Here is a 144,179-nt window from a genome sequence, read left to right as displayed (position 1 = left end):
GAAGAAAACACTACGTGCTTTCTAAACAGATCCATGTCTATGTTCTCAGCCCTTAAAATATGCATAGTAGGCAAGCTCAGTAAATATAGGTATATTAAATGAAATAAATTATAAAAGAATAAATCAGTGCATGAATGAATCCTTTCTCCATAAATCAGTAATAAATAAAAAACATCGATCAGACCATCAAACCTCGGAGGGAAGGTAGGGGAGGGTGGGGATAAGGGGAGAGATCAACCAAAGGACTTGTATGCATGCATATGGGCCTAACCAATGGACACAGACAACAGGGGGGTGAGGGCATGAGTGGGGGGGATGGGGAGGTAATGGGGGAAGAAGGACACATATGTAACACCTTAATCAATAAAGAAATTTAAAAAAAAAAGAAAAATACTTGCCATAGTAGACAGTTCACGCATGTATATTAAATCAACCCAATCTTCTTGGTCTCCTTCCTCTCATTCTGCTTCACCTGTTCCACCACAATGACAATCACTCCTGGCCATGGAATTTATGAAATCTAGATGTAAAAGAGTGTGGGATTTTTTAAAAAATATATATAGTTAACTGCTTTGAAAAACAAAATAGAAGTTCCCTGTGAATCTCTATCAAAATGCTTAATGCTTTTAGAATTAAACATAGAGAGGGAAGTTTAAATTCTCTCATTTTTAAGAACAACTAAGGATCCCAGTATAAAATTTTCACATGACCCTGGGTGGCATCGCCAACACTCTGTAACAAAATGATAATTCCTTTCCCACAACATTAGATGTTTATGCCTTTATATGTGAATGTTTAACTTAGGATGCTATGTTGAAATTATTAGAGAATGCCACCTATCTAAAGTTATCTGTAGCTTTCGCGAATTGTGTGTTAGGCATTGCACGGCGATGAGGCAGGTCCGCCAATAAAAAACCCAAATTGGAAGGCCAACCAGGGACCAACTGTTTCTCTAGATAATGAGATTGAACATCAAAGATGATCCTGGTTGTGCCCAGACAGTACTGATTAATGGTGGACTCTGCCCCATGTAGGCATCCCAGCACGAAGACATCCCTTTATTGGACTACAAGCTTAAACGTCTTAGACTCTTTGGGCTACCATAACAAATGCCATAGTCTGGATGGCTTACAAACAACAGAAAATTTTTCCTCCCAGGTCTGGAGGTGGGGACATCAAGATTAAGACACCTGCAGATTTGGTGTCTGGTGAGAGCTCCTTCCTGGTTCATAGGTTACTGTCTTCTCCCTGTGTCCTCTCATGGCAAAAGAAATGAGGGAGCTTGTTGGGGTCCCTTTTATCAGAACATTCATCTGATTTATGAGGGCTTAACCCCCCTGACCTAATCACCTCCCATAGGCCCTTCCTCCAAATACCATCATGTTGGGTAAAAGGTTTCAACATACACATTTTGGAGGGACACAGACATTCAGTCTATAGCAGTAAGTTAAGTTCTGAAACCAGAAGATTCTCTGTTGAGATTTCGTCTTAATCTTCTACCTGTTTAATTGTAGTTTGGGAGGAATTACGATGAACTATCTGAATAGAAAAATAAATAGCAATAGAAAGTACATTTACAGTTGCTCAAATGGAAAATTGTACAACAATTAACAAATAATATAAGAATAAACTCTGTTTCATGTACTCACAATTGTAGACTATTTTGCCCCACGCTGTATTTTGAACTTTTGATCGACTAGACTCTCGATTCCAATAATTGCAGGCTGTTGTTGTTCCTTGTGATTAAGCCCCTAGCTGAATGACAGAGAGAACCATGTAAGCGATACCACACTCACTCTAATAAAGTATGTCATTTTCATGGTTAATGTGCTTTGGTGTTGTGTGATGGAAGTGAGTCCCCTCTCCCAAGGACCCTAAGGAAGTTGTCATTAAAGAAAACCTAGCATTAATTACTTTGCCTAATTTATTTAAATTACAAATAACTTATTTTATAACTTAATTGCCATTTGGAGTAAAAATTTGTAAGAATAAATGAAAATGCATTAAGGAGGAAAAAGCACAGAAAGCACGTGTTTGGTTCACATAAAGAGCCCTGTGGTGCCAGGTTTAATTACTATGGCAAATAATCTGCCAGCAAGCTCACCAAGTGCATCTGTGCCAAGAGCTAGTGAGGGGCAAAGTAGGATAAATACCATTCTTGGAAAAGAACCATCATTGTGGGAATCGTTTCTTTTTATGGAATTGGTCAAATGGTACTTGAGATAACTAAGAGAGAAGAGTTCATTAATATTAAAATTTAAGCTGTGTCATTAGAGAAATAGGAATTTTAACAACAGAAAAGATAATTACAGTGAAGTAAGAATGTGGGAAGAGGAGACTCAAGTGAATAAAACATTGTGTTAAATTAAGGACTATGCTCACCAGAAGAGGGAATTTAAAATTAATGTGTCCTGAAGTGGACAACTTTTAAAATCCTACTTTTACGCAATAATTTTCTGAAGGCTCAATTGTTCAAATAGCTCATCTTAACTATTGCTTTTAGGCAATGCATTGATTATTTTGCAACAGTGAAATAATTATGTTTTAAGCATAAAAAAGCTATATTATTAGCAATCATTGTATTACCTTGACTTTCTTACTAATTAGATCTTTAAAGAATTAAAAAATATATTTTAATGAAAAATAAAGCTATCTAGAACTTATATGAATAGGTGATGACAATAACTTAAAGCATTATTTGAGGTTTGAAAATGCACATTTATCCACAATGCGTAAATACTGTCTAATTGAGCACTTTGCCGAGGAATCCAGTGACTCCATGGTGCTCTCTCATTACAGGAATTCACAACCACCCTTGTCCCCTTCCAAGGTATCCCACGTGGAAACTTCTATATCCTTTAAGTTATTATCTCAAGCTTCTAATATCTGTCCTCAAGTGATTTGGTTAAACCGCTCTGAACTAGGTTACACTGAAATCTATTCAGAATATTTTACACTTTAATATGAGATTAAGATGATTCCCAGTCTCTTCCTATGCTATAATTTTCTACCTCTTTTTAGAAATTTATTTTTATTGACTTCAGAGAGGAAAAAAGATGGCGAAAGAGATAGAAACATCAATGATAAGAGAATCATTGATCAGCTGCCTCCTGCATGCCCCACACCAGGGATCAAAACCTGGGCATATGCCCCTGACCTGGAATCGAACCGTGACTTCCTGGTTTATAGGTTGAAGCTCAACCACTGAGTCATGCCCAGCCAGCATGTTCTACGTTTTAATCTAACTAGTCTGTTCTTCTCATCCAACCATAAATCCAGTTGATATACATCTCTCCTTAATCTGTCTTCCTGTTAGTCATTATTGATCATAATGCATTTATAAGTCTTAATGTGTAGAAATAACTGCTCTCCTTTCCAAATCCTGTTTCTCTATGAAAAGATGATAAATGGTATTTGAATTAGAAAAATGATGCAGGAAGTGTGAAAGTTCTGGGAAATATATTACATATTTTGATAACTCTAATACTTACATGTTTTACATTAAAATAAAAAAACTCATTCACTACTTTTATCTGAAATTCTTCTAAAAATTTATTATACATACTTAGAAAAGACTGCATCAAGGAAAGAATAAAGACTGCCAGATGCCTCTGTCTTGTTATCATCAACTAACCTGTTCCCTTGCTGATTATCTCTGGGCACATCTTTAAAACTCATTGAACTACAGTTTCTCTATTAATATGATTACAGAAATGATTGCTTCCATTAGCATGGAGGTATTAACAGAATTAATCAAACATTTTTAATGGAATGAACTATTTAAATGCAAAGCATTATAATAAAAAAGGCAATTTTCCATGGGTAAATTTGTAAAAGCAAATACAGACATGAATATGAGTAAACGTGCAATGGTCAGCAATAATTTCTAAGGATCATTTAAGAGATTCTATCTGGAGTTGACTAAAAAGGGAGAATTGACTTTTAAAGCAGATTGTTTTCAATGGTGTTTAACCATAGGAAAGAAGGTTTATCCAAAATAATACAGAACACAGATTAATTAAAAGATTTCAAAGAAAACCATATGGATTAAAAGGCTTCGTGACTTTAAGAAAAAACAAATGAAGGTTCTACCACATTCCACTTGAAAGCATTTTTTATATGATAATTTGAAGCCATTAATTAAATCTAGTGCAGTGTTCTCCTCATAGTGAAATTTCAACTTCCATTTCATCATGGCTGCAAAATCGTGATATGCAACCATGCCTGACACAGAGGTTTCCTGTTTAGATTTATTTCTAGACAAAGGCTCACCCTGTGTCAGTTTTTTACCCCACAGCTCCCAAATTTCTATAGTAAATAAATATATGCTTACATTCATGCACATATATTTTGCATGTAATTGGAGTGTGATTTGTTATTAGATGTTTCTTCTTTTCTGTTAATGTCCTGAGGCTCAGAACCAGGTAGAGTTAATAGTGTTGGCAATTATTTATAGAATGCAGTGAAATGAAGGTCCTTGAGAAAGAAAGAAAATGAGGGGGCAAGAATTTCTCTATTTTTAAAAATATTTTTGTTTTATAACATTAAAAAAAATTTTAATCCTTCCTCACCCTAGGATATTTTTTCCCATTGATTTTTTTTAGAGAGAGTGGATGGGAGGGATAACGGGAGGGAGAGAGAGAGAGAGAGAGAGAGAGAGAGAGACATTGATGTGAGGGAACACAACACATTCATTGGTTGCCTCAAGAGTGCATCCCGACCAGGCCTGGGGATTGAACCTGCAATCTATGTATATGGCCTTGACTGGGAATGAAACCCATGACCATTTAGTGCATGGGTCCACACTCCAACCACTGAACAACACCGGCCAGGGCCATAACATTCCTTTTTTTTTAATTGTTCTTTTAAATTTCTGTGGTAAAAAGAACTCAAATCATGACATGTGGGTAAACTAGTAAATCTGGAATTTACTATCATTATACTATTAATTGGTAAATTATTTGGCAATATGTTTTCTACCTCTTTAATAATCAGATTTTATTAATGAAAATGTACAATTTTATAATGATGGAAATCTTTGGTAAGCCAGGAAATATTATAAGCTGAGTTCAACAGACCTTAATCATAGAACAAATTTTACTGAGATTACCAATTTATCAGAAAGGAGGTTTTAATAAGACTTAGAAATGGAAACTTTTCTCATCAGAAAGTAGAAGTCATTGAGCTCAACTTCTCAGGGAGCCTCTTGATCTACATGTAACAACATTGTATATGAGAGCACCACCCTGTAACCAGGTCATCTTCCTAACTTGGACTTCTGAATCTGCCACTTACTTAGTCAGTGACAGTGAACAAGTTAATTACCTTCTCTGTTCATTGGCATCCTCCTCCATAAGGAAATAATATTAATTCCTGACTCACAGAATGCATATGAGGATTAAAGGAGGTCATGTTTGTAAAGTGTAACTACTTATGGTGTCTGTCACATAGCTAGCTATATGTGTGCGTATTTATACATATATATGTATGGCATTTAGAGTTTATAAATAAAAGTTTGTAAAATAAAATAATTGTGTGTCCTTAAAGCTGAAAAGGAAAACAAAGACATCATTACAGAAAAAAAGTATGCAGAGTAAAAAAGATTTTGTGCCAACATTGAGAGAGGGAATAAGTATGTGAGTTAAAAAAAAAATGTTTTGTTAACATTTGTTACAGTCATAGCAGAAAGCCTGGTACAGAACCAAAAATAAATATTAATGTCTTTCTCTTTCTTTTTTCCCACCAAATAATGTATTCTTGTTATGTTTTATTCAGGTTGTTAAAAGCTTTTGATATCAATCCTTCTTGAAGTTCGGAATACTCATGCAACTGATCACCAAAATATTGAGAGGAATGTCTACAAATATGTTTGGAAGGTATTTCAAAATGTTTTTCCTGAATGTGGAATAAGGCAAAACAGTTTTTCATTAAGGTAATATGATCACATTTGAAATGTTGAGAAGTTCTTATCTGCATATATATTTACATTTTTTAAATTATTTATCTATGCCACTACATAGTTGTTAGAAATTGAGAAATGACATGATTCATATATCGAGGAGGACAAAGGCAGAAACAGACACCCGAGGTGACACTGACTGGAAAAACTCTTGCTCCTCCAATAGAGATGTTTTGTCTGTTTGTTTTTTTAATGTAATTTTATTGATTTCAGAGAGGAAGGAAGAGGGAGAGAGAGATGGAAACATCCATGATGAGAGAGAAACATTGATTGGCTGCCTCCTGCAGCCTCCTACTGGGGATCGAGCCTGCAACCCAGGCGTGTGCCCTTGACCAGAGTCGAACTGAGGACACTTCAGTCAGCAGGCTGAAACTCTATCCACTGAGCAAAACCGGCTAGGGCCAGAGATGTTTTTGATTACTGACAGAAGCCTTTTGTTCTGTGAACATTTACCTTATGGGATTTCTATGTTCTAACCTCTCGATTTTTAAATTATTTTTAAAGAGTATAAGAAACATTACAATATATAGTCTTTCTTTAAGCACCATTCAAAGGGAAGGCAGTAGATAAGATTTGAAAACCTAACTATCCATAATTTTAAGTTCACATTTGACTGTGAAGTCTTTCTAATCAGGCAGATCGGCTGATTGCAACACAACATAGTTGGCCAATCAACATGAATGAAAATTTCAATAAAAATAACTCTTCTGCTGGCATGCAGCTACACTACTGGACTTTCCTTGAAGAGATTGTAGTGTTGACATTCCAAAAATACCATCCTTTAATTTTTGGCTTCTCCGTAAATGGATACTATTCTGTATTGTGTTAATCAGCATTTTATAGGGATTTCTTTTCCCTTAAAATCTCTAGCATCTTCCTTTTTACATTCGGTTAAGGTTCATTTGTTTAATTTCTTCATTCTTTCTACTGCTCCATTTAAATCAAGAACACTTAAATGGCATGTAACTTCGTAGGCACTCTTCTTTTCTAGCTGTTGGATCCTCAGCTCTTTTCTTATGATCAGCTTATAACTCATAACTGTTCACAAAAAATAATGCATTCCTTTGCACAGCCCTTTCCCCTGTTTCTTTTGTCAATTCTTTGCATGAATCTGCAGAGTTGGCATTACTTAACTCTGACTCTGAATTAAACCTATCAGGGACTTGCTTATTTTTGCTTCTTATTTTAAGCAGAATAACATCATGAGTTTTATGAATCAAAAGACTAATGAGCCCATCTGTCATATTCTGCAAGAATGCCACAGTGAATCATTTTTTTCTAACTTTAACTGGCACTGGGAAATTACTACATGTAAATAGATTCACTGAGATGTCAAAACAAGAGTGTTGCAAAAAGGAATTTTACAGTTTCTCCACAATGTTTGGCTGGGCTTGGAGCTTACTTAGACAATTGGGAGAAGTCTGGGCACTAGAGTTTAAGCAAGATGTTCAGGGTTTGAAGGGGATGAAAAGAGGTATGAAAAAGTTGGAAAATAGAATCTTCTCTCAAGTTAGCAGTGGTTATAATGTTTGGAAAGTATTGCTTAGGTAAATGGAAGTCTGAAGAGCAAATATAAGACCCCAGATAACACTATGAAACTAGAGCTCCAGAACATTTTAAATACTTGCTTTAGCCTGCCTGCCATGGCTCAGTGGTTGAGCAATGACCTGCGAACCAGGGGGCCATGGTTCTGTTTCTGTCAGGGCACATGCCCAGGTTGTGGCCTCAGTCCCCAGTGGGGGCATGCAGAAGGCAACCTATCAATGATTCTCTATCATCTTTGATGTTTCTCTCTCTCTCTCTCCCTCTCCCTTCTTCTCTGAAATCAATAAACATATTTTAAAAAAATAAATAAAATACTTGTTTTTTTATTAGGTGGAAAATAGAATAGTTTTCCATTTGAGAACTTGAGAAGGAATAATCTTTCCATTAGGCAAGCTATTAATGCCAAGCTAAAACTATGACTTAAATAAACTATTCTTAACTCTCTCTTTTCTTTTTGATGATATTTCAAAGAATTTTTCTTGGAGAAAGAGAATGAATATGGCAATGATATTGAACATCTGATTATAATGTCCTTGGCATTATGCTAAACACATTGAGGTATAATTTACTAATATCAGGAAGATTTTCTTTTATAGAGAACTAATACCTTTGTTTTATAGAGATATGTATCAATGAGGGCTCTATTAGGGAAGCAGAACCACTTAGTAGTATGGAATTAGGAATTTATTTGAGAGATGAGACTCTTCACAATTATGAGAGAGCTGCAGAAGAGAAGATCAGAAAAAGCGTGGTTGGAGGACCAAAGAAAAGTCACTAACAGGGAACCATGGACAAGAGCTGGTCTATAGAAAACTGTTGCCTCTGCATTTGGAAGTGACAGGCTGTATAGGTCATCAGGGCTGGCAACTGTGAATAGAAACTGCACCTAAAATGAGATAATGAAAAACAAATATGAGCCTATAAGGACAAACCTAACCTTGGGAGGATAACTGGAACTCATAGCTGTCATTCTGCTTTTCTTATTTCTAACCCTGAATGTAGCCTTGGGTGACCTTCACCTTGACACTGCATATCAGCCTGGACCACAACTAAAAGAACTCAGGCTGCAGCCCCATGTCAATGAGATGAGCTAGTAGATCAGCCACAGCCATGAGACCTACATCAACATCCGGCATCAGCCTCCTACCTTACCAGCTACTGTTTCACATCCACCTTCTAATTCTCACAAATTTCTCTTGTGGCCAGCCAAGCCAAGAACCATACAGAGAAGCATACAGAGAAAGGTACTTGAAAAATAAATTTAGAGTTCAGTTAAACCATTCAGTTTAGTGTTTAAATCCAGACTACTTGAATCTTTTTCCTGAAACTACTGCTTATTGGCTCTGATACCTTAGGTTAGTTGCTCAAGGTTTTGTGCCTCCATTTCCACATCTCTAAAATGGGGATAATATGCAAACACAGGTGAAATTCCTAGAATTACACAGAGCATAGTATATGGCCATTATGTGTAAGTAATTATCTTTATATGTTTTACCTCATTTTACCCTATTTTCAAAAATAATCTCATGAAGAGATATCTGGGGATTTGCTCCCAAAGTACATGCTTCCTATATTAGTTAGAGCATACTGTGATGTTTAAAAAGCATTTTACAAAATATGAAGACATAGGGATTTCACCTTCCATTTACTTTCTGTTAAAGGATAATACATTGCTTTCTGCCTGCAGGTAGAAACATCAGTAGTCTGAGAATTCTTTGCCCAAAGCTGGCATTGTAATTTCATTGGGCATAACTGAAGAGATGTGTCTACAATAATTTTCCTTGGGGCAGTGAATGTTGAACTTAAACCAGATGGAATCTAGTCACAGTCTCCATGAAACTTAATCCATTATCTTCCAGAACAAAATTTTATATCAGAAAAATCCTACTCAGTCCTTAAACAAAGAAGCTAGTCGTTCCATAAATAGATTAAGAAGTGCATTCAATAGACTGAGAGTACAATCCCCAAACAAAGGCATGGAAATTGCACATGTTATCTGTTTTTCTTTAATGAAACTGTGTAGTTATCTTACAAAGACATACTGACCTCTGGCATGCCTAAATGAAGAAAACAGGGTATAATTTTATTAGTGAACCCTGAGAAAGCAAAATTATTACCTGGCCTGGGATAAGAATATCTGGTCTCAAAGGAGAACTTTTTTGAGGCTTTCCTTAACATTTAGGTGATTATTATCCCCACTATGTTGACAAGGAAACTGACAATCAGGGAAATTTAGTGAAAACTATCCACCAGGCCCAGCTGGCGTGGCTCAGTAGTTGAGCATCGACCTATGAACCAGATGGTCACCATTCGATTCCCGGTCATGGCACATGCCTGGGTTGTGGGCTCGATCTATGTGAGGCGTGCAAAATGTAGCTAATCAATGATACTCTCTCATCATTGATGTTTCTATTTCTCTCTCCTTCTCCCTTCCGCTTTGAAATCAATAAAAATATATTTATTTTTTAAAAACTATCCACCAGTTTGTAGTTAGTAACAAAAGGCCAAGATTTGAACTAAGGAAATAGGATTCAAACACCACTATTTTCAACCTGTAAGCAAACTGCATTCCCTCTACAATCAGGATAGACACTGAAACTGGGACCAAGGTCTTGAAACACCAAATTCCTGAGTCTACTATGCAAAGACCAAGAGTCCATTGGAAGTATACTCCACATTTTTAATATTGCACTTCACATTGATCTTACATTAGGGCTGTTTGCCAAAATTAGTACTTATTGCTATTAATAATAGTAGTAATATTCCAAATATTAACATTTATTTGTATGTAATGTCTCCAATATTAGTGGTGTAATGCTTAATGGTGTAGTGGTCCCAAGTCTGATATTTAAAATAACAGTCACAAAAGAGAATTTCTGAGTTTCTCCCCAAGCTTACTCTTTTAAAGGTCTGTGCATTTAGAACTTTAACTTACATATAAGTCACCTGGGGATCTTATTGAAATGAATATTCTTGATAAATAATTATTGGATGACTGCATTTTTAACAAGCTCCCAGATGACCTTCAGAGATCAAGCTTTGAATGATAAAGCTATAACCCCTTCAAATTCTCCATAGACACTTCTTGGAGGCGAGAGGGAGAAAGTCCGTGCACCAGCAAACCATTTAATTATATATTGCTGGAACTCACCACAGTGCCTCTCAAAGGTGCCTAAAACCCCAAGGTGACATCCACATGGTGAATCTCACTGGCAGTATCATCCTCTCTCCCAAGCCTGGCCATGCCATTTGTACTTAGCAGGAAGTCAAAGATCAAAATCTTATTTCATATAGCAGCAAGATCAAGTGTGCTTGTTATCTATTATACATCTTATCCAGCAAGAGGTCACTGAGGATAACAGCATCACCAAATGAAATTGCTAATTCTTTTAGGTAGTGTATAGGATTTTCTATGTGCTAGAGATTGATTTGACCCCCACCACAACCTATGAATTTTTATTACACCTTTCAAATGTTGAAGATCTTTTTTTTCACCACATAGAATTAGCAAATTCAATTGAATTTGTGTTCTGTCCAACCACTAAATGCCTCCCAGCACCTAATAACAATATTTAAAGTTTTTGTTATTGATTTTTAGAGAGAGAGAAAGGAAGGGAGAGAGAGAGAAACATCCATTGGTTGTTCCACTTATATATGCATTCCTTTGTTGACCCTTGTATGTGCCAATACCAGAGACTTGTCATATTAGTCTAACCAACTGAGCTACCTGGCCAGGGCTACTTAATAAAAAAAAAAAAAAAACTTTTTTTAAGAAAGAAATTACAGCAAACTAGATAATGGTGTTAAGAAATGAATGTTGCTGGCCGATATGGCACAGTGGTTGAGTGTCGACCCATGAACCCAGGAAGCCATGGTTTGATTCCAGGTCAGTGCACATGCCTGGGTTGCAGGCTCCTTCCCCAGTAGGGAGTGTGCAGGAGGGAGCCAATCAATCAATCAATGATTCTCTCCCTATCATTGATGTCTCTCTCTCTCTCTCTCTCTCTCTCCCCCCCCCCTCTTTCTCTCTCTCCCCTTTCCTCTGAAATCAATAAAAATATATATTTTTAAAAAGAACAGAATGTTTATGACCTTCCAAAATGTCATTTAGGGGGTGATTAGATCGAGGTGAAACCCCTATAAATAGTGTTGGTACTCTTATAAAACAGAACTCAGAGAGATCGCTTGCCTTCTCTGCCATGTGAGGCTAGGAGGAGAAAGTGGCCATCTGCAATCTAGAAGATAGCCCTCACATACCCTGATCATGCTCACACCCTGATCTCAAACTGCTCGACTCTGAAACTGTAAGAAATAAATTCTTGATGTTTGTAAGCCATCCCAACTATGGTATTCTTCTGTAGAAGCCTGAAATAAGACAAATTGTGACTTTATCAATGTTGTTTAGGATTATTCTAATCATAAACTCAGTGATGTTAATGCTGGCTAGCATTGTCTCCTCCAAACCATTCATTGTATAAATTAAGACACTAACACTTGAAGAACTCAGTTGTTTAAGGAACAACTATGCTAATAGTTGCTAATTATATGCTACTTATACCAGACAGCCACATGACCTTCCAGACGACCTTCCAGACAAAGCCAGGGCTGCAAGGGCTGAGCCCCTTGCATGAATTTCATGCACGGGGCCTCTAGTTATCAGAAGGAGGAGAAGGAGGAGGAGGAAGAGGAGGAGGAGGAGGAGGAGGAGGAAGAGGAGGAGGAGGAGGAGGAGGAAGAGGAGGAGGAGGAGGAGGAGGAAGAGGAGGAGGAGGAGGAAGGGAAATTATAGAGTATTGATTTCTAGTCTGGTGTTTAGGAAAGAATAGTCCCCCGTTTGCATATACACATGTATATCTGATATAACTATAGAAGTCTAAGCAGGGTAGCACATACTGCATTAGAAAACGATTCCCAGGCCCCAGTGGCACACAGCAACAAACATCCATTTCTTGCCTTTGTTGCATGCCTGCTGTTGGTCAGCTCTGACTCTCCTTCATATTATCTCCATTCTGTGACCCAGGTTGACACAACAGCCCATCTGGGAGATTGCTTTCCTCATTGCAAAGGGGTAAAAATGACTTGCTCTTACAGTTCATTCGTCAAGAAAATCACATAACATGGCAGGCTATATTTTCCACCTGCCGGAGGGAATACTGCAAGGGTCCTGGCCCAGCTGATGTTAGTGGGGCAGGGAGAGATGCTCTTCTATCAGGGTAGTGTGAATAGCACTATTTTTAAATGCTACAATATTCTACAATCACAAGTAGTGTGACTCTGTTTCTCATAAGATAACCTCAATAAACAGCCCATAGTCGGTCCATTTTCCTTCCCTGGTGGTTCCAATTTTAGCAAATTTTCTAGCAGAGATTGGTCAAGGTGATTTTGAAGTACTTAAATGAGAGTGCTCTCTCTTGTGAACTAATAATATAGCCGTAAAGTAGCAGCTACATCATTTTACAGTTAGTAGATTAAGAGCAAAATGATACCTAGATCACATCACAGAGATGTATGGGCGGAGTATGGGGGTGACAGATGGCTGGAGGGGTGCCACTTTTCCTGGAGCAGTAAGAGGCCACATGGAGAGCAAATCCCAAGCACAGGAGGGTGGTAAAGCTTAAGGTTACAGCCCATCAAGTTGTTGTATACAAGTGGATAATTCCCCTCTCACAAAGATGTGGCCACTGTCATTTCTACATATGTGACTATAAAATCACTAGAATTCCACAGCCCTGACAGCAGAATGACATTCCATTCCAGTTGGCCACTGCTACTGTAGATAAAAATAAGTGATGGAGACACTTCAGAATAAGGTACTGAACTCCTTCATGCATAAACCATAGAAGCAGGGTCTCCCTTCGACCCTCTGTTTTGGATATTTTCTGCCTGATAGTCTCAAGTGTTAAAGAAATCAATGGATAAAATGAAACATGAGAGGGTGTGTTTCGGGGAGAGGAGAGAAGGTATTATTTCTTGTGTGTTAATTGGTCATAACTAAGAGAACAAATGAGCAACAGACACAAGACACATTTAGTTACTTTCTAGCTGAAGAAAGAGGGTGTAAAGTGGCTGTTATTCTTAAACTAGAGGCCCAGCACACAAAATCGTTCAGGTAGGATCCCTAGGCGTAGCCTCCTGCAATCAGAGCCGTTGTCTGCCCATTCGCCAGTCCCCAGGCTGGAACACTGCCTCTGCTGCTGGGCTGTCAGGCCGTTAGGATCACCAGCTCATCCCAGGCTGCTTGGGGCTCAGGCCTGCAGGAAAGCGGGCGCCGGCAACTTCACCTCCATGTGCGTGCCCTGGGCTGGCTGCTGATGGAACGCGCTGCCCGCTCGGGGCCGCTCACATGACAGCTGCCACCACTTCTGCTGCCACTGGTGCTGGGGCTTTAGGCACTGATGGAAGCTGCAGGGTGCGCCCACAACCTACCCGCCCCAGCATGAGCGGCCCCAAGCAGGCAGCGCGTTTCATCAGCGGCTGGCCCGGTGCATGCACATGGAGGTGAAGTCACCAGCGCCCGCTTTCCCACAAGCCTGAGCCCCCAAGCAGCCAAGGATGAGCTTGTGATCCCAACAGCCTGACAGCCAGTCTGGTCCTCCCACCACCCACCCCAATTATCCTGTTCACCATCGCTTATCCATCAGAGCCTGCGGGCTGGGGGCAGGGACCAAGAGGTGCTCAATGCACCTCATGGTGACCGGTCATTTGGTCGTCCTAGTCGTCACAGACACTGGCTTTTTATATATATAGATTGCTGGACAAGCACAACAACTCCACTAAGGGAAGGTAGGCTTCTCATATTTTTTCTATCAAATTCCTTGAAAATGGACAACGCATTTTTTGGCAATTATGTTGTGTGTGTGTGTGTGTGTGTGTGTGTGTGTGTGTGTGTATGAATGTGTATGTGATTTTGAGTAAGTGGCTGTATGTGTATATATGCGTATGTGTGTTTCTAGCTAGGTAGGCTGCAGTTCTGAATGACATATATAGCTGCCAAGATGACAACATTCCCTTAATTATTTTCTTAATATGGATCAGTTCACACTGAGCAAGATTAGCTCCTGACAATCTGTTCAGATCATTTCACTTAAGAATTAATTTTATTTTCTATATCAGAAACATTTAGAGGATACAGATGTCTGAGGGGTGTGGGCTCTATTTTTATCTCAGGGTTACTGAGCTTGAATTTAATTAAATTGTGAACATAACGAAACTTGTTCAGCATAGATACTGGTTTATGTAGTAGGAATCTTAAAATGTTTCAAAAATAGCTCTTTTTTGTAGTCTCCTGCTTCTGAAAAGAAATGTATTAGATATTCTAATAGCATGCTTTAATCACAACTATGTTTCGGAATCTTTCTTACCAAATCTCTGTTTATTCTTTTTTTTTTACAATATACAAAATAAATCTATTACCAGATTATAGATACAAAATAATTAGCCATTTACATGCAACAAACATTAATATTTCAAGAAAAAAAAGATTTTAAATGTAGTAATAGTCCCAAAACTGTACTAATGTAGTATATCACAAAAGTTGTCAGAAATATTAAAAATATGCAAATAACAGGGTTACTTTGACTATATTCTGAAATATTTTATTCCTTTGGCTCTATTTTTGTTCATCAGTTTATGTTGTTCATTATATTCCACAAGTGAGTGGGAACATGTGATATTTACCTTTCTCTGACTGGCTTTTTCGCTTAACATAATATTCTCCAGGTCCATCCATGCTATTGCAAATGGTAAGAGTTCCTTCTTTTTTATAGCAGCATAGTATTACATTGTGTCAATGTACCATTGTTTTTTAATCCACTCATGCTGATGGGCACTTAGGCTGTTTCCAAATCTTAGCTATTGTAAATTGTGCTGTTATGAACATAGGAGTGCATATATCCTTTCTGATTGGTGTTTCTGGTTTCTTGGGATATATTCCTAGAAGTGGGATTATTGGGTCAAATGGGAGTTCCATTTTTAATTTTCTGAGGAAACTCCATACTGTTTTCCACAGTGGTTGCACCAGTCTGCATTCCCACCAGAAGTGCAAGAGAGTTCCTTTTTCTCCGCATCCTCGCCAGCCCTTGTCATTTGCTGATTTGTTGATGATAGCCATTCTGACAGGTGTGAGATGGTACCTCATTGTTGTTTATCTCCAGAGATCTCCATCTTGCTGTCATCACACCTTCTTATTTGCTCTGGCTGAACTTTGTATATGAGGGAGACGATACTAGGCTTATGTAAAATGTTGGAATGGCTGTTTCCTTCTTACCTTCACAAAGAAGAGACTTTTTGATATAATTTCTAATAACATGTTGTTGTTTTTTTTGGTGAAAAAAAGGGTGAAAGAGAATTAAAAGCAGAAATGTTAAATAAATGGTGATCAGGCTTACATGTCCAAAATCTTGAAGCTATCTTTTTGAGGAGTTTTATGTAAAACCTGGTGGAAATGTTACAATCAATATGACTTTTCTTCCATCCCAGTTTGTTCTATATTGACTCTGTTAAGATAGCTACAACACATAAGCATTAATCTTATAATCAATCATTATCTGTATAGAGCTGATTAGCATGGCTTATTTCAAATCAATCTGGTATGAGTAGATAGGCTTTGTCTTCAGAACTAATGTCTTGTAACTTCATTTAAACAAAATAAAAATCAGAGATAAGTACTTCCAAGGTCTTAATAGGACATGACATGTGCATATTCTTGAATGAATGAGATTATCATGCTCAATAACAAGGGAGAAAGAAATCAAAGCCACGTGGATATTTTAAAGTAAAAAAAACAAACAACAGGAAGACTAATTTTTAAAATGCTTTAGAATATGCTGCAAATAGTCTCTAAATACATCAAAGGATTTCACATTTTGGCTCAATATCAGCACTTCACAAATTAAACAATATTATCTCCATGTTATTAATGATAGAGATAAGTCACAGTGAGACAATGTCCTTAAGAGACCACTGCAAACCAGAATAGGCCACATTGGGCTCTCCAAGCAAATGCCTTAATGTTAGTAATATGGCCACCTAGTTCCACTGTCCAAAGGATATGTAAAATGATTTTAATTTTAATCTAGAATATTGCAGAAAATTAAAGATTAAAACGGGGTATAAAGACTTTTAAATTATGTTACTTAAATAAAAATTAGGAAAAATTTTTTTTATTTTTATTTTTTTAAATAAATCCTTATTCAGATTATTACAATTGTTTCTCCTTTTTCCCCCCATAGCTCCCCTCCACCCGGTTCCCACCCCACCTTCTGCCCTTACCTCCCCCCACACTGTCCTCATCCATAGGTGTATGATTTTTGTCCAGTCTCTTCATGAACCCCCCATACCCCTTTCCCCCTGAGAATTATCAGTCCACTCCCTTTCTATGCCCCTGATTCTATTATATTCACCAGATTATTCTGTTCCTCAAGTTTTTAATACACTTGATTTTTAGGTTCACTTGTTGATAGATATGTATTTGTTGTTCATAATTTTTATCTTTACTTTTTTCTTCTTCCTCTTCTTTAAGAATACCTTTCAGCATTTCATATAATACTGGTTTGGTGGTGATGAACTCCTTTAGCTTTTTCTTATCTGTGAAGCTCTTTATCTGACCTTCAATTCTGAATGATAGCTTTGCTGGGTAGAGTAATCTTGGTTGTAGGTTCTTGCTATTCATCACATTGAAAATTTCTTGCCACTCGCGTCTGGCCTGCATAGTTTCTGTTGAGAAATCAGCTGACAGTCATATGGGTGCTCCCTTGTAGGTAACTAACTGTTTTTCTCTTGCTGCTTTTAATATTCTCTCTTTGTCTTTTGCTCTTGGCATTTTAATTATGATGTGTCTTGGTGTGGTCCTCTTTGGATTCCTTTTGTTTGGGGTTCTGTGGGCTTCCTGGACTTGTAAGTCTATTTCTTTCACCAGGTGGGGGAAGTTTTCGGTCATTATTTCTTCAAATAGGTTTTCAGTATCTTGCTCTCTCTCTTCTTCTAGCACCCCCATAATTCTGATGTTGATACGCTTGAAGTTGTCCCAGAGGCTCCTTACACTATCTTCAACTTTTTGGATTTTTTTTTTGCTTTTTGCTTTTTTGGTTGAGTGTTTTTTGCTTCTTTGTATTTCAATTATTTGACTTTATTCTTGTGTTCCTCTAGTCTGTTTTTGGGTCTCTGTATAATATTTTTTATTTCAGTCAGTGTATGTTTAATTTCTAGTTGGTCCTTTTTCATATCTTCGAGGGTCTCATTATATTTATTGGCCTTTTCTAGGATATTCTTGAAAAGCCTTATAACCGTGGTTTTGAATTCTATATCCAGTCATTTGTTTTCCTCCATTTCTTTCATTTGTGATCTGTTTCTTTGACACTGCATTTTTACTGCTTCCCTGTGTTGGTAGGGTAGATTTGTTTGCTAGGTTTCCTATATGGCCCAGTGTGTCTGCCTCCCCAGTTAACCTGAGGTGGACACTCTTGGTGCACCCCTTTGTGGATTGTGTGTACAGCCTTGTTGTAGTTAAGTCTTGATTGTTGTTGGTATCACTGGGAGGAAGTGACCTCCAGGCCAATTGGCTATAAGGATCAGCTGTGTCTATGCTGGGAGAAGTTCGGTGTAGGAGACAGCCTTATAGGATTAGACTTGCCAAATTGCAATAGCCTCTGTGCTCAGTTTGGATGGGGTGGAGTCTCAGGGCGGAGCAGACAGTCTTAGCTTCCCGTCAGCCTTGCCCTTGCACACACGTGCGTGCCTTCAGACCTCTGCTTCCCCGGCTCCCGAGTCTCTGCCCGAGAGTCCAGATTCCCCCCCACAAGAGCGTGGGTCCCCAGGGGCTCTCCTGGAACTGGGGTTCAGTGCAGTCAGAACTGGGGCTCAGTGCAGTCAGGAGCTTCTGACTCCCTTCCACTAGGGAAAGCCTGTGGCAACCTCCGTAGCCTTTGTGCGCACTGGCACGCGCGTGCCTTCAGACCTCTGCCTTCCCCGGCTCTCGAGTCTCCGCCCAAGAGTCCAGATTCCCCCCGTAAGAGCGTGGGTCCCCAGGGACTCGCCTGGAACCTGGGTTCAGTGCAGTCAGAACTGGGCTTCAGTGCGGTCGGGGGCTTCCTTTCCCCTTCCGCCAGAGAAAGTCAGCCAGGCTCTCAGCCGCCCTTCCTCTCTGCGCGCACAAAGACCCTTTGCCGTACCTCCAATTCTCTGTGAGCTTTTCTCTTTCCTTCTAGTTGTAGAATTTTCACTCAGCCAGCTTTCCTGTGGTTCTGGATGGTGTCCGTTCTGTCTTTTAGTTGTAGTTTTGAAATTGTTGTGCAAGGCAGCAGTTTAGGTGCTTACCTATGCCGCCATCTTGGTTTCTCCCTAGGAAAAAATTTTAAAGAAACAAAGAAAAAACTTACATGGATATCTTAATTACTATTCTTGTGGAAGTCTCTTAAATTTAGAACTAATAGATTCTTACACTGGAATAATTATGGAAAAGAAAAAATTTCATTAAAATATTGTCATTGAAGATTTGTTACTCTCAAATAAATAAGTAGCACTTTCTAAAGAAATTCTTTTTAAAATGTTTTAAAGCACACCATTAGATTTAAATTTTCTTTATCACAACTCATAGTTAGTGTTTTTTAATACAATATCCACCCCCTACTTTTATCCATAAGGAATATGTCCCAAGATCCTCCAGTAGAAGTCTAAAATCATAGATTGTACAGGAACTATATGTAGTATGTTTTCTCCTATATATACAGATCTATGATAAAATTTAATTAAAGAATTAGACACAGTAAGATATTAACAAAACAAATAATAAAATAGAACAATTATAATAATCTACTATAATAAAAGTTATGTTAATAGCTTTAAGACCATTATTAAGTAAAATAAAGGTGGCTTCAACACAAGTAGTGCTATCAGGCAACAGTTGATCTTATAACTGAGACTAGTAAGTGTCTAGTTGGTGGGCCTGCAGCACGGGTATTCCAGACAAAGGGTGACTCATGTCCTGGGAAGGACGAAGCAGAAAGCCATGAGATATCATCACACTACTCAGAACAGCACGCAGTAGAAAACTTACTAATTGTTTACTTCTGGAATTTTTCATTTAATATTTTTGGACAATGGTGACCAGGGGCAAGAGAAACTATGGATAAGGGGAGACAATTATGAAAGTGAGGTAGAGTAGTAGTAAGCTGATTAAATAAAACGGGTGTTGGTTTTAGTCTCACGTAATAGAGCAGATATGAAAAGCCAGGGCATGTGGCTTGGTTCTGCCATTCACAACAAATACCTGCTAAGTAGCTTTTCCTCATGTTCCAGCCTTCAGAAGAAAAGCAGAACATTCCAGCAAGCTTCCTGACAGAGATGATCCAGAGGCTGCACAGATCTTTTTCTCCACACCCCATCGTCCCTGATGCCAGGCATATGGGCACCAAACTGAAGAAAAGCCTGACAACCATGGGCTGTCGCTGGTGCCCACTGGTAACACTCGGGGCGTCCTGTCACCATGAGGACGAAGAGAGAATGATCACCACAATTACGTTCACATAAAAGTTTGCTTATTTTTACACAGTCTCTCCAAGGATCTAATGTAAGGAATTCCACAAATTCCAGGTAACACATTATTATCCTGTTGAATTCCTTGTGTCTGTCTAACTGGCTTTTCACCAAGCGCATGCCTCTCTCATTGATTGTATGGTCCTTAAAAAATGACTTAACAATAAAGTTACATTTCTGGTTACTGTTACTTCATTTTGAATCTTTATTCCCCACTTTTAGCAGTCACAGCAGCATTACTTGAAGCAGTCATTAAACCCACAATTCTAGCTACAGTACAACATTATTTAACCAAAAGCACACTACATACCAGACCACTTTCATGTAGGAACTGACACTCTTAGTAATAAAGAAGAAGCAGATAAGACTGGTATAAAGAAGCCATGCATTTACCTAGAAAAAGTAATATACGGTAGATTTATTCAGTTGGTGTCTAAAGAGACGTAGTCATCAAAACCAAGAGCAAGTCTTAACTGGGGAATTCTGAGGCCCAGACCAGCCCAGGAAATTTCAGTTTCCTAACTCTGTGATCTTTTAATTGGATCTTATCTTTATTCTTTCAGTTAGGGAAGAAAAGAAAAAAAAAGCATGAGTTTTCTGGAACTTTCTTTATGATAAGACAGTGAAAATTAAGCATGCTGATGTGGAAAACTTGACCTATGGAAAAAGCCACACTTGAGACAATACTTTGGCATGGCAATTAGACCAAGGAGCATTGGGAAAATTTGACAAGTAGGCAGCCTCTCATTCAATATAAAAAAAAAAATCTTTTGACCCCCAGGCACTAGGATGATTAAAGTTAAAAAGTAACATGGTGAGAAGATAAGTCCTGCCTGTGCTGTAGTTGTGGCTGGCACAACAATATAAAATCGTGGGGCTGGGAATTGGTTAGAATCCTGTATACACGGGGGGTTTCTTTGAAAATGACCTAAACTAACAACTGATAGGGAGGAACATGCTGATATTTTTTCAAAGCTCCCTACTAACAAACTAAGATGCTATAAAAAGGGTGGTAACCCCCCACTAGGAAAAACCAATCTCTCCTCGCCTCGTCCATTTTTCTTTCCTGAAATGTAGGTCTATTTGTGAATACCGCCATGAATAGAGATTTCTCTCCGAAACAGTTAAGTGTTATGCAGTTCAGCATGTTCTGGTATAATATGCCTTTTATTCAGAAGTTTCATAATCCACTTTACTGACAAAAGTAGATTAGAGAGATAGGTTTGGTGAGAGTGACTTTCATGTAGCCAGGTAAGAAGCCACCTGTGGGGTGGGAACAAAGGTAGAGGAGCTAGGAGGCAGCATTTGCATTAGCCCTGGAAGAGTAAATATGGCTTTACTGTCTCAGACAAAGGAAGGATAAAGAGCAGAGCCGCAACGAGGATGAAAGGTCAGTCACAGACATGAAGGAAAAGATCTTAAGAAAATGTCTTGAAAGACATTGTCTCACCTGGGTGATTGTTTAGGTGAATATCTGAAAGAAATCTGGTGAAGAAAGGCTTTTTAATGTGAAGAGACATAAATCACATATTTTCCTTTGGAAGGGACCATGGAAATCATAAAGTCAGAAAATTTTAGAAATGAAAGCGATTTGAAGATCAATAACTTTATTCTCCAGCTGAGAAAACTGAAACTCAAAAAGAGTTTGAGTGAAATGTCCATGGTTGTCAAGGAAGGGACACTGTCCATATGTAAAGGAGGCTCTACGGTCTACACGTCTAGTGCTTTTTCCACAATAGCTTACCATCCTCTCTGCATGGCAAACACACTTTCTAGCAATTCAAGGAGTGCAGTTTTGCAATTAATTTCAAACAGAATATTCCACTATGAGGCATTATATACGGCTTTCTTTATTATGAACCTGAAAGTGTTGGAGACTGGGGATTTTTGCCCATTCCAGAGAGACCGTGGACTATGCCCCAGATAGAGTTGTCAGTGCTGACACCAGGCCAGGCCTTGAGATACGGTCTCATGGCCCCTTCCCAGCACATAGGCCTTCTTTCATAGAGCACTGTCAGCTTTCTGAAGAACAGGATGACCCTGTGAATAACATGGTCATCAATGGCATGATCCTGACGTTGCTTGGGAAAAACTGTTTTGTCTTGGGTTACTTGTTCTGCAAAAACAGGATGTGGTTAATGTGCTTAAAAGTGGTCCTGCACAAAGGGTCGGGGCTGCTATCTGGACTCTTTGCGTGGAGAAAAGCAGAGCAGTCGCCAGCCAACTGGCCGGCTAATAAAGGCTCCCTAAATTTTAATTTGGTCTGGACTCCAGTGGTTGTTCACTCGCCCTCGCTCCACAACAAAAGTAGTAGAGGACTCCAACTCTCGTTAGACAATGCAAGAGATTACTATTAATCCAAAGAATTCTTAATCTGTTTATTTTGTTTTTATGCATCCTTCTGCAAAATAGTATTCAGTTGTTAAAATAAAAAAAAATAAAAAAAACGTACATCAACCTTGAAAATTCCCTGCACAGACTAATCAGTAGTCATAAACAAAACTTAATTTAGCTTATTTTGCAAGACTAACTTGACCTGGGTCATTTCTTGCTTATGCTTCTGGAAGTATCAGCAAAACTTAAACTGTTTCCCAAGGTCAATGTGAGGTAAGCACTGAAAAGTCTAATATTATAACCAATCACTGTGAAGAGTAAACAGTCACTGCTTTCTTACTATACCGACTGCTTTATGAAGACATACCCCTGAGCCTTCTCCATGTTTTGGTTTGAGTGCTCCTATTTGCAAACTGTCTTCCTGGTGTATGCACAATAAACTTTTATTAATTGCTACCTCAGTGATTCATTGGTTTCACTGCAGCTATCTCTGAACTTTTGCAACAGCTGAAAATATTTTTACATAAATTAACTAATTTATATTGTTTACTCAGACATGTTCAGAGCCAGGAAGCGTTAATATGACATGTAAGTTAATTTTCAGGTAGAGTTTTAGGTGAATAAAATTGAGGTGGTCTTTAGGTCATAAATTATATTGGATGGATTTGGGGGAAAAGTCTAAATTGAAGCTGAAGTTTAAAGCATCATTCTCTAGAATCATTTAATTAAGTGACTGATAAATTAGTGATAAGGTGGTCAAAAATTCACCAGCAGGAAAAACAAAAGCACAAGCAAAACAAAACAGAACAATAACAACCAAGTTCATGGAGCAAACTTTGCCCAATACAAGAATATTCAGAGACTCGTCATGGCCCTTTTTCTGTCATTCACCTACAAGCTATCTCTTCCCCCTCAGTGTGCTGAGAAGAACTCCAAAAGGTTCTAATTTCCATTAGTACCTTGCAATTTGTAGAAAAGTAGGTCCAATTGGTGAGTAGGCAGCCTGAGCAAATAATCAGGTCTAGCAACCCTTAATGGCTAGTGCCTGCTAGGGGATCTCAGTAGGAATGAAAGGAAACCAAAGGGACTTGTGATTGTGTCAATGTCACTCATCAAATGGTAGGGAAGAGTATGCAGCATGGTGGCATCCCACACACAATCACGAACAGAATATTAGTGCAAGGAAAAGGTGTTTAACAAAATTGCAGGAGAGAGAAAGGAATATGAACCATCATACAAAGGGTATAGCCTCACATGAGTTTGTCCTCCTCCCTCACCACCTTTCCTCACCCCCTCAGATTTCAGAGAATAATAATAATAATAATAAAGCATTAGTATGCATTCCTCAAACTGTAGCTTATAGTATAAGCCTTATACAAATGCAAGGAGAATTTACCAGCTCTATGGGAAAACCACAGGAAAGCCAATCAGTTTCTCCAAGTGAAGCATGAACCAGAGAAAAGAAATAGCATGAATCCATGTAAATATACCTCAAAAGGACAGAAGCAATGAAGAAAGGGAAGAAAGAAGAAAAATAATCCTATATAATAAAAGGCTAATATGCAAATTGTCCCCTCAACCAGGAGTTCGACTGGGAATTCAACCAGGAGTTCAATCAGGGGGCGCGGCTGGCCGCCATCAGCCTGTAGCCCCTCCCCACAGCCAGCTCAGCCCAATTGGCCCCATTGGGGCAGGCTGGCTGGACCCCACCCATGCATGAATTTGTGCACTGGGCCTCTAGTACTGTATAAGATGCTGCCAAAAAATTTTATTCTACAAGCAAATTTAACCAAAGGAAATTTTTCTACCTTACTATTTGTAATGAAATATGTTAATAAGAAAATGAGTTCAGGACAATAAGAATTCAATAATAAAATAATAAAATAGAATTAGATTAATACAAAATTATTATCATTAAGATAATCAGTTGCTATCTGAATCAGCAGCATTATACAAATAATCAATATATTAGAAGCAGCAGAGAAAAAAAAGCAGAGTTGAACATCACATATAATTAAAATGTATGAGGTAGTTACAGACATTGTGACAATTAGGTGAAAAGTATAGATATAAAGAAATTACTAAGAGAATCCAACCTAAAGAAGATTGGACCTCAACCCCAGTAAGATATCTAGTAAATCTATAATAATAAAAGCTTAATATGCCAATTAGACTGGACATCCTTCCGGACGAAGCCAGGGCTGCGAGGGAAGCCAGGGTCCCAGGTGCCAGAGGGAAGCCAGTGCCGGCAGCTAGAGGAAGGAAGGCCTACTCTTGCACGAATTTTGTGCATCGGACCTCTAGTTGAACAATAAAATTCAAAACTTTAATAAGGAAATAATTTTTAGATAAAGGGAAAAATATAAAAGGTACACCACATTTCAAGAAAACTCAGTTCAGAATAATCAATGCCAACTTATTCTCTATTGATGCTCAAGTATGAAAAAAGAATTATCTAGGTATTCAGGCAGACATCAAACATGTCACATACAAAATAAGACATAGGGTTAGTTACCTTTAGACATTTCCACAATTATGTTCTGTGTCAAAAAACAACAGTATTTTAAAAATATCTACAGAATTTTTAAAAAAAAACACGTCATTTGCCCATGCATATAATCCCAATAAGAGTATCATTCAAGTATAAATGAAAGAGGAATATTTCTCACTTATGAATGAACTCTATCAGCCCTTCTAAAAATAACCTCCTCAAAAAATAAACTGGCTGATGATGATACACATGAAATCAAAAGACGAATGGAACACTCATAAAGAGAACTAATTCAATACTCAATGCCAGAGAACAGCAGAAGAATATCTACTAGATTCTTGGGGAAAGACAATATGGCACCAAATTTTTATATCCAGCCAAATTTTCCTCAGTGACAAAACAATAACATACAATATCCAGTAAACAAATCTCAGATGATAATACTTAAAGGTCCTCACTAACAAAGATAGTTAATAATGTTTAAAGGCCTACCCTACCTTTTCTTTACCCAATAAGATATTTCTCAAACAATCTTCAGACTTTGTACAAAGGAAGATTACCATCTTCTAGCAACAACTAAAATATAAAGAGGTTTACCTATTAGATATTAGAATAGTATGTAAATTATATAGGAAGTCAAAGAAAAGAAATATACCGGCCTTGGAGATAAGCAAATGTGTATTTCATAATGGTCTGTCATCTTCAAACCATGAAGCACAGGAGTAAGCTTAACAATGCATTTGGGCCTTCGGACACAATTTCAGAGAGAAAAATCACTTGTAGGCTTTCAAAAAGTATTCTTAACAAGCAATGTAGATTTTTCTTGGTTTTTCACGAGTATGTTTGAAGGCAATATTTCATTTTATTTTCATTGGAATTCCATAAATACAACCAAATTTAAACATTTACTAAAGTTGAGTACCTATAGACATTTGTGAGTTCATTTTGTTTCCTTGGGGGGAGAGGTTGTTTGTTTTTATTAATTACCTAAAGTTTGTCTTTTATGTGTTAATTAGTAGGAATTCTTAATATTCTCCTTTTTTATTTTTTTTATTTTTTGTTAAAACATATTATTTTTTTTATTGTTTGAAGTATTACAAATAGTAGTACATATGTCTCCTTTTTTTTCCCCCTATTGACCTCCCCCCCGGCCCCCTCTACCCCCCAGTACATGCCTTTACCTGCCCCCTCCGCCCCCCAGTGTCTTGTATCCATTGGTTATGCTTATATGCATGCATACAAGTCCTTCGGTTGATCTCTTACAGCGCCCCCCCCCCATCCTCCCCTGCCTTCCCGCTGTAGTTTGACAGTCTGTTCAATGCTTCTTTGCCTCTGTATCTATTTTTTCCCCCATTTCTTTCCTTTAAAAAGCTTGCCTCTGCAGACTAGAAATAAACATATAATAACAAAAAAATGTTTGAGTCCCAATTTCAATGTCCAAGAGTTCTGAGTCCCCGTTTCAATGTCAAACAGTTCCTTATGTGTACATGTCAACAATGATATCTGGATGGTGGGCCCATGGTAGCAATGCAGGTCCGACCCTCTCTGGTTTGGTCCTAGGCAACCTGCTGCGTCGCACAGCTGCTGACTGCTAGCGTGGCAAGGCGTCGTCAGCGTCTTCCATCTCTGGACTGTTTCTCCTCTTGTCTTCGTGGTTGGAGCAGACCTGTCAATTCCTCTCTATTGCCGGAATCCACATGGTCTTGGAGTTGTTTTCTTGAAAATATACAAACATATTCTCGACCAAGAGTTAATAAAGGAATCTTTTCTATATACTTGATTTGGGATCCTTTTTATTTTTGCCCAAACGATTTTTCTTTGTCTTATTTAGACATCATGTGTGTTTTTCATGGGTGTTTTGCTGTTAGCATTACAAATGAAAATTAATTTTGTAAAGTAAAAATTTTCTAGATCTATTTCTCCTTCTTGATTTGTCCTCTTCTCTTTTAATTTCAAAAAACAAACTTCTTCAGTATCCCATCATTAGAAAGACATCTTCCTACATTTTCATTAAATTTTTCTGTACTTTTTATGTAACGTAACCCACCTGAAATTTATTTTTCTTTACCATGTGAGATAAGGATATAATTTTATCTATCATGAGATGGATAACAAAACAACCTGAATTATTTATTGCATAGTCATCCTTTCTTCACCCATTATAAGTAACACTGTCATATTGATACATGAAGTTTCCATACGTCAATCATGTAATCTATTCCACAGATATTTTTCTACTCCTGGGCCACAATCACATACTCTTTATTATAACTCTGTAATGGCTTTTGTTATCTGATAGGGCAAGTTCTGTTTCATTTTAATAACTTTAAAAATTTTTAAGACATATGATTTGTCCTTTTTCACATTAACCAGTTTGCTTTTGGTAGGTCTTTCATAATTGTTGCATTTTTTTTAAGAAATTTATTCTTCCACTCATTTATTTGAATCTATGAAGTACACTCAAAAAATAATTTGAGGAGGATTTATGCTGATTTTATTTTGGTTTGGCTATATAATTTTTGGTTTTCAATCTTATATTTAATATATTATTACCCTGTGCTTGGAGCGGAACATGTAAACTCATTTTGCTATCTTCTTCCTTTATAAATATTCAAAAGAAATATACTAAAGTTTTTCTTGATTTCCCGGAGAGTAATTGCAACTGCATCAGCTATAAAGAAGAAAACAGTAATAGCATTTCCATCTTTTCAGCTTCCCAGATTCAAGGGTCACTGTCCAGGTTCCAATTATAGATGGTCTATCATCATATAGCAGTAAAATGAGCCTCTCCCCTCTCCACCAGTGGTATCTCTCATTCATGTATATTTTAAAGTGCCTAATAATACAATTAACTTGGTTAAATAAAAAGTATATATATATGTATATCCCATGACATACATTGTTAAAATTTATATTCTGCTTTTTATGAGTGTGAATTTTAGACTGCAATGCTCCAGCCTCTTCTTTCAATGGTAAAGAAGCAAGAAAGGTAGCTATTGCTCATTATAGCCCATTGTAATATGGCACAATTTTAGTGTATTAAGGACCTGTGATCTGGGACGTCATTACCCCTGGCCACTTTTACTTACCAGAGCAAAAGGCATATAGGATTACTTCAACATAGGTTTGCTTTTATTTATGGGAAGGGGAGTTGGGAGCGGGGGGGAAAAGTAAAGTTTATTCTTATTTATTATTTTATTATTTTCCAGACGAACAACCGTAAACCTACTTTTGCCCCACCCTGTATTTGTTTTTTTAATTCTAGACTCATTGTTAGTCAAGGTGTGGAAGTTCCAATGATAAGCTGGATGTAACTTGTCAGAAAACAGTCTTGATATTCCCAGAAAGTCTAGGTCTATAGTAATGAATGCAGTTATCATAACCTGTTCTCTTGTTCTAATTGGCATGTTTACTGAGATAAAGTCCAGGGCAAGTGAGCAATACCTCCCCTACCCAGGATACGTCCTTAAAATAGAAGCAAATGCTTGATTCTCTGGCAGCAGCGACTCTCATTGGTGGATAACTGCACGAAGCCATAAAGAGTTGCCATTTGATGCCTTGAGTGGATTTTTCTTTACATTAAATCAATACTTCTTTACATTGCATAACTTCTCTTGGGTGATATAATGGAGAATGCAAAATTTATGATTATTTCAATAAGAAATACACACAAAAATGTAAATATTAATATATATGTTAGGCTTTATATATACCTGTGCATAAGAGTTATCTTTAGAATGTCTACACCTACATTGAACAGGAGAAATGCCTTAACAATGAGTCAGAGCATGGAATGTTGATCTGTTAGGAACTCTCTACAAATATCATATGCCTAGTGACTAATTTGTCCAGCATGAATATTATATTTTTCCTAATGGTTTTCAGAATGATGAAGTGTCACTTTTGTTTACAACATGCATTTATTGTCATTCATCTCAACAAATGGCCTGTGCAGATGATTAACATTTACAACTCTAGGTATCTCTTTGCTCATTTATATCTTCTTAAAGATTAACTTCCCTTTTAAATCTGCTTAATGTATAGAGACATAATATTGCCCTTTGGGCACGCACAAAGGCGTTTACACTAACTAGTGAGACTAGTGTAGACTTTCGTTGTTGCTTTCCAAATCTTTTTTGAAAACTTAGATTTTTCCTTTTCAGTGGGTGCAGGTTTTTATATTCTCTCACAGTGTTTAGATGAGCATTTCTTCAAAAGCCAAAAATGGTGTCAAAAAGAGGCGCTCCATCCAGGCATCATCCTCTCAGCACCTATGAAGTCACGTTTGCAGCTCTCTTTGCCATTTTGCTGGTTCTCTGTGCTGGGTTAATTGCAGTGTCCTGGCTGGCAATCAAAGACTCAGAAAAAGGTGAGTCCTGGGGAGCTGGCTACCGAAGGCACTCTCAGAGGAATGTGCCCACTTTAATCTCGGTATCCTGTCAGGACCTTGTATTCATTGCTGTGTCTTTCATGACAAGATATTATTTCATATTCAGATGCTTTGCTGTAGTTCACTTCATAGAATATTAGAAAAATTAGTTGGTCTATAATTAAAAACTTACTTCAGAATTCAAACATGAAACTACATTTTTTAAATAAAAAATGTTAAGTATGTTTCTCATGTACTATTAGGTGTTTTTCATTTATGTATGTTTTTTCTCCTGTACTATTAGGTTTTTTTCATTAAGTATGTACTATTAGGTTTTTTTCATTTATGTCCTTTATCTGTTAAGGATCCAGTGCAGACTCCTACATAACATTTAGTGATTGTGCTTCCTCAGTCTCTGATTCATGAGTTATTTTCTTGTCTTTTATTGTCTCAGTTTTTGCCTGTCTTTCACATTTAAGCACACAAATCCCAATGTAATTTTGAGTATTAAAAAAAAGTAGTATAAATAATGTCTTACATCAATTATGCAATTATAACTATTTGAACTCAATGTACATTTATTATTTCTAGTGTTTCTACTGAACTGGGAAATTTGTTGTTAATATATAATAGATTCTGGCTTCTAGAGTCAGCCAATTCTGTGCCCAAATTCCATACCTGTCACCTATGACCTCTATTAGTTTGGGAATTTTTCTTAGTGAATCTAAGTTCCAGTTTTCTCATCAGGGAAAAGAAAAAATAACACCTTGTCATAACAGATCAATGCGAGAATTCATATCATTGTTATTACATGATTTATGTTATTACATGTATAATGATTTCATTGTTGTGCAAGTTTTAATTGAACTGATTCATTTTAAATATGAATATATAACAAAGGGAGTATTCTGATAAAGGTATTATGCAGGACATTTTTAATTAAAAATTTTTAATGTTGACATTATTGTAGGTATCCACCTTTTGCCCCCCCCCTTTGCCCACATCCACCTTCCCACACCTCCCCCTCCCTTGGCCTTCCCCACACTATTGCCCGTGTCCTTATGGGATCTGCATAGAAGTTCTTTAGCTAATCCCTTCACCTTCTTTATCCAGTCATTCCCACATCCCTCCTCCCAGGCACCAGCCAGTATGTTCCGTGTATCCATGTTTCTGGTTCCATTTTCTTCATCAGTTTTGTTTTTTTCATTAGATTCCACATATTAGTGAGATCATATGGCATTTGTCTTCTTCTGACTGGCTTATTTTACTTAGCATAATATTCTCTAGGTCAATCCATGCTGTCACAAAGGTTAAGCATTCCTTCTTTTTTGCATCCACATAGTATTCCGCTGTGTAAATGTGTTACAGCTTTTTTATCTACTCATCTGCTGATGGGCACTTGGGCTGTTTCCAGATCTTGGTTATTATAAACAAGGCTGCTATAAACATAGGGATGATTATATTCTTTCTGATTGGTGTTTTGGGATTCTTAGGGTATATTCCCAGAAGTGGAATCACTAGGTTAAAAAGGTGGCTTCATTTTTAATTTTTTGAGGAATCTCCATATTGTTTTCTACAGTGGCTGCACCAGTCTGCATTCCCACCAACAGTGTATGAGGGTTCCCTTTTCTCCACGTCCTCGCCAACACTTGTTGTTTGTTGATTTATTGATGATAGCCATTCTGACAGGTGTGAGATGGTACCTCATTGTAGTTTTTATTTGCATCTCTAGGATGATTAATGACCTTGAGCATCGTTACATGTGTCTACTAGCCAATTATGCAGGCCTTAATGCCACATGTTAGTACTCATGTTTATATTCAATTTATTAGCTTTAATTCCTTACACTTTTAAATATTGAGATAATATATTTTCTGCAACTTTCTCAATAACTTCCCTAATAACAACATTCACCATCTAATGGCAAAAGGTCACATATGCCAATTTTGTAATTATTAGCATGAAAGAAGTAGCTTCAAAGCTATGTTTCAAAGTAGCTCACACAGAAATATGCACAGCAGTCCACAAGCAGAAAACCAGCAGAGACCCTGGATGCTAGGTGTTTAAGAAATAACTGAAAGCAACTACAAAACTTTTAATGGTCCACTTCTCACCATGCTTCCCTGAATCAGTATCATAATTGGTGGAAGTTGATCATCCCTGTGTTCTCCAACAAGAATCTCAATAGCAAAAAAAAAAAAAAAGCTTGAAAGCATGTAGTAGAGGTTAGACTTCAAAGAACGCAAAAAAATAAATAGGGCAGAGAAGAAGTTTAATATTTAATCTTTTAAAATAACCAGATGGGAGGGAAAAAGGAGCTGATTGTGAAACATGAAGGATGCAAAGTAAACCAGAAAAACTACAGCACAAACACATCAAGCAAAAACTTTATGTCTTATCCAGGATGTGCATATTCTCTTATAATTCACGTTTTAAGTGTTTTATTTCTTATTAATTTACTTAGATGCAGTATTTGGAAACAGTTATGAAGCCAGAGGGACCCTGAAAATAACATCAGGAGCTACATATAATCCTAATTTGCAAGACAAACTCTCAGCGGATTTCAAAGTTCTTGCTTTTGACCTTCAGCAAATGGTAGGAGACTGTCTCTCTTCAGCTGGTTTAAAATTTCATAACATAGTTTCACTAACTACTTGCCAAAAGACACATAGATCCTGCTTTCTTGCTTTGAAAGAAATTAGTAAATAAATGTAATATGCCCAGGATGCTTAAATGTATGAGCTTCATCACTGAAGAGAAGGAAATTACCTCTAATCCAGTTCTAAGCAGAACTTAACAATTACTATTTAAATTTTTAAACAAAAGTTCAAATCTTAAATTTAATATATTTTTAAACCCTTTCTCTTTTTAGATAGATGAGATCTTTCAATCAAGTAATCTGAAAAATGAATATAAAAACTCAAGAGTTTCACGATTTGAGTGAGTACAGCTCAAAATTTTTCTGTTGGTAGAAAAGGAAGCACAGCATCACAAAATAATGATCTATTGGCTAATATTTGTAAAATAATGTCACTACTTTTAGGAGAAAAGGGAACTGTCAACATTGTTATGAGGACTGATAAACTTTCATATTAGTAGCAAATAATAATAATTACTGAATAATTGATCTTATATTAGCATGTTTCTCTCTCCTGAGGGTGAAATCTGCAGAGACACGTGGAGGGGGTTAAAGTGAATGTGTGCAGATTCAAATACAGTATCTGATTTGCTATGAACGTATGCAGGAAGCTTGCTTATTACACTTCATTCACACTTTAAGTCACAAGCGAGAGGGGACCTGTTTAGTTGTGCCCAGAGGACAGAAGACTGTACCTAGAATATAGTAAGTGCTCAATAAGTGAATGAATCTTAGATGAATAGGATCATGACATAATTCTTCTATGGAAACTTGTATCAGGAGTTTTCTTCACTGCAAGCTACCAAAAGGCCTGAGGAATAAGAATATGAGCCAGCAGGAAATTGTGATGCCAGTTAGAATCTATAAAACTAAGTTAATAGGGAAAAAAGTCAAAGAGAGGGAGTTTCATTTTAAAAAATAGAGGAAACTTCTCTTTTCTACAGAAATGAAATGGAGGCGAGCAAGCAATGAAAGCCAAGCTAAGCCTCGGGCCACCTGACTTAGGCCCTTTAAACACTTAAGTAAGCCGGGCAGACGGCAGTGCACCTCAGTTACAAATGTCCATCTCACATTTCCTTTCACCTGGCGGTAAATAAGTGTTAGCTTTAGGGCTGCTGGTGCCCTGCAATTGACAGTAATTATCACAGTCAGGGAAGATGGGCAATGAGAAACCTCCAAGCCTACAGCTTGAACTGAAATCCCCATGGAAGAGTTCCAGACCAGAGAGCAGGGCCTCATTGTACGGTTTCATGACAACTCAAAGTCACTGACTATGAAATGTAAATAGCCATTCGTTTACTTTTATTCATGTATCATTTAATACATGTGCACCATTATAAAGTGCTAACTACAGTTACTAGGCAGCTATGTATACAGACGTGGGCAAAAGTGGGTTTACAGTGGTTTGTATGGAAAGAGACACGCAGGTTATGATTATTACAATAGTTTTATTAACTCAAAAGAATGCCACAATGTAACCGTAACCTCCTTTTGCCCACCCCTGTACAATGTGTGTCGTAGGCATGCAGGAAAGAAAGATTTTAAAGGGACATAGTCTAGCATTTGCTTGCCTGCTTTGGCCTAGAATACCCACAGCCTCAGAAGGAAGTTCACCCTCATCCAACAAAACAAAAAAAAGAGATTCATCCTCTTTAAAGCAGTTCCCTCATGTGAAGATATCTGAAAAAATTAGGAATCCATTTCCAAGGTCACTGTGAACATCATTATTATTACTGTATTATTTTTTCTTTATAACTTCAGTTGCTAGAAAATAATTTCATATTCTCAATGAAGTCTTTATTTTCTTAGCTCTCACCCACTGATCCTAGTGGTAGTTATTAATATTTTATAGGATAAAGGTATCTCTATTTTCGTATCTCAGTCTTTCAAATACCTGAAGACTATTTCCAGAGTTGTTATACTAAAATTAGGCTCTCTCGGGTTTTGCCTCAAAAACTCACTCTCGCCTTCTATTTCTGCTTCCCACCCTCTCCCCTCCACCCCCGCAAGGGGTTTCAACACCAGTCTTACCATATTACCTGTACACCCTCAAAAGCATCCTGCTTACTTCTTCACTGCCTGGACCTCATTTCTTCCTTATTATCTACTAGAGGCCCAGTGCACAAAATCCATGCATGGGAGAGCATCCCCTCAGCCCAGCCTGCACCCTCTCCAATCCGGGACCCCTCGGGGGATGTCTGACTGCCAGTTTAGGCCTGATCCTGGGCCAGACATCCCTCTCACAATCCAGGAATGCAGGCTCCTAACTGCTCACCTCCCTGCCTGCCAGATTGCCCCTAACTGGCCCCCCTGCCAGCCTGATCACCCCTAACTCCCTCTGCCTGCTGACCTGATTGCCCCCCTTTCTGGCCTGGTCACCCCCAAGTGCCCCCCCTGCCAACCTGGAAAACCCCCAACTGCCTCCCCCTCCAGCATGGTCACCCCATACTGCCCCCCCTGCTGCCCTGGTCGCCCTCAACAGCCCTCTTCTGCCAGCTTGGTTGTCCCTAAGTGCCCCACCCGCCAGCCTGATTGCCCCTTACTGCCCCCCCCTGGTGGCCTGGTCACCCCCAACTGCCCCCCTCTGCCAACCTGGTCACCCCTAACTGTCCCCCCTGCCAGCCTGGTTGCCCCCTGCTGGCCTGGTTGGCCCATGCAGCCTGTTCGGTTGTCCGTTCAGTTGCTTCGGATGCGACAGCCCCTGGCTCTTTATATATATATAGATTGCATTATCCTTAGGATTCGTCCTTACATGCCATTAAGAACCAGTCCATGTTGCCTCCTCAGGGGATACCCACCTGCCAATCTTGTCCTGGTTAGCACCTCGTACCTACAAATAAAGTAACAATCCTCATACTGTAATATAATTGTCAGTTTGCCTGTCATTTTATTAGACTGTGAGCTCCCTCAGGGCATAGAATGTGTCCTTGACATCTGTATTTTCAGAATCTAGTTAATGTCTGGCTCAGAGTATGGGTTCTATAAAGTCCTAGCAAATGAATGAGCCATTTATTTAACACCTGGTTTTGATATATTGAGTACTATGTTAGGTGTTACTTGTTTTCCTTTGACCCGTGTTTGATAGATATAAAAATCAGTATACTTTTACTTTGACTTTAACTTTCTGTTAGAATAGAATTTTTTTTATTTTTTTAAATTTATTTATTGATTAAGGTATCACATATTTGTCCTCATCCCCCCATTCCCATCCCAAACCCCTCCCCACACATGCCCCCACCCCCCTGTTGTCCATGACCACTGGTTAGGCTTATATGCATGCATACAAGTCCTTTGGTTGATTTCTCCCCCTCACCCCCACCCTCCCCTATCTTCCCTCTGAGGTTTGACAGTCTCATCGATGCTTCCCTGTCTCTGGGTCTGTTTTTGTTCATCAGTTTATGTTGTTCATTGTTTCCCCTAGATGAGTGAGATCATGTGATACTAGAAATACACTTATAAGAACCGAAAATGAGACAAGCAATAATGGTTATGCTGAGAGGCAAATGAATCAGTCTGTAGTGAGTTTCTTTCTGGGCCAACAGTTCTTTTGAGTCCCAATTTCAGTGTCAAACAGTTCCTTATGTGTACATGTCAGCAATGATATTTCAGTTCTGGATGGTGGACAAATGGTGGTAATGCAGGTCCGACCCTCTCTGGTTTGGTCCTGGGCAACCTGCAGTGATGCACAGCTGCTGAAAAAAAAAATTCTAAACTAGTGCTCATTGTATATCCATGACAACTCAGTGCAGTAGGCAGCCAGCCCTATCCCCACCTACTATATCTGCAATACCGAGGCTTCTGCTCCGATTTGCCAGGGTTTATTATTGCTGATAGCAGCCTCTTTTATTGGCCCCCTGTCAAGGCTGGGAGGAGACACATGGGCTCTCAGGAAAGGTTAACTTGCCTTCCTCAAAGTGTTATTTTTTTCTTAACATTTATTCAATATTTATTCTGTGAGGGTAAAAGCATGCATGCAAGATTTTTTTAAACTTTAAGCTATTTGCCTACTTTGAAGTGAGTGGAACTAATTTCTCTTTTCCAGTTTTGTAGAGGATTGAGTGTGGAGATCTGCATTAAACCATCAACTCAGACTTATTTCTCAAGTGTTAATGCTCCTTGAGGAGCGGTGTCTCGGGCACTGGCCTCTCCTTCCCGGGGTTCTGCACAGTGAAATCTGTACAAAGCATGATATCCATCACGGAGCTCATTGGGATAGTTTTCTGAATGGGACTTTTCATTTCACGTATTATAATGTGCTGGATAACTTTATTTTTACTAGATTGAGAACATTTGCTGAGTATAGAATTTATATATAGGCCTGGAGGGTTATTAAAACCCCAGCCTTTTCTTTAATATTTAATAAGTAATTTTTATTTCTCTGAATGCCAAATTCACTATATTTGAAACTACATTATTTCAGCTGAGGAATTTTTTTTTCTCCTTCTTTACAGTTACCTAGGAGACCAATATAGTCCCTAAACCTTGATGCACATTTTATAATGGTTCTCAAATAATATACTTCATCCATGTAGAAATACCTCTCTTACCTGTATCTGAATGTCTTTTAAATCAGAAGTGAGTTTTTAAAAGATGCAAAGACATTTTATGCAAATGTCTGTAAGATACCGTAAATTGCCCGTCAGTACTTTGGGACCCTGAGAAAGATAGGGAATTCAGAAGCAGGGAAGAAAGTAACAAGCAAACAGGCAAACATTTAAGTTTACCTGGAATAACTCACATATGAAATGGCATATTTCACTCACAGGAAAAGTGGCTGATTCCTAATGAGCTTTATAAATTATTTCAATTTTAAACTCCAATTGATAAAATCAAAAAACAAGTAAGTGAGGTCTGACCTAACAATATCCACACTCATTGTGGAAAATGCATCTAAAAATCCTTTAAAATACCCATTTATTTTGTTGTTACTGATTCTAATTACACTCACACCACATGCTTGTGTGTGTTTCTGTGTGTGTGTGTGTTTCTGTGTGTGTGTGTGTGTGGCCACTCCGCAGGTCAAGCAAATGGTTGGCTCCCCTGTGGGAACACTTTCTGTTATTCTGCTGTATGGGAAGTGCTTTGACTCAGAGAACATTTAGCAGGGGGTTCTTTTAATGAAGCGCTGTTTACCCTCAGTGGCAATACGCTGCTTACTCTGCCCTTTGAGCATAGATGAGTCACATAGTTAGCAAAGAAAAGACTTTTGTTTACTCAGCAACCCCAGAGGTTATCAATGTCATTAAGGAAAATAAGAGATAAGAAACATTTTGATTTATTGCACAGAAGCTCTCTGTACAATGATAGGATTTATCTGCTTTTACAAAAAAAAAAAAAAAACCTCAGATATTTTACTGGAACAAGTACTTTGAAGTGAAGACGGTTATTGTTTATTATTTTCCTAAAGGAAGAATTCTCATTTACCATAATAAATAAAATCAATCTCAGAGCTGTGCTATAGAAATCATTACTAAACTACTAAAATAACAGCTTTAGCGTTTTTATTGGGTGAAACACAAATGTTTATTATGGTTTTCCTATTCTCCTATATACCTCTCTTATCGCAACATTTCCATTGAATAAGAAAACAAATGTTAAAGAATACAACTATAAGTGGACATAGGATCTGTAACTCCTGTCCTTGCAAAGCATAAATTATTAAGGGCAATGTATAATTCACAAGTAAGAAAACACATCTTTCATTCAAAGGTGTTTTATGCTTGAGGATGAACTAATTCAGTTTCTTTCAAGTCAAGGAAAATTCCATATTTGTACTTTCTCTACCAAAAATATCTTCCCTCTCCTATTGTCTTAAAAAAATAAAAGCAAGTGTTCAGTCAAATTAAACAAGTGGAAATCACATAAAGAGAAAATTCAGATTCAGTCAAAATAAAACTACTGTGCAACAAAGATGGAGACATGGAATTGAAGGCAAAGAAATTAATGGATTTGTTCACTCTCACTTTGTTTTAACCATATTTAATCCTGTCCGTTTAACTATTTGAGGGGTGAGGATGTTAAAGAGACAAAAGAAGAAGGAGAAGGTGAGGAGGGAAGGGGCTGAAGACAGGGAGGAAGAGAGAAGAGGAAAGATTCTCTCTCTTGAATGTATGGAGGTTATAAAATATAAATATATTTCACATATGGGTAAGTTTGAGGAACCCTGAACTAAATAGACACTAAGGAGCTTTGTAGCTTGCAAGATTTGGTTACTATGATTTAAGCAAATAATTGGAAAGTTAAACTTTGTAAGATTTTTACATTATTCAAGAGAGGTGAAATGTGTAATCTATTGTATCAGAGTATCCTGTTTACTTCAAAAATGAAAAACCAACTACATAGAAAGGAATCACTTCTGCTAAACCGTGAACCTAAATAGCAGCACAGACATTGAGAAGGAATATGCTATCAAGTGCCGATGCTGGTCTACCCTGATTTTGCAGGAACCTTTTGATTCTGTGTATAATCATGGAGGGCGAAAACAACACTTATTCTAAGTTCTACCAAGATAGATATATGGACAGATGCATAAAGAACTCTTCTGGAGTTGACGAACTCCTTCAAGAAGATCATTAACTTGATATAGTAAGGATATGAGCACGACTGCCTAAATTTGAAACTAGTAGACATAACGTGCAAAATTTGGCTCTCCCTGGTCTAGCTTTTAAGGCTCCAAGTATACCCTGAGCGCCCCCAGTTTACCAAGGGCTACAGAATGAAAATCAGCTGAAGTTTGTCTCTCAAGAGGTAGTATCCTGAAAACAGAGCACGAGGGAAACAGAAAGGTAGGCAGGAGAAGAAAAGTCTCTCAACTATCCCTCCTGGGCCAAAAACGTATTCTTTTGTTGTTGCTGCTGTTGTTTCTTTAAACTGTAAACAAATAACCAGTGAACAAAACTTTTCAAGTGCATGCTGGAGAACAGGGAATAAAATAAAAAGGAAGATGACGTGGGCTGTATAATTGAACTCTAATGTTATGGTCTGGGATGGTGTAGGCCAAGTAATCCTGACCCTTGACAGTAAGAAAGAATACCTGTCAATCTCTGATAATCCAGGTATGTTTACAGTAATGTCTTTCTCTCCCTTAAAATAGAGCATATTTGGATATCTTCTATTAATAATAGAGAAAAGTTTGGATACAGATTCATTGCTATAAACTTGCTATCAGGTCTTTAGAAACTATACATGAAAATTTTCTCTGAAATCAGTGAAACTACCTTAGACTTTTCTCTACTAAGAAATTATCTACCTTAGACATTTCTCTACTAAGAAATGGCAAATCCACACTCTCCATTCATTCAAAATGTAAAATAAGAATACATTTCACAAAACTACCTGATTTTCTTAATTTAATGCAGCTGAGCCTGGGAAACAGCCTGCCCTGAAAATTTGTGTGCTAATGTGGAACTCAGAAAACTCAGATTCCCATTCTGTATCTGTCTGTGTTCTTGGTAAAACATGTTGACTTTTAATTCATTTTTCTTCCATCTTTAAAATGAAAATAATATTTGATATTGCCTACCTTGTACAGGTAAAATGAGGACTAATAAGGTGATAAATGTAAAGAATTTCAAAAACATCTTAGATGAATTGAGCACAAATCACCCCCAAAATGCTAACTTTTTCCTCTTGTGTCATTTTTTGCTTTGCAGAAATGGCAGCATTATAGTCAAATTTGACCTTTTCTTTGACCAGTGGGTTTCAAATAAAACTGTAAAAGAAGAACTCATTCAAGGCATCAAAGCAAATAAATCCAGCCAACTGGTCATTTTCCATATTGACTTGAACAGCATTGATATCACAGGTATCTGTGAACATTATTTGATTTCTTTGAATCATTAAGCTATGAAATTAAAATCCTAGCGCTATACCAGGAAGCAATGGGATCACCCTTGACTTCAGAACATGTCTTATTGCTTGAAGTAACACATTTATCTGAGAAATGTGAAATATGGAGAAACCGTATTTGAAGAAACATATCAGTGAGGAAAAGTTTATAAAATGTAAAATATCAAAAGGTCTTACAAATATTGGCATGTATAAATGTTTATGGAGCTCATCATATTCTTGGCATTAGTCTGGCACACCCTGACTTCCCAGAAACCCTCCCTCAGAAAGTGATACTCATTGGTTTCTGAGTCATAGGCATTAGATTACAAAGTCAGGTGGCAAGTCCAGTCTCTGAGAACCTAAAGAGGGAAAGGAACGTGAGGGGTCAATGAGTTTCATTCATCCTGGTTACTTATTTATATAATAAGATGCTATTTTCAAAATAACAAATAATATAAGGTACTAATAAGTCAAAGGTGAAGAAGATTAGAGGATCAAAAATAATAACAGACTATATATCTATCAATGTTTATTCTAAATTTTTCATTCTAGATATCCCCGTTTAATTCAACAAGCTTTAATTACACTGTGTGCTTATTTTGGTTGAGAACAATAATAATGCCCCGGTCCATCCAGGTCCACAATCCCTCATGTGTAAACCTTGGGGCCAATTATGTTTTTGGAATTCAGAAGTTTGGGGATGTTAGAAAACTAATCAACATACAAATATCCACATCAAGTGGAATAAAGGCAAACTCCAAATAGCCTAATGTCAGTTGAAAAAGTTTCACTACAGAATGAGATCAGTCAGTATAATTTTGCCTCTGAATCAAATATATAAAAACATGCAGAATTTTTCAAGTTTGTGTTCTTTCAATTTTGTAATAGTAGGTATGAAATTATGGACCTTGCTCTCCTTTACAACATCAAACACAGTTTCCTCTTTTATTAAGTCTCCAGCTTTATCCTGTGGTACTGTTCAGTGAGAAGACAGCCAATGTCAGTGCCTCCTGTACTGATGGTTTGGTACCCCCGGGCACTGCTGCCTGAGCAGAGACTGTTTTAGGTCTTTGTCTGCTTCAGATGCACTGAGAACCGCCACTATTATTAGCTAGAACAGATGCATTACCTATCAGCACATTTACTCCTTATCTCGATCCTATTACATGATGTCTTCACTACGCCCATTTTGCAGAGATGACCAACACAGATGTTGGTAAACTGCCTTAAAGCACACAGCTCTTTAGAATTGGATCAAGGTTTCTGACCCAGGTGATTGAACCCTTATGTCTGTGCTCTTAACCATTATATTAGAGTTTGTTCATAATGGTTTGATCTTTGAGCAATGTGGACTGATTTTCTTTCACTAGTCTATTTTCTTCTAGAAAGTTAATGTCTTGCTATCTTTATTTGAACCTGCATCGGTTTCTGTAGGTCTTCTGTGGCAAAGGAATTGACAGGTGTGCTTAAAACTCACTTTCATGGTTCCTTACAGTTGGGCTATTTGAGAGAGGAAAGTTTGTGGCTTTAAAAGGTATTTATTTAGTCAATAAAAACCATATCCTTTAAGCTAACTTAGAATAAGTACCATGAATACAATCAACTATATCACAACATCAACTCAAGAATATGCTCTTGAAATTACATTTAGTTTGTTGAATTATATTACAACATTTCATAAGCTTAATTGTAGGTATTTAAGTTCAATACTCACTTGATCATGTGAATTTTCCAATTTATTATATTTTAAAATTGGTTAAGATTTTCACAAATACTGTGGATCTTTACATGGTATACTGTGTAACTACACATAATAGAAATTAAAATATACTCTTTGTGAAAACGGTCTAAACCTTGTTATCTTCTTCATTAATAAGCTACCATGTATCATTTATAAAACTGTTATAGCTCTTGTAAAAACAAGACAATGCAGAAATAAAGAAATACTGTAATAAATAGCATAGTTAGTAGAAAAGAACATACCTCTTTACACACTTACCATAAATACAGTTTTGAACAAAAACAAATTCACCAAATGAGGGGTTTTCATAAGACATGCTTTGGTTTCCTTCAGATCTTATGTAGTTGTCATAGTTTTGTTAAGGAAAAAAAATACATATATTTTTAAAACTATTAAATATGTCAAACGGTTAAGAAATAGCTATTTTTTTTTAAGTGAAAATTACTGTATACTCAGACAGGACTTAGTTCCCAGCAGATATTATGTACAAGATTATTTTACATAAGTTATTATCCATAAGTTTCAGAGCAACACCATTGGTTCTATGTCTGACAAGATCTGGTGTGTAATATTATACTAACTACCTTAAATATAAGTTATTCTATATAACGATGATAAATAAACAGATATGTTATTAAATGATTAAAATAAAGCAAACTTTTTACATAAGCAAATTTTACAGAGAGAATATACAGATTCTGGAAATTCATCAAATGTATCACAATCAAATAATAGCGGCATTTAACATGAGATAAGATAAAACAGGAACCCTAACTGAATGAATATTCCAACCGTACTCAATGTTTTGTAAGTCCAAGCTTCACATCCACTTTGCTTTGTTATAGCATCTTTGGAGAGTTTCCCTACGGTGAGCCCTGCAGCAACTTCAGGTCAGTACTACGACATTTTAAAAGGGAACTTGGTGACCATCAAACTCCATGATGTTACAGAAGGATCCTTTTTTTTTCTTTTTTCTTTTTAGTAGCTGTTTCTGAGACTCTTAGTCTTTATATTAAAACTAGAGGCCCGGTGCACAAAAATTTGTGCACTGAGGCGGGGGTCCCTCAGCCTGGCCGGCCGACTCTCACAGTCCAGGAGCCCTCAGGGGATGTCCTACTGACAGCAGTCTGGCCTCCCTCTGCGGGAGGCAACCAGGCCGATCAGGGGAAGGCACTGCCCCCATCACCCCACTGCTGCTGCCACTGCTAGCCAACGTGGCTGCCTGCCCTCCTCGGCCCTCGCAGCCACTGTGGCTTTGTCTGGAAGGACGTCTGGAAGATGTCTGGTTTATCCTAATTAGCATGTTACCCTTTTGTTAGTATAAATGTAAGAAGCAGACTTTGGTAAGAAATAATGTAGTTCATAATACGGCAGATTTCCTATCGCCTAGTTATATCTGCCAAGGATATGCATTTCCAATTCCATATTTTAAACTCTATATACATAGGTATACATGTATGGGTGTGAGTCACTGAGCATGTCTCTTTACCTCTCTGAAAATCTGTTTCTCATAAATCATGAATGACATAATTTTTCTGAATATTTCAGAAGTCATCCCAAATATCAAATTTCTATATGTGATTTTTAAAGTGAAAAGTGTGTGTGTGACCCCAAAATAAAGCTCTGATCATACAGTGTTAGAGAGGAAACCATAACATTTATGAGGTCACTAGGAATGAGGGAAAGAAGGTTTCAAAATGAATTGCACAGCTTGGAAAGGACACTGTAAGTTTGAATGTTAACTTTGCTCTCTTCCAACAAGTTCTTCACCCCATCTTTCTCACTACAATTAGTCACTACTGCTCTTTAAAATAGAACTTGGTTTTATCAAGATCACACAACTATCAAAAGAGTTTGCTTTGGGAAATTATCAATAATTTTAGAATTAACTGAGTTATCTTAAAATGTAAAATTATTCTTTTATAGAAAAATCACTTAAATTAAAGTCATAGACATGAATATTAATCCTGGCTCTGCCAACTCTTTCCCTCTCTGGAAATCTGTTTCTCATAAATCGTAACTAATACAATTTTTCTGAATATTTCAAAAGTAATCCCAAATATCAAATTTTATATAAATGATTTTTAAGTCAAAACTTGTTATAGAACCATAAAGACACCAATACTGTTGGTATTCTCTATACTCATGACCATTTTTATAATATTTGAAAGCCCCCTTTTTTAAAATATCTACTTGGGCCAGGTACTATATTTTACAAGCATTACTTCATTTAGTTCTCAAAATGATCCTGTACAGAAGTAATAATTTTTTCACTTAAAAAGAGTCACACAGCTATTTAATGTCAAACTCAGGAATTGAAAGCAAGTCCTTTGTACTCCAAAGCCTATGGTCTAAGCCAGCCGTGGGCAAACTACAGCCCATGGGCCAGATCCGGCTGTTCTATCCGGTTCTCTTGCTCTCCCCTCTGCTCCTTTACTTTGAATTTATATTAGTTCACACAAACACTCCATCCATGCTTTTGTTCCGGCCCTCCGGTCCAGTTTAAGAACCCATTGTGGCCCTCGAGTCAAAAAGTTTGCCCACCCCTGGAAGCATATCCCAAGCTTCTATTTCAAATAACAGCAGATTAACCTAGGACATTAAGGTCTACAGCCAGTACAAAATTAATGAATCCCATATTTAACTATTATTAATAATTTTAAAACATCATCTTTTATACTTAAAACCTCAAAGGTGGCCTTACCAGCATGGCTTGGTGGTTGAGCATGGATCTATGAACCAGGAGGTTGAGGTTCAATTCTGAGTTAGGGGCACATGCCCAGGTTGTGGGCTTGATCCCCGGTGTGGGATGTGCAGGAGGCAGTTGATCAGTGATTCTCTCATCATTTATATTCCTATCTCTCTCTCCTTCTTCTCCCTTCCTCTCTGAAATCAATAAAAAAAAACATTAAAAATAGATAAAAGATAACTTGAAAAATCTAATATCCTCCACTCTACAATTCTAAAGATCAATGAAAAGGTTTATTCTTAGATCCAGGAACAAATGATATATGCTCAAGTTAATAGGTACTCATAATTCAAAGTAACTTAAAATCTGTCAAGTTGAATGTTAAACAGGAAGAATATACTACAAATTCCTAATAATCAGTTTAAAATATAATAGTTGTTTTAATGTCATTTCTTTTAATTTACAGGCAAGCTAACAACCAACAGTCCTCTGGCAACCACAGGTCAGTTTTGATAACATTATCTTTTTTGTTTTAAAAAAGTTTTCATTAATGTTTCATTCTAGGCTTCTGAGAATTCTCTGATAAAATAGTAGTTAATATTACCCCTTTTATAGATAAGAAAACTAGAGCTTAAAAATGTGCACTTTTAGCTTTAGATTTCACCAAAAGTTAACAACATATTTTATGCTAATGCCTAGATTGTCTGACCTCACTCCAGTCCTCTATGAGAACTGAGGTTATTATCTATTGCTAAGAATGCCACCAATGGGATAAAAATGTAGGTTTCAGACATGCTTGCTCCCTCCTATGTTAACTTTAAAAGTAAAACAGCCAGTTATTTTTACACAAAATTGGCTTACACGGGAATTGCCAGAGGAATTGCAATTTGGGACATGCAAGCTATGACAAAACCAAGAGAATGTTACTTTCTAAAAAAAGGGGGGGGGGCGGGGAGAGGGGAGAGGAGCTGTTACAAACAAGATGCCATTGGAAGATAGGGGAGTTTGAACTGTAGTGGCTTCCTATTGGCTGATTCATGGTGGTTTATTATTGGCTGAGCCTGTTGCTAGACAAGGAGAAAATCTTTCTCCTGCTAAAATCTGCAAGGTACATTGAGTGATTGTGTGTGCGAGAGCTCCTCCTGCAGGGCTTTCTGACTTCATCTTAAATGAGATTTTTTTTTAATGTATTTGTATTTTCACACCTAGTAACACCCACAGGTACTGGTTGCCAAACCAGGACCAAAGTAGCCTTGATTCACTCATTCAACAATTTTTCATTAAGTGCCTACTTTGTGCCAACTCCTGGTATGTATCTTTGATGTGACAATTTATGTGAATTTCTAGCAATTATCTACTGTTCTTTTGTCTATCTGCTGGTTCACTAAAGCAACTTCTCTGGTCCTAACCTAACCGTCATGTTGAATGGCCTGTGTGTGTCCCCAGTCTCATCCAGTAAACGCCATATAGGCAAGATTGCATAGATCTTCAGCTCCTAAAATAAAATGCCATTTTTGTGTTACTGTTACATACATACATAAAGAGGACATTTCTGTGTAAATACCTTTCTGGGTAAGACTGAATAATTCTTGTATGAAATGGTTGATGTGATGTTTGAAAACCAAAGTAATACATAAATCATTAGAATACTTTAGGAAACACACTATCACACCTCCAAACCCACAGAGGTCTTTTCTGGTAGGATAAACCTGCCTGCTGTTGTATTTACTTGTTATTCATATAGTCATACAGCATATAGAAAAATAAAACTGCTCTTCAGACCATAGTCCCTTCTCCAAAGTGAAAGACCATGGCATCTACAATCACCTTTCAACACACTTTCAAAGCATGGTCTTAGGATTGATAAAGATTAATTTGTTTAGCCTAAAAGTAAACTGAAAAAAAAAATTGAATAAATTAAAATTAATTTATTTTCAAAACGTTGAAAGTCAGCAACAAATATTCAAATTAGTGTCTTGTTTTCTATTTGTCTGTCTGTGTATTGATTCACTGAATGATTCATAGAATCCAAGTTATTGGGGACCACTTAGGTTTATAAAATATCCTAAGAGAAATATGTGGAAAGCCTGAGGGGAGAAAAATCAATGTCAAAGCAAGAAATCCTCGGACTTAACTTTTTCACCTTTACTCTCCTGAAGATATACCCATCAAAAATATAAGAAGGGGCTGAACCATATGTCCAATTTCCTCTGGCCAAAGAAATGATGAATGTGAGATAGAGAACATAGGGTAATACTCCTCCCATACTTTTCTCTCCTGGGGAGTAGAGCAGAAATCTCCTTTCCTACAAGAAAACCACAGGAGCGGGTTAAGCATACAGTTAGTCTTAGCTTTCACATTTTAAACAGTTGTTATTCAAAATGAAAAGAAAAAAGTAACATACAACTCTCAGTCATTACAAAGGCATGGTAAACCCACCACTATCTAAATTCACCAGTTACTCTATCTGTAGTACTTGGCAAGCTACCTAGTCTTTTTAAACTTTATATTAATTGTCCAAAAGATAATTAAAATACATGTCTTAGAGCGTGGTCATGAGAATTAAGAGAGATAAAACAGATACCACAGTACTGTCTCCATTCATGACTAGCATAAAGAGGGACACAACCAATGTTACATCCCCACTCCCTTTCCCATTCTGAGTTTTAAAAAAAAATACAGTTGGATACATTTTTTAACAGAACTTTCAAAAACTGAAGTAAGGTTAAAATGAGATGATTATACTTAGTAATACTCATTTTAATCTTATCATTTATTTGACAAAAAAAAATAAAAACACAAAAAACCAAACTCCATTTCTGAAGCTTCCTGTTATTGGAGACTGTATTGAATTACCTTAATCAATCCTCACAGAATTATAAAGTAAGTAGGTGGCAAAATATCATATTCCCTCTTTTACTGCATCTATGAGTTCCAAATCATATTTCCCATTTATTCCTCTCAGCTGGCAAGATACTATAGATTTATAGAGGGGAACGACGCAATTAAACTTGAAAACCGCAGTTTCCAAGCCATAATTTCTTATGAATATGCTTTTCAAGGATGTTAAGTTTATTCTCATGTTTGAGAAAAATCAACAAATGCATGCATCATATACCTGCCATTAATACTATTATAAATTATGCCAAGGAAAATTTTTGTATGATAGCGGGTTCAAAGTCCATGAAGACTATGTTCTATTGTTCAACTGCCTTTGTTGTCAATTACCATAAAGTTTTACTAACCCATTTGGAACACTAGAGGAGAGAGATAAGAACTAAAGTTACATTTCACTGATTGATTTCTGGGCTGCTAACGAGTACCTAGAGGGGTGGTTTGGGGCCATTGTTCAAATGCTTGCAGGGTTTGTAGCATATAGCTTGTCCTAGTCTTTTGTTACTTACTATGTAGGCAATTATTGCAGAAAAACAAAGTTTCACTATCATGGGCTTTCTCAGCCTTATACAAAAACACAATCTTACTGCCATTTCACTACGTGCAAGAGTTTGGGGACTGAAGAAAAATAATTGGCTGATTTAATGAAATTGGGTCAAGAGAAGCTAAGGTGGAATTATGTTCCTCAGCTGAATTGCCCCAAGACTATAACCCAGGGACTTTTTCCGACACCAAATGCATTATGACTTTAAGTGTGTTTCTTTCTCTACATTTAAGAGAACAATATTAATATATTGCTAAGCACTGAAGACCCTTCTGTGCATGTGATATCAGAACTGTTAAAGTACCTTTCCACTGTAATTTCATTTGGATTGACCCACTATGGGTCTTGCTAAAAAGATTAAATTTGTTCTATCAAAGTGGATGAGAATTTCTGTAAGGTGATAGCTATTTTTCCAATACCGTGTAGTGAAATGCAGTTGGTCTCTGAAGGCAGGCATTCTAGGATTCAGATTCTACTTCCACTGCTAAGCAAGCTATTAGACTCTTGGGCTCAATTTGTCTCAAACAGCATCGCTTGGCTGCTTGGTATTATTACTCCCATTTAAATAACAGGGAAAACAGCCCAGCCAACATGGCTTAGTGGTTGATCATTGACCTATAAACAAGGAGATGAAGGTTCGATTCCTGGTTGGGGGCTGTGGGCTTGATCCCCATTGGGGAGCATGCAAGAAGCAGTTGATCAATGACTCTTTCATCATTGATTATTCTCTTTCTCTCCGTCTTCTTTCCTCTCTGAAATCAATAGAAATATATTTTTAAAAATAAATAAATAACAGGGAACATAAAAATCTAAGATTTCCAAAATGTGATTTTCCAGTTATTATCTTGCATTAACACTCTGTATAACTGGTTTGAAAGGAACAAATGGATTTCAGTCTTTCATCCTCCGTATGCCAAGCACAGGGCTGCCCACGTAGGCACAGGAGGTTCCTCACCCCATAGCACTAGAAATTTTTATGACTTTGGAGCACGCTGAAGTAATCACACTGAGTTTATACTGAATCTTTCATGATACAAATGTAAATGGATAATCAAAACTTTCCATTTGCAGAACTTCAATTAGTACTAGTTCACTATTGGGTTTTCACAATATGCCAGGAAATTAACACCCTGAAGATAAAATATCATATAGATATAAAAATATGTGCAGTTCTTTTTCCACTCAAGATAACAGTAACTAATTCCAGGCAGTTTGATCAGCTTCTAATAATCAAAACCAATTAATATTCTCTTAAAATATAATTATTTAGCCCAGCCAGCATGGCTCAGGGGTTGAGCATCGACCTATGAACCAGGAGGTCTAGTTCAATTCCCAGTCAGGGCACATGCGCAGGTTGCGGGCTCAATCCCCAGTGGGGGGCGTGCAGGAGGTTCTGATCAATGATTCTCTCTCATCACTGATGTTTCTATCTCTCCCTCTCTCTTCCTCTCTGAAATCAATAAAAATAAGGAAAAATCACACAATTATTGAACTCCTTTCCTGAAAATTCTCTATTGAGAAGTATAATGTAGACTTAGAAAAGGAGAAAGACCAGAGCAAAAATTAAGGACTGAAATGGCAAATAGAGTAGTCCACAACTTAAAGAACTCTAGTTTTAAAAATGAAAGGTCGTTTTTTAAAAAACTAGCATCTGGCTACTTTGTGTAACAGTTAATGCTTTAATCAATGATTTTGTTGGAAATTGTCACCATATATGTGTATGTAAAATGAGGTAAAAATGCAATCTAATAAAAAGCTAAACCGTACTGCTCTTATATAACAATTGTATTTTCCATATTGGTTTTAATATGAAAACTTCTCACCCTAGTTGGTTTGGATCAGTGGATAGAGTGTCGGCCTGCAGACCAAAGGGTCCAGGTTTGATTCTGGTCAAGGGCACATACCTCAGTTGCAGACTCCTCCCCAGCCTGGGCCCTGGTCAGGCTCATGCAGGAGGCAACCAATTCTCACATCGATGTTTCTCTCTGTCTTTCCCTTTCTCTCCCACTTTGTCTAAAAATCAATGGAAAAATATCCTGGGGTGAGGATTAAAAATATATACATATTCTCTTTCTTCATTGACCAAGGCAGCTGAAAAGTGTTTATGAAAAAATCTATAGAAATATAATACAAAATAAGCTAAAGTTCCTAATATTTCCACTTCCAAATCAAAATACTTCAAACTAGAGTCATTTTCTAATCCCATCAGCTGTTGCTCTTATATTCACTACTAGGGCCCAGTGCATGAATTTGTGCACCTTGAAAGGAACTATGGGCCACGAGGCTGCAGTGGGCACAAAGGCAGGTCTCGGCCCATCCTCCACACCCCGCCCGGCCCCTCCCACCACAGCCCCTGTCCTCTGTCTGCTGGCAGTCCCACTCATGCTGCCACCGCTCCCATGCACTGACAGCACGGAGTGATTTGGGCCGGCTCCAGCAGCAGGTGCGAGCCAGGGCCGGCACTGTCAGAGGGTTCAAGCAGCCAGCGGGACTGCAGCACACAGGAGCAAAGAATTTTCATTAACCACCAGAGGCTCGCCCCAATGACAGCAACCGGCACCCCGACTTAGTCTGGCACCCCTGCTCACCTGCTCCACCATCCTGCCGTGGCCAACGCCTGCCATGTTCCGCATACACCCCCTGGTGGTCAACACATGTCATAGCGACCTGTTGTTCGGTTGTTCCACTGTTCGGTCTATTTGCATATTAGGGTTTTATATATATACTAGAGGCCCAGTGCACGAAATTCATTCACGGGGCAGGGGGGGAGTGTCCCTCAGCCCAGCCTGCACCCTCTCCAATTTGGGACCCCTCAAGGGATGTCCAACTGCCCGTTTAAGTCCGATCCTACTGGGATCGGGCCTAAACGGGCAGTCGGACATCCCTCTCACAATCCAGGACTGCTGGCTCCCAAATGCTCGCCTGCCTACCTTCCTGATTGCCCCTAACTGCTTCTGCCTCCCAGCCTAATCACCCCCTAACCATTCCCCTGCCAGCCTGATTGATGCCTAACTGCTTCCCTGCCAGTCCGATTGCCCCTAACTGCCCTCCCCTGCAGGCCTGGTCCCCCCCAACTGCCCTTCCCTGCAGGCCCGGTCGCCCCCAACTTCCCTCCTCTGCCGGCCTGTTCACCACTAACTGCCCTCCCCTGAGGCTTCATTGCCCCCAACTGCCCTCCCTTGCAGGCCTTGTCCCTCCTAACTGCCCTCCCCTGCTGGCCTGATCACCCACAACTGCCCTCCCTTGCAGGCCTGGTCCCTCCCAACTGCCCTCCCCTGCTGGCCATCTTGCGGCCATCTTGTGTCCACATGGGGGCAGCCATCTTGTGTGTTGGAGTGACAGTCAATTTACATATTACCCTTTTATTCGATAGGATAGACATAGATTGTAACTAATGACCCTTAGTAATATAACTGGCCAATCCAGAAGTGTAGGTATCATTCTTAGCACCCTCTTCTCCCCATCCCTTTGGTCAGGAGCACATCTAGCCACTGAAGCTCACCAATTTTATTTGTAAAATAGCAACTGAGTCCATGTCCCATCTGCTCTGCTAGTGCAAGAGTTCCAACCCTCACTAACTTTCTCCTTGATTATTGTAACAGTTTATCTTGGTCTCCTCTTTCCACATGACTCTGACTCTCCACTTGGTCCCAGAATTGTGTTATTGAGACATAGTCTGGTCATATCACATAGATATCTAAAAACTTCCCATGCCATTGCCTATAGAAAAAAATATTTCTAACATTTTACAAAGACAAAATCAGTCCCCCAGTATTTGGCACCACACTCCCTGCCTTCCGTGACTTTCACTAACACCCTACCATCCAGAGAAGTTAGATTCACCTGTTGTCATATATTGTTATGCTCCTGTCACACAGTGTATACATTCCATATGCCTCTCTTCCTGGGACATTTCTAGGCATCCTTCAAAACCTACTTTATGTAAAGATGTTTATAACCTCTATCTCAAAAGGAAACAAATTGCCTAATCCTTGGTGTTCCCATAGCACATTTTTAGATCTCTTTTTAAAAACTAACCAGAGGCCCAGTGCACGAAATTCGTGCATGGGTAGGGTCCCTAGTGGCTGCCAGCCACCAGCCAGGGCCTCCCTTCCCCAGCTGCCGGCTGCTGGCCAGGGCCTTTCTTCATTCCATGCCAACCTCTGGTGGTCAGCGCACATCATAGCGAGCTATCGAACTCCTGGTGAGTCAAACTCCCTAGAGGACACTTTGCATATTGGCTTTTATATATATAGATTAGTAATGACCCAGTCTCTCACTAAACTCCAAGCTCCATGAGACTAGAGTCTCTGTCTTACTCCTCCCTTTACCTCCATCCCTTAAAAATATGTTATACAAATAAATAGAAAATAAATACTTATGGAGTGAGTGAATAATCATTAATGACATCAAAGGATCCCATGTGTTTTTAAGGTTGGATCTACAGTGTTTAATAGGCCATAGATAGAAATATGAAGTTCCCATGGGAAGTATTAGGACAAAGTATACATCTTCTTAGCTATACCCCCAAATCTGAATAGCTAAAATTCTAGAATTCTACTATTAAAATGAGACCTGGGTGTCTAAAATAAAACATTTTTGTTGTTTATTTATTTAGCAAGCATTTATGGAATACTATTGACACTCCACCTTTCATGGGTCAGGGACTTAATGATTAAGGACTCTTTTTATTATTATCTCATAGATATCAATGGTTATAGTATGCATTTGGATTTATTCAGTATCCTTTTTATCATTCTTTTTTTAATGTCTTATATGGGAATATTTGTGAACAGTTCTGATCTTTATCCTGTTCGGTTTTTAGATGTTAGGCGATCCATGAATTTCCCAAATGCTTATGCCCTTTTTAATTGGAGCTAATTATAAAAATCTAATTTGGTTCTATATATACTCAGCAACTCTGTCCACAAATGTTCTAAATTAGGTATTACCTTAGTAGATTCATTGACGTAAGCACTTTTATTTTTGCAATTAATTTCATAGAGCATTAGGAGACATTTCAGTGTAAAATATGATTTTATAGCCCAGCAGATGGCAGTGCAGTGCTGGTTTTAAGGTTAAGAACAATAACCCCCCAAAAATGCTATTGAGTTTAAAGATTTTCAAAAACTTTAAACCATCATTGTTATTCTAATCATAGTCAAAAATAATCAGATTATCACACTGCTCTGAAAAATAGAAACATATGTCTTTATCCAGTGAGCATAAAACAACATGTCATTTTCAGAATCACACCTAAAATTTCCAAGTTAATTTCTAGAGTAAAATGTGTTTCTTGCTGCATCTCTATGTGGAGGTGAAGGACAGGACAGGCTGAGAAGTGCACATTGATCAGATCCAGGCAAGAGATGGCATAGAACTCTTCAGGGACATGTCTTTCCTGTAAGAACCCCTGACCCAAGAAGCAAACAAATATTGAAGGAAATAGTCATTGGATTTTTTTCCACTGCCCAGTATAGCTCTGTGCTGGGAATTTTAAGTATTTTATTTTACTATAAAATGGCTCTCGCTGACAAATTTTGCTCTACAGAATGCAAACCTTGATTTCAGCCACAATATTTTTGAATATATGTATATGAGTAAATGAAATGATTACCAGTAATGCAGCTGCTGTGGAAAACATTCCAACAAATTGTCCCATATAACGTATATAACAATCCTAGCAGGTGTAAACATTAGGGGCCAAATGTCAAAACTGTAGTGTTGATTTATCAAGGTTAAAATAAAATAAACATTCATATTTAACATCTATGAAGAATTTGTTTAATATAAAATTCTAAATTTTTACAAATAACTGATATGTTAAATGAAATTAATATTTCCAGGGGAAATTGAAATATGTGCTTATAAGTAAGAATCTAAAAGACAAAAATGCATAATAAATATCCAAACATTGTACATATGGTAAGGAATTAAGTCTAATACATATGCAGTAAATTTACAAACTCAATCTTTTTTCCTTAAGGCAATGTCTCAGTGAAGTGTCCGCCTGGTTCAAGGCCTTGTGCTGATGCTCTAAAATGTATCGCAATTGATTTATTTTGTGATGGAGAATTAAACTGCCCAGATGGTTCTGATGAAGACAATAAAACTTGTGGTGAGTAATGTTCCCTGCCTATTCTCTTCCCCCCTTACTTGATGGAGACCATGTACACATACTGTTGACCTTAGAAACACCCAAACCTGTGGAGAATTTCTAGAAGAGTTTATTTGAGCCAAATTGACAACATGTGCAAGGGATCAAGATCTCAAATGCTCTGGGGATGAGCAGTTTAGTTTTTCAGTGTGTTTCATGCATTTGAAATGAAGGAGGAAACATAAGGAAGATGACACGAAAGTTGGAGAAAGCAAGCCAGGCATTGATTACAGGATAGTTACAGTCATGTGCTCTTGTACTTGAGAAGAAGAGGTTTGAAGGGGAGACACATATTAGGAAGAGTGGTCTGAAAGAGGGGCAATTTCAAAGGTATATACACTGAGTGGCCAGATTATTATGATCTCTGAACGCATAATAATCTGGCCACTCAGTGTATATCCTATATAATAAAAGGCTAATATGCAAATTGTCCCCTCGACCAGGAGTTCAACCAGCAGGCAGGCCAGCCAACCACTCATGTCCCCTCCTCCTGGCCAGGCTGGCTGGACCCCATCCATGCACGAATTCATGCACCGGGCCTCTAATACACACACACACACACACACACTGAGTGGCCAGATTATTATGCATTCAGAGATAATAATTTGGCCACTCAGTGTATATTAACTTAGATACCCAGAAAGTATGGGCAGGACTTACTTAAGACAAAGACAAGCCTTTTACTAAAGAAGTTATATACTAGGAGTGACTACCAGCTGTGACCTGCCCAGTTATGAATTTATAATCAGATCATTCTGTGAGGTTACTTGCATAGAACCCCTTTTCCCATCCACAATACATAGACCCAGACCATATATATATATATATATATATATATATATATATATATATATCTCATGCATATGTATGTAGACCATGTTTATATACTAGTACATAGATCCTCACTGTGTGCATGCGTGCGCGTGCACACACACACACACACACACACACACACACACACCGCAGATACCAGAAAATATTGGAGAATAAGATTTCCCTATAGCCATGATTATAATTTAACACAAAATCTAAAACTTAATTATTCTATTTTCCTAAACTTTATTTTATACAATATTAATATTAATAAAACAGAATTTAATTTGATGATGATGGAAAGGATGCTGTGGTTAGCAATGCCTGTCATAAGTGGGGCAAAAGAATGGCATTCTTTTCCATCCTATATTAAACTATTCCAAAGTGATTGTTATGTATTTGAGTGCTTTTCATTTTTTTCCACCATCATAATATCAGTCTTTGTTTTCCTTTTAATGGTCCCTAACTCAGTACTTGCCATTCTTTCATTTTGATTGTTGCTTTTATTTGCCTTTTGGCATAGAAACAACAAATAGACCAAAAAAAATGTACTTAAGTTGTAGATCTGTGAATAATGGAAATCAGTTGTGAATAAGATCTTAAAGTCTCATGAATAAAACATCTGTGTTTTATTTGTAAATGTTGGCATCTGTTAATAATAACAGTTTCTATCATTATTAATTAGTACTTAAATAGCATGTACTATATGCCAAGCATTCCCCTAAGTTATTTAAACACATTTACTCTTTGACTTATTTCTTCATTGTATAGTTGTATAGTTGAGTATCATATACAATACATGAAAGATCACCATGTAGGTATAAATATAGATTAATAAGCAATGTGAAGACCTATTCAAATAATTCTAACTTCTAATTTGTTCTTGAAAAATTAAACAGAAAGCATGAATTGCATAATTTTTGGTGTGATTCATAATCAATGTCAACATTGATCCTGAGAACAATTAGCTCCTGAAGTGTGTAAAGGCTGTAGTTGCTATTTGCTACACTTTGCTTTTGTAGTATTTGTTTTACTTTGCTCTTCTTGGATGCTATTAATTGAAGATGAACACTCCAATAACAACCAAAGTTTTAAAAATTACCTATCCACTTGAAACATTCTTTAAAAGACAGGAAGTTGGTCTGTTTCCCATCACCAACTCAAAAAGAAAAAAAAAGAAGCAACTTGACCAAAGAGGCTTCTTTTACTAAGAAATCCTAATTCAAATGTTCTTGGATAAAATTCAAACCTTCAAAGTTTAAGTACATACTTTGAAGTGCACTCATAGCATATTGGAAGAAAGTGCAGGCTACAGAATATTTTTAATCTATTTTATATAACTAAGTTACTCGAAGCAGAAGAAAGAAACCTATTTTTCTTTTGCTATGGTTTCCAGGCAGTTTTCAAAACCTTTTCAGGGAGAATATAATACAAGTGTGCCATCATGAGGTAATACAGGTGATGTTGATTTACATTACAAAAATAATAATGTATGCCAAAGTGAGACATGGCTTTAAGTCTGTATAATGATGATCAATAATTTTACATTGGGGGAGGGAGGGTGGGTGTATATAATCATGAAATGAACCACACCTATAATTTGATCTTTACTGTTGTGGAGTTAATAATTTTCATGATAAATTAATATCAATGCATATCAAAAAATCACCATAGGTAAGTATGAAACTTGTCCTAAAATAAGTTATAAAGCCATGAATTACTTTTCTGAGCCACTATAAATTCATGGCATGAGCTTCACTCACTATTAGAACTGAATTAATTCCCTAAATTTGTGTTAAGGACCAAATGCATTATTACTTTTCAGTCTCTTGGAAATTTTGTGTTAATTGAACTTTAGTATCAACTTGCCATTTGTATCACTAACTTTCTTAATCCCCTCAATTCCCATTTTCTATTTTTCTTGATTCTCTTCATTATTTGTATTTTAGCATTGTATTATTAGTAGTATTGTATCTGTTTTGGAAAATAAATATAAAGAATTTGTAGATGAAGAATTGGACAAATCAATCAATTAATCTATATTAATCCAGCTAGAATTCAGGCATATACGTTATTTTATTTATCATTTAGTTTTTAAGTGGTGAGCCCAAAAGCAGTGACTTCACCTCAGCATCAAATCAGGTAGCATTTCTGCCTGAAAGCCCTTGTCCATCAATCTACATTCACAGCAAAATTAATTTAAGGGAATTCTTTCTCTATGAAATTGACCTATACTCTCCCTCTATTTCTCTTTTTTCCCCCAGTTGTGAGCTCTAATTCTAGTTTATGTTATTAAGCGAGTCACATTAATATTGACTTCCCCACACAGCTTCCTCTTTTAGTATTTAGTTATTTAGGTTTGCACAACTTAGAGCTGACTATAGCTGAACCAAGATTTCTTTAAATTGTTTTTTCCTTCCGATGAGAATCGCATCAGCAGGAAAGTTTACTTTTTAGCTGACTCACAGCCTCCAGCCCAATGTTCAGGTCTATTTGGAAGTTGGCAAGTGTCTCCACAAATTGTTTGCATCCTGCTCTGTGTGTGCACCACAGACCAGAGTGATGGTCATAGAAGCTATCCACCAAAGTTGGACTTGAACATCCTGGAGAATTCAATGCCCTACACAAACATGTAAACATTGAGCCTGCAGAGGGAGCTCTCAGCAGGTCCTAAGAATATATACCCTTGTCAATCCCATCCCACCACAGACGTTTTGGTAGCTCGAAAGAACTGCTGATATTACTTGACAGACTCATTTATCTCCCACTCAGAGTTTTTTCTGATACTGCCCTGGAAAGCACTTTGTAGTCTAAAAAGTTATTACCCTGAACCCCCAGTAATCCTACTCAGCTACAGCTGTGTTTTACCTGTTTTCCCAAAAGGTTATCTTGCGTCATTGCCTTATGTAAAATTAGGTTCTCCAGAAACATGCTGAAATTAACGGAGAGAATACATAAGAAAGTCCCTAGCACAAACCTCTATCTTGAAATAATATTTTGACATTGTGAGCTTTGCTATTATGAGTAGTTTAATCATATTGTAATTTTATTTTAAATATCATAAAAAATATTCTCCTCCACTTTTACTTGCATGCAAGAATTCACCAAAGGCCCTTCAGTGTAGAGTATCCCTCCCCACTAACACTCAGCACTTGCATAGACCACTGGACAGTCAAATTGATCATATTCTTCAGGACATACTAAATACTGTGATGCACGATCTTAGTGATTTCAGACAACAATGGGTTATTTGTAATTTACATCACAGTCCCAGGAAGATGGCAGAGGTCTGTGCTCCTAGGCATTCAACTCCTCCACTGTCCCCTCTGTCCCAAGGCCTCCCCTCCATCCTCTGCAACCTGCTGACGGACAAGGAAGAATGCTACAAAGATCTTTAGAAATCCCATCTGGAAATAGAACCATTTCCACAGTAGTTTATTGATCAGACTCAATCATGTGAACCCACTGTGGGAGGTGCAGGTCAGTCATGTGCCTAGGAAGGGATTGGAAAAGGGGTGAGCCGACATATAACCATCTCTGCCACCAGGGACATAACTCAGCCTTTTGGAAAATTATGAATCCTGTTGTGAGGCACAAAGCTGTTGATTTCTTCCTCAAAATATTTGTAGTGAATAATACAAAGAAGTACTAATATATACCAGCTTCACAAATAGGTTTTATAAGTTCTTAAATTGGTCTTGTTCTGTTCCCTTTTATATTCTTTTTTTTTTTTTTTTTGCTTCCTCCTATTTGTTGTGGATTGCTATTGCAAATGTGATCAATATTTTAGTTTTAAGAACACTGAAAGAGATGGGATTTCCTTTTTATTGTTGACATTATTACAGATACCCTCCATTGTCCCCCCCCTCTGGCCCCACCACCCAGCCCCCGTCCCACCCCCCACCTTTACCATATTGTTGTCTGTGTCCCTGGGCTCTGCATATATGCATATATGTTCTTTGGCTAATCTCTTCCAGTCCTCTCCACACCCCTCCCCCATGACAATTGTCAATCTGTTCCATTTAAACATGCCTCTGTTTCTATTTTGTTCATCAGTTTATTTTGTTCATTACAATCCACATATAAGTGAGATCTTATGGTATTTGTCTTTCTCTGACTGGCTTATTTCACTTAGCATAATAATCGCCAGGTCTATCCATGCTGTCCCAAAGAGATGGAATTCTTTTTTAATCCCCTGTTTCTTTCATTTACAATTCACTATCCACTCCCTGCTTTTCAGCTCAAAAAGTAGCTGTTGTCATGATAGCTCTGTATTTTAGGGTATCAAGCCATATAGCACTATGTGCTCTGGAATAAGACTGGCTCCTGTGAATTGTCCCTTATAAGCTGGGAGAATGTATGCTAGTTTCTTAACTCTTTGTGCCTCAGCTTTCCTACCTTGAACCTCATAAGATTGTTGTGAAGATAACATTAATACATATATAATCCTATATAATAAAAGCCTAATATGCAAATTGACTGAACGGTGGAACAACCTGTAACTATGACATGTACTGATCACCAGGGGGCAGACACTCAATGCAGGAGCTGCCCCCTGAAGGTCCGTGTGCTCCCATAGGGGGAGGGCCACTCAGCTAGAAGCCGGGCTTATGGCTGGTGAGCGCAGCAGCAGTAGCGGGAGCCTCTCCCACCTCCACTTCAGGTGGGCTGTAAGGAGTGAGGGGTCCCAGACTGTGAGAGCCCCAGACTGCGAGAGGTATGTCTGACTGCTGGCTGAGGCCCACAGGCGGACATCCCCCAAGGGGTCCCGGACTGCGAGAGGGTGCAAGCCAGACTGAGGGACCCCTCCCCCAGTGCACGAATTTCGTGCACTGGGCCTTTGGTGACTTTATAACTGGCATACAGAAAATGCTTTATACATTCCAGCAGTTATATTTTAGGGCTGGTAGGATTGATCGCCCCACCTCATTAAATACCAAGTATTTACAATAGAGTGGATTGTCTCACATTGCTTATTATCTTGGAATACATAGATTTCTTGACAAACTGCGATTAAAAAGCTCTATATATATCACATAAAATACAAGCAGACAGTACTCTTACTTTTACGGTCATTGAAGATAAGTGATTAATTGTCCCACTTATTTGGCATGATTTGTGGTGGACAGAGTTGAAGGTGAAGGAGATTTTCTTTTGTGTATTGAAAATTATTAAGCACTGCATTAAAAAGTCACATATTTTACTGTTTATCTGTAAAACATATAAATTATCTCTATGTTTATAAAAAAGGAGATTTCATTCTCTTGACAAGCCACAATTTTCTCTATTTCCTTTCCTGAGGTCTGTAACGGCCCGTGCAGAGTTGAATCCTTACACTTGGATGGTTATCTTTTCTGTTCTCAGTTTGTTGTTATTTTTTGTTGTCTTCAGCTTGGAATCAGGCTATCAAGTCATAATCCAATGCAATCAATCCCTGGGTCATTGTTATTAGAAATACTTTTAGTCTAAACATTTATTTACCAAAGTATTTTTATGCTTTATAAAAATGATACCCCAAATTGCTGAAAGTTAATCAAAAACATTTGATTTTTTTACCAACATTTTTAACTGCTGGTCAATTATTTAATTCTTTTGCCCATGTAAATTATCTTATATCATATAATTGCTTGCATTTTATAACTTAGCACAGTTACTGTGTGATATTACAATGGGCTTTTCCATCCTTACTTTAGAATTAGCTAATTCAGCACTCAGATTCCAGAGATAGCAATTTAATTTTGTTAAATTTATTCCATTTCTATGCCCCCCCCCCCGCCAATGCTTCTGGCATATGAGGAATTAACAATATACCAGGAGAACAAGGACACATTCTAGGAGTCATTTGAAAATGGCCAGTGGATTTTAAGCATGAGATCTGATCTCCCGTTGCATCATTCAGTTTTATAAAATAGTCTCGCACAGATTCAGTCATGAGCTCTCTATAAAGTGTTCATTAACCTATTTAAATCATATTTCATTTGGGAAATCCTCCCAAGATTGTTTTTGTCTAACATTAATTGTCATTTTTGACAGCCACAACTTGTGATGGAAGATTTTTGTTGACCGGATCTTCCGGGTCCTTCGAGGCTACCAACTATCCAAAGCCTTCTAAATCAAGTGCCGTTTGCCAGTGGATTATACGGTAATATGCCATCTTCTATTCCCCATTCTTAAGTTGTAAAGTCACTCTCTGATGCAATAAGTCTTACCAACTTTAGCAATGTATTAATTTTTCCCAAAATTGTTTTCATTAGCTATGAAGCAAAGCCTTCCCAACTGATAATCTGCCCAAGAAGTTTCCTTCTTATTATTAACCTTTTAAAAAGGCCTCCTGCCAGCCCAGCAGGCATGGCTCAGTGGTTGAGGGTCGACCCATGAACCAGGTGGTCATGGTTTGATTCCCTGTCCAGGTTGTAGGCTCAATCTCCAGTGTGGTGCATGCAGGAGGCAGCTGATCAATGATTCTCTCTCATCATTGATGTTTCTATCTCTCTCTCCTCTTCCTACTTCTCTGAAATCAATTTAAAATAAATAATCCTATCTAATAAAAGAGTAATATGCAAATTGACCATCACTCCAACACACAAGATGGCCACCTCCATGTGGTCAAAGATGGCTGCCCCCATGTGGACACAAGATGGCTGCCACAAGATGGCCGGCAGGGGAGGGCAGTTGGGGAAGACAAAGCCTGCAGGGGAGGGCAATTGGGAGGGACCAGGCCTGCAGGGGAGGGCAGTTGGGGGTACCAAGCCTTCAGGGGAGGACAGTTAGGGGTGACTAGGCTGGCAAGGGAGGGCAGTTGTGGGCAATCAGGCCAGCAGAGGAGGGTAGTTGGGAGGGACCAAGCCTGCAGGGGAGGGCAGTTGGGGGGGAAAGGCCTGCAGGGAAGGGCAGTTGGGAGGGACCAGGCCTGCAGGGGAGGTCAGTTGGGGGGAACCAGGTCAGCAGGGGAGGGCAGTTAGGGGTGACCAGACCTTCAGGGGAGGGCAGTTGGGAGTGACCAAGCCTTCAGGGGAGGACAGTTAGGGGCAACTAGGCTGGCAAGGGAGGGCAGTTGTGGGCAATCAGGCCAGGAGGGGAGGGTAGTTGGGAGGAACCAAGCCTGCAGGGAGGGCACTTGCGGGGCACAAGGCCTGCAGGGGAAGGCAGTTGGGAGGGACCAGGCCTGCAGGGGAGGGCAGTTGAGGGGAACCAGGCCTGCAGGGGAGGGCAGTTAGGGGTGACCAGGCTGGCAAGGGGAGGGCAGTTAGGGGCGACTAGGCTGGCAAGGGAGGGCAGTTGGGGGCAATCAGGCCTGCAGGGGAGGGCAGTTGGGGGGAACCCAGGCCTGTAAAAGAGGGCAGTTGGGGGGAACCAGGCCATCAGGGGAGGGCAGTTAGGGGCAACCTGGCTGGCAAGGGAGGGCAGTTAGGGGTGACCAGGCCAGCAGAGGAAGGCAGTTAGGGGCAATCGGGCCGGCAGGGGAGCAGTTAGGTGTTGATCAAGCTGACAGGGGAGTGGTTAGGGGGTGATCAGGCTGGCAGGTAGAAGCAGTTAGGGGCAATCAGGCAGGCAGGCAGGCGAGCATTTGGGAGCCAGCAGTCCTGGATTGTGAGAGGGATGTCCGAATGCCCGTTTAGGTCAGACATCCCTCGAGGGGTCCCAGATTGGAGAGGGTGCAGGCTGGGCTAAGGGACACACACCCCCCACCCCATGCACAAATTTCGTGCACCGGGCCTCTAGTAATAAAATAAAAAGGCCTCCTGTCTAATAATTAGGCCATCTCATTGGGCCCTGTAGCAAGTTTTTTTCTGTGGTTGCCACAGATCAAGTACTGCCAAATTAAATAGTACATGTGTGTCTGTGTATCACAGGAAATGGTGTATCATATCACATGCATCCTGATGCCAGACTGGTTCTTTTCTCTTTATGTCAGCATCTAAAGGAAAATCTCCTTTGGTGTGACTCAGTCAAGGGAGATAAAGAGCTGCATACAAGCTTTTCCCTGTATCTTGAATAATACTTGGACCAGTTGCTGTATATTTGACCTTCAAGCTTACAATTCAGTTGACCGATCCAATCATTATGATGTTCAAAATAATCAAACTGCTGATGTCTGATCTACCTAAATGTTCACCTGAGCATTTTTCACAGAGGAGTGCTACCTGTTGTTCTTCCCAGATAGTCTAAGGAACAAATCATTTTTACTCAAATATAACGAAAATTGAAATAAACACCTTGCAATTTTTTAAGTGTTTAGGACTTCTCACACATGCTATGTCAATCTCCAAAAAAATATATATTTCCTATTAAGCCACTGAACATTTTCTCCCCACAGCCTTCAGTCTAACTGTTCTATGGAATTTACTTTGAGAAATGACATTCTGGTTAGTTCATTTCTCTTAACAGTTGGATGAGATAATGGTTTCACAACCTACCTACTGTAAAATAGTTTTAATCATTGTAATGATTTACTAGAAAACTAGGGGAATCAATGTAACAGCTGATTAAAGAAGATTAAAAAGCAGAGCTTCGGGTTCTTGTCAAACCAATGGTAGGAAATGGCCCCATAAAGATTCAGTAGGGTTGTTTCCCTATGCAGACACATCCCAGAGATGAGATGGTCTGTGAAGGGAAGATTGTTCTAAACACATTTACTTGGCAATATTCAGGGAAAGAGCAACATCCTGTCTCTTTAAATAATTTCTATTTTGGAGCTAAGCTCCATGGAAGTCATGTAATATGACTGGAGCATAATTTCCTCTGTTTTCATGTTCTATACAACATGTTACTTGTGTGCCAAAAATATAATTTTTTATTTAAAGTGGCAATTCTAAGTAATTCTTGCCAAGTGAAAAATTAACCAATTTGGAGGATAATGCTTCCAATATAATCACATCAAATTCAAAAAGTACCATTTATAAATGACTATTAGCATTGTTGATAGGTAAAATGAAAAATATCTTATTCCTTACTCTAAAGGTCATCAGAAAGCCTTAGAAAAAAATCTTAGATTACTTCTGAAAATGGAAAATGCATGAATTCTAAATGTCTTCATGCAACCTTTCAAATTTTATTAATGTCAATGGGGGGAAAAAAGGAGACATATGTACTACTATTTGTAATACTTCAAACAATAAAAAAAAACAAATTTTATTAATGCCAAATAAAAATAATGTAATTGTTATAGCCACTTCTTAATAAAGGTAGGTCAAATTCACAGGGGTTATAAGCAGAGCACAATAAACTTTTACTATAATCGTAATATCCTTTCTGCAATAATGACACTGTTAATTAAGGAATTGTATGGTTCTGTTCTTTTTACTTCCTTTCCATTACTTACTTTTTAAAAAACTATTTTAAAAAAGTCATCATTGCCCAAGCTGGTTTGGCTCAGTGGATAGAGCATTGGCCTGCGGACTGAAGGGTCCCAGATTCAATTCCAGTCAAGGGCACATGCCTGGGTTGCGGGCTCAATCCCCAGTAGGGGACTGTGCAGGAGGCAGCCGATCAATGATTCTCTCTCATCATTGATGTGTCTGTCTCTCTCTTTCTCTCCTTTCCTCTCTGAAATCAATAAAAATATTTTTTAAAAAGTCATCATTACTGCATAGATAATTTTAAAATCCAAAGAATCAAAAACGTTACCCCAACAAATACTGTACTTCATAATAAAACTATGATTTAACTAATTATGTAAATAATATAACTATTTTTTCTTCTCAAACATTGACTGTCAGATTAGAGGCACATTGTACCAGGTGGTTTCTTTTTCTTATTGGTGATGGAAGTTGGAGTAAGCACAATAATTTTCCCTACAAGCTTAGGAGACCAGTTAGGCCTTGTTCAGGGGACACTCTCCACAGCCACATCAGGAGAATATCTGGTCTTGGCTCACTACTTCTCACTGGGAAGGAAAGAGAAGAGTGGAGCATGCATCCAAAAGATTAGCTTTTCCAAGGGCTGCCGAAGTCTCTTTGCCTCTGAGCACTGACGGAACCATAGTTCAGGTGCCTGGGGGTGCTGAGAGCAAAGGGGAACTGGGGCGACTTGCTGTGGCCAGCATGGGTTGGTGTAATTGGGAGATGGTGCACAATCAAGGCTTCTCCCTGAGGATGGACAGTGAGGAGTGCAGCATGCTTCCAACATTGCAGCTGTTCGAAGGCCTCTCCCAGGGACTGTCATGTGTCTCCCATGGCTCAAGCTGCTGAGCCTGCACAGTTTGAATGGCTGGGGGCCCGCAGGGAACCAGGGAGAATGGGGTGGCTTGCTGCTATAGAACCAGAGAACTTGCAGTGCCACATATGGACACCAGAGGGAGCAAAAAAATTAGAAACTCCTGAAATAAACCTGCAAGCCTCTATGACTTTTGAATAATCAATGGGTCTTAGAACAAAAGAAAATTAGAAAACATCTTTCGACAAATGAAAACGAAAGCACTATATACTAAAAATTATGGGATGGATAAAAAACAGTACTAAGTGGAAAGTTTATAACAATAAATGCCTATATTAAGAAAGAACAAAGATCTCAAATGATCAACTTAACTTTATACCTCAAGGAACTGGAAAAAGAACAAATTGAGTCCAGAGTTAGCAGAAGGAAGATATGATTAATATTAGAGAATAAATAAATTAAAAGGGGAATAGGGAAATAACTTTAAATAATGACACTGAGTTGTTTTTTAATATTAACAAAATTAACAAACATTTAGCTAGAGTAAGAAAAAGAGAATAGTTGAACAAATAAAATCAAAAATTAAAGAGGAGGATTACAGCTGATGATGCTACAGAAACTAAAAGAATAATTACACACCAACAAATTTGGTAAAGGAAATGGATAAGTTCCTACAAACATACAATCTACCAACACTGAATTATGAAGAAGTGCAAAATTTGAACAGACCAATTAAAGGAGATTGAATCAGACATAGCACATCCAAAGTATTCAAACCCCTAGAGAGAGAATGTGGAATGGTGATTGCCAGGGACTGGGGGCGGGTAAAATGGGGAGTTACTGTTCACTGGGTACAGTTTCAGTCATGCCGGTTGAAAAAGTTCTAGGGATCTGCCACACAACATTGTAATAGCTATCAATACCACACCATACACTGAAAATGTTACTGAGAGTGTTGATCTTATGTTGTGTTTACTACGTACAATGAGAAAAATGCATTCAAATTCTAGACTGCATTAAGAGTTGTAACAATTGTTCAGTGTAATAACCTATTTTTTGCTTTTACTTTAGTGTAAAACAAGGACTTTCCATTGAACTGAGCTTCGATTCCTTTAACATATATTATACAGATACATTAAATATCTATGAAGGCGTGGGTTCAAGCAAGATTTTAAGAGGTAAGTTAATACAAAAATACAATCCATTATTAGAATAAAAATGAGAAACTGGAAGGGTGTGTTTTCTCTTTATTTTGAACTACATGTAGACTCAAACTTCAAGTTTTTAAAAGGAATAAACAAAACTGGTCCTCGTTAAAAAAAATAATAATAATTTAGTGCTCTATGCAATCAGTCTTATTAGTAGTAAAATAGTTACTATCTCACTTGATTCTATTCTACTTTATGTTATTTAAAAGCATGTAGAATTTTCCAAAAATATATATAATTGTATCTTTGTACTATGCTTTGTTTGCGTGTTACTTCTTCCCATTAAGTAAAACTCAGGCAAACACTAAAAAAATACTATGGTATATTTCTCTGACATTGCCTAGGTTATAAATTCATGGAACTCTTTTTCCTATTTTCAATATGCACTGTGTTCCTCTGTCTCTCTTGGGGCTATTACTAACGAAGTGGGTAAGACAATGACTAGCAAGAATGGTAATTGGTAGATGTGGCTAGTGTTGTTACCACATAACCTTTTGTCATTAAATACCTGGACATTGATGGAAACTGAGGAGAGGGCAGGGAATGCACTAACTTAAATGTACCCTCCCCACTTTATTCCATATGACCCCAAAATAGTAGCCAACAAAGGAGTGAAATTCCAAGGGGAAATAAGGATGAAGAAGAGAATATGGAAGTGGAGTGAAAGGAATAACTAGTTGTCCTCATACTTTGGAGGAAAAGTCAAATAAAGAGCTAAGACGAAGTTGCAAATGACTCCTGTTATTATAACTGCATTTATTTTAATAATTTCAGCTTTCAAATTGTGCTTGTGGGACATGAGAAATGGATTCTATCTAATGAATGTTTTTGATTGATATATAGACTTGAGAAATATTTAAGATATAATAATAATATGTATTTTTTTCATCTTCACACGAGGATACTTTTCCATTTATTTTTAGAGAGAATGGAAAAGAGAGAGAGGGGAAAGGCAAAGAGAAATATTTATGTGTTTACATTGATTGGTTGCCTCCTGGGGGAGGAGCCTGCAACTGAGGTATGTGCCCTTGACTGGAATTGAACCCAGGACCCTTTGGTCCACAGTCCAACACTCTATCCACTGAGCCAAACTGGCTAGGGCAATAATATAGACTTTTTATTGGGTATTATTGGTGTGACACTGAGTGCTGTTTGTGGGTATTCTTATTTAGTATTTTCAATAAATATACAAATATGCATCACAGGAGAGGAAAATGAGGTATAAGAAATTAAGTAACCACAGGTCCATGAAGCTAGTTAACGCTGGAGGCAGGAATCAAACCCCAAATCTCTGACTTCAAACACAATGCATTTCTTCATTGTGCTTTAAAAGTCCCAAGTACAAATTCAATAATGAGCGTACATAAAACAGATGAACTCATGGTAAGTCACATTTGGTTTAATAAATGGGCCAAGCCATTTCATAATCTACTTATTTCTGCAGCTGATAAATCCAGTTCCTTAATATTATGTCAACATAAATATTTACTTAGATGGACAAATAAGCCAGTTCATATAAAATTCTCCAAGGGCTAATGTGATAATAATAATAAATTTTAGTGTACATCAATCACTGGCAATGTGCAAAGTAGTATTCTCAGCACTTTAATTTAACTCAATAAATATTCTCTAAAACCATATTGTGTAGGCGCTGTAAATGCTATACATGATGAAAGCTAATGTTGTAGAGATTAGCTGCCCAAAAGTGAAAGGTGTAAGGAACTCTTGTTCCTTTACTCTTCAAATACCTTGATTTGCCTAAATGATATTTTTATTTATTTCATATGGTTAGATTATCAGTCATTCATAAATAAATCTTAGAATTGTTAAGCATAATGATGTGAATAACACACAATTATAATAAATGCAATAAAGAAACAAATATCCAAATATAAAAAAATATGACAGTATATTTAAATAACAACAAATAGGTAGTTTAATGTTTAAGGGCTTTTTGAAATATAAATCTATTTTAAATTTTTGAAAGCTAAATAATTTAATTTTAACTTGGAAATTACATGAGAAATGACATTGACTACTAAAATTACATTTAAAATTTTTTAACTATACCTTTTCTCAAGAAAGGCAATAATATCTTAGCCTACCATCTAGCACAAAGCTTGACAAAAACTTCATATATGTTGATTTGAGTTTAAACAACAGGTTTAAATGTAATGATATTATTGTATGTAATTAATGAACAACAATATTATTTCTCATAACTCTAAAGTTACTTTTAGAATAATGCCAAGACCTGCATTTCTGATTCACAATCCCATATTTTTCTAAATGTTTTAGCAAGTTTCTTTATGTGAGAGATGCATACAAGATTCACTTTCATTAAAATTCCAGTTCAGAATGTATGTCTCAAATACTGTTATTATCCTTATCACGTTGAAAATATATAAATATATAAATATATAAATATTTTAATTAAAATCAGGAAAATAACATTATCTAAAGAAAGTAAAAGTATCCAGTACCGTAAAATAGTTCTTATATATTTGATTAGGAGTAAGTTAGTATAAACAAATTCTAAAGGCATTACTCAGTCGTTTTTATATGAAATCATGATGTAAAAATTCTCTAACTGGTAAAAAAGTGTCAGAGGAAGGTAGGCATTAGATAAAAGAAGATGATTTTGAGTGCAGTAGAGTTTTTCTAAATAATTATAGGAATTGATGTAAAGTCAGAATAGGTTGATGGAGAAGTATTTCAAAAGTGTTTTAGGTGCAATATTCTATTCAGTGATGGTAATAATTATCAATACTGGGTATGAAAATGGTGGAAGATTACAAGTTCCAAGTGTGCTAATTTAATGTTTTGTTCAGAAAAATGCATAGATATTTTGTGCATCCTCAAAGAAATTGAATAAAAATAGCCTGGGTGAGCACACTGAAATTGATTTCAAATTGCCAAGCTGAGAAAATGTATTTCTGAGTGTGTGGTTGATATGCCATTCTTTTTATCCCAAGCACTTAGCTGTCATTCAATTCCCCAATAACTGCTGACAACATATCCCTAATATTATAGCTTAACAGTTCAAGGCCATGCTTTTATTTTTTTAATTCTTTATTGTTTACTAGTAAAGTATTGCATATGAATCATTTTTCCCCCATTGACCTCTCCCTGCTCATTCCCACTCCCCCCCCCCCAGCACATGCCCTCACCCCCCTACTGACTGTGTCCATGGGTTATGCTTATATGCATGCTTACAAGCCCTTTGGTTGATCTCTCACCTCCTCCCCGCAGCCCCTCCTGCCCCCACCACAACTCCCTCCACCAGCCCCTGAGATTGATGGTCTGTTCAATGCTTCTATGTCTCTGGATCTATTTTAGTTCATCAGTTTATGTTGTTCATTCCATTCCGTACTAGAAGTCCGGTGCACAACATTCATGCACTGTGGGGGGATGTCCCCCAGCATGGCCTGCGCCCTCTCATAGTCTGGAACCCCTCAGGGGATGTCCACCACCTGCCAGCTTAGGCCCGAGGGGATCAGTCCTAAGCCGGCAGTCAGATATCCTTCTTGCAGTCTGGGGCTCTCACAGTCCGGGACCCCTCACTCCTTACCTCCCGCCTGCAGTGCAGCGGAGGCGGGAGAAGCTCTCTCCACCACTGCTGCGCTCATCAGCCCTGAGCCCAGCTTCTGGTTGAGCGGCGCTCCCCCTGTGGGAGCACACTGACCACCAGGGAGCAGCTCCTGCATTGAGCATCTGCCCTCTGGTGGTCAGTGTGCATAATAGTGACCAGTCGATCTGCTGTTTGGTCAATTTGCATATTAGGGTTTTATTATATAGGATATGAGTGAAATGCTGTGATATTTATCTTTCTCTGACTGGCTTATTTCACTTAACATAATGGTCTCCAGGTCCATCCATGCTGTTGCAAATGGAAAAAGTTCCTTCTTTTTTACAGCAGTGTAATATTCCATTGTGTAGATGTACCACTGGTTTTTAATGGATTCATCTGCTGATGGGCACTTAGGCTGTTTCCAAATGTTAACTATTGTAAATTGTGCTGCTATGAACATAGGGATGCATATGTCCTTTCTGTTTTCTTGGGATATATTTCTAGAAGTGGGATTACTGGGTCAAATGGGAGCTCCATTTTTAATTTTCTGAGGAAATGCCATACTGTTTTCCGCAGTGGCTGCTTTTAAAAGTTAAGCACACATGAGTATAATAAACATAGTGGATCTTCCTGAATTGTCAACTTACCCTACAACAAAAATAATCATATTGTGGATATGGGATTAACTAATACATGCAAATATTTTTCAAAATCAAGCATTTTGATTAACTTTGTACTTTTATTCAAACACTTTTGTGTTAACTTGGAAGTGCCCATTCACTCACTTCTGTTGATAGGATTACTTATATAAAAAAGTTTAACAAGCACTGATTTAAGTGCTGGTCTTCCCAGAGGCTCTCAAAGACTTTCCAATCATAGTGCCCAGATAAATTAAAGATGATTTCCTCATACTCCAGATAGACCTTCTTGATGCCCCTATGGCATTTCTCCCATATCGATTAATTCCAAAGTTATTTTTCTATAATTCACCAATCTGAACTTTTCTAATAGGGCGACCTGGTTATTTCTTCCCCATGTCACCGGCACTTAACACCATACCAAATTAATCATGAGCACTCAACAAAATGTTTATAACATACAAAGACCATACTCCAAGGGCAGAATTTCTTCTCCTGTAAATTGGATGGAATCCAATATTTTGGGGCTATGTCTTTAGACTCATACTCTGTAGAAAGTGTCTTTCCTGCCCATCGCCCTCCTTTCAGATTTCCTTGTATCTTATTCATGCTTCGTGCTGTTCTCTTTCACAAGACCTACTTGCCAGAGGCTGTGCTGTTAAAAGACAAATGATGAGTTTATTCACATTTAAATATGACTGTTTGGCCAGTATATGGAAATTAATATTTATAGAAGTGTAAGATGGTTTCAGTAGAAGCCAGTGGTTTTTCATAAGGAATTATTGTCTAAAAATGTATTGTATTTGCTCTAGAAAAATCCAGCCTTTAAAAATGTTTAGGGAACTTTTTTCCTTTCAACTTCAGACCTGATTCTTTTATGTAGGCAAACTCTGTCACTCTAGTTACTCATATATTAATCTGGCACCCAAATTTGCTTAAATGTTTCTGATGCTCTGGCAGAATGGCAGAGGCACAAAAAGCATTAGGCATAATCTCTGTGTTTTCAGGGCTTACAGCCCATTTAGGGAGAAGGAGACATGATGGGATTTATTGAGCATTTACTATACACCAGTCACTGTAACACATGAAAGTTACTCATTTCCTTTTTATTGCAAACCTCTATGGAAAGTATTATTATATTATAACAGAGGACCCTGAGACATGGAGAAGGCTAGTAAGATATGGAGTCAGAACTAACTCTCATGCTGACTCTGGAGCCCCTCCTCTTAATCACTACCTGCTGCTATCTTCCTGGAGGCAACAGGTACGTGCCTTCCACTGGATCCACGTTCTGAGACTCCTTTTAGTCAAGGAGGCTTTAAGAATCTGATGAAAGTTTATAAAGTCTCTACAGACACAAACATGCTACACCATTTCCAGAAGTTTGTGTGTATCTCTGGAGCATGATAATGGGCCTCAGGACATAAGTCTCTGAACTATCTAGACTAGTACAATACCATTAGAAAGCCTGAGGATCCCACACAGTACAAGCATCCAGGGTGCCACTGAACCACATTCAGACCCAACCAGAAGCCATTGTCCAAAAACAGTCCCATTGCTATGCAAAGGAAAGCCAGAAAGAGAGAGTTAGATGGGTTTGAAGCAAAGTTTCGAGGATAGTCACATGGTTCAAGCAACTAGATACTTATGGACTACAAAGATTTTCAATATTAGAGTTATTTGGGTTGTACAGTTATATAAAAGTCATGGTGGGAGGAGTCTAAATCAATGTAGTTCTTTGTGAGAAAATGCTGGAAGAATGACATGCAACATTTTTGAGGCAAAGAGCAAGATGTGAATCAACACTTGTCCATGATGTTCTTTCTTTTATATTCTATTGAAATCATCACTTATGTATCACTTTCTTTACTAACTTTTACATGATAAGCACAGAATTTTCAATAGTTCATAAAAGGGTCTTTCTTTAGAACACAATAAGGTGCTTTGTCTCCAACCTGCAAGTGTGATACTTTTCAGAAACCTAAATCTGATACCCAGTTCAGATTATCAAACAAAAATGCTAAACCTTTATTTTCAACCTAGTTGCTCTCCCATGAAAGTTTAATATTTTAGATAGTCTGTATATCTGTTTACACATTATATGCATATCTTGGCTTCATACATTTAAAATTCAGAGTTTTCCCCCTGAGAACCAAATTTTACCCCTTTAGAAGCAATATCGTCCCCTTTGTGAATGTATATGTTAAAGTATACATTTGTTTAAAAACAAATTTCATATAACAATAATTTTTGTAAATCAATATGAGTATTTTCTATATCCTAAGCACTATTCTAACTTTTGAGAATCATAAGTCTGGAAAAATATTCCTTACATAGGTTAAAGTCAAGACAAAAAATGATAAAACCAATATGCAATAGAAATAATATAATCAATGTAAGTCAATATACAAAATCAACCTAAAGTAGAAAAAATCCTGAAGTCACCACATATTATTTTGAGGTCCTACAGTTACTAGTATATGGATAAAGAACCAAAGAAGTGCTCTTGTTTCTATTATTGTGACAGAGTTTAGCCCCTGTTAGCATAGCATGTTTCTTAGACAAATTTTTTTCAGTAAAGAATGCATATATTTATGTGTATATGGAGTAGCTAAGTAATTAAAAATTAAAATGTAGTTTTTTCAAGCCATAAACATGTATAATAATTTGTTTTTCTAATGCTTAGAAGAAGAGTCATTTAAAATAAAATTAATTAATCCTATGATTAATGTTTTTAGTTACCTGAGTGGTATTATATAGATTGATAGTAGATTGATAGATCAATAGATGGGTGGATGGATGGATGGATAAATAGATATGTACTTCCATTTTCTTTTGTAGCTGCTCTCTCGGAAACTAATCCTGGCACAATTAGAATTTTTTCCAACCAAGTTACTGCCACCTTTCTTATAGAATCAGATGAAAATGATTATATTGGCTTTAGAGCAGCATACAGTGCATTTAACAGCAGAGGACTTAATAGTAAGTATTCTTTATTCTTTAGCCTTCGCAGCTCCAGATACTTTAATATTGTAATGGAATTTTAAAAGTAGCAGAACAGAACATTTTAGAACAAGTTTGTAATCTGTTTTATTAGACAAGTTTTTTTAATGAATATCTCTTATGTATACCTCTCTCTACTTAATACTTAGAAAGGAATGAGTAATTAGAAGAGAGTTAATATTCTTCAAAAGAATCAGAGAACCAATTTGAGGAAAAATATAAATCAATAAGATAATTAAATTTTATATACTGCAAGAATTCAAAGTTTTTAAATTAGCTTAAAACTGATTCTGTGGGTGTTCTACACTAACTTCTTTTTTACTAGAGTACCAACATTAGTAACAGGGAGAAAGCAAAATATGGGACAAAGTTTATGTAGGTAAGCCAATGGAGGTAAGATGTAAAATTAAAAACCAAGAAGCTTATCTTTGCTAAAGTTTTCATGGGGTTTAAGAAAGATATTATTCTAAAACAGTTGGCACAAAAAGTTGGATTTTTTAACTAAATGGAGTGAAACAGAGTTAAGATAAATTAAAAAGGAAGATTTTGTGCATGCCACTTAATTATAACCTCTATAAGCTTAGATTATTTTCAATGCAATCTGTTACAACTAGTCACATGTGGACTAAATTTGAAATTTTTTCTTTTTTTTAATTCACAGATTATGAGAAAATTAACTGTAATTTTGAAGATGGCTTTTGTTTCTGGATCCAAGATCTAAATGATGACAATGAATGGGAAAGGGTTCGGGGCAACACCTTTCCTCCTTTCACTGGACCGGATTTGGACCACACTTTTGGCAATGTTTCAGGTATAATTCATATTTAATTCATAAGCCAAAAGGAAAGTGATGTGTGTTGTTTACTAGTGTAAAGTGCAAGACAGTCTTTTCAGATTTTCTTTTGTTTATAAATCATAAACTAATAAATGCATTTAAATGAAAATGGTTATCAAATATTCAGTAAAAGTGGGTGTTTCAAAAATATATTCTTTCCCCTATATATGTACAAGATGTTGAAAAGTGCACAAAGGCCATTAGAGACAAGGAAACTTGGGTTGTCACTCCAGATTTGGCCCCTATTAGCAATTAAGTGGACTTGTGTGCCGTCATTAACTTTCCTGAACTTTGGTCTACTTTGCCTTAACTTCATATTCTGATTGTTCATTGTTAGCGATAGAAATACAATTCATTTTTATATAATCTTGTACCCTGTGGACTTATTGAACTTATTATTAGCTGTAATAGTTTTTAAGAATGCCTTGGAATTTTTAATGTACAATATCATGCTATCTTAAAATAGAGACAGGTTTACTTATGAGTGTTAGGTCGCCGAAGGAGGAATGCACGAGGCCAGAGTGGTGAGGGATTGTGAATTTATTTGATCATCTGCACACCAAGTGGCTGAGCCTGGATGGCTCCATCACCCAGTGACTGGAGTCAGAGCCTTTTAAAGGACTTTTGGCGGGTTTTTTCTGGGTGGAGACTTCTTTATGCACACCCTGAGGGGAGAGAATGGAATGTGATTGCAGCAAGTGAAATGTGGTCTCAGCAAAGGGAATGTCCATAGTGAAATGGCCTGAAAAGCCAGTTCCCGGGGGAGGGGTATCAATTCAATTGCTCCATCAAACCTAACAATGAGAAGCTGTTTTAGTCCTTTCATGCTGTTATAATGAATACCACTGGTTGATTGACTTAAACAACAAACATTTATTTTTTACAGTTCTGAAGTCTGGAAGTCCAAGGTCAGGGTGCCAGCATGGTATGGTTCTTGTGAGAACCCTTTTTCTGGTTCACAGACAGCTGTCTTGAGAACGAGAGAGAGAGAGAGAGAGAGAGAGAGAGAGAGAGAGAGAGAGAGAGAGAGAAGGGAGGGTGGGAGTCGAAGGAAGGAAGGAAGGAAGGAAGGAAGGAAGGAAGGAAGGAAGGAAGGAAGGAAGGAAGGAAGGAAGGGAAAGAAAGCTCTCTCCTTGTCTCTTTCTATAAGACACTAATCCCACCATGAAAGCTCCAACCTAAAGACTTAATTACCTCCCAAAGACCCCATCTCCAAATACCATCATATTGGGGATTAGGGTTTCAACACATAAATTGGGGGGCCGGGGGGAAGGGGACAGGGTATACAATCATTCAGTCCATAGCAGAAGTATTGTGATTTGTAAGTACATTTTTTCATGTGAATGTGATATTAGAGTTCGATTTTTGGTGGGAACATTAACATTGGAGATAATAATATTTGACTGATAAAACCAGAAATCACAGGGATTATCATGAGATAAGGAGCTCATAGTAGAAAGACCACCCATAAAAACCTTGGAAGCGTGTACTCATAATACCAAATGTAATCACTGAATAGAAAGTTACAAATGTAGAGGTAATGTAGATCTTACAAAGTAAGGAAAATTACAGAAAGGATGGAAATTTGTGCATTTAGATAATTTTCTTAGACAAAAATCCATCCTACAATATGATTTGTGTGTAGGTTACTGATTAGAGTATGATTCAATTAAAAAAGCACAAAAATCTTCCTCTAACCATGCATTAATCTAGGCATCAAGGACTATGTATCACTACTTTTAAGAAGTCTGTCCAGCCCTGGCTGGTTTGCCTGAGGATTCAGGGGTCCCAGGTTCCATTCCAGCCAAGGGCACATGCTCGGATTGCAGGCTCGATACCTCCCAGTAGGGGGTGTGCAGGAGGCAGCCAATAGATTCTCTCTCATCATCGATGTTTCTATCTCTCTATCCCTCTCCTTTCCTCTCTGAAATAAAAAAATATATATAATAAGTTTAAAAAAAAAAAGAAGTCTGTCCAGAACCTCCAAGTTAAAACCCTCCTTTCTGTTAAGTATTATAAGCACCTCTTTTGTTTTTCTTATAACTTGGCATTATATTTGCTTTCTTATTTGTTTCTCTTCACCAGTGTTCTTTTCAGGAACAAGAATATTGTCTTTTTTAAAATCTTTTAATTCTTAGTACATTTTAAGTACCTAAATCTAATTTATATATCCTATCTCATAGAAGAGTAATATGCAAATTGACCATCACTCCAACACACAAGATGGCTGCCCCCATATGGTCAAAGATGGCTGACCCCATGTGGAGACAAGATGGCCACCAGAAGATGGCCAGCAGAGGAGGGCAGTTGGGAGGGACCAGGCCTGCAAGGGAGGACAATTGTGGGAGATCAGGCCAGCAGGAGAGGGCAGTTAGGGGTGACCAGGCCTGCAGGGGAGGGCAGTTAGGGGCAATCAGACTGGTAAGGGAGTAGTTAGACATCAATCAGGCTAGCAGGGGCGTGGTTAGGGGGTGATCAGGCTGGCAGGCAGAAGTGGTTAGGGGCAATCAGGAAGGCAGGCAGGCGAGCAGTTGGGAGCCAGCAATCCTGGACTGTGAGAGGGATGTCCGACTGCCCTTTTAGGCCCGATCCCGGTAGGACATCCCTTGATGGGTCCCTGATTGGAGAGGGTGCAGGCTGGGCTGAGGGACACATCCCCTTGTGCACAAATTTCATGCACTGGGTCTCTAGTGTGCATATATATATATATATAGAATATGTAAATGAATGTACAACTTAGACTCAATAAATCATTTCTGAATGAATGGGTTATTAACTAAATGAAATTGCTTATAACATAAAAAGGATCTGAGCATATGTGCATTATAATTGATTATCAATGCCCACTTCTTTTACAAATATCAATATTCTCCTTTTTATAACCTGAAAAGTAAATGGCTGATTTAATGTCAAATGTGAATTACATCTAGTAAGAGGACACTAAAGAATTAATTTTCTTTCAGCGTAGAAATATACCTGACTAATCTTTAAACAATGGCATTGCTAGAATAACACAATATGGTACATCACACTACTTCAACTTGATCAAAATATTTCTTAGTAGAAAGTAATTACTTTTCATCTATTTCCATGCTCATCACTAAAAGCCCCATTCACGTTCTTCGTCTACTCCTTCATTCACGAAGAATCTGCTGAGCCCCAGCCCTATTTAGGCTCTCAAAATATATCTGTGAACAAAATAAACCAGCTTTTCTGCTGTCATGGAACAGATTCTAGCAAAGAAAACGAGAAAATAAGCCATATGCATGACATCTGATTACATTTGGGGGGTATATTAAACGTGAAAGAGTACTTCAGGACAATATACAGTTTGGTAAGGGCAAGGGGGAAGGCAGGCGTTGAGGTACTATATTGCAAATTAAAATAGGGTGGTCATGTGAGGGCTCATGGAAAAAGTGACATTTGAATCAAAACTTTAAGGAATTGAAGGAATTAGACATATAGATTATTCCAGACAGAGGGACCAAAGCAGAGCAAAGGGCACATGCCTGACCTGTTTGAAGAAAAGGCAGGAGGCCACCAGCATGGCCAGCGTAATGCAAATAGACAGAGCCAGTATGCTTCAGATGAAATGGGTCTTCTGTGGCTTTGGCTTTTTTTCTCAGTGAAATGGGGAGCTATGGGAGGTTCTTGAGCATAGAAGTGACAAGATTCACACTGACTGGTAGAATCGTTTGAAGGACAAGAATGATGTCAGAGAGACTAGTGGAAGGCGATTGCCTGAGCCCTAGAGGAGAACATGGGATTGTCAGATCAGTGAGAGCAGATGTGGTGAGAAGAAGGTCAGATTCTGTATCAAATCTGAAAGTTAACAGGATCCTGCTAAGTGAGTTACCAGTGTGGACCTATGAACAAAACAATATGTACTCTGCATAGATGGGCAATCCCAATAAACCAAACATGTTTATTATTAAAAATTATGACATTCATAGTCTTGATTAATCTTCTTTGAATAAGTTATTTCTCAGGGCCCAATTCTCCGTGGATGCATTTGTCACCTACACAGCTGAAGACTAACTCTGAAGTGATAATCACCCCGACCTTCTAAAGAAGACTGACCTAAAACAGTCAAATAATTGGACCACTTTTTCCCTTTACTGTAATAAAAAAAGCCTCTCCCCCACTTGAACAGGAGTAGTTAGAGGGAAGTGCAGAAAGCATTTATAGCTATTCACAGTGACAGGCGCCTTTTATGTAGTTGAAATCTTTGATGTTCAAATTATCATTTCTTCTACTTTTATGTCATCAGAATAAGAGATAAAATAATTTCACTGATATGTGAAGACTGTAAGTATATTACAGGAGAGACATGGTGCGGCTTGCCAACAGATTAAATAACTGAAGAAACAAGATGAAACTGACCAAAGTGAAGCAGGTCGAATGTCAGGTAGAGGTTTTAAATAGTCGGGTCAGAAGTGAAGTCTCGGGAGAAAGTCGTGTAGCGGGAGTTATTTAAAGGGAGACCAGTCGGAGCAGTTCAGAGCCCTACAGAGGCAGCCGTGTAATGAGAATGGATGATAGGGCTTAATAGGTCTTCTCCAATGCTCAGACCAGCGATTTTCTAATCTACCAGTCATTTCCTCCCCATCCCACCCCACCCCACTGGGGCATTTTTCTTCCAACCTGCTTTTTATGTCAAAACATCCTACCTCTGAAGTGGAAGAGAATTCAGTCTCTCCTGCTGCGTGTTCCCCTTATCCTTGCAGGGGTTTTTGTTCTCTGCCTCCACTTCAGATGACAGGGAAGTCTGAATGGAGCAGATAACCTTTGAATTGACATTGCTTTGGGGAAGCACTCCGAAGCCCCTTTACTTTTGGAGTTTTTGTGAAGCACTCTCTCCTGGCGGAGTCCCAGCTCCTAAATCTCTGCACTAAAGGCTCAGCGTGCCTCTGAACCTCTCAGAGGCAACGGGGATTGATGGAGACTCTGAGCAGCATCTCAGGATGCTCAGAAGTAGCCCATTTGTTCAGAATAATTAAAGAAAATGAGGTTAGTAACGTGAAAATTTCCGAAGTGTAGAGGTCACTAAAGAAGACAGACTTGGTTGGCCTTTGTCAATGAAATCACAGTTGTGTCTGGTGCTTGGAGGTTCGCATAGTGTAGTAGGAAAGATCAGTACCATAGAGACCCTGAAGTCTCAGCTAGGTTTAAGTCTCAGCTCTGCCATTTCAGCAAGTTATCTGTCTTCGCTTCTCAGCTCCCTCATCGGGACAGTGGAGCTGATGGCAACAGACCCTGACTTTAGAGGCATGTTATGAGCATTAAACTGATGATTGTGTTTTAAAAATAGAAAAATGTCTGACACGTGAAATGTGCTATATAAAATGTTGGTATTATGATGAGTTTCTTTTCATGCCACAAGGACTCAACAGACACATATTGGCTGTGGTATTGTTCTAAGTGGTATGCTGGGGAGGAAAATATTATACTGTTGAATTTTTAAAAATAACTTAAGTCATTTAGGTATCTGCATTTCATTTAGCATATAAACGTTTTTATAAAATAAGTATAACTCTGGTGATTTCAAAGTAATTATCTTTATTTCTTTATGTGTCCTGTGATGTTGAATTTTAGAAAATAATATTACTTTTTAATATGAATAGAATCTAAATTGGATCATTCTCCAATCTAAAACTTTCAATATTTATCTACTGGGTTCAGCTGGTTTTACATATGCACTCAGAATTTACAAAGTGATTTATATCAGCCTATTTTCTTCTTGAGAAGGATTTCTAAATTTCCACAAAGTTCTACTATCTCTTGAGTTGCTGCTGTCTCTACATCAGCTTCAGCATGTATCCCGTGCTTTTTCTCTTTAATTGGGCTCCTGAGTCGGGGAAGGCTAGGGTCAGTTCATGGACAAATTAGCAGAAAAGAGAGAAGGATGTTATAAGAAAGACCCAATGGCTCAAGAAAGAGGTTCACTGTGTGCTTAAATTGACAAAATGTATTCAATTTTCTGGGTTTTAAGATGACTCCAGTTAATTCCAAGAACTCTCAAGGACGTTTAAGAAAGTTGAAGGATTTTAAAATAAATTATCATACGAGTATAGAAATTCTCATATAGTAATGAAAAATATCTATTTAATCATTGTGTAGTACTTCAATAAATTTAAAAATGAAAAAGCAAGTCAAATTAGTGTGACATGAATCTACATAGTATAGCATTAAAGAACATTTAGCTAATCCATATAAAGAATTCAAAAATTTACCAAAAGTCACCCTAGCTGGTTTGGCTCAGTGGATAGCGCATTAGCCCGTGGATTGAAGGATCCCAGGTTCAATTCCAGTCAAGGACATGTACCTTAGTTACAGACTCCTTCCCTGGTTGGAGCCTGTGTGGGAGGCAACCAATCAATGTGTCTCTCTCACATCCATGTTTCTCTGTCTCTCCCCCTCCCTTCCACTCTCTCTAAAAATCAATGGGAAAATATATTCAGGTGAAGATTAACATTAAAAAAAATTACCAAATGTCTTTCCTTTTTGTAAAGTTTTAGCAAATTTAAAAAGTCGCATTTGGACATAAGCATATACGAGTTTTAAGTGACATCCGAGAAGTACACTTGTAACTGAGAATCAAAAAAAGGAGTGGCCACATCTAATTACAAAGACCAAGAGAGGCCTTTTGAAGGAGATAGTAATCTGATTTAAATTACTTCAAAAATTAATAGGATTTGACAGGTACAATTGGGAGAGAAAGTAAAAGAATAGGAAAAGAAAAAAAAGTCATAAAATTTTGGGATCTTGAAAAATTAAAATAATCTAATTTTGTAGAAGTGCTTCATGTAAGTAGGTGAATTATAAGAACTATGACTAGAAAATGATATTGAAGTGCAAAATTCATAAGGTACTACAGTCTACATAATTATGTTTTACCTGGACAGTGATATAAAACTCATAACATCATGATTCTAAATCACATAAGAAAACTAATATATTACTGCTTAATAAGTAAATAATAAATTCAAAATATTTCAAATTTAACAATTTGACTATGAATATAGCTATATATAAATAAGAGCACAATGTGTGCTTATGTTATATAATTTCAGCTAACTAGAAATATTTCTGAATTGGCTAGCCATTTTAGTACTTATTTTTGGCATTCAGTGGTATTTCAATTATTTCCTCCTCAACTATACGCTAAGCAACTAAAAGTAAGGTCAACTCAAAAAGAATTTGGAGTTGGGTATTTGGAGAGTGAATTCTTGAATATCTCCTCTGTATCTATACTACTTTTGTTAATAAGTTAAATTATTAAGCACTGACTATGGATGTAGCTAAAATAAGTACTCATGTGTTAAAATGTTAAATCTGCATTCTTTTATATTTGTAATCTAAATCCAAAGAATACAACTGTATTATTATATGTATTAATATATTTGCCCAGAATTACACCTTGATAAAATACTTATTTGTCTCACTGTTATAAATATACTTTGATATATGTATTGGTAGTTCTACTAGCATTTTTATTCATGCCTTATCCTTTTTATGTGTGTTATAAATAAATGTCAATTTTATATACCACATTGCCTATAAAAAATTATGTTGGAAAGCACAAGAGAGAAGATGCTTGATTTCAAATAAACACTAAATATTAGCATTTTACAAAGAATGAGGCCTGGTGCATGAAATTCGTGAACTCAGCGAGGTCCTTCTCCAGGCCTATGCCCACTTGCAGTCCGGGAGCCTTCAGGGGATGTCCAGCTGTAGGCTTAGGCCTGCTACCCGGGCCGCAGCCGGCAGTCAGACATCCTTAGCACTGTAGCTCACCAGCCGTGAGCATCTGCCCTCTGGTGGTCAGTGCACATCATAGGGACCGGTCATTCCACCATTTGGTCGATTTGCATATTAGCCTTTTATTATACAGGATTACATTTCAATAAAATTAGATTTATCTAATATTTGTTTTATATTTTGTTACATGATTCTTATTTTCTGTCATAATGTCTGAACTGCAAACTAAGAATTAAACTATTTAAATTCCCCTAAAAAAAATGTTCAAGTTAGTCTCACCCCAAAAACTCTTTCCACACTTCATATGACTAAAATCATTGGTTGGAATAATGAATTTCAGATCTGAGAGTACTTTTTTTCAGTAACCTGAGCTATTTAGAAAGCTTTTATGTGGATTAGCATGCTATCTGCTTCTCTGTGATCTGATTAGTTATCATTCAAAGGAATATGGAAGATGAAACCATTATAAAATTAGGTAATTTCTTATTTAGAGAAATACAGTACAGTCAATGGACTAAAAATCTGATGGTCTTTGAAACTCTCGACTTTGTCTTCAAATCTGTAAATACTTGCATGTATCAGGAGTTATCCCACTGGTATATCTAAATGCCCTCATGGACTGATGGTCTCTAAGGAGTAAAATAATTAAAACATCTAATAAATGGGAAATAAAGAGGTATCTGGACGTGATAATATGATGAAACAATCACATTGAGCCAATCAATATGTCAGACTTTGATATATTCTTGGTAGTGCTCCAGTGCAAGGCTCTTGTTTTATAAATTGGAAGGTCCAGAGTTGAGAAGTGACTCTCCTAAATAACTATTTGTTATGCCAGAGACGGTGCCTTCTGGGTTTCAATCTAATGTCCTTTGTGCTCTACCCTAATATATTTTCTCAGATTTTCACTTTAAAGTTGTTCTTTTCTGCTTATGAATATCTCATGTAATGAAAATACTAATATTTAAGTGAAGAAAAACTTTTTTTTGTTGGTTTTACAGGATTTTACATTTCTACCCCAACTGGACCAGGGGGGAGACCAGAAAGAGTAGGACTTTTAAGCCTCCCTTTGAACCCCACTATGGAACCAGTCTGCCTTAGTTTCTGGTATGTTGCAGGCCCATGTTAAATACCATATTATTTAATGAGTAACATTGCCTTTCTCATGTTGCCAGGCTCAGATTTCCCAAAGTTGTTATCCCAAGTTTTGATGAATTCACCATTACTTTTCCAATTGATAAAGAAGTAAGATGTTGGCAGACTCCCCACCTCTTCTGCATCAACTCCCTCACAAGGGAAAAGGGGGCATTTCAAAGACAGTTAAGGATTTAGAAGAACCCATAAATGCCTTTATTCTAATGTTGTAGGAATCCAATCATTTTTGCTTGTTTCCAAACTAGGTATCACATGTATGGTGAAAATGTCTATAAATTAAACATTAATATCAGCAGTGACCAAAACATGGAGAAGATCATTTTCCAAAAGGAAGGAAATTATGGAAATAATTGGAATTATGGACAAGTAACAATAAATGAAACCGTGGAATTTAAGGTCAGCAAAATATTTTGTGTTTTAAAATCATTTATTTGTATTCTAAAAATGGTGATATAATTATAGTTTATGGTGATATGCTGAAAAACTTAATTTATTTTCTAAATATAGCAAAGACACTTTCCTAATCCACCTTCTATTTTTAATCTTTGAGTGCCTCTATTTTTATTTATTCATTGACTTATTAAAAACCACTCATTGAGGAACAATTTGCTTCAGGATAGTACTACTTATAAAGAGCCATACAATCCATGGAAACTTTGTAGGATAGTTCAGCTTTTTTCAGCAATATCCTAGCACAAGCTAACTGTGTCCTCCTATGACCCTGCCTAATTAGACTTCCAACTTTTTACAAATACCACCTGTATCAGCCATGCATTTTTCTGGGGAATATCCTTTCCTATCAGCATATGCACACCTGTCAGTATCCATCCACCCTGCCTCACTGTGACTTAATCTGCATTTCCTTTAAAAACAAATTCTATGAGCTGTGTCATTGGGAAATCTCCAATCATTTATTTCACATTAGGGTGAGTTAATTTTTCAGATAACAGCTTAATGTGTTCTCTTCCTAAGGGCATTTACAATTAAAATATGGGGTGATATAGGCTAATAGTTGGACCAAATAACAATGTTTTATTTGGGCAACTTCAGACAAGAGAGTGTAACTTTTAGAAGATGTATTTTTGGATCGAGGTTGTCCTTGAAAGCCTTCAGTTTTCTCCTGTGACTTTGTATAAAGTGGGCAATAATCAATGACCCTCGCCTGTATTTCTTCCATTTTTCTTTCCTTTGTCCTTTTTCCTTTTTTTGGATTTTATCCTTCCATTCTAAGAAGTCCTTTTTCCCTCTCCATCTCTGGTGGCTTTATGATAATTTAAGGAAGGGTAAAGGAAACGGAACCTCAAGGGAACCCAGAAACTAGCAGAAGCAGGGACGTAAGCACTGCAGTGGCCAGTTCTGGCTCCAACTCACTGAACATGTTTTTTAAAGTAATAGAACTGGAGCCACTTTTTCAAAGGTAGCTCCTCAAGCAGGGTGACAGCGTGAAATTTTATAAATATTGTCACCTTGGTCTTGGCATTTTGTTGTGACATCTTGAACAAATCACGTACGTGTCTTTGAAATTCAGCTGGCACAAACATGAAAGGGAAAAAAATCATCTTGATTTGGAATAGCACCTGCCATGAAGTAGGTGGAATGAATGAATGAATGAGTGAATAGATGATTGTATAACAATGTTGGGAAAATGAAATAAGGTAAAGTATAAAGTATGTACCTTGCATAGCAATTAGCATAAAACAGATATTCAGTTATATTTATTTATTTCATATGGATCTTTCTCTCCAGTCTAGTTCTATGTCCTTTGGGAATCACCCTCAAGCAGTATCTCACACTTTTTTTGGGCAAACTACAACCAGTATCAGCTGGCCCTAAATGATCAAATTGTACTCATATTTTCCCCTGTCCCCCTCTTCCCAATGTCAATGATCAAATCAGAGTATCTTCTCTGCAGGCTTATACGCTCTGAGAAGGCAGACAGCTAATTGGATATATAATACTAGAGGCCTGGTGCACAAAATTCGTGCACAGGGGGGTGTGTCCCTCAGCCCAGCCTGCACCCTCTCCAATCTGGGACCCCTCGAGGGATGTCCGACTGCCCGTTTAGGCCTGATCCTACAATCGGGCCTAAACGGGCAGTCGGACATCCCTCTCACAATCCAGGACTGCTGGCTCCCAAATGCTCGCCTGCCTGCCTGCCTGATTGCCCCTAACCAATTCTGCCTGCCAGCCTGATCACCCCCTAACCACTCCCCTGCCAGCCTGATTTATGCCTAACTGCTCCCCTTCCAGCCTGTTTGCCCCTAACTGCCCTCCCCTGCAGGCCTGGTCACCCCTAACTGCCCTCACCTGCAGGCCTGGTCACCCCCATCTGCTCTCCCCTGAAGGTCTGGGTCTCCCCAACTGCCCTTCCCTGAAGGCCCGGTCGCCCCCAACTTCCCTCCTCTGCCAGCCTGGTCACCCCTAACTGCTCTCTCCTGCAGACTTGACCCCCCCAACTGCCCTCACTTGCAGACCTGGTCCCTCCCAACTGCCCTCTCCTGCAGGCCTGATCGCCCACAACTGCCCTCCCTTACAGACCTGGTCCCTCCCAACTGCCCTCCCCTGCTGGCCATCTTGTGGCAGCCATCTTGTGTCACACATGGGCAGCTATCTTTGACCACAGCGGGCAGCCATCTTGTGTGTTGGAGTGATGGTCAATTTGTATATTACTCTTTTATTAGATAGGATAGAGGCCTGGTGCACGGGTGGGGGCCAGCTGGTTTGCCCTGAAGGGTGTCCTGGATCAGGGTGGGGGTTCCCTTGGGGTGTGGGATGGCCTGGGTGAGGGGCCTGTGGTGTTTTGCAGGCCAGCCACACCCCCCAGCAACCCAAGCGGAGGCCCTGATATCTGGGATTTTTTTATCTTCTATAATTGAAACTTTGTAGCCTTGAGCGGAGCCAAGCCTCCTGCTTGTTCCATGGCCGCAGCCATTTTTGTTGGGATTTATTTATCTTCTATATCTGAAACTTTGTAGCCTTGAGTGGAGTTCAGGGCCATCCAGGGTGTGTAGAAAGCTTGGCTTCCTCCATCGCAGGAGGCAACTCAAGCCTACTGCTCTCTCCAGCTCTGTGGCTGCCGCCATTTTTGTTGGGATTTATTTATCTTCTATAATTGAAACTTTGTAGCCTTGAGTCAAGTTCAGGGCCGGCCAGGGTGTGCACAAAGCTTGGCTTCCTCCATTGCCTGGGAAACCCAAGCCTCCTGCTTGCTCTGTGGCTGCAGCCATCTTTGTTGGGTTAATTTGCATACTCGCTCCTGATTGGCTGGTTGGCATGGCTTGTGGGTGTAGCAGATGTATGGTCAATTTGCATATTACTCTTTTATTAGATAGGATTGTTGGAGGAAGAATCCAAAAGTTTGCTTCCCCCTGTCAGACATTGTATATACAATACAGAGTACAATGAAGTAGAACAGCATCATGAGAGAGAGAGGCAGAGACAGAAACTGTGGCAATATTGCCTAACTCAGAAGGGAAGACACTATTGAAAATTTAGACTAGCATGAACACAGAGTGAGGGAGCTGGTTGCAGAACAAAGACCTTGAGAAATATGATCCACCAACGTTTCCCTGTGCAGTAACCTGTTCTCAGATATTTGGAGATGGCAGTATTGGTTCTGCAGAAAATATTGGGCCATAAGAAGAATCAAGTCAGAGAATGTTAGAATGGAATCCTTTCATACGCCTCTCTGAATTACAGGTGTCTTTTAATGCTTTTAAAAACAAGTTCCTGAGTGATATCGCATTGGATGACATTAGCCTAACACATGGGATTTGCAATGTCAGTCTTTATCCAGAGCCAACTTTGGTTCCAACTCCTCCACCAGAACTTCCTAGTAAGTAACCTTAATGTGTATTTTCCCTAGTTAAGTCATTCATATTTTCAGAAAGATCTTTCTTTGACTTATTTCTTTTTTAATCTTGGCCTAGTATTTTTTCACTGGAGATCTAAGACTTTAAAATGTAAGTAAAGTGGAAGCCAGCAAAACCATAAAACCATAATTATAATCACTCAGTACATTGTTATGCATCACCTTTATTATAATTTTGAGACTTTTTTGTTTTTGAAAACAATGAAGGTGCTAATTCCCAGTCTGTTTTCACTAAAATACAAGCCAACACTCTATTGTCCATGTGGCATGTGGCATGGCCTATAGTCTTCTGGGAAGAAGCTTTACGATTTTTATACTTTTCTGGAGCAGTAGAGTTCTGAAAAGAAGTTTGATTTAGCCTGAAACCCACCAAGCCCATTTCCAGGATAATTTAATTGTAGTGAGTGGGCTATTACAGACATAGGTCACAGAAATGGTGACTGGAAAGCCTTGCTCTGTGCTCCCTCCACGAAGCCACTAACATTTGCAGTTGAGCAGTGGCCAGGCTTTCTGATGCCTAAGGAATCTTTTAACTCAGAAGAATAAAATGGAGCCTATGTGCACCTTTGCTCTTAAGACAAACTGGAAACACAATTTAGAGGCAAAGGGACATCACCATTCATCTTATCCATGTCAAAGGAAACAATGACTTCAAATCACTTTCAGAGTATGGGATTTGACAGGGAAATAATAATAATAATAATAATAGATGAAATAAAACACCCATTTCCCCTTAATTGGGATGTTTTCACTGCATTGTAGTTTTTTTATTTGTTTTTTGTTTGTTTTTATAAGATGCCTTCTTGGGGACATCCAGTGGTTTTTTGTTTTGTTTTTTTTAATATGTTTTTATTGATTTTTTTTTAAAAGAGAGAGGGATGGAGAAATAGAAACATTGATGACAGAGAAACATCACCGATCGGCTGCCTCCTGCACACCCTCTATTATGAAAATATCAACATAAACACTGTGACCAAGCCTGCAACCCAGGCCTGTGCCTGACTGGAATCAAACCTGTAACCTCGGACCACACAGGCCGGGCTGCACTGTAGTTTTAATGCAAAACTTCCCTTTGTGTTTGGAGTACGGTGGTGTGTCAGACCTTATGGATGTTTTTGTTCTTCCATGGAGCTGAGCTCACAACCAGCACTTGTGCCGATTCCCCTTTCCTTCCAAGCACACTTGAAACTCTTCCCGTGGTCGCATCAGCAAAGCGATTTGGTGAAACTGTCCAAATTTGGTTTAATTCCAAAACTATATATTTTCCTCCTTTCCAATCTTTAAGTTAAAAAAAATAGACTTTTTAGATGAGTGGTGTTAACGACTCAAAAGCTCCAAAGGTAAATAACTAGTATTGGAGAACACATTACAAATGAGCTGCTGTTAAAATTAGGCTAGTATTTACATGGTCATACTGATCTCCTGAGACCATATAGAAAGTGCACTTATATCCCACCAGAAGGCTAATTTATAATTACTGTCTTGTGTATTAACATGTTTAGATGCTTGTAAGGGTTATAATAAATTCCTTAATAGTTCAAACACTCATTCAAATTTTATAAATATCTACTATGTACAAAGTACCACATAAGAAATGTGAGATGTAGCAATAACCATTGATACATGGAAAAATAAATATATAATTAATATAAATAAAAATTAAAAGCAGTATATAATTATGTGCCCTTAAAATTAATAGATGAGAGATGTAAGTGATAGAGGACTTTGGGAGAGAGAGTGTGACTGGAGAAGGCTTTAAAGAAGCATTAAATAAGACACAGAAAGAGACTCAGTACTATGCATCCTCATTTAATAATATTGGCCATAAACTTGTGGCAAGAAGTGAAATTCTATTTTTTAAAATATATTTTTATTTATTTTAGATAGGAAAGGAGAGGGAGAAAGAGATAGACACATCAATGATGAGAAAAAATCATGGATCAGCTGCCTCCTACACACCCCCTACTGAGTATCGAGCCCACAACCCAGGAACTGAACCGTAACATCCTGGTTCATGGGTCGACGCTCAACCACTGAGCCACACCGGCTGGGCAGAAGTGAAATTCTTGACAATGGGGATAGGAATGGAGAAAATATCAGCATAAACACAATCATTTGGGCTTTGGGGCATTGTTTAAAAATTATTGTCTCACTTTATTTTGTGTAGGTGCCTCACACCCAACTGTCTATTATCTAAAACATTTTCATGCAAAAACAAATTATAATTATTAAAATCACTGCTGGTTTGATAAATAATTCTTATGGGTACCAAGTATTAGCAATATCTTGCTATTTTGATATTAGAATCATTTAAAACAATGGATTTCCTTTGTAATCCCTTCTGCCAGCATTTTCTTCTATTCATCAGTAAGTCGTCAAGAAGAAAACAATTTTAGGTGGAAGCAACATAGCCATAGGCTTGATATTTTAAAAGTAACAAATCTCACTATCTAAAATAGGAAATTTGAGATCATTTTTGTACATAATACTATATACATAAATAAGACTTTAAATATTATTTCCCATTTTAAAACTTCATACAAGCCATACTGTACTCATATCTATTCCAGTCAAAAGAGAAAAAGAAAATACCTCAATGTCAAGGAGCTAAGATATCCCTGCATATTTTAACAATAGGGAAATGATAAGGGTAGAATAACCCATCTGATTTTAACATATAAACTTCAGAATTTTCCCAGAGAATACTTGTTCCAGTTTCCAAATGCTTCACTGCAGGGCAATATTTAGCACAGCAGAAAATGTTAATTACCATCAAATGCATTCCGAGCAATTTCATCCTAATGCCATTTGCAGTTGGTGCGGTGAAATTCTGATTTGAGCAGAGCTTTCCTGGTTCCAGATCACTGATTTGTTCAAGCAGAAATAAAAGGAAACCTTGGCTGACTGGCTAATAGCCTTTCTTTAGCTCTTATTGTGCATTTAAATAAGAAAGTAATCCCAGACAAGTAACTGAGTAGAAAAAATCAGTTTCCTCCTGTATTTCCAGGGATCCCCATTGTGCCCATTGGGGACATGTAAGTTCCGTTTTCATAATTGCAGGAATCCTTCCATTTTATGACTTCAATCACTCTATGATAGACCCTTGCCCTCTGACACTGGCACAAATCATTCAAATGTGGGTGTTGTATGGAGAACACTTTAAAAAGTAAACATGTTATTGCACAAATATCATGGTAATTTGCAGCACAATTGGGACGATTCATGACAAAACACCTACTAAATAGAATAGGTATATGCAAAAAGAAATCCACATTTTAATCCCCTGACTTGTTTCTGTGACTATTAACAGTAATTAAGGGGGGGGGGAGAAAAAAACAAAAACTGTAGTTTTAGCTATTTTAATAGTCACCCTTTATTTCTACAGGTTTTGCTCTATTTGGTCACTCATAAGCCATTTTCCGTGTCCAAAGACAAAACAAATGTTTACTTGTAAAGTTTATAGGCATGACATTATACTTAGAGCTAAATAATGTAATTTTAGTTCTTCATGTAGAAATGAATCAGTACCTATCCCCCTCTCTTACAATTGACTAGAGGCCCAGTGCACAAAATTCATGCACAGGTAGGGTCCCTAGCAGCTGCCGGCTGCCAGCCAGGGCCTCCCTTCTCATATTTCAGCAGAATTGCTTGCCTTTTTTATTATTAGTGTGACTTGATATTCAAACCCCTAGCAAATGCATGTTAAGTTTACTCATATACTTTGGTATAAGTGTGTTTTGGGCTACTTTATTTTTTTCTTTTTACTTTTAAAATGAATTGCCTACTTATTAGAGCTATCATTGGCTGCATTGCTATTACAAGTACAATGTAAACCATAAGGAATGACAATTGAACTTTATTGTCATAAATTGAATACAAATATTACCTTTATGGCTGGGCCCTAGAACCTGTTCATAGAAATATTTATTTTCATAAACTAAGCACAGATTTGGATGAGAGATCTTATATTGCAACTTTAACTTTCTTTTTTCTTAATTTCTTTATTGATTAAGGTATTACATATGTGTCCTTATCCCCCCATTACCCCCTTACCCGCCCCCCCCCACTCATGGCCTCACCCTCCTGGTGTCTATGTCCATTGGTTAGGCTTATATGCATGCATACAAGTCCTTTGGTTAACTTTCAAAATATTTTCTGCAATACTGTATGACTGTGTATTACTATGATAATAATGTTTCTTTTACCAAACATTTTTAATTTGAAACCTCTTATCGTAAATGAAAGTTGGGCTCTCCACCTTTTCATCTGATAATAAATGTCTCTACATTGACACATATCTCATACATGTCAGAGGCCCCTATTGGCATAGTAAGAAATTAATCAAAAGAACATCTCCAAGAAAAAAAAAATGAAAGAGTTTAACAAGTGTAGTTGAATTGAGTTCCCTGTACCAGACAGGCTGTTTAACTCTTTCTCTGGATGGAGATGGTTTATCTAATAACACAGCATGACTGTGATATCCCGAATTACATTTCACGAGTCTTTGTCTCCTCTACTAAGAAGCACAAGCTACATTTCCATTACAGCAACACCCCATTAAAATAAATGGTGTCATCAGATGTAGAATGGCTGAAAGTGCTTTTGTCAATTCCTTACAATTATTTGTATTCAGGGTAATTGAAACTTGTTATCAAGTTAAGGAGCAGAGATGTATCCCACTGGTTAGTTATTTGATATATTTGAAATGCATTTCAAAAAGTACTTCTTAAGTATTTTAAAGGAATGAATTTTCTAAGACTTCTGTTCAGTGGAGAAATGCTATCTAAATTGTCTGCCTTAAAAAAATTAAATAAATAAATAAATTGTCTGCCTTGCCAGCTTAACAGCTACACTGGACAACATTTGGGTTCTGGTTGTATGTTTATTTAAGTCCTACCTACTCACTGACATATAATGTACTTTTAAGCGTTTAGTTATGTGAAAATTCAATACATTCTCTAAAATGTCAGCCAGTAGGAGTAGCTGATTTTGAAATTTTTCTATTCCCTGAAGAGAAAATGAGAATGATCATCAAAAACAACAAACAAAATAAAACAAAAACCCCACTGGCCACACTGGCCATGGCTGAACTTGTGAAGTAGGAGGAACTGGTTTTCTCCAGTCTTCACTCTGCAGTGTTTTTTGCTGTTTGTTTGTTTGTTTGTTTGTTTTTATCTCTGCAGTTACATGCTCTTCTCCCTGAGTTTCATTGAGAATTGAAGGAAATTCATGGCACTTAGATTCATTAAAATTAAATGAATGGGAGTTAAGAGGTTGTAGTAGATTCTTCTACAGAAACCTTTGCAAGACAATTATTCACAAAATCAAGGAGAGGAATGCCGCCGTGGGAACATACGTGTTCCTCAGCCCCTCTCTCACCCTTTCTAGGGGAGAACCTGTCCTTATTCCCATTATCACTCTTTCTATGTCTCATAGACCTTCTTCAATGTCCTGTGTACAGGCCTGTCCTCCCTTCTGATCTATTCATAATTGACCTTAATTGTTAATGCTTTCATTTATGTTCCCTTCTTCTCCCCTTCTCTGCCTATACCCATCAAGAATATGTCATATACACATCAAACGCCACTTATTGAGGCTCAGTCTAAACTCTACCCGTGGCTCGGATTAGATGTTCAAAATGATTCAGAGTTTAATCAACCCAATAGGAGATAGGAACGTGCTGTGGGATGAACTTGTGATTAACTGAGTTGAAGTTTTGACTTTGACACTAAGTGAATGTACACAGCATTAACAAGCAATTGAATCCCTCAAATGCTCAAATCATCCATTTAAAATAGAAATAGTAGTTACCTAATTTATAAGTATTCATTGAAAACCAATACTGAATATTCCAGGTAATATGCAGGCAATTGTCATAAATTATGTCTGATTTTTAAAACAACCTTGAAAATCTCTAATGTATATCTATTTTATATATGAGAAAGCCAAGTCTCTAATACACAACTAACTCAGAGAGACAATTCTATTTTATTTTTAATATATTTTATTGGTATCAGAGAGGAAGGAAGAGGGAGAGAGAAATAGAAACATCAATGGTGAGAGAGAATCATTGATCGGCTGCCTTCTGCACACCCCACACCGGGGATCGAGCCCACAACCCGGGCATGTGCCCTAGGTTCAACCACTGAGCCACACTAGTGTGAGAGACAATTTTAATCCACCAGCTCTAACACATCTTCCCAAATACCCATGTTCTTTCCACAAGTGAGACAATGTTTATGGAAACATTTTGCAAAAGATAAGTTTTTGTAAGAGGTTTTATTATTCTTACTAAGCTCATCTGGATCCAGACAAGCCTGGCCCAGGAGGGTATGGAAGGTAGACCAGGACCTGCCACCCTACAGAACATGATAGTGTTGTATCGTAAATCATCGAATGAGATACAAGACGCCTTAATGAGCCAATTAATTAGGAGTTGTTTATTGCATGCAGCCCAGAGGGAGGTGTCTCTTCCAAATCTCTGAGCCCCGACATAGAGGAAGTGTCTCGTATTTATACCTTTTGATCTTCTTTGCAGATTTCACAAAGACCTCTGTGTAGGTTATTGTTACAGTTAGATTGTAACCTTGAATACATAATGATTAGCACTTGGAATTATTATCAGTATTAGTCTATTACATTAGATGGCTAGCTTGCAAGGTCAGACAGTTAAGTTTATCTTTTTCTATTATTTGAACTAAAAAACAAAGTCATTTTACAGAATAACAGACTGTCTTAAAGTGACAGAGTTTACAGGACTAGGCACTATCTAACAATAGCAGAGAATTCAAACAGCAGTTTTTTTATACAAGATGGAGGTTACTATGCTTCAATAGGCTGGCAATGATGCTACTCTCAAGCCACAGCCACTGCCTCTCTGTCCCATCTGGTACATCATGAATCCGAATCTAAGAGGCTTATTACAGACATATTTGGAAGATGCACATGACTTCCCAAGGATCTGCGTAAATAAGACAGATGATATATAAAACATGGGTGAAAGAAGAGGGAATGACTGGGGCATTGCCATAGGTGTGGAGATGTTTAATCATCCCTCCTATAATCTGATTTCTATTTTATTGGGAGTAAATAATTCCAGTGGAGAGCCTGCTTTAATGATAGGAAAAATATATACTTATCCTAGTTTTCCATATTTTTCAAATTAGGTTACTCTTATTCTTTTGATCATACATGTAACATGATAATAAAAATAAGAATTGAGATACTAACAGTAGTTTATGAATTTTTACATTAGAATTTTCTTCTAATAAGCAAGAAGATGACAATATAAGTATGTGAAGAATTATAAATTTAATCTACCTACTTAAATCATCATACTTTTAAATGAAAATCTGTGCTCTCTTTTGCTAATAAATTTGCATTAAGCCCAGTCCTAACTTGTCTCCTGGACAGTGTTGGGTAACAGACCACTTTTGGCAATTATTAAGCAAGCGGAGTTTCAGTTTATCTCCCTTTTCTGACAGTCAAATGCCTCAATAAACAGGATGGTGAGGCTTTCCCCCTACATCCCCCCCTCAAAAAAAGTAGAAAAAATAAAAATGGCAAGATTAGTGATTTACTAGCCTTCTCATAAGAGAGTGACAGATATGAGATTTGTTCCATTATGATCATTTTCTTCTTTACTGCAGAGGGCTGATACCTTTCTCATGCAGTCTATTTATAAAATACCTTCAGCAAAACTATTTTCTTGCCCAAATAATTCTGGAAAATGCTACACACTATTATGCTCTCCACAAAGAACAGTGGGATATTTAAGGTTTTATGACATTCTTCAGTAAAGAGACCTGTTTGCCTGTGTTTTTCCTTTACTTAAGTTGCAAGATTTTCCCATTCACATACTCTAAAATGTATATGTCAAAACCAAGAAATGTAATTGGAAATTTTCTAGCAAATAGTATTGTCTCCCTGAAGTTAACATTACGTTACTAGTGACTTTTCATTGTTTTCCTTTTCAGCAGACTGTGGAGGACCTTTTGAACTGTGGGAGCCAAATACAACATTTACTTCTATGAACTTTCCAGACAACTACCCTAATCAGGCTTCCTGTGAGTCATCTCTTTTCCAGGCCGTGGGAACCAACTGTATTTATCAAAGTGTCCCCTTGAGGCAGCAAAGTAGATTACAAAGGTGTTACATCTGGATACACCTACATTTATGAGATTGCTTAATATAATGTTAACGACAAGAATAACAATAATAAATTGCTATTTTAAGCAATTATTTCAGGTGCTGTATTAAGCAATTATTTCAGGTGCTGTATTAGTGCTTAATATAATTTTTTTAGTCACTTCTCACAACCATTCTTTCAAGCAGTTGCTGTTACTATTATAATTCTCAAATTTAAAATGGGAATCTAGTCAGTAAGTGAAAGAGCCAGCCTGACTCCGGGTACTACTCTCTCTCTCTTTAAAAAGAAAAAGGATAGTTTATTTATTGTTAGAGAGAGCAGGAGAGAGAGAAACATCCATGTGAGAGTGCAACATCAACGGCTGCCTCCTGCACAACCCCCACCAGGGTTTGGGTGGAGCCCACAACCGGGGCGTGTGCCCTTGACTGAGAATTGAACGGGCAACCCCCTGGTACAAGGGACAATGCCCAACCCATTGAACCACTACAGCCAGGGCCAGATACCACTCTCGTAGTCACTCTCTTCGGTTATACATATGATGTCTATGGTGTATATAACAAGGTTGCAATTCCACAGAATAAAGTCAGTGAAAAGTATAAACAGCGAAGAGTCAATTGTAACATTCTCACCTTTTGTAGATATAGCCTAGAGCCAATAAAGCAGCTAGAGTAATGTGATTAGATCCCCAGTAAAATAATAATAATAATAATAATAATAATAATAATAATTACTTTAAAAAAATCTAAGTCTAGTGAGAAGATGGGTTAACTGAAACTACACAAATTCTATCGGTAGATCATTACTCCTAAATGGAGAAGTTCATTAGAGCTGGGTAGAGATTGTGTTAAAAATGCAGTTCCCAGCTCCTCCTACAAAGATTCCACTTTGGTGGGAGAAAAAGACATGTTTTTCCCATGGCCACACCTGGTTAGCACCATGGACCTAAACAGAGACTTCTACCAGTGAAAGATATGGCCCCATAACAGTGAAAAATGTGCTGTTAGAAAATGTCAACTCTTCTTGCTTCAAATGATCCAGAGATAAGTATCACTTTCATAGAATAATAGAGTCACTATTTTAGAAAAATATCTGATTAAAAAAAAATAAACAGCCATTAATTTAATGTGACTTGTTTGGGGAACCAGAGATTATCATCTCCACTTCACACTGAAGACATCTTTTAAACATATCACTTGTACAAAGTAATGCTTTGAAAAATCTGAAAACTGGCAGAACACTGAAAGTACAATTTGGAGAAATCTATTAAATGTATTGATTTATTCAACAAACATATACTGAGCACTTTATTCGTTAGACACTGAAGTAAGTAAAGAAGAAACAAACATAATTCATCCTAGAGGAAGTTTCAGATAAATTGTCAGGGATTACAAAATACCCAGGGTACTGTTATAATAAGGATGAAGGCAGAAAGCTATGGAGGGACAATGAAAGGTACGTAACACATGGGAAGTTCAGAGGAACTTAGGAGACATGATTTTATTTTCTTGAATCTTCAAGCAAAATTAAGGAGTAGTAAAAAATGAAATTGGGGAGGGCAGGAATCTTGCACCATGTTAAGCAGTTTGGATTTCATCCTGAGCACTGGAGAGGCTTCCAATGGTTCACATGAAAATTGTGATAAAATCAGGCTTGCATTTTAGATGAACCCATCTGGCTTGTAGGATCAGAGATGGACGGCAAGGGAAGAGAGCCACCAGCATCACCAATTAGGTAATGAAAAACAAGTGACTTAAACTCAGAGAGTGGCAATGGGGACTCAGAAGTAAATGAGACCAAGGGATTTAGGAGACAGTATTGGCTGGCCTGGGTGATTGATGGGCTGTGGTAGGAGAGAGGACGTCAAGGAAGATGCAGAGGTTTCTGGTGTAGACAACTGTGAGTGAATGATTAGTGGTGCCATTTACTGAGATAGAAAGGATAAGAAGAGAAATGAGCTTAGGGAGGAAATAATTCCGTATTCTATTTATTACATGTGTGAGTTTGAGATACTAGTACATACATTCATACACAATTAATAGTTTATCTACCTCATAAGAAAAGCACAGAAAATAAAAGCTGGAAGTCATTACTACGTCGATGAAATGATCTTCTTTACGAGTGAATAAGAACACACACAGCATGCGGAAAGGACCTAGAACGGAATCTAAAGAATAAATTGTTTAAGGAATCAATAAAGAACAAGGAGTGTTTCTTGATACTAAGGCTGGTAATGTTCTTTTGTGTGTGGGGGTTGTTTTTCAAAATGAACTACCAGTAAGCAACATGTTTAAATAATGGCAAAATCACTTAAAGAAATACCAGTTTCCTTGTCCTACAAATTGCATTTTAATCACCCTGTTTTCCTGTAAAATGAATCATGAGAAATAAGATAATGAAACTAGAATAGTAATATCTTTGATGTTTATTAAATGTAGATTGGAGCAAAATACTATTTGTAAGCTTTGATTAAAGTATGCCATTTTATATAAAATAAAACAAGTTCAGTTTCAGTAAATCACTTCAAATTTTACTGAAACTTTACTATAAATACTCATCACTAGACCAATATATTTCCTCACATACACAGAAAACAACAACTGTTTGGAGTATTGGTTTTCATAAAATAGAAAAAAACATCTTTGAAAGTGATTTGAAATTCTCAAGAGAGTTAAGCTTTTAAGAAAAATAAAAAGAAGCATGTTCTATGCTAAGTGTTATTATTTATTACTTTTAAGGTGTTTGGTATTTAAATGCACAAAAGGGAAAGAACATACAACTTCATTTTCAAGAATTTGACTTAGAAAATATTGCGGATGTAGTTGAAATCAGAGATGGTGGAGGAAATGAGTCCTTGCTCTTAGGTAAGTCTGCAGTTTAAATATTGTGACAGTTGTATGGCTCAAGACATTGCACTGATGGAGAGAGCATTTCTCAATAAATGTAATCATGCCTTTAGTTCCTACTAGCAGATGTTAATTCCCTTCAATAAGCATTACACCTTGGAAACTAAGAGCTAAGGACACCCGTTATGCACTTTTCTATGCATTGTGTGCACATCAGGTGCCCAAATATAGCTATTAAATCAAATTTTAATTTATATCAAACTAACAAAACAAATTGCATTCATTATTATTTTAATTGTCTTTGTCTCTAGTACTAGCTGCTTCTAATAAGTTTCTAAAAATTTGACCAAAGTCGGTTTTCCTCCACAATCTATTGATCAGTAATTTTTAAATAAACATGGAGAAAATGTACTATTCTAAAGGAAATTATTGTACCTAGATTATAAAATACATGTTAACCTAATAAAATCTATCTGTCAAACATAATAATTGATATCTTATTGAACTAATACCAATTTTTAAGAAAGATGTATCTCTAGCTAAGTCATATATTAAAGTATAAAAATGTATAATGGGTCAACTGGAATGCATGAACAGCACACTTCGCAAGTAAAAGTGTTTTATAACTGTGCTTTGCACTCATTTAAACCATTTCTTATAAAATCTGGCCTGATGCCATCAGGTTGCAATCACATGAAAATTTGACCAACAAATGAAGTCTATAGAGGGCACTTTCCACAGTAATGAAGGGGCAGATTGGTGGCGAGGGTTCCCTAGTTATATTAATCCAACACCCATTACATGGGTTTCTTCAGCAAAATCCCACAAAGTTCTAGATTGAGAGTTTGCTGTGAAAGGCTTTTGAGAGCCACACGCAGGACAAATAAGCAATGAAACAAGCAGTGGGGCCAGGAGGTCAGTGCTGGGAAGAACTGAGGAACTGGACAAGTGATTTTCTTATGTACAATTATAAAAACATTTTCATCACGTTGTCCTTCTAATAAAAACTTAAGTGTTCTCATGATCTAAGAAAAATCATTTGTTATCATTTCACCACTTATAGGTAAAAAATCATTGAAAAGTAATAATTCCTAAAGGATCTCAGAATCCTAGTTTTCACATTTGTAGGCAAACAGTTCTTTTGAAACAGACTTGCTTTCAGGGAACCAAAATATAAATTATTTAATAATATGAATGTATTTTTAATTTGCTTAAGCCTTTAATGTTTAGTAAAGATTATTTCATTGTTTATGCAACCCCCAAATCACAGGGGTTATTGAAAACTACCATTTAGGTTTATATAATCTGTTTCTAATTAATCCATCCTTCAGATTAGGTAAATGATTCAACTCACAAAAAAAATGTCAAGTAAGTTTGGACGAAGTTATTAAGGGAGACCATATTCTCCACTGTTTCATAACGGTTTTAGAAGCATCCAAATAATCATATTTCTGGGATAACACGAGCTTGAATAGTAGTGGTGCTAATCAGCCAGAGAATGTTATGAGTAATTCATCATTAAATTATAGAGCCACAGAAACCTCAAGTAATATTGGAAAAGATCATTAGAAAAGTTGGCTTCCAAGAAGCAGTGTCTAGAATGTAGAAAAATGTACCCATTGCATGGAACTGAGAAAATGGATATATTTCTTTCTAGACCCAAAAGATCATCTCACCGATTCTCTTGTTTTCCTTTGGAGCAGCTGTGTACACAGGGCCTGGCCCAGTAAAGGATGTGTTTTCGACCACTAACAGAATGACTGTGCTTTTCATCACTAACAATGTACTGACCAAACGGGGCTTTAAAGCCAACTTCACTACTGGCTATGGCTTGGGTATTCCAGGTAAGTGTACTTGGGATTACGTGTTGCATTGTAACTTTTGGAGCAAAATGATAAAAGCATATAGGACTTCAAGGCCTAAATATGTTTCAATGTTTGCATTCTATAAAACACTCATTTTCCTCATTTTAACAAAGATTTTCTTTCTCCCTATACATCTATTTAACCACTACCTGAATATGTTCAAAGCAGGAATCTGCATCATTTTTCAACAAATCTATTTGGCCCTTCTCTGGTGTGTGAAGAGTCAGTGGATTTTACTCACTGAAGTGGGCCATTTTAAATGTTAATAATGGAGTTGTTGGCACTGTGAGGAAGGAGGACTGTCTGTCACATTCCCTTTACCAAGAGCATTTTTAGAGAACAGCAGGGAGACCAGCAAGTGAGCTGTTTGAATGCCAACAACATCCAATTAAAAGATTAACATCATTAACTTCTTAGAGATAAGCAGGGTAAAGCCAGTTCTATGAAGGATGAAGAAATTTCATGCTGATTTTTACTAGTATGCACAACCTTCTATTTTTATTATATTCATGTCATAATTAGCAGGGGCATAAAGAACAAATTGTTTCCTGCCTGCTCACACGGATACATCTATCCTATATAATAAAAGGGTAATATGCAAATTGACCCTAATGGTGGTCACTCTGATGTGCACTGACCACCAGGGAGAAGACGCTCAATGCAGGAGCTGCCCCCTGGTGGTCAGTGTGCTTCCACAGCGGGGGAGCACAGCTCAGCCAGAAGCTGGATCATGGCTGGCAAGCACAGCAGCAGTGGCAGGAGCCTATCCCACCTCTGCAGCAGCGCTAAAGATGCCCAACTAACGGCCCAAGCTGGCAGGTGGACATCCCCTGAGGGCTCCTGGGCTGCCAGAGGGATGTCTGACTGCCAGCTTAGGCCCAATCCCCCAGGGAGCAGGCCTAAGCCAGCAGGTGGACATCCCCTGAGGGCTCCTGGACTGAGAGAGGGTACAGGCCAGGCTGAGGGGACACCCCCACCATGAGTGCACAAATTTTTGTGCACCAGGCCTCTAGTATCTTTATATTCATCTATGATATAACTCTCTGCATTCAACAATCCACAGGGAACTTTTTCTCACTTGCTGCTCCTCTTGGACTATGATTTTTCTTATGCTACTGCCCACGACTCTGTGGTTCTCTCTGGGTGCAAATACATCAGAAAGACAGAATACAGGTTACTGCCTCTATCTATCTTTCCCTTCCCTAGGAGAGTGTGGCCAGTTTGCTTTAATTAGAATGTCTAGAAAAGAGGTAGGGTGGAAGCTTTGATCCTCATCTGGCCTATTATCCAATCCCAGATCCATCTGTGCAAATACCTGTTCCTCCACTCACACCTGGCCTGGACCTGTGACTGCATCACAGAAAGCTGTATGCTTTCAGCTTTATAGCAAATATGAAAATTGACCTGTATTTTATCTATCCTCCCCCTGAATAGAAGTGACAACAATTGTGAGAGTCTATAATGGATGTGCAGGAAAAACATAAAGCCACAATTTGAAAACATAGGCATCTCTAAAGGGAAAGAACCAATCAAAGCTAACAGTGAAAGGTATATTGGGGGGAAATTTTATAAATCCTGGATATGATTGAAGTGACATAAAAATCATGAAATCTTACTGTTGGCTGTAAAAAATTAATAAGCAAGTCAGTGCTGTAACTTTCTTGTTTAAATTTTAAAATTTCAAGAGGAAGACTTTGAGTCAAAATTTAGACAAGCTTTATATGTTTCTGATTTCATAATAAATACTTAAAAACAGTAGAGTGGTATTTCTAAGTCTTTAAGGAGAAACTGCTGCAATAAAAAATGTATAGGCAACAATTATGTGCTCAGTTCTGCAAAGTATCTTCAAATAGAGCAAGCAAATACCTAATACCTATTGTACTGGATGGGAGGGCCTCCCAACTTTTTTCTAAGAATAATGTCATGGAAAGAACTTTTGAAAGAAGTATTATATTTTCAAAGAAATGGAGGTGAACATTAAAACGAACTGAACTATAAAAAAAATATTTCTAACCAAAAGGGAGAAAATTTATTCAGAACTCCAAACAATTGAAATGATTATTGGCCATTCCACCACCTGCAACAGAGAAAGCATCTAAAAACAAAATTTTAGAGAATGGTTAGTCTTTAAACCCATATTTTAAATTTTAAGTGAGGAGGGAAGAAAGGAGTGGAAAAAGAATAAGTTGTAAAACGGCAGACAGCAATACTAATAAATCCCTTCTATTAAAAATATTACAGTCACTGGTTTTTATCAGAGTTTCATAATGAGATAAATACCCCACCAAGGATTTTGAAAAATATTATAAGCAATTTCTATTCATGATAAAAGCCAAAAAGAGCATAAACTATTGCTTCCAACACAAAATACAGACCGGGTTTTATGGTGTGGAGGTGGGTTATATTTGTTTGCCCTTTTGCTAGATTTCAGCTACTATGATGATGTTATTTAGGGAGTAAATCATTTAGAGAAAATTCCCTTGATTGAAGTTAGAGCAGAGTCTTCCATGACTGTCGCTATGTGGTGAGTATGCTGGGAATGTGTTTTCTCATTCCTCCTGGACACGGGACAGATGCTGCTGGGGAGCAGAAAATTGAGTGATTGAGTTGTCATCAGCACAATCTTCTCCCAGAGAGATTTTTAACACCAAAAAAAACTGAAAAGCAATTATAGGAACAGGGAATTGGCAGCAGAATATAATCAAGCTGGTAATGGAAAGAGAGGTTGGGCACACATATCTGTTTATATTGGTGCTCTGCTTGGCTGGTCATTTTGGGAAGAGTGTAAAAGGGATATCATAAATGTTCATCATTTTTGTGCTTCGTTTATCTTCTGAGATATTTTTGGGACAACTTCCAAAGTCTGTATTTGAAATGTAAAACAATTCTGTAACATGTTTTTATATCTCCTTTATCCGATTTTTAACATTTCCAGTTACATTCAACTGGAATGGAGGAAGTATAGATTTATTAAGATCGGTCGCCTTCCAAATGTCCCCTTGTGGCTCTTTTCTAATATCGAGAGTCTTCATTTGAAGTTAGCCATACTTACCAGACAACTGTGGAAGTGGCAGCTGATCGCATTGAAGGTTTAGAGCCCTCTCTAGATTGTGGGGCGTGTGCCTTAGAGATCAATTCAGTTTCATCTAAAATTGAGCATATGTTGACTAAATGAGGCAGGTTACTGAAAATTTCATAAAAAGGATATGGGGAAATTCATTTCTTAGCAATATTTTTTCTCTCTTGCCACTATGAGTATAAAACCATCAGAAATAAGATTTCAAAGACCACAGAGAATTAAACTTTAGAACTAAAGACTTCTTAATGAAGCTGAACTTTTATACGTTGTTGAAAAGAATAAGAATCCAACTCATGCATGTAAAGAAAATTGTAAAGAGTTTATTTAGACATCTCCTCAGAATTTATTACTTCTAGTCAGTTCAGTAACAATAGACTATTTTGCCCCATTCAACAATTTTTTATTCAATGCATTCCTCTTACAGAAACAAGTTGATCTTTCTAGACTCCTAGCATATAACCTTTAACATCTTTCACTAGAGCACAAAAAGGAATTACAATTTTCAAATCTTTACAAATGTTTTTATTCATATTTTAATTCAGATATTTAAACTTCCATTAAACAAATATGTGTTTTTCCAACTAAATAAAGCTTGACTATACTAGTAAAAGAGTAAAATTATCAATCAGTTTATCTATGGTTAAATTACTGGCATTGAGACATAATGGGTTTTACATAATGACTTTAACAAGCTATGAAAACAAGGTAATGAGATAATTTAAAAATAACTAGCAGTGACTAACATTCTATAAGTATATTAAGATATTTGATCATAGATATGTAATTAGGCCATCAACTTTTTAAATAAATATAATCAATATGAAAGTACAGATTTCAAATAGAATATGGAAATACAAACACATGTACACCACGTTTTAAACCTTCCATTTTCTAAAGGAGAAGTAATACTAGAAAGATAAAATATAAAAGTTAACTAAAATATTAATGTTTGCCTGTAGAATATTTAGTTGTCTTCACCCATTTATTATCTCACTAATCTGGTTAAAGAATATGTGTTCAAGAAACAAATTGATAATTACACTTACAAGAACCCCCTTAATAGTATTACATTTGATATATGTAACCTACTTCTCTCATAGGGCAAAGATTTGTAGAAATAACCAGCCAGGCCATGTCTTCCTTAAAATATTTTTTTATTAAGATAACTTAGATTTGGGTTGAAAAACATAATTTTTCAAAGTTGAAAATAAGGTATACAAATAGCTCCAATGATTGTTGTAAGATACCCAGAGGAATGGATTAGGTATGGTTTCTTGTCGTTTATACGGTTATCTGGAGGGGAAAGAAATACAGTTGACATCTGGAAGAAAAAAAAATTTACTTAAAATTATCAATGCAAAGGATGACTTTTAAATGTTACTAATTTTGTTGTTAAGAATGTTATTTATTGAGTATTCAATGTATTCATATTAATATGCTAAATACATTTTATTTTTTTAACTTACTTTCATGATACACATAAGACATACATAAGAGTTGTTTCCATTGGAGAGTCAAGGACACTGATTCTTAGAAAGATTTTAATTTATTTGTTCCAGGTCAAAAATAAATGAAAAGGAAATGGCTAAATTGCAGATCAAACCAAGGTCATATGATTAGTAAGCACATAGTTTAACCACCGTTCAACTTCAAATAAAATGTATTTGGTATATTAATACGAAAACATTGAACACTCAGTGAGTAGGAACTGGTTGTGTTGTAGCACCCCTCACTTGCTGTGCTGAATGGCACCATTTTCTCCTCTCCCACTTGAAAGTACTCCTCCTCAATAACTACGTGTAGACTATTTTTTAGAAAAAGAAACTCTAATCATTTTTCTAAAATAACTTGAAAGAGGTGATGGGTTTTGATAGTTGCTGGACCAGTTTTTTTGTTTTGTTTCGTTTTTTTAGTAAGTATACTATAAGTATAGTAACTCTCTTTATTAGAGTATAATAGTATCATCAGTGCTCTCAGATTTGGGGCTTCAAACTAGATTCTAAAACAAGACAAATGATTATTTCTTTTCAAGTGCCGTTACATTTGGTCATCATAAGTTGAGAGTCTGTGGAGATTAGTACAATTAACTTTGAAACCATTTTAACTTAAATTGTGTCTCCTTGAAAACAATATAATAGTTCATGATTAATTTTCTCTTATAGCTTTTAAAATACAGGTTTCCCTCTTCCTTATTTTTATCAAATGCTCTGGCTTCCTGTTTATGCCTGTCCATGTGCAGTGCAGGGAAAGAGGCATTAGGTCCCTCCATACCCAACCATCATCTTCCTTCCAAATCCCACATGGCCCCCACAGAGACCCTGATATCAGCATGCAGCTATGCCTCCTAAGCCATAATTCAAAAACACTTTGAGGGAAGTAAACCGTTCTCTGTGTGTCAGATTACAGATGTCTCCTTAAAACCAAACAAACAATTCCAGGAAACAGCAGCACCCACTTCTTTCAAACAATGAATCTTTCCAGTAGATGTCTTTCTGCACAACTCAAACTCTGGAAACCACCTCCAGCCTCCAGAACTACTTAGTTGCTTCTTGTCCAATCTCTTCATTTTTTTCCTATTTCTTCATGTGCTAAGCACATTCCATGACTCTAATGCTGTGTTTGGAGTTCAGCCCCCAAATTCCTTTGCTGAGTTTCCATTTCCTTTTTACTACTTTCTCTCAGCTGGCTACACTTTGAGTTTCCAGCCTGGTCCAACTTTGGTCCCATCAAAAGGCAACATCCACATTTCTATAAAATAAAGGTTTGGCGGTATCATTTTCATGGTGAAGTCAAGCGTTCTTTCTATGCTTGGGTAACACTCCAGTGGTTGTTGCTTGTATGTTCATTTTGGGATGGAGGAATTTATTGAAGAAAGATTAACAAAGATTGTGAGGGAGGGGTGTGTCATGACCCATGCTCTGATGCCAAGGAGATGCTTAAGGTTCTGTCCACAGTCTTCTCAAGTCCTATCTCTGGCTTTGACACTATTCTTTCTGAGACGTTCTGAGCAACTAAGTGTATAGTCTTATTCAATAGCAAAGCTGGCTCAACCCTGTGCTGCTTAAAGGGGCTTGTTTAAAGGGACAGAAATTGGGTGGATACTCCACAATCCTCTACTTGTCATTGCTTTATCTTCCTATCTAATAAAAGAGTAATATGAAAATTAACCATCACTTCATGACAAAAATGGAAGCACCCATAGCCACAAGATGGTGGCGCCCAGTTCTCTCAGCCCCTCCGGAGCCCCCCCAGTCTCAGGGAGGGCTGCCGCTGAGAGCCAGCAGAGTAAGCGGCCTGGCAGAATGCTGCCCAGAGGCCCTCCTGACCCTTTATGAAAAACAAAAACAAATTCACACCCCACGGAGTGATCCCCCCCACACACACCTGCAGCCTCGGGTCTTAGCCTGGGAGGGGCATGCACCCCCACAGAGCCAATCCCCTCCCAGCAGCAGCCTGGGGTCTCAACCACTGAGTCACACCAGCCAGGCAGATGGAGGAATCTTAAATGTTTCTTTTTTTAAAATATATTTTATTGATTTTTTACAGAGAGGAAGGGAAAGGAATAGAGAGGTAGAAACATCTATGAGAGAGAAATATCGATCAGCTGCCTCCTGCACACTCCCCACTGGGTATGTGTCCCCAACCAAGGTACATGCCCTTGACCGGAATTGAGCCTGGGACCCTTGAGTCTGCAGGTCAACGCTCCATCCACTGAGCCAAACCAGTTAGGGCTGGCCAATATGTTAAAGAAAAAACCCTATCTAATAAAGAGGGAATATGCAGGGGCGGGCAGTTGGGGATGATCGGGCTGGCAGGGGAACAGTTAGGCGTCGATCAGGCTGGCAGAGGAGTGGTTAGGGGGTGATCAGGCTGGCAGGCAGAAGTGGTTAGGGAAAATCAGGCGGGCAGGCGAGCAGTTGGGAGCCAGCAGTCCCGGATTGTGAAAGGGATGTCCGACTGCCTGTTTAGGCCCGATCCCACAGGGCAGTTGGACATCCCCCAAGGGGTCCCAGATTGGAGAGGGTGCAGGTTGGGCTGAGGGACATCCCCCCACAGTGCACGAATTTTGTGCACTGGGCCTCTAGTATACAGTAAATATTATTTCCCCACAGAGTCCTGCAAGGAAGACAGTTTTCAGTGTAAGAATGGAGAGTGCATTCCCCTGGTCAATCTCTGTGACAGTCTTCCACACTGTCAGGATGGCTCCGATGAAGCACGCTGTGGTATGTATGCTTTACTTTTAGGAAAATACTTTTATCACTTTAGCCTCTAAATTTGGATTCTACAAATGTGAAAGGAAGACTATGAATGTGTTTCTTAGGACATGTTTTAATGCTTTGGCATATGGACATCTCCCAATGATGTCAGCACCTCTGTTCCCACTCTAGATAAGAGAAAAGTTAAAATGCAGGCCCTAATTATTTATTTTTTGTTTAAATTTACTACAATTAATAACTAAGTCAAGGACAAGCCATATTTAGGGAGAAAGCATAAAATACCACGGAGAGACAATAGCCCACACCGGGCACTTGAGCACCACTCCTATTGAAGATCATACTCTGAGCATTGCCTATACATAGAGTCACCCTCATCTTTATTTATAACTGATTTTCTTAGACATGGTTCTTTCATTCCTGTTTCTTCATAATCTACTACTCCTGCATTGAGTCTAAGTGAGTCAGCCCCACTCCGTATCTTTATAATATCATGAGTAATGGCTACTTTTACTATGTCTTATTTTTGTTTCTAAGCAAATATTGAATGCTACTTATTCTGTGCCATGCACTGTAACTAAGTGCAGTAAAACAATCTTAACATATAAGAATTAGCTCTATTTCAGCCATGAGAAAAGTATTATATAAAGAGGAAAATGAAGTCCACCAAATATGTATTTTCAACTTGGGCCTTTCAACATGCTCTTAAGAAAAATTACAACCAATCTCTAAACTCTAAATAATAAGACCATTGCACATTCAGTTCAGAGTCCATCCTTACTTGTATCAACGTATGTCAAAATGACCCTGTGTCTAATCTCTTTAGTGCGTCTCTTCAATGGCACGCTGAGCAACAATGGTTTGGTGCAGTTCAGGATCCAGAGCATATGGCATGTAGCTTGTGCTGAGAACTGGACCACACAGATTTCAAATGATGTTTGTCAGCTGCTGGGACTAGGGTAAGTAATTCTACTCAGCTCTCCTTTTGAGATTCTCAGACTTTTGAATTGGTATCAAACTGGGTTTATTAAGATACTTAAAATTTATGGAATTTATGAATTTAGGAAGTACACACAAGCAAAAGGGAGAAAAAAATCTTGATTACCCCATTCTCAAAATACATTCCACTATTAATAGCTTTTCAACAAATATGACATAAATATAAGTATATAGAAAGATTATAAAATCATGCAAACTAATACATTATGTTCTACTTTATAGCCTACTTATACATGCATATTTCTGATATCATTAAATATATTCCATAGATTATTATTTTAAAGAATTTCAATATTTCATTGTATGCTATATCATAATATATATAACTAATTACAAGCAGGCAGAGAACATACTTTTCCTATATCTTTGTAACATGTTTACAATACTTTTCTTGTTGTTGTTGTTTTGGAAAATTTGTAGCAGTGCAATTGTTATGAGAAAAGATATGTAAAAGTTTAAGACTTTCCCAAAAAGTATGTCAAAAGTATCTCAAAATTTCTCCAATTATGTCATTTTTTTCCTGCCCTGAATTGGGGAATGATTTTTCTAATTTGTTCTAAAAGATTATGTAAAGTTACAAAGAGATATAATTTCAGTCCACATCTACAAATACCCTCAGCATTTGGCAATTATCTCAGCTTTTCCTAATTCATAAAAAATATAATTGATTGCTTTCCTCATAAGGGGTCCTTCTTTCTAATTGATTAGTAAGTCATACAATAGTCTTCATGCTATACGGCACAGATTTTTTAAATTTATTTTCAAATGTTTATTTTTTTAACCCAAAACATATTTTCCACTAGAAATACCATCAGTATAATGGTAAGGTCTTCATGTAACCCATAATGGCTAATCTACAGTAGACTGGGAGAGTTATACTGTATATTATTGTCAACCACATACTAGTAGACATATTTTACAATAGGAAAATGTGTCGAGGCTCCAGTCAGAGTGTCAGAAATGCTCCATAACTTTTTACAATTGGATTGAAAGCTATCAACTCTCTTTACCTCCTAAAGTGCTGGTCCTTTAGAATGGGACCTCCCCAACTCCAAGCCTCATTCAAGTGATGTCAGGCTCAATAGAAAGTCAGTCTCTATCAAGAGGAGCAAATGAGTGTTATAATCCACTATGTAAATAATTATCAGTTTGGTTTGTACCTATTCGTTGCAATCTTCCTGCACTTTGTATATATTATCCTTTTTGCTATACATTGTACCATGTATCCTAACAAAAACCCTTTCAACATGGTGGGCTTTGAGACATATAGAGTCTTGAAGGCAGGTGAGTTACAGGGAAATGATGGTTTTTTGATGAAGAGTCAACCAAACACCAAAATTGACAGTTGTTTTTCTTATTCTGACTTCAAGCAAGGCACTGGGTAAATGGTATTGATTCCAGGCCCCCACTTTAATGTTGATTTCAGTTCAGTGGTGAGTTCCTACAGGTGAGGCCCTAGGAAATCATTTGCTTCCACTACCAGAGTCGCCAATAATGCTGAGGAGCCGTTTTACGGACTCAGGAACTTAGGAAAGAGTAGGCTGAGGAGATTGGTACTTTGACCTCGTTTCCACGGCTGATGAATCCACATGATATGTACAATGGGCTTTCACCACACAGGGGCTTGTGCTCCATTTCACCACCTTTCCAAGCATCCCTATATGGTTATAAACATAAGCGTTTTTCTACTGCGGTTTTCGAATCTTAACTAGTTTCCTGGAGGATGTAGGGGATTAAGATGAGTCATTTACAAAGATCAAAAAGGTCAACACCTTCTTTGACAGAAATTTTCTTTTAGTGAATTTGAATGACATATGTTGAGTGATAGCGTAGTCAAGATTCCTACATTGCATGAGAGAATGTACTGGAAAGGAAACATATATTTTATTACTTTTTAACTGTTGCTAAAATAAATATATCATGTTGATTCCTCCCGGATCAGAAATCTAAGCATTAGCAATGATACCGTGTCTGTCCCATGGATAAATAAGACATTATTTCTGCTTCAAATGTGGTAGGGATAGACACATAAATAGATCATTACAATATAATGTGATAAAGTCGGTGTGCTCTAGGAGAACCTGCTCAATTTGTGCATGTCAGGAAAGGCCTCCTAGAAAATGGCCAGGGCTGAGTGAATGACAGCCAATTCCACACACTGTGCACTGTCTATTTGCATGTTTTCCCCAGCCAGATTTTCCTCTCTAGTTCACTGACCTCATTTCCTATGAATCACACTCCTTCCATCTGGAGACAGGGACAGAGAACTAGACTTTTTTTTTTTTTTTTTTTTTTTGGTGTGTGTAAAGCAAGCAGTACATCCCACTGCCTTTGATGCAATGTTTTTGGTAAAGGTCAGACACTCGCTTTCTTCAGAAATGAGTCAGGTAATCTCTGCAAAGACTTTAATCTTCGGGCCTGCACCTATTAAATAGTCTCTGTAGTGCCCTGGCAATTGAAAGAAAGTTATAGCCTTAATGAGAATTTGTCTGGACTGGCAACTCAGTGAGTTTAAAATGATGTGTTTGGTACCCTGGAAAGTAATTTAGCAGTCAATTTATTAAAAAGGCACTGTGGTCTCTCAAGATTATTTATGCAGATAGGCTACAAAACGCAATTCCCTAAAGATTCTAGTAAATCGTATGAGGCAGATTTCATCAGCCTTCCCTTTTCAAAATGAAACATTTCCATTCCCTGCCATTTATAGCATGCATAACTAAAAAGTACCTTGAACAACATTTTCATGTCTCTGATCAAAGCATTTTATACTGATGCAAGAATAAATGTTCAAAACACTTGAGTGGTGATTTTTGAGGTGATAACTGTAGTTCTTAGGAAAGCACTCTACCCTGTTGCTTACCCAGTGAATGAACTATGCAACTGATTTGCCTTGATAAGCCATTAAAAACTAGAAGTCATTATTCTTCTAAAAAAAGTATTTCCAAATGTTCAACTTTTAAATAATGCTGTATTTCTCTGAAACCAGGAGCAATTTTGATTAAAACTAATAAAATCTAATATATTTTCTTCCTACTTTCTTTCAATGTTTTTCTTCTTTCTCTTTTCTTATTTTTTTCTTCTTTATTTTTACTCCCTTCCTTATTTCCTTACTCTCTTCCTCCTTTTCTCTCTTATTTCTTTCCATTCTCTTCCTTTTTCTATAAAATTATCTTTTCAAAAGAAAGGGGAGTTACTTATAGAAAAATATATGCAGTAAGATTAACAGAGTGTTAGCTGAAAATAATGTCCAAGAAAAAAAAAAAGAGGCAAATCTATAAAGCATTCAGGTCTGCATAATCTACACTAATAAAAGAGAAATATGCAAATTGATCCTACCTCCACGATGCCCACCAGCCAATCAGGAGTGTGTATGCAAATTAACCCAACAAAGCTGACGGGTTAGTTTGCATACACAGGTGGGGAGTGAAGACTAAAGTCTCCTGCCCAAGTGAAGACTGAAGACTGAAGATGACTGAAGACTGAAGACTGAAGACTGAAGAGGCTTGGCTTCTCTGCCATGGCCGGAGCAAAGGCCTGGGTCCTGGGTGCTAAAGGAAAACTGGTGCTGGCAGCCAGGGGAAGGAAGGCCTATTGCACGAATCTTCATGCAACGGGCCTCTAGTTACTAATATTTGTGTCTGAGATTTCTGGAAACCCACACAAAAAAGGAAACCATTAAAAATCACATGACTTTAATTCTGAGATAACACACATGCCACCAGTTCCACAGGGAAGACAGGTTTCTCCTGATTCTAAATTCTAAAGGAAGTGTTGCATATATGTCCTTATAAAATAATAACACATTGAAAGAAACAGATGCACTGAGAAAACTTCATAGTAAATGTGGAGGTGTACGTTGTGTGCCTGTTATTCAACAATGACCTCCAATGCCAACTGAGAAAATAATGTTACAAATTGTTGGAGAGCCAGAGAGAATTCACCCACTCTCCCCTCCTTTAGTTCTTCTGGCTGGACTAGTTATAAAATAATAAAATTGACACAAGGCTGGATTAGCAGGAGAAAAAAACAAACAATTTAATACATGTGCACAGGAGAGTCACAATATGATGCCCAAATCATAAAATGAGGCTTGAAGAAGTGAGGAAACCAGGCACCTTCTGTACTTTTTAGACAATAAATTTGTGAGAAACTGACAAGACAAAGCAAGTTGGTGCTCATTAGAAAGGAATCTAAGCAGGTTTAGATATTCCTTAGAGAGAAATCCAAACGAAGTTTGGGCTTGGGTAGTAAATCAGTAAAGGCGTTTGTTTACACAGGCTTTCCAGCTCTGGATTTTATAACTCTTGTGACAAGGTTGTCTCTTAGCCCTTCAGAAGGGAGGGCATCTATCATGGAGATTTATTTCCTGCTTTTAGGGGGACAGAGGAGAGTCAGAGAGCTCTTCTTGCTCTTGCTGTTTCTCTGGTGATTTTAGTTCTAAATAGTCGGTATGCCTTTGTAGAATATCTTGGGGCAGCCTACCCTGGGCCCCAACAAAATGAATCAAGGATCTACAACAATGGATTAAGGCCAAATTGTCCAAGATGTTGTCTATAGATCCTGTTTCTGACAGTCTCCCCTCAGTATCACTTCCTCTAGCCATATTTTTGTTAGGAGATGCCAAGTTTGTTTCCTTCCCCAAACCATTCCATCTGTAAGATAACCGAGAGCAGCTACAGACTGACCCATCAATCTCTCGCTTGTTCTTCATACAGAAGCGTTACCCATTGGACCAGCTGGGACCTCGGTTCTTTTCATTGATGTAGAAGGGATTTTAAGGTCAATGAAAATGAAAGTAAAGCAAAATGGGGTTTATTGAAGATACATTCCAAAAGAGAGGACCAGTCGAGAGAGAGTGCATGGCCTCAACCCCTGGGCTTAAAAGAGGGATTTTCTGGGTGGAGACTCTCATTTGCATACAGGGATGATTGACAGAAACTATCTTTCTTCTGGGCATGCCCTTACCCATAATGCATATAGAAAAACCCCACAGGGGGCGGGGTCAAAAGGAAAATGCAAATTTTATTATAATTAGTCCAGGATCCTAGTAAGGTCACATTGAGGTCATGTCCTTTTCCTCTGAGCTTGGTCCAAGAACCTGCCTGCTGGTGGTCTGCTGGGCCCCGCATAGACAGGCGGTCTGAAGGCAATGTTGGTCCGCCCCTGTTCAGGACGCCAGGGCCGGCCCCACCCCAGCGGCTCAAGTCTAACTTCCTACCTAACAGTAGGTTGCACAAAGGAAGAAATTGATGAAGTGAAGATCATTTCTTCTCTTGGTATTTCTTTCCTTCTGTGTGCCACAGAATTTTAAGAGTCGAAGTCAGAAAATCTAAAATGAATCACTCTTACCTGTTGGCTAAAAGCTATCACAGTGCTGGGGGAGTGCTGGGTGTATTGCTCTAAATGTGGCAAATGAACAAGCAATTGTAGTTGAAATGTGTCTGGTGCTTAAAGGGAGGCTTCACCACCCTTTGCCTTAAATCCTTTTAATTCACTGATCCCTAGCCTATTAAAATGCTCTCCCTTACCTTCTGCCCTGCCAAATCAATCCTCATTCTTTCCCTCCAATCTGAAAAGGAATGTCCATTCTTCTCTTTAAAAAATCCTTTTCAGCCTGTCCCACCTGGCTCAATTCATTCCGGAAACCTTTTGGGAGTGTGAAATGAGCTCCAGGGCCTGGCTGCTGCTTTCACAGCATCGGTTATTCTTTTTAGCTTTAACGTGTCCCAAAGCTTCAAACATCCCTACCTAAGCTCCTGCTTTAGGGAGGAATGCTTATCACAGCTAACAGTCTGGGGGCGAGACAAAGAGCGAAACCTAAGCCGGGCCTGAGAAGAAAGGCAGATTTAATGCTGTGCAGGACGCCTTGGGATAGCCTTCTTTCTCTCTCTAGAATTCATCCCTGAGTGTAAGTATTTTTATATACTCAGTATACAACCTCAAAAATAATAATAATGAGTTGCATCTGTGTGCTTTTTTTACTCATACAGAATAAGGTTTCTCTGAAGCCAGGGAGCCCTGTGAGGGTGCACAGCCTATAAAAATGGAAATAAAGATTTAGAAGTAGGTAGTCAGGAGGCATTAGCATGTCAAAAAGACAGTGCTATCTGGGTTTTTCTATGTGATACCAAACTCCTGATCTCCAGCAACGATGCAAATATGTGATAGAGTTATCTGGACCGGTTTTCAGGATTTAAAATATGCCAACTCTAGTTGTAATCTGGAGAGAGTGCCTCTCTAAAAATTAACAACTAATTTCCTTGCAAGAAAAAGAAACTGAGGCAGGAATTTAGTTGCGTGTTTAATATTCGCAGAACTTAATATAACGTATTCTCTCTTAACAGTTTAAGTTTTTAGTTATGAGATTTTGTTTTTCAAAGAGTGACCACATAAAATTGCTAACCTTTTATTTTGCCAAGAACATTTTAAATGTATTTTTTATTATTTCCATTATTTCTTTTTTAAAATATATTTTTATTGATTTCAGAGACAAAGGGAGAGGGAGAGAGAGAGAGAGAGAGAAACAACAATGATGAGAGAGAGTCTTTGATTGGTTGCCTCCTACACGTTCCCTACTGGGTATCAAGCTCATAACCCGGGTATGTGCCCTTGACCGGAATCAAACATGGGACCCTTTCAGTCTGCAGGCCGACACTCTATCCACTGAGCCAAACCAGCTAGGACTCCATTATTTCTTAAAATAAAAAATAAGTATTTTTGTTTGTTTGTTTTTGTGTGTGTTTTTTTTTTTTGTTTTTTTTTGTTTTTTGTTTTTTTTTGCCACTCATGTTCTGTTTACTGTGAATACAAACTGGAATAAATTGTGTTCAGCCCAAAAAAGGATGAGTTCACCTTGGCAGGATTTCAAATGTAGGTAGTCTGTCTCAAATTAATTTCCCAGTTCTGACATCCAGCACTGACTCCAGAAAATGTTTGCATGAACTAATAGACTGTATACAGCACTCCTGGGTTGCTGATACCAATATTTCCTGCAAAAATTTAATAAATTATGTGATTACTTTATGTTTTTTTTCCTAAAAGAAGGTTTTGTCTAATTATTCCCAATAACGCCAAACAACATATCTGTACCATTCACTGCAGTTTATTTTCTCATGGAAAGTTTGAGACTAAAAATGTAGAGAGGACAATCTCAGAATAAAAAATAATGTGTGTGTGTTCATATGTATATGTAATCTCTATTTTTCTCATCCAGGTAGTGAAAACATCCCTAAGGATCAGTATTTGAGTATACCAGGGCAGAATAATTAGCATTTACTAAATTCTTTATTCTTTAAATACATTCTTTATTTACTATGTTCTTTATTCTTAAGGCTTTGTCTCTAGTCTTCCTTTATGTGGAATAGGCTTATGGTAAATATATACCTGCCAGTCCCATCATAGGACAATGCCAGTGGTAGGTGTGTAATAAATAGATGCTAGATAAAAAGTGATTTCTAAATAAATGTTCAATGTTTTTCCAATTTAAGTTTGTCCAGATTTTGTTTTAGAGAAATTAATGCATCCCCCCCACCCAGGGCCTGTCTCAAAAGAGATAGGCAAGGGATAGAATAAAATCAGTTGGAGATAATAGAAGCAGCTTAAATCCACATCTTTGAGGTAGGTTTATTCTAATAACAACAATATCCAAAATCCTATATAATAAAAGGCTAATATGCAAATTGACCTAACAGCAGAACGACCGGTCACACTGACCACCAGGGGGCAGACGCTCAAGTCAGGAGCTGCGCCCTGGTGGTCAGTGCGCTCCCACAGGGGGAGCACCACTGAGCCAAAAGCCAGGTTCACAGCTGGTGAGTGCAGGGGCAGTGGCGGGAGCCTCTCCTGCCCCAGCAGCAGCGCTAAGGATGTCCAACTCCCAGGGGAGCAGGCCTAAGCCATCAGTTGGACATCCTCCAAGGGCTGCTGGACTGCGAGAGGGTGCAGGCCAGGCTGAGGGATCCCTCCCCCACCGCTACAGTAAATGACTTTCCTGCACCAGGCTTCTAATCTACACTAATAAAAGAGAAAGATGCAAATTGACTCTACCTTTGCAACACCCACCAGCCAATCAGGAGTGAATATGCAAATAAACCCAACAAAGATGGAAGGTTAATTTGCATATGCAGGCACCTAGTGCTGGGGGCAGGCGGGAGCTTGCGTTGTAGCCATGGCAGCTCTGAACTGCCCCAACAGCTCTGAGCCTCTGGGCAGTGTGGGAAGGCGGAAAGGTGGCTCCGGGCTGGAGCCAAGGCAGAAAGGCAGCTCTGGCCAGACCTAAGGCAGTGCTGGCAGCCACAGGAAGGAAGGCTCATTCTTGCATGAATCTCCGTGCATCGGGCCTCTAGTATAATATAATCAAATAACAATATCCAAAACCACTTACTGAGCACTTTGTATGCTAAGGGCTTCATGTCTCATGTTATTTAATCTTCACAACAACCCTATAAGGTTAAAATGATCATTGTATCCCCATTGTAAAGATGAGGTAACAAAAGAACCTACTAACTGAGAATTTGTCCAATTGTACTCCTGGTAGGGCCAAGGTTTTAAGCCCATAATCTGACTCAAAGCTCAAGCCTCTTACCCACTAATTACTAATCATTAAATCAATCTTTGACTATTAATTGCAGTCCTAATCAATCATTTTAAAACCTTGTTAAAATCTGCAATAAAATAAAATCCAATATTTCAGATGAAAAAATAAAAAGAGGTACAAGATACTAAATTCTGAGGCCTTACATATAGACTATTGTTCCAGCTCTCTAGTCAGTGAATCAATGGTATAGGACAAATACTCCTTCTGTTTCTTTGAGGCATTGTCTCCCTTGAAAAAGAGAAAATATCCTCTACTGAGGTTTTCTCCTCTTATTGGTCATAACATCAATGGAAATTCCCTACACAGATAGAAAAGGGTGAGTGTTAGCTTAGTCTGTGGAAGACACTGAACCTTCTTTTGAAAAGGCAATGGGTGAGTTCATCATGCTACCCAAAAAGGTAGGATCTGCATCATCTCCCTGCTAACCAGTAGATGATAGCAGGAATGGGTTACCACCCCAAAGGCATAGTTTTTTATATGAAAACTAAAATCTAGAGTAAATAAAGGCCAGAATGCATGGGGAGGGGTTTGGGATGGGAATGGGGGATGAGGACAAATATGTGATACCTTAATCAATAAAGAATTTAAAAAAATAAATAAAATAAAATAAAAATGTACAAGAAACAATATACCCCAACAACCCAGAAGGCTCACATCTTTATTAAGGCCAGATGGATTTTTTCCCCTCAAATCAAGGCCTGCCGCAGCACAGCATTAGACAAGATATCATTTGACTTTTAATTTGTATTCCCCATTTCAGAATCTTGAGAGTTAAGTCTTCAGATTGTTCTGCATTATTTTTTCAATAAAGGTTCTTGCTTTGTTGGCTGTAAGGAAAAAAAATTAAAAAATAAATAAATAAAGGCCAGAAAATAAGATTAGGAGTTGAGAAGCTGAGCGTCTCCAGCTGAGCCTCCAGAAGAAAGTCAGAATAATTGAGAGAAATCTTCAATTAAAACTCGCAGTTGAGAGCAAGGATGTAAAAGATTTTCAGGGAAAATGAAGACTAGGGATTGAATTACTTCTGTCACATCCCATTCTGGCTCACCAGGTGACATTTGGAAGTCCAGGCTGGCTTTTTCAGAGCAACACATATCTGATGGCTTTACATTAGGGCTTGTTAGGCTTTGAATTGAATGGAATGATAAGCACGAAAGATTTTCTTTTTCTAGATTGTTCTTTGGCAACATGCACTTTTTTAAAGGATGAATTATGCAACAATATGATGCAATGATTCTGTGAGGTTGTCATTAAATTGACCCTTAGAGAAAACTATTGGACAATATAAATAAGTCAAACTGTTGGACAATATAAAGAAGTCAAAATCAGATGCCCAAGGTATATATACATTAATTTTAACTTTAAGTAACATAAGCATGCGAACAAGAACTCAAGGTATTAAGCAAAAATTAAAATTATTCCTACATCATTATGGTAATTCTATTAATTTGTACCATCTTTTAGATAGCAAAACACTTAAAGTTTTATATTAAAATGTTCATTTATGTGTATGGAATTCCATAATTTCTTTCAGTATCCACTGTTTACAGTTTTTTATTTGTGCTTTGTTTTGTCTCTATTTGTGTTTTCCCTAGGAGTGGAAATTCATCAATGCCAGTCTTCTCTACTGGAGGTGGACCATTTGTAAAACTAAACACAGCATCTAATGGCAGCTTAATACTAACACCAAGGTGGGTCCCAAAATCTGTTCTTGAACAAGTTGTACATAGACTGGAAAGAAGATAGATTTCGAAGCCAATCAGATTTTAATTCCACCACATACTAGCCACATAATCTTGGAAGTCCTTTATCTTTTTTATTCTTCAGGTAATCTCAAACAATCTCTAATTGATCCTATCTGATAACATTGCCTAACCCCCATAGAAATGGTAAGACAGTCAAACAAGATATTGTATATGTCATTGTTTAGCACACTGACAGCTATCCAGTAGGTTCCAATTGCATGTCCTTTTCATCCTTACTCTCAGATTCATAAACAAGTAAGTCCTATTGAAAGAAATTGTGAGCCCTAGCCAGTTTTGCTCAGTGGATAGAGTGTGGGCCTGCTGAATGAAGGGTCTGGGGTTCAATTTCAGTCAAGGGCACATACCTCAGTTGCAGGCCCGAACCCTGGCCCTGATTGGGGCATGTGAAGGAGGCAACCAATTGATGTGTCTCTCTCACATCCATGTTTCTCTCTCTGTGTCTCTCCCCTCCCTCCCACTCCCTCTAAAAATTAATGGAAAAATATCCTCCAGTGAGGATCCACAACAAAAAGAAAAAAAAGAAAGAAATTGTGAGAGTTGGGATAAATTGGTCCAATGTGGATCAGCTTAAAAAGAGCAACCCAAGTTAGCTATCATCAAAAGAGGAGAATGAGGAAAAAGTCATGGGAATCTTTTCTCTGCCTTAGCAAATAGAACCTGGATACAAAGTGAGGCAGTCCAGACTTCCAGTTGTGCCTACATATTCTCTTTTGCTCTTTAAAATTAGATTCACTTTTATAGCTTTTACTAATGTTTTACAAAGCAACATTCTTTTCATTTTCAAAGATCTGTTTTAGCTTAGATTATGTCATTTCCCCTGTCTGAGCATTAATGGTAATTTTTGTTGAAATTGACTTCTGAATCTCACAGTTCCATTACAGGCTAGCTGTGGGTGGGAAGAAGTAACTGCAGGACGAAGCCATCACTACACATAGGGTTTAGGATGTCATCATTGGTGCATTCGCTTGTTTAACAAACTTAATGGTGAAAAATGAAATTATAAAATTATTCAGCTATTCATGAAAAGGTACCATTTCTGTGAGGTCAACCAGTAACAAACTGATAAAGGAGGATTTTTTGTACCCAAGGACTTTGCAGGGGCATGTCTTATATGAATGTTTGCTGGGCCTTGAGATTATCAGTCTCATGGGATGAAGCAAGCAGACTTCTAGATTTCCTTTCTATATGGCAGGTCTAAATTTACATTACTGTTATAGATCTTGAGCAGTCTGCATGTTGAGAATTTCTTTTATTTATATCTCATGGACATTTAAAATGATAAAAAGGGCAGAATATAAAAAACAGTCATCTTACTTAGATGCATGTTTCAGAGAAAAACTAGGTTATTCTATGCATATCATCAAAATGCCAGTATCACCTTATCTTGATATCCCTATTGTATGTGCGTTTATGTTATTTGAAAGAGACACCATTTACACACATAGATACTTTCAACTTTCAAAACACGCATGAGCCAGAGAGGTCCTTAATCCCTTCCTTGATTAGCCATGTTATACTGGGTTAGTGAAAATCAGAAATATGTACATTTATCCAGTTAGGTAGTTTATTTATGTATGTATTTATTTATTACATTTATTGCCCTTTGAAAATTAGTGTTTTTGAAAACACCCTTGCACTAGTGGTTGTGATTTAAAAAAAAAAAAAGAGGAAAGGAAGAGAATATCAAAGAAGATCATTCTTCCAACTATGAAAATCTACCAATTATATCTTCATTTTTTTCTCCTATTGTAAGGCATATGCAAGATTCTGATACTACTTCCCACCACCGGGAAAGGCTGCTCCATGAGATACCAGCAATCTGACCTGATATAACTGGAAATGTACAATCCATGCAGCTGCCAATACTGCACATCCCCTTCTTCCAGTTATTCAGATTGCTTCTGTAGCAGTCCTAAAAGTCAAGGAAACTTTGACTTAATATATATATCGATTGACACTGTGTTCTAAGCATGGTATTAGACACAAGATACACAGTGCTTATCAAACACTTTATTGAATGCCTATCATGTGACAGACACTGTGGTAGGAATATTGCAGAGGTTATTTCCAATCCATGTAAAAGCTATTACATAGGCAATATTGCCCCACTAGAAAGACCAGGCCACAGCAGTCTGGTGTTGGTAACGGACTTGGACAAGTTCACAAAGCCTGCAGGCAACATAGAGAATCGAACCCAACTCAGTCTGACTTCAAAGTGCTCTACTTTTTTTCTCTGCTGTGCTATTTTCCAAAGTCCCCAAAGCAACAACTTGCTTTAAATAGCAGTTCTGGAAAGAAGAAGGAAAAGGGAAGGCTTTTCAATAAGAAAACAAAAAAAGGGCCATGTTGCTGAGCATATATTGGGAGAGAAATGAGTTCATGTTGTCAATACAACAGATATAAACCATCCATTTATATCACAGCATTGCTCCCACTGGGCTGAGAGAAAGACACAGGATCGTGGCATTGTCTTTCTTACTATCCAGAGGACTAACCTAGCTCTGACTCCGCTGCCAAAGGCCAGGACAGCAATTCTGTTTCTCTCCAATCTCTCCAAATATACCTGGACAAAGAGTGGATTCAGTGCTCATTCTGACCACAGGTTAAGCAACTACTCCTTTGACACTGTATGTGTGTGTGAGTGTTTGTGCATGAAATTTTTGACTAGCCAAAATGCATGGAGAAAAAGAGTAAGGTTCAGTTTAAATTTTTGGTTAACTATTAAGTTAACTAGAAACTATTCTGTGCTTACTAAAAATATAATTCATCAGTGTTATACATACCACAGAGTAGTAAGCATTTTCTAATATCTAAAAATGATGAACTGGTTTGAATATGGATTTTCACTGATGAGTACTATAGATGCAGAAAGAGTTAGGATAAAACTTGACACATCTCAGAAACTGCAGCTCTCCCAACTACGAGTAGATAACAGAAGCGGAGTTAATTGAGGGTTCTTCTTTGTATAGTTCTGAATATGTTTTGATATATCTATATCTAGATGGATACACATGCATGCATATTGCTTATTAATAAAATATAAATATATTTCCTTATATTTGCATTGAAATTATCTTCTTCTCTAAAGGATATGTCAATCAGACCACATGAATGCATGTGGTTTCAAATTAACCTTATCATGTATTTTCCAGAAACACTGATTTGCTTTGGGCATATTTATGATCTCCTATGGTTCTTGGGTCTTATTTTATGTGTTTTTTGTTTTGTTTTGTTCTAAAACTTCAAGACCTAAACAACATGAACAATAGATGTAGTTAAATATATAAATAGAAATCATTAAAATGATTAAATATAATCATTAAAATGTGTGCATGTGTGTGTTTTAATGTGACTAATATCTGCAGTGGCTGCATCAGGAAATATGGGGCAAGTGCTTTAATTCCTTGTATTAGACTGATCTCTAGTGGCTGGTAAGTATAACACATTTTAAAACAAATCTTTTGTTGTTTAAAATAGAATACTTGGCTTTAAATAAAGTTTGTATCCAAATATTTAAACAGGTTATTTTTATTGATTTCAGAGAGGAAAGGAGAGGGAGAGAGAGATAGGAACATCAATGATGAGAGAGAACCATTGTTTGGCTGCCTCCTGCACACCCCACACGGGATCGAGCCTGCAACCTGGGCATGTGCCCTGACTGGGAATCAAACTGTGACCTCCTGGTTCATAGGTTGACACTCAACCACTGAGCCACACTGGCTGGGAAGGTAGTGAGCTTTTAAAATATTTATGAATGGACTTTATTTTGTATTTGCTATGTATATGTTTACCTCTCTTGAAAGCAGGACCTGTGATTAATTCATTTTCACATTCCCTGAATAAAGTTCACAGTCTCACACACAGTGTGAGGCACTGACTAGTTGTCTGATAGGAATATGCAGGCATATTCTGTCTTACAGAGGAATGAAATCCAAGGTTGGTTCAAGCAAATGAAGAATAGCTGTCATTTATTGAGTGTTCATTGTGTTTAAGGCACAATAATACAAAATAACTTTTACTTCTTGGAAAGCCCCAATAAAGTAAGTACATTGTCCCCGTTTTATGGATAACAAAAGGAAGTCTCAGGGATATTGAGCAACTTACCCAAATCATGAAATGTAAGTGGTAAAGGATGCAAACTCAGTTCCACTTGACTTTAAACTGAGGATTTTCTGCTTTGTATTTCAGCCTCCCCACATTTCATATAGAATACTTACATTTAAAAATTAATTGAACTAATAAAAGGACAACCTACATTATATTATGCTTCAAAATGTTAGGTGCATAATTTCTGAAATATAATTATTCTTCTATTGCAGTACACAGTGTTTACAGGATTCACTGATTCTGTTACAGTGTAACCATAAACGTAAGTAAATATGTTGTCATGTTTTCTTCCAAGCCTTCATTTAAAATTCTGAATAGAGTTGGTGTGTCACCTGAAGTTAGTTTGTAGTGAACCACTCAATTTTCATGACCAGAGGAAATCCATCAAAATACAATAGATGCTCTTTCTTCCATTATTTCAATAGCATGTGGGAAAAAGATGGTGGCTCATGAAGTCAGCCCAAAGATTGTTGGAGGAAGTAATGCCAATGAAGGAGCCTGGCCCTGGGTCACTGCTCTCTCGTATAACGGCAAACTGCTCTGTGGTGCTTCTCTCGTCAGCAATGACTGGCTGGTGTCTGCAGCCCACTGTGTGTATGGGTGAGTGTGACATTACAGTGTCTCTTCCCAAATGGGATGACCACAGCAGACACTGTGCATCCCATCTCATGTAGCCTCACAAATCCATCTCATCAGGGAAATCTTCCCACTGTTTATGACATTATAAACTTTCCAATCGTTTTCCCATTATAATCATGTATAAAAGAAAATTCAATTAAAAAATCATCCTTCATTATATATTTGCATCAAGTATTATGTTTCCTACATCCATAATAATTGAAAAGTAAGGATTTTAAAGGTATAAAATCAGTATTTAATGTATAAATTGTACTGTTGTCATTCAATTAGACCAATATTTATTGTCAGCAAATGGTTAGTATCAAAAAACTCTCCAGTTATAAGTAAATTGTGCTCTAAAAATTCATGTGTTAGGGCTTAATTATGAATTAGTATAAAAATGTTTACTTAGTTCTCAAGTCTGATCTATTCTGATGCTGCCCATAACTAAAAGTTAGAACTAATGTCAACCATATCTAATATATTTTTTCTTTTGTAACATGACAAAATACATGTTGAATTCTAGAATTTATTCTCCCTCTAGCAGCAGTCATTTCTAAAGCAATGCCACAGGATAAAACAGGGTGAGTAGAGGGTGTAGAGAGAACAGGAGGAGAAGATAAATATTCTTGAGCCCAATAACCTGTTAATTCTCATCTGCATAAAATAAGTTAATCCCATTCTAACATTTGTGAATTAGGTCAGATAAAAATCTGGCTATGAGAAAACTCATAAACCCTGGCCCAGGGTGATTTCCTGACCCTTTTCCTAAATAGAAGAAAACTCCAGAAAATGCCCTTCCGTGTGACAGTTACAATGAGCTTCTTCTCAGGGCATCTAGAATCTCTGAGGAAAACACATATGTGCTCAGAATGGAAGATGCAACTGTAGTTAATTAAATTAAAAGACTGAACTCCCTACGAACACAAACATTGAAAGTTCTCAGATAGGTGGAAACAAATTGTCACACAGAAGGTTTTGAAAGTTGTTTGGGAAATAGGGAGGACCAGGATGAATGAGTATTAAAGGGTTAACTCGCCTAAATACCCATCGTATAGAGTGCGGGTAAATTCAAATTTATAATCCTAAGAGCTTTGAAATGAGGACCTTCAGCCAGACGCCAGGTTGGCCAATTACTTGAGCCTCTAGGGAACTGTCCATGGTACTGATCATCTACATCTAAAGCTCTGTGATTCTATGCGCTGAACTTTATAACTCAGTGACTAAACTACAGTCTCTCCCATATCTAAAGCACACCTTCTTGAGTTTGCTGCCTATTGATAAATTATGTTTTTATCTGTCTTCAACCAGAGCATATCAAGCATCTATAGTGGTCAATTTTTCCATCCCCTTCTAAACATGATTTTAACTTTTACTTATACATATTATATGCCTTGGGCATGTCACAGATGTGCAATCTGTAGCCTAATTGCGTTACAAGTGAAAGTTATCTTTAGCGAAAGATTCAGTGTTTTCTGTTGCACAGGTGTAGATCTTAGTAAGTTAGCAATCTCCAGTATTAACCTAGGATTTGGTAAATTCGTCTGTTTGAAGTTCTTGCAGAATATATGCTTTCTTAATGTCAATCAGGCTTGCAATTTCAGCAACATCTTTCAATTATTGACCTTACAGATGTACTTATTGCAGGTCAGAGGTACCAATATTATATCTTTTTCAAACCATGAATATACAAAGAGCAGTTTCATCTAATATAAACACATGTTCAGTCATATAGGACATAAAATGTCTTTTCACACAGTTTCAATTTGAACACAAGCAAACAAAGGTAAGCTGTAACAGAACCATGATGAATTCCAACTTATTCTCACCAAGCTTGCATCTTACCTCTCCTCAGTCACTCAGTGGCATTATTTCTTCTTTCTCCAGTTGATATGAGTTCCAGTTTCTTGCTTTTTACTTCATGCCTCTAACCAAGCAAGGAACTTTCTGCTATGATTTTAGATATTTGGAAAAAGATATTTGAGTGTGCCTATTTGCCTTTTAAAAATTCTAACTGTGCAGGGAAAGGCTTAATTTTCTAATATGTGAATGGAAGAACCCAAATCAAGCAACTTACTAAAAACATACTACACAAATGACTTGCCCTCAATGTAAATCTGTTCCAAGTGTTTTAGCCTGCAGGCGGTTAAATGGTTTCAAAGGACAGCTCTTCTCTGTCTACATTCTTATGGTCCACACTCTGATTCCCATCCAGCCTCAGTGTTCCTGGATGACCCTAAATATCTTTGTGTCCATTGTTTCTCTATCATTGACATGTCTTGTTTTTCAACCTTGAAAGAGATATTTGGAAACTATGGCCCAATTTTTCTGTGGTTTAAAGGCAAGGTTGATTTTGAACCAGAAGACAAGATTTTGATCCTACCTATGCTACTAATCTCATGCAACTTAGTATCTCTGCATTCCAATATCCTCATCCATAGGGTGTTTATAGGATATCTACCTTCAAAGGTGATTGTCAGGAAAAATTAAGATGCTGCAATACTTTTGCATACTGTGAATGTAAATGTGCTGTTGTTCCTACACCTGAAAGGTCCATAAAAAAGGAATCTAAGTCTTGCTCCAGAGACACTAGCATATTTATTTTACAAATGTTTTATATTAATTTTAAAAATATGCACAAAATTTCAAGTATTAGTATGTAGAACTCTTTTATAACTTCACCCTGATTTACTAGTTGTTTAAATGTTATGTTCTAAAATCTTTCTCATTCTTTCTGTCCAACCTGGAGAAATTCTTTCTCAACCATTTGATAGCAGGTTACACATTGTGCTCCTTTACCATTAAATATGTCCACATGTTTTTACTAAAAACAGGGATATTTTCTTATATAATCACAGATCATAGAAATTTAACATCCACAAAAAAAAAAAAAAAAAAAAAAAACAATGATCCAATCTATGGTATGAATTCATTTTTGTCAATTGTTTCACATATGCCTTTTAGGACATTTTTTGGTTTGTTTTTTATTTTGCCAACCAAGAACCAATCCAGGGTAAGACACAGAGTTAGTGTCCATTCCTCTTTGGTCTTCTTTAATCTGAAATAACCTTTCTATCTTCTGTCTTTCTTAGCCCTTCTAGCTTTATTGTCTGTGATTATATATGTATTTTAAAGTAAGCAAGTTATTTTGTAGAAATGCTTTCTACATATTTTGTCTTCAGAAATAATCACATAGAAATTTAGAGAAATGTAGGTATTTTATTTGATACAGATTTAAATCAATAATAAAATAATGCAGTTCAGAAAAAAGTAGCTAACCTCCAAAACTCTTATCTTTTGTAAGTACTATACCCTATGTGATAGCTATACACATAAATGTCAATGATATGAGAGAGCTTGTAGCTAACACAAAATTTAGTAGTCACCTCTCATTATTTTAGGCTTACCAATGCACGAACCATAAATTGTGAAGATCAAACCTACATGCTTCAAGCTACTGGTCTAATTAAATACAATCTACAACAACATTAAACTGACATATTCTTAGTAATTTCCAAAATTGTTATTGTGTTACATAGAAAGTAGCCTGTTTTCCACGTCTTTATTTCTCCTGCATGTATAAGTAGCACTATGGGAAGAAAATATCTCTCCAACGTGTATCATTTATATTTCTCTCACAAGTCATTCCACTAATCTGTGTCTATGTTTACCTTACCCCCACCCTCAACAAGTACAACACCACATTAAACTAGACATTTTCAACTATTAAGAATTAAATGACTAGTTCTGCAATCATTGCAGTTACTGAATTTTTACATCATGTGAATATGGCTTAATTCCAGCTGCTCACTGGTAATTTCTTGGAGTGAAAATGTTACAGGGCAATAGTACAGTTAAAGGTCCTTGCACACTTTCACTTAAAATATACTATTCAATTCAATCTGTCCTATAACACAAATGTTATTTGTTACCAATACTTTATTGATGGCCAACATTGTTGTAGAACATGATTCACGTTCATTATAGGTGGAAATTACTCATTTATGTTAGTTTATAAGTTTTACTGTTAACCTTAAGTCTGTGTGAATTCAGTGACACCCCAAATGGGAGAATGTTGCCAAACCTCCTTCCATTCCTACAATAGCTGCTGTGGTTGTCTGAAGAAACCCTGGACCAAGATGCCATTTCTCCAGTGGAATGTGCTCTAAAGCAGTCAAACCTGGTCATACATTAGCATAAACCTGGAGATTTCATTTCAAAGTTCATTTAAAGTTAAAAGTGCCAGACGCAGACTCATTAAATCAAAGGTAGAGAAGAAGGGGAGAGCAGGTGTCAGTGTTATTCTAGGTGATCCTAATGTGAAACCAAAGTTGACAGCCACAGTCTAGAACTTTAGGAGAAGTGATTGAGAGAGATTAGCAGTAATTACGGCTTGTTCTATGATCTGGTAAGAAAAATAAAAAGTAAAGGAATATTTTTAAGGAAGAATTCTTTGGAGAAAATCAAAAATATTTTAGGATGGGAGCACATAGTTCTGAAATATCTTTAATGAAGATCTCTAGAAAGATGGGGAGTTTCTTATACCTCTTTATTATAATCTTCAGGAGAAATTTAGAGCCATCCAAGTGGAAAGCAATCCTAGGCCTGCATATGACATCGAATCTGACTTCTCAAGTAGTGACCCGGTTGATAGATCAAATTATCATAAACCCACATTACAATAAACGGAGCAAGGACAGTGACATCGCCATGATGCACCTTGAATTTAAAGTGAATTACACAGGTAAAACAAATCACTTTCAGTCATCTCATCTGCCCAAATTAATGCAAAATTAGATTTGAAATATTTTTATCAGCACCAAAGCATTAATAGTCCATAAAAGTTGAATAATCTGTTATAAAAATTATTATAATTTAAATGGAATTGTAGAATGAAAGAGAAACATATTAAGTTACCTTCTGGAGCTATTTAAATCCAACTTTCTAGAGAGTTGACCACTAGAATAAACTCTCAGAGCCCTCTATAAATTCAAAGCAGCAGTCCAGAAAAAAAGTAGGCCATGTTCCAATACATGTCTTCTCTATTTCTCATGTAAAAGAAAGGCGGGTCCATCTGCCACAAAAGCCAGAGTAGGACAAACTGGAGGAGAGTGTATGTTCTAAAAGTAAAGTGAGTAAGAATTGTTATCCATAGAATAAAAATTTTTTAAATGTATTTTTATTGATTTCAGAGAGGAAGGGAGAGGGAGAGAGAGATAGAAACATCAATGATGAGAGAGAATCCTTTGATCGGCTGCCTCCTGCACACCCCACACTGGGTATCAAGCAGGCAACCCGGACATGTGCCCTGACTGGGAATCGAACCCAGACCTTCAGGTTCATAGGTTGATGCTCAACCACTGAGAAATGCCGGCCAGGCCATAGAATAAAAATTTTAAAGGTGATTCAATATTAATGAAGTGGCAAATGAAGGACTTTCTCTGAATACCTAGGTCATGTACAAGAAGTCACCTGAGGAGTGGAGTGAGCTTTATCTTGAAGGGCTCTACTCAACTCCAACCTTTACTCTGAAGACCTTTCCCATCCCAGTTAGGGGGGAATGCTGCTATCTCCTTGCTCTTATGGAATTTGGCCTCCACATGTATTGCAGCACTTATCAAAGCAGGTGGTGACTGCGGTTAGTTCTATGGCCCTGTCCTTGAGAGTAAGCCCAGTATCTTACTCGTTTTTGTGTCCGCCCTGGGAAGTAGAAGCTTTAATAAATGTCAGATGGTTTGTAAATTGTTGGAGGAGGACTTTAAAAGCCAGTGACAAATGCTAATGCTTCCATAAGTGCCCAGTAAAACAATTGCCTAAAAGCTTTTTTAATGTGAGATATGCGGGGGAAAATAATAAATAAATAAACTCAGAACATTTGCCCAAATTTCTCTTAATTGGCCCGAAAAACAGCCTTACCAAGGTTTTCACAGAACTGGCACTACTTCCTATTAAGTGCCATAATTATTTAAAAACCAAATACAAATTATTAATTCCAGAAGTACAACATTGTTTACATCATGAAAGAGTAATTAGGAGGCAATGTAGAGCATCCTAAAAGGCTACCAGTGGTACCTATCTATTGTCCAAAAATTACTGCTGCAAAATGCTTCTTTCCCCAAAGATTGATGTCTAAAAAATGTCCAGGCTATCGAAAACAGAAGTACAAATTGTTTATAATGTTTGATTTTTAAAACATTGTTGGAAATGCATGTGCAGCTATTCTAGCTCTTGTTTTGCTTTGTTTTGTTTTCAGATTATATACAACCTATTTGCTTACCAGAAGAAAATCAAGTTTTCCTTCCAGGAAGAATTTGTTCTATTGCTGGCTGGGGGAGGATTGTTCATAATGGTAAATTATCAGACCCATAAAAAAAGCAAATGGGTCTTTTTTACAGAAAAAAAGTATGCTATTGCACTATCCTGTGACTATTTTCAACATTTTGTGCAACTCTTTTGCTATAACAATTTTATGTGATATCCTTTAAAATCAGTGTCAAGCTTATATTCATATACTGAATATTTGTGTAGTTATGAATTTTTTTCCAAATCGTATAGAGCATATTATAAAACTATAATCCTTATTGGAGGAGAATTCAAGCATTCCCCAAACTCAATCTCCACTTTTTCTATTATAAACACTGATACAGAGAAAAGATACATCCATTTAAATGAATATAACCAAACGCTTCAAAAATGTATTTTTGTAAAGCTCATGAATGAAGTCTCATCAAAAGCCAAATTATTAGCTCTCACATTTCCCAAATCAATAAAACTATCTTATCATCTAAAGGTCTCACAGTCACATTTTCTAAAATGAGGAAGAAATCCCTTCTAGCTTCAAAAGCTGGTTCTGCCTACTGGCAAGGAGACTCAGATACAGTGCACACTGAATACTATAAATTGTTACACCATTGACTCACTAGCATTATTGAGTAGCATGTTTTCCAAACACAGAAACGGTGCATATTAATAATAACCAAACATGATTTTTTTTAAAAAAAAACATTCCAGTACTTCCTGTTCTCTAAATGTAACTGCAAGTCTCATTGGCATCTGAATTTCTCACAGGAGTTACTCCATCAAGGACGAGTTTTGACTGCTCATTAATAGTTAAACAATAAGGAAAGCACTAACAGCTGAAGGGAGAACCTGGCCCCGGGAGTCACAACAGATCAGAGATCATAGGCACGATGTTTACATCTTTATTGTATTCAGATGTATTTAAATCTTGTGGAGAGGAGTAGGTCCCAGAAGCAAAGCATTCACAGCCAAAATATCCTTACTTCTTGTAAAACAAAGCATAAAGTTTAAGTCAGACCCCTGCCTGATAATTCCGATAAAGGTTCTCCACTACAATTTCATTATGTTGCTGGAAATGCCTCATGTCTACTGTCCATAAAACGTATTGAAGTCAACGATGGTATATTCTTTTATTTCCTCCACTTGAAAAATGTCATGATTTATTGAATTTGAAATCTAAAGAGCAAAAATGATTTCTAGATAGATATTTTCTCTATCAGACTTGAAATTAGAAGTCGTTTTTATGACCACAATGTAGACTCTTCAAAACAAATTATCCAATAATGAATAAATTTAAGACTCTTGATTCCATAGGAAATGGGTTGTGTGGTGTGTGTTTTTCAGAATGATACCAAAGATATGCATTTAATTGACTTAAAAAAGGTCTCTCAGAGTGGGTATGGAGCCAAGAAAAACTCTGTATCTGAGGTCAATTTCATTTAGAAATAAATAGATCATATTTAAATAATTCCTGGGTGATGGAAATGGGAGTGAATTTTTAAAGTTCTGTCTTATGGTTTCCAGCTACTTCATTTTATAAAATCTCCCCCTTTTGAGTATTTGACACTGAGTAATTTTGCTAGAAAAACCATGAACATATTGTTTACCAAGAAGAAATGAAGTTATATTTGTTGATTGAATTAAAGCAATTAGTAAACTTGAAATAAATTTACTGACTTTTATTTGTGTGAGTATATACATATGCTCAATTATTCTCATGGCAATTCATATTGATAAATAGATATCAAATATAAGAACACTGTTCAAATTTTCCTTTACCAAAGAGTTTTATCATATAACCAACCAATTTTTATTCCTTGACAAGCAACAAAATGGGCTTTGATTTTTATTATAAAATCAAATTGATCTTTACAGTATGGATGGCAGTGAGATGCTGAATTTTCTTCTGCATCTTAACCTGTCCAATCCACATTAACTTAAAGGTCCTGGTTAAACTTGAGAAGTCATCTAGGGATGTGCTGCTGGAGTCACTGCGCCAGCTGGAAATAGCCATTTGTACGCATCTTCTCCCAACTTCATGTTCACTGTCATGCCGGTACCTTGTTTTGGCCATGGTTGTAGTCTTTATACCAGGCAGCAGATGGGCAGGCAATATACATTGGCTTTTTTCCCCTTGAAAACCAGTGATTAAACATTTACTAACACACCACTGAGTTATACCTATGTTGCTTTGCACCTAAATTACACACACACACACACACACACACACACACACACACACACACACACACACACACTTGTTTCCTGTCTTTTTAACTGGAAATGAAGTCACGTACATTTTGCAACAACACTGGCTGTCAACTTTCTGCCTCTCTTGAGGAGCCAAATAGAATTGCTAATTATTAGAAAGTGCTTATCCTGGACTTTTTCTGGGCTACTAGATACCTGCTTCATTTCCCTCCTGGGATTAGCATTTCAGTAAACAGAGGTTCATGTTCCCAGTAGATGAGTCATTTTGTAAAAGCCATGGAATTACACTCCGTCACAAAACGCCTCCTTTCTCTTCACCTGCACGTGGAGACAAGCTGAATGCCCTTAGATCGGGGCACAGTGCATCTGAGCTTTATCTCCTGTTCAGGGTGCACCTGCTCAGACACACAGCAGCCCAGGGAGCTGAATGCCATTATAAGGGAGCACTTCTTCAGGTGCCCAATCAAAAGCTCTTCTGGGTTTCAGAGCCATTGCTAATTTCCATGAATGAAACTCTTTGTGTTGGTGGGTCCCTCCCCCGCCACCATTGAGCAACACTATAACTGTTTAAAATTACTGAGCATGCCTAAGGACTGTCCACTTTTCCTGCTAGCCCTTGGGAACCGAAGAAGTGCTTTACATCCATTTGCAAAACCCACAGATGGGCTTTATTATGTGCTTTGAAGTACAAGGTTAAGCATTCAGTTCCATTATATACACACAGTGCTAGATAAAGAGAGTGAACTGTTGAAATAAATAAGACTGATGGTGGCTTATTCACTGATGCCTGATGATCACTGCTGACTGGCTGCCTGCATTCTCCGTTTGAACAGGTCCTACTGCAGACATATTGCAAGAAGCTGAGGTTCCTCTCATATCAAATGAGAAATGTCAACAACAGATGCCAGAATACAGCATCACGGAAAACATGTTCTGTGCAGGCTATGAAGAAGGGGGGATAGATTCTTGTCAGGTAAACATATCAAACTGCTCACCTTACATTTCGAGAAAGCAATGGTATATAATGATTTTATTGTTTAACAATGATTCAGAAGTCAAGAAATCATCAGGGTCTTAACTTCATTTATTTTTTCTACAAAACTGACTTTTGGCTTTTATTTGTGGATTATTTACATAGTTCTCCTGGGTGGACTTGAACATTAGAAACAAAACTAGTGTTTACCAACAAGGTTTATAAAGCAAACTAGAGGCCTGGTGCACAAATTCGTGTACAGGTGGGGTCCCTCAGCCTGGCTGGCAATCGAGGCCTATCAGGTGGCCAGCCAGCCAAGGAGAGGGGCCATGGGAGTTTGGCTGGCCAAGGGGGGTGAGGGGCTGCAGGAGGTTGACTGTGGGAGCGCACTGACCACCAGGGGGCAGTTCCTGTGTTGAGCGTCTGCCCCCTGGTGGTCAGTGCATGTCATAACGACAGGTCAACTGGTCATTCCAGTCGTTTGGTAGTAATGGTCGCTTAGGCTTTTATATATAGAGGTCGGATGCACAAAATTCATGCAAGAGTAGGCCTTCCTTCCCCTGGCTGCCGGCACCAGCTTTCCTCTGGCACCCGGGACCTGGGCTTCCCTCTGTCACCCAGGACCTGGGCTTCCTTCCCGCCGCTGGTAGGCACCCGGGACCCGGGCTTTCCTCGCAGCCCCGGCTTCATCTGGAAGGTCAACCGGAAGGATGCCCAGTCTAATTAGCATATTACGCTTTTATTATTATAGACTAGAGGCCCAGTACACTCAGAAATAATAACAGTTCTATGATGAGACTTTGTAAGTAGATATTCTGGCATGTTTTCTGTACTTGAAAATTAATAAAATATTAATGCATTGATATCTACTGGATTAGATTACACCTGATAGCAGTACTGAGCAAGCACATAACTCACAAATGCAGAAGTAGCAATTTATACTGTGGGAAAATGGTTTCACTTGTTAAAGTGTGAACAATATGTTATATATATTAACACATAAATGTCATAATAATTTGACTTGATACCAAACTTTTTAACAGACACTTAAGCAGATGAATCCATATGTGTATCCTCCAGTTAAATCAATGTCTCAAGTCATGTAAACTAAACTTTCAGCTTAGTTCTACATTTATTCTGCTTTGCTGAACACTGGCAAATTCAAGACAAATGGGTTAGCTTCATGTTTATTAAATTTTATCTCTGGATCTTATGCTTTCCTTTTAAAATGAAAAGTGTGTTAAAGGTAAGATATATTGCCACTTAGAGGAAAATTTATAGAATTATTGTTCAGGAGGGAAATCAGCTGTACAACTTCAATTTCCGTTAATGGAGGTTATGTGGCAGACACCTCATGCACGAGAGAGAAAGTATGACTGTCGATGCTATTGATGTTAGAGTTACATTAAGCCAGTAATGTATGCCAGATCTCTGAAATCTTCTATTTGGCTCTGATTTCTAGAGTCTAAGCATGTTATTCATTAGCAAGTAAGAAAGCCCCCAAACAAGGCAGGACCTTGTATAATATAATGTTATCATGATTGAGTACTCAGTAGTCTAGAGTCATGTGATTGTCACTGTTCAAATTAATACTATGTTATGCAAGAGGATTGACTGATTAAATAGGAATACATTATTTAAAATTATGAACATGTTATTATTGACTCATCACTTGACTAAGTTCTTTGAAGCATTCTTTTTCCCCTATAGAGTCAAAGATTTTGCCTTATTAGTCATCCACATGTTCTCAAATATCTTTTGGCTTGCCAAAGGCTTACATTGTGAGTTGCTTGTCTGGATTTTAAGCCACCACGAATGACTGTAGAATATTGTCTCTACATAAACCTAAGTGAATGGCACTGAGCAAACTTGCTTTGCTCCCCATTCCGAGCCTTGTTCTAGAGCAGGGGGTTTCTAAGAGTGGCCTCCAATCCAGCAGAGCAGCATTACCTGAGAAGGTGTGATCAATGCTAATTCTCAGGCCCCACCACAGACCTGCTGCATAAAAAACTCTAAGGTGTGTTTTCCCCATGTTATCAGATGATTCTGATGTGCATTAAAGTTAAAGAACAACTACTCTAAATAAAAATGGCCATCCACCTTTACATTCAGATAGCCAAAGAAGGTGGTGATTTTTTTCTTTTCTTTTTCTTTTTTTTATTATTGTCTAAAGTTTTACATATGTCTTCTTTTTCCCCAATTGACCCCCGCCCCCAGGCATTCCCACCCCAAGCAAGCCGCCACTGCCCAGTGTCTGTGTCCATTGGTTATACTAATATGCATACATACCAGTCCTTTGGTTGCTCTCTAACCCCCCTCCCCCATTTGTCTCTGGATTTTTTTCTTTTCTTTTCAAATATAACATTTAAGTGGAAACATAAATGTTAGGCTAATAACTTATGTACTGGACATTCACTCATATTTTTGAAGTGCTTACACATCTCTTGAGATGGTGGAGGAAGGAACTATCTTCATTGAACACATCAGAAAATTAAGACCAGGAGAGGTGATATAACTGAACTGAAATGAGTTATTAGAAGACTAGAGGCCCAGTGCACACAATTTGTGCACTAAGGGGGTGTCCCTCAGCCCAGCCTGCGCCCTCTCCCAGTCTGGGAGCCCTTGGGGGATATCCAACGACTGGCAGTCAGACATCCTTAGCACTGCTGTGGAAGCAGGAGAGGCTCGCCAGCTATGAGCCCGGCTTCTGGCTGAGAGGTGCTCCCCCTGTGGGAGTGCACTGACCACCAGGGGGAAGCTCCGGCATTGAGCGTCTGCCCCCTGGTGGTCAGTGTGTGTCACAGAGATCGGTCGTTCCCACCGTTCGGTGGATTTGCATAGTAGCCTTTTATTATATAGGATGGGAAGGGACAGAACTGGATATCAGTCTCTGACCACCCAGCAGTTGGGCACCAAGCCTGCTGGTGGATCCTTTGAGTAACTGCAGCTGACCCAGTATGACCTGGGTAACTTAAAATCCTTGCTCATGTAATCAGTATCTGGTTTCTGCTGTCTATTTACAAAGTTAAATTATTTTAGAAAACATGAAGAAAATCCAATGACTCTTTTTTTAAAAAATATCCAAACAGTTGAGGTTTATTTTTAATAATTTCTAGTCATATATTGAGTCTATATTTATTCCTACCTTGGACTGATAGTGTTCCATAAATATTTCTGAGCCCCTATTATGGACTTAATATGCTTAATGGCTTAAGATGCAAAAATGAAAACTAAAGTCCCTGTTTTCAAACAGCTTGCCCACATTTGTTACACCTAGAATAGAGGTAACCTATGTTTGCCAATGCATTTATGCTCCTCTGTGCTCAAGAGAGAACAGGTGCTTTTATAGACCACATTTTTTCCCTTAAATGTAAGGCCCAAAGATAGTAACACCAAGCCTGGATTGAAATAATCTATTGTATCAGTGATTTCAAACAAAATACACAGGCTTTAAATTCCTATTTAAATATATAAAAAGGCAGATTAATCTAATTTTTTTTACACAATTAACATGAAAAAATACTTGTCAATTTTGTCATTAATGCTACTATATGCTTACATTATGTTCATTTGCATTACACATGTGCAAATAAAATCTATGAGACTAACTCTACTAGGATCTGTTATAATTAATGCTTATGAAAATTAAAAACATTTCATCGATTCAAATCTAAGATGAAAACATGTGCACCTATCACTAGAAATTACATCATAGATTTGCCTCTTTCTGTTGAAACATTAAGTTTTTTTCAAATCTGATTGTGTTTGTCTAATGCTGAAAAGTTAATGCTACTCAAGAAAACAAAAATCAACTTTATGTGTGAGTTTTTAGTTATTGTAAAGCATATAATGCAGAATAATTCTTTTCTACAGATCCCTTCATAATACTTAGAACATAGCTCCTTTAATTATGCAAATCAATTAAGCAATATAAATTGCATGTATTTATATCAATTGACAACACACAATTTTCTTTTGTAATTTATTATTTAGGGGGATTCAGGAGGACCATTAATGTGCCAAGAAAACAACAGATGGCTCCTGGCTGGTGTGACATCATTCGGATTCAAGTGTGCGCTGCCTAATCGCCCAGGGGTGTATGCCCGGGGCCCCAGGTTCACAGAATGGATACAAAGTTTTCTCCATTAGAATATTTCCTAAACCAAACACAAAAGTCAGGCACTTTTCCCACTCCATTCTAAAAAGTTTGGAAATTTAGAATTTTGTAAAATATAGTTTCTAAAAGTCATTATTCTTATCTATGCCACTGAAATGCTGGGGGGAGGGAAACAAACAAAAAAACTAAATTAATCTTTACAATACTAAGTAACTTTTAAATAATACATTTTGGTTTTTATTGTGAACAGCTATTCTTTCACAGATATAATTCCCTTTGTTCTTAATCATTTTTATCATATTCTCCTATTTAAAGAAAAGTTAGAAAAAGAAGTGAAATAGACTGTTTTGAACAAGGTCTGTTACTGTTCTAAATAAACTGCTGGAAATTACCTACTTTCAGCTTAAACTGCTATTATAAAAAACTCAATAGTCTTCCTGCGTTTCTAACCAAACACATTTCCAATTCATCTTGAGCATATTCTTAATGGTTCCCCTACTCATAAAAAGTATGTATTCTAAGCTCATGTCAGAGACCTGGACTAAGTTGATTGAACATCCCTCTCAAATAAGCTAATTAAACAGCAAACAAGCACAAGTCTATATATTCCCCTACTATCAAAATAAACGGTAAATTTACCGATATTGTAGTTTTTTATTAGATCCTTTATTAACTGAATTATTCATAATGTCCATTTCTTACAAGCTGTTTTTTTTAAATTTCAAAAATAAGGATACATATTTAAGAAATGCAACTAGTAAAAAATTATTTTTCCCAATTTATGTGTGTTACAGTGGATGTTTCTAACATGTGCAACATTTATTTAAACACAGCTGAATCGCCCATTAGAAGACCAAAAATGTGGAATAAATTAATTTGTTTCACTGCTTTAATCTCTTGGATCATTTCCAGAGTAAGTGCAAACTTCAATTTCGCATGCCACACAAAATATAGTGACTCCTTTGGGAAGACAAAATTCCTACCTACTTAATACAAACACATGCACACACATACACACACATTCTTGCATGGGTCTATATGATCCAAAGGAATAGAGGAGAGAGTAAGGTTTATAAGAATTGAGAGATGGGATCAATCAGCACAGACCGGCTTTATAGAAGAAATGAAATTTGGGCTACACCTAAAAGGAATGATCATTATTGAAGTACTGAAGAGGGACTGGTGACCACTGGTGAGCAATTGTAGAATTTATTCTGAGGACAGAAAGCCAGACTCCCTGAAGACACTATTCAAGACCTTTCCAATGACCTGTTCCTGATAGTTAGGAAGGATGGAACAGCAGGGGTAGGGTGTGCTCTTTGATTTTACTACCTGAATATTATTCCAGAATTCACCTACATTTCAAAACACACATTAAGAACTATGCTCTAAAAAAAAAAAAACCCATCCACACCATGTAGTCCTTTTGTATTTTTCAAAGGTCAGCTGCAATGTTAACAAACCCTTAGGACAGTCTCTTGACCATCTTTCCTAATAATAGAGAAACATGTAAATTGACCATACCTCCGCTATGCCCACAGCCAATCACAGTGAGTATGCAAAGTAGCCCAATAAAGATGGAAGTTTATTTGCATACATACCTGGGTCCCGGGAACCTCCTCGGCACCCAGGTTACTCCCAGCCGGCCATCACGCGGAGGCTTTAGGCTTGGGGGACGGGGGTACCCACTTCCCAAGCCTAAAGCCTGGGCGGAGGCTGTAGGTTTGGGAAGGGGCCGAGCCTGCCATCAGAAGGGAAGGAGGTGCCTGCTTCCCAAGACTACAGCCTGTTGCGGAGGCTGTAGGCTTCGGAAGGGGCCACGCCTGGGATCGGAAGGGTTGGGGGGGTGCCTGCTTCCCAAGCTTACAGCCTGGGGCGGAGGCTGAAGGCTTGGGAAGTGGCCGAGCCTGGAATCTGAGGGAAGGGGAAAAAATCAATGGAAACATATCCTCAGGGTGAGGATAAAAAGAAAAATAAAGAAAGAAATGTCATATCTTATAAAAGGCACATCTTGAAAATGCCTAAAGAAAGTTGTCATTTTTTCATGGTGAAGGGACTGGAGTCCATGTTGATGAAAATACCTTGGTGGCTGCCGTGACTGGCAGTAGCTGCAGCAGCGGGGTGATGGGGCTGGTGCCTTTCTCTGATCAGCCCGGTCGCCTCCCGCAAAGGGAGGCCAGACTGCTCCAACAGGGAGCGGGCCTAAGCCATCAGTAGGACATCCCCTGAGGGCTCCCAGTATGTGAGAGGGGGCAGGCTGTGCTGAGGGACCCCTCTCCAGTGCTCGAATTTTGTGAACCGGGTCCCTAGTCTTCTAATAAGTGCGAAGTTCATTTCCAGAGTAAGTGTCCCACTCCTGGTAACTATGAGTTTAGTAATTAATGCCAGAAGAGTTATCCAGGCCTGGATCAAGATGAAGGCACAACAAGGCCCTTCCCCACAGCTCTGCCTCTCCTGCGTGCAGCTGTTGTAGTCATGGGAGGCAGAAATAGTGAGAAAAGTCTCGTCTCCTCCCATCGAGTCTTCAAGAAAGGAAGACATGCACGGTGGGAGCCTGGAGAGATGAGGCAGATCCCAGCAGCTGGTCTTCATTCTGCCCGAAAGATGGGTGGCCAAGAAAAGAAAGGGGAGTGCTCAGCATGGGCCGATCTAAGCCTAGGCTGCAGCTGCCCATTCCCTCAGCCTCTAGGCAGCTGAAGAGGGGCCAATGCCCACTAATTTCTATTTTGCCTTTTAGTTTTGTCAACCAACTCTAGTTGTGAACTGCCTTAGTGAGATCTCTTGATTAACGGAAAAGGACTGGCTGGAAAAAGCTGAGGTTTAAAACACTCTATAACCACCGCTTTCATTCTCACCACCCTCAAACAGTAATTTGTTCTCCTCTTCATGTACTGATGCAAACATAGGTGTATTTTGTCCACTTGAGAGATTTACACAACACGAATGCTCATTCTTCAGAAACAAGAACTTTTTATTTGGTTCAAAGAAGCACAGGGACATGTGAAGACCAGATAGTTACAACTCTCTCTTGAGAAGAAGAAGAAGCCACAAGCATTGAAGAAACCAGGGGATAAGACAATTTACTCTCCCAGCCAAAGCCTGAGCAATGAACAGTGATCATCCATGCCCTCCAGTCATTTTTTCACACTAACTCATACTTTCTTTCCTCACTGAAATGTTAGTGTACTGTGCTTACCTCCACACCAATGTGACCATTCACCTGGTCCCAACTGTAAAACCCCTTCATTTGCTGATAGAGGCAAATCAGAGCTAGAAGAAAACCTTAGACAAACGATGCAGCTATCTGCCTCCAGTTTTATTCCCAAACCCCAGACAACCCTTTGTTTTGTGGTCAAGGGAGGGACCAAATTGATTCCAGAGCCCTCAGCAAGCTACTTGTGGTTATATAGGCAACATGTGAAGACATATGATTTATAATGTATATACTGCTATTTTCATTCTAGATGGAGAATATCATTTATACAGTTATTAACAAAGTTATTACAAAATCTGTTGAATTTTAAACTAAAAATAATTGTAAGGCACATGTCTTGCACAATTGAACTTAGACAATTCTCGCCTCTAAGTAAAATATTTGAGTGGATTTATACCACAGTTAATGAAATAACTTCTTATTTCTGAAGAGATCTCCTACACATTGTCTGATCCAAAGCAGAGAAACTGAAAGATGAACCATTTCTAGAAAGGAAACTTTTTCCTATGGTAATATATTTATGTTTGTGAATTCAGTTGACCACAGTGATATATTTCTTTAATCAAAACAGCATGTATTGAAAAATGAATCACCATAAAAATAAATTATTAGAACAGTCCATTTTTATCAAACACTTACATAAAGGTAAAATGTATTTGCACACCGTAAATTTCAATACAATTTACATTACAGTAACTAGATTACAACTTATGGAAGGTAAAAGGAACAAAAATAACTGCTTCTGACACACATACTGCCGATGTGTTGACAGCAAGTTTATCCGCATGGCCCATTCCACTTACTTGAAGTTTGGGTGCATCATTTCGCAAAAAAAGCATGTCTCACTCCATTATTAGCACAGCGTATTTTATAAATGAAATAAACATAGAAAACTCATTTTAATATTTGCCTCAAGAGGGAGCTTACAGTTCATCTTGCAGATCCTCTGAGATTTCAAGCCATTCCAAGCTAAGGTTCTGATGCCATTCCTTATACAAACCTCTGTTTTCTGTTGCCAGTCAATGAGTTTTTACACTTCCATGCCACTTTCTTTTCTCGTGCTTTTTGAAATCCACAGTGTGGACTGGTTTGGGCTAGTTTTTGTCCTTCCTTTACTGAAAAACATAAGAAGAAATAAGTTCAATGTAGGAGACTCCTTATCAAACTGAGCATGTCTTGGTCCAAATGGAGGTATGTATCTCAGAACCTTATTATAAAAGTATCCTTCTAGAGATTAAAAAATGGTGGCAGAGTAACTGGATGCTGCGCGGACATGCTCCCAGGAACAAACTGGTATTACAACTAAAATACAGAAAAACTTCCTGAGTAATCAAGGGAAAACTTGCAAGAGAGAACCCAGACACCCAGGATCAAAAGTGGAGAATGCAGAGACAGGTCGGAGGGGCGGAGGCATGAAAGGGCTAGCCAGGTGCCCACAGACAGCAGCTGAAGTCCTGGAGAGATATCTCAGCTATGGGGGGTACCACTGAGAACTCTGGGATCTAACCTCCAAGCTGGGCCCCACAGCAGAGACCACCAAAACTGAGGAGGGTACTCACATAACATCTGGCTGTGAAAAGCATGGGGACCCTGTCTACCAGAGAGTAACAGATGAAAATTCAGGCACCTTCTTAAAGGGCCAACACACAAAATTCCCTGTGGAGCCACCCACCTTGTGCTCTGGCAGAAGGAGGGTGAAGTGGACTGGAGCTGTGAGAGCAGAAACCAAGAATGGAGATTTGGGGGACAGAGCCCAGAAGGCAGACACCCCAAGTTTCCTGGGCTGAGTCATTCCCTCACACAGCAGAGGACATTTTTCCCACACAGACATTTGCCTTGCCTGGGGGGAAGACAGTCGATACACCCTATTGGAAAACACCTTGCCCTGATGCCACTAAGAGATTAAAAATAATAATTAGCCTCCAGGCAGAAGCAACTGCCCCAACCTGTTGGAAAAAAAACTCTGCCACACCCAAGGATGATTGCCTGGGAGGCAATTCAAGTCCGAATCCTATTAGTCTGTAGGCAGAGGCAGTCTCTGGAGGCTTTGAGTCTTTGTCTGATCTAATTAGTCAGAAACAGCCTTTAACACTTTCCTGCACTCCCAGGTGAGAGGTGTAGAGGATCTACCTAATACATAGTCACAAACTCAAACAGAAAGCCAAAATGAGAAGACAAAGAAACAACCCCTAAATGAAAGAACTAGAGAATTCTCCAGAAGAGATAAATGAAGCAGAGATAAGAAATTTATCTGAAACAGAGTTCAGAGTAATGATGGTAAAGATGCTCAACAGCATGAAAAAAGATATAGTAACTATGAAAAAAAGAACAGTCTGAGATAAAGATTGATATATCAAAAATAAAGAACACATTAGAAGGAATACACAGCAGATTAGGGGAAGCTGAGAATTAAATCAGTGAATTAGAAGACAGAGTTGAAAACATCACTCAATCAGAAAACCAAAAAGAAAAAAAACAATTAAAAGTGTCCTTCTCTCACCAGCCTACTTTTTCATTCCTACAAAAAATCCTAGATTATTCCACTATGTGAAGATGGCAAACAGTTCATATGAAATTATGAAAAAAATAAAATAAAATTGATGGTTCTCTGTTGGATCCGTCATAGTTTAGAATTCAGATACACACACACACACACACACACACACACACAAATGTGTCTGACACAATGCCAAAATTTTCATTATAATCACCATTAAATCTTCATTTTTTTTGGAATATGATTTTTGAAATGTGGCATTTTGAATAATCCTCCATTAGCATATGCTGTATTGAATGCCAAATCATCAAAATAGTGATTTTCTCCTAAGTATAAGACCTTCCTATTCTCCTCCTCCCATCAGTTTTTTGGTCCTACAATTAAGTTACCTAATCCCGGGAAGTTTAATTATTGTTTCCATCACTGAAAACAGTGTAGATTCAGGTGCTGATAATTTATGGGTATCTGAGTTTCCCTAGATCTGAGATTAATCTTCACTCTCAGCAGATATAGACTTCTGACCCACATTTCCAGCCTGTGCCTCAGGCTGTGCTATCTTCAACTCTCCAGAAAATGTCCATTTCTTAGGCTCCTGCAAGCAGCCTGTTCCTAAACATACCCACCATCCTATACCAGACTACTGATCAAGCTCTAGATTCCTTTTGATCTCGTTTCCTGAGAATGAGCCCTCACCTGCACAACTAACCACTTCCTGTTCCTGTGTACCATGCTCTGTACTTTCTTCCTCCCACAGACCCTCCCAACAGTACCCTCTCCAATCCCCACAGGTCTGCCTTCTACCCATCCTTTCACTCTCTCTACCTGACCTTGCAGAACTCCTTAAAGGGGGGTTGGGGGAACAGCTCTTCCTAAACAAGCCTGAGCAATATATTTTTATAATATTACTTAAATGACTTCAATTTAACTGTGAATTTGTTATTAATAAAGTAGTATGTTCCATATATATGTTTTGGAGATTTGCATCCAAATAAGTAAGATCAATACATATTTATCTATGAGGTCATCTAGAAAGGAAAATAAATCAAGCAAAGTTGATGAAAAACATGAAATTTTTTAATGGTGAAAAAGGTGATGTGATTATTACTGTAGTTTTTGTGTAGCACTCCTATTGTATTTAAGAGTTACTACTAGTCAAGGAAATAAGAGTAATTATTTTGAACATGACATGGAAGGATAGAAACCATCATGTGTACCAGGTTGGAATTTAAATTTTCTGCAAGGCACTCAGATGATAATGGAGTTGAGTCCTTGATGAAGTTTCTCCTTGCTTTCCTGGAAGAAAGGAAAAGGGGAGCATCTAAGAACGAATGAATTAATCACTACAGCTAATTCCGGCACCTAGAGGTACTTTATTTTGGTTTATTTTTTTCACTCTGAGAATTTCAAACAATGAAAATGCCACAGATCTTCAAGATGGGAAAACCTGGAAGACTTTTGAATGAATAGAATATCTACAGTAACACCCACTATTTGGAAGAAGGCAAACAAACTTTAGAGAAAACTCAGTTACTGGCGCTTTAGAAATATTTATCTTAGAAGTGAGGAGATCTACATAATATCTTTCAAGTTATTTTTTTCAGGCTGACTTGTTATTTACAGCTTTTCCTTAACAGTTTGGCTGGATTATGGGGGATTTATATCTAATCCTCCCTCTACATCATTGCTTTCCATAATGATAAATCATTTTCCACAGTCTTAGGAATTAAGGGAAGAAGCTAGATATTACTACTGTCTTTATTCTGTACAAGATGTTGAAAAATAATTTAAAACAGGAAATTGAACCATGACCTCCTGGTTCATAGATCGACGCTCAACTACTGAGCCACACTGGCCTGGCTATTTATTACTATTATTCAAAATGTCTTACTTACAAAGCC

General features: G+C 37.8%; 2 protein-coding genes across 5 annotated transcripts in view; one reads left to right on the top strand and one right to left on the bottom strand.

Moving 5' to 3' along the window:
- Nucleotides 1-29,084: 29,084 nt before the first annotated feature.
- TMPRSS15 (transmembrane serine protease 15) lies at nt 29,085-136,602 on the top strand (the record flags this gene model as incomplete). 3 transcript variants are annotated; one of them, XM_080655981.1, is made up of 26 exons in its annotated part: nt 29,085-29,229; nt 31,694-31,824; nt 32,102-32,169; nt 39,520-39,671; nt 42,284-42,328; nt 44,594-44,629; nt 53,553-53,684; nt 60,570-60,678; nt 65,763-65,869; nt 72,950-73,090; nt 73,773-73,922; nt 82,709-82,814; nt 83,108-83,258; nt 86,562-86,697; nt 94,710-94,799; nt 97,618-97,743; nt 99,429-99,569; nt 106,782-106,892; nt 107,710-107,842; nt 118,074-118,169; nt 122,564-122,613; nt 122,777-122,951; nt 127,535-127,713; nt 129,223-129,318; nt 132,314-132,453; nt 136,447-136,602. In XM_080655981.1, the coding sequence occupies 26 exons, from the start codon at nt 29,085-29,087 to the stop codon at nt 136,600-136,602; spliced, it is 3,102 nt and encodes a 1,033-aa protein (XP_080512107.1). The 3 variants fall into 3 exon arrangements, with proteins under 3 accessions (XP_080512107.1, XP_080512109.1, XP_080512108.1); XM_080655983.1 differs by lacking the exon at nt 42,284-42,328; XM_080655982.1 differs by lacking the exon at nt 44,594-44,629.
- Nucleotides 136,603-139,517: 2,915 nt separating this feature from the next.
- CHODL (chondrolectin) overlaps nt 139,518-144,179 on the bottom strand; it is a 21,197-nt gene continuing 16,535 nt past the window's right edge. The window contains exons 6-7 of one of the 2 annotated variants that reach the window (XM_080658255.1): nt 143,496-143,574; nt 140,806-140,899 (exon numbers count right to left, since the gene is read on the bottom strand). In XM_080658255.1, coding sequence (XP_080514381.1) covers nt 140,897-140,899; nt 143,496-143,574 — 82 coding nt within the window. In that variant the 3' untranslated portion in view covers nt 140,806-140,896. Of the gene's footprint in view, nt 140,900-143,495; nt 143,575-144,179 lie in introns of both variants that reach the window. The other variant, XM_080658254.1, reaches the window with a different exon arrangement.

The sequence above is a fragment of the Plecotus auritus genome (assembly GCF_963455305.1).
Source record: "Plecotus auritus genome assembly, chromosome: 2".
Classification (NCBI taxonomy): domain Eukaryota; kingdom Metazoa; phylum Chordata; class Mammalia; order Chiroptera; family Vespertilionidae; genus Plecotus; species Plecotus auritus.
The sequence above is the reverse complement of the archived record's forward strand: the minus strand, read 5'-3'. Positions and strand labels throughout refer to the sequence as shown.